Below are 116,330 nucleotides of genomic sequence, written 5' to 3'. Positions count from 1 at the left end.
AGAGCGGTAAACTGCACTGCTTAAAATAGAGGTGATGGGACAGAATGTGTGTGATTTGAAATTATTAGCATGCACAGTATGAAGCAATATGTTTATTAGATGTTTTTTTTGTACATAGTGCCATAGTGAGGGACATATTTGGTGCAATAGGACAGATTTAGAAGTTCCAAAATGTTATTTTGTTGTTTTTATTGCAACATTGTTTACAGTACAATAACTGCCAGCAATGTATTCAAATATATTGAGATACAATAAAATAAAGACATGAATTGAAGGGCAAAATAGTTTAAAAGCACTTTAAAATGATTACATTTCTCTTTTTAATGATCAGACTAAAACTACAGTACATGCTATTTACATTATACAAACTAGATTTGCATATTGAATATAAAGGGTTTACATTTATATACATTATTTATAAATGCTGGTTGAAGTCTTTATTTCATATAAGTTGTCATGAACTCATATACCAATTTCATTAAATCACACAAGGAAATGAGAGTACTGTATAAGGAGCCAGTGACCAGACAGTCAAAGATTTCATATCAGCCACTTTCAAAATGTCTCCCCCTGGTGGTACACATGGTATGCGTATGGGCTGATTTGTCAGAGAATAACATACCAGTTGTACAGTGAGGGAAAAAAGTATTTGATCCCCTGCTGATTTTGTACGTTTGCCCACTGACAAAGACATGATCAGTCTATAATTGTAATGGTAGGTTTATTTGAACAGTGAGAGACAGAATAACAACAAAAAATTCCAGAAAAACGCATGTCAGAAATTGATTTGCATTTTAATGAGGGAAATAAGTATTTGACCCCTCTGCAAAACATGACTTAGTACTTGGTGGCAAAATCCTTGTTGGCAATCACAGAGGTCAGACGTTTCTTGTAGTTGGCCACCAGGTTTGCACACAACTCAGGAGGGATTTTGTTCCACTCCTCTTTGCAGATCTTCTCCAAGTCATTAAGGTTTCGAGGCTGACGTTTGGCAACTCGAACCTTCAGCTCCCTCCACAGATTTTCTATGGGATTAAGGTTTGGAGACTGGCTAGGCCACTCCAGGACCTTAATGTGCTTCTTCTTGAGACACTCCTTTTTTGCCTTGGCCGTGTGTTTTGGGTCATTGTCATGCTGGAATACCCATCCACGACCCATTTTCAATGCCCTGACTGAGGGAAGGAGGTTCTCACCCAAGATTTGACGGTACATGGCCCCGTCCATCGTCCCTTTGATGCGGTGAAGTTGTCCTGTCCCCTTAGCAGAAAAACACCCCCAAAGCATAATGTTTCCACCTCCATGTTTGACGGTGGGGATGGTGTTCTTGGGGTCATAGGCAGCATTCCTCCTCCTCCAAACACGGCGAGTTGAGTTGATGCCAAAGAACTCGATTTTGGTCTCATCTGACCACAACACTTTCACCCAGTTCTCCTCTGAATCATTCAGATGTTCATTGGCAAACTTCAGACAGGCCTGTATATGTGCTTACTTGAGCAGGGGGACCTTGCGGGCGCTGCAGGATTTCAGTCCTTCACGGCGTAATGTGTTACCAATTGTTTTCTTGGTGACTATGGTCCCAGCTGCCTTGAGATCATTGACAAGATCCTCCTGTGTAGTTCTGGGCTGATTCCTCACCGTTCTCATGATTATTTCAACTCCACGAGGTGAGATCTTGTATGGAGTCCTAGGTCGAGGGAGATTGACAGTTATTTTGTGTTTCTTCCATTTGCGAATAATCGCACCAACAGTTGTCACCTTCTCACCAAGCTGCTTGGTGATGGTCTTGTAGCCCATTCCAGCCTTGTGTAGGTCCACAATCTTGTCCCTGACATCCTTGGAGAGCTCTTTGGTCTTGGCCATGGTGGAGAGTTTGGAATCTGATTGATTGATTGCTTCTGTGGACAGGTGTCTTTTATACAGGTAACAAGCTGAGATTAGGAGCACTCCCTTTAAGAGTGTGCTCCTAATCTCAGCTCGTTACCTGTATAAAAGACACCTGGGAGCCAGAAATCTTTCTGATTGAGAGGGGGTCAAATACTTATTTCCCTCATTAAAATGCTAATCAATTTATAACATTTTTGACATGCGTTTTTCTGGATTTTTTTGTTGTTATTCTGTCACTCACTGTTCAAATAAACCTACCATTAAAATTATAGACTGATCATTTCTTTGTCAGTGGGCAAACGTACAAAATCAGCAGGGGATTAAATACTTTTTTACCTCACTGTATATGACATCAGTATAAAACAAACATGTTGTTAAAATATATGACTTTAAACATTGATCTTTATTGAAATAGAAACAAATGAATCCATTAAGCTATTAAATAAATGAGTAATAGATAGAGAGCAGAGCAGAGCTGGCTGATCCTGATATACTGTATAATGGCACATGCAGACTGGTTATTCTCTAAAGAAAATGTGATTAATGATTGATTGAGAGAGGTGTTTGTTGCGCTTTACAACCAAGTTTGACAGAACAATGATACAATACGTATATATAACATTACAGCACTCACTGTAGTGTGGAATATGTAACTTCATCACAAGGAAAACAACAGAGAGAGAGACAGGGGACATTCCACCTGACTACTGTATCAAACCTACTCAACACCTGCAAGAGTTGGCAGACAGTCCCCAAAAGCAGCTACAGGGATGTTTAGAAACTGACTAGAAATACTATTCCACTCATACCTGACAACACTGTAGTCTGAGATTATGAAAGGTTCATAGTCAGGCTTTTAAATCTTATTTGACTCATTTGGTAAGAGTCAATGGGATTCATAAGCCTAAGATTGACACATTACACTTATGGTTCATGTATCCATTGATCGTTTCACAATCAATAGTGTATAAGTAAGTACCATAATTCAAATACAGTAGAGCCATGTTTAATTTCAACACACAGACACACTAACAATCCTTACAGTACATCCACTGTACATAATTGTGTTTTCTCCATACTGGAGCAGATGAACAGACACACACCATATACACACCATGTACACACCATGTTCACACACCATGTTCACACTTAAATCATTGCAGGGCTGCTAAACACTATGCAGACACAGAACAGGAGAGAAAGTGCTTCAAGTAGTTGGAGGAAACGTCCTTGTACCATGTTAGACCTTAAATACATATGTTGTTGTAATGTAACATACACAGGATTATACAATTTACTTAAGATTTAGACTTTTAGATTTTTCAGAGATTGTAATTTGTATTACAAAGGTTAGTCCCTTAAAATCATATTTATAAAACAAATGAGTATCTTACAAATAAATTGTTTGCATGTCAATTGATTAATGGCTATAGGAAGAAATTGTACTTATCAGCTGAAAGTGCTATAACTAACCACCTACTTTGCAGGGATGTTAGAGAGGCATTGATACCACATTATGTGCTTATCATGGCACTAGACTAAACTTTAGTTCGGGACCAAACTCAAAAACGAGCTTGTCCTGGAAATAACCATATTTACACACGTCATCCTTGATTCTCCACGTAATGAATTGACCCTGTGAGTTTTCTTTATATTTTTGGGTTATCTCTGATTACTTTCAGTAAATGTTCAGAAACAACACAACAACAAACCCAGGTAGAGAGCATCCTCTGCCACTAAGAACACTGGTCCTAGATCAGTGAGCCCTCAAATGATCAAAACATGACAATGCAGAGATATACAACCCCACTGATCCGGGACCAAGTTAACAATAACCTCTAAAACCTCTATAATAGACCCTCATACTGAGTAGACAGCTTATAGCCAGGATTCCCTTCCATTTTAGACATCAGAGCTGCTCCTCGAACCATGAAAAAGCTATTCTGATATGGTTCAGTGCACGTATCAAAGAGACACACCAATGTGATATGATAGCCTTGATACTGTTGCTGAGGATACACTCAAAGGTCCATATTATACCCTTTATTAAATAAAAATGATGACAAATATATCTCTCTGTATATATATCATACTGTATTGTAATGGTAGAGTCAACCTACTGTATACACACTGTATACACTGTACAGTTGGATATCAGTTGTATGGTTCCATCCTCTGATATATGTGAGGAGTGAAGCCGAGCGTCTAGAAGGACGGCACCTGGCCACCAGGGTGACAACAGCAGCATGGGTCACTGGGCGATGCCACAGTCACCACCGCTCTGTCCAATAGCTTTTAATGCCACATTTCCTCAGCTATTGCACAGAATCTTGCCATGACCTAATTACATGAATAACTTAACACAGTAGACTTACAAGACCTACAAATATAAAATAACTGTCCAGCCCCCAACGATCTGTTGTGTCTTCTTCTCCCCTACTGTTGAAGAAATCTACGGGGTGTCTAGACTAAAGTGTAGCAGTTAGATTCTTGCTGTGATTCACAGAGTTCAAGTTTATAGGGTAGTGGGTTATGGGTCTGGTCTGGTCTGGTCCGGTCTGGTACAGGGGCAGGGCTGGAATGGGAGGTGGTGGCAGATTCAGAGAGCCAGCTTGACTTTCCATTTGTTTCGAATGCACTATCTTCTTCCAGCGAGGAGCAGAAACCTCCAGAATACTGAACTCCCCATCTCTAGACACTGTGGCCCACTCTTTCTGGAGGAAGAGATAGTGCATCCTCTACAAAATATGATCCATGAAAACACAGAGAAAATACAATACAGGTATAGATTTACAATATAAAAACTGAAGACGGTAGAAGCAGTCTAGTGACCACTGCTGGCTTTGCTACTCCCCGATGTCCAATCAATAAGGATAAAGCTCAGGCTCATTATCATAAACAGGAAGCCTATTCCAGCGAAGCAGGCAGCCTGCGAGAGAGAGGGAGAGGCAGAGGAGAGGGAGAGAGAGAGTGAGAAAGAGGGAGGGAGAAAGAGAGTGAGAAAGAGAGAGCGAGAGAGCGAGAGGAGAGAGAGTGAGGATGGATGAGAGAGAGGTAATGCACACAGTTGATGACTCTGTCACTGAGTTTCAGCCTTAATGCACTCAAAGCTATTCAACCATTATTATTGTAGTCTAGGGTTTGTGTATACATTTCTGAATTGTAATGACGAGTGGCATTACTCACTCAGCAAATATATCGAAAGGATTCTGTATGGATGAGTCAATAAAATGAATCTGCATTGTCTTTACTTAGCACTTCAAACATTGTTTCAGCAGATAATCTCCAGGAACTCTCTCTCTGTAGTTATTCTAATCTAACTGAAAGCTCACAGTCAAATTCCTATTATGTTACATTCTATTATGTGCACTTATGCTTAATTGTTTACATGCCCATACTAAACAGACCGAAAAGATACGTCATGTGTGTAAAAAAATACATTATCTTTAAAAACCAATAGTTAACAGTAATGTGCTGCGTTCCAGTAAGACATGACAATAGTCTCTAGTGTTGTAGGGGGCGCTAGGGGACATCGCTCACCAGGATTTTGGGGGTGGAGCGCATGGGCTCCTCCTCTTCGGGTACGATGCGGATGTAGAAGACAGCAGGGAAGATGAAGATGAGGCAGGGGGCAGACGTGGCACCTGAGCGAGGAGAGGTCAAAGACACTCTTTAGCAACCGTGTCAAACAATGAGCTCCACAGAACTGTAGAATAACAAAAGTGCAATTTAACAGCGAGGAGGTAGCCTAGCGATGTCACGAAAGTCCCCCAAAAGTGTCCTTTGTCTCCCTGACTGTCAGAATGACACCAGCAGAAACCAAAGAGATTAAATTCAAAAGGCTTTATTGGCATGGAAAGTCTTAAACTTAGTGTTAAACACAACAGATTACTGTTCACTCAAAAATACTAATGAAACTGTGGGGACAATAAGATGCTAAAACTAAGGCATATGTACAATGGCTTGCAAAAGTATTCACCCCCCTTGGCATTTTTCCTATTTTGTTGCCTTACAACCTGGAATTAAAATGGATTTTTGGGGGGTTTGTATCATTTGATTTACACAACATACCTACCATTTTGAAGATGCTAAATATTTTTTATTGTGAAACAAATACGTAATAAGACCCCCCCCCCAAAGTCAATACTTTGTAGAGCCACCTTTGGCAGCAATTACAGCTGCAAGTCTCTTAGGGTATGTCTCTATAAGCTTGGCACATCTAGCCACTGGGATATTTGCCCATTCTTCAAGGCAAAACCGCTCCAGCTCCTTCAAGTTGGATGGGTTCCGCTGGTGTACAGCAATCTTTAAGTCATACCACAGATTCTCAATTGGATTGAGGTCTGGGCTTTGACTAGGCCATTCCAAGACATTTAAATGTTTCCCCTTAAACCACTCAAGTGTTGCTTTAGCAGTATGCTTAGGGTCATTGTCCTGCTGGAAGGTGAACCTCCATCCCAGTATCAAATGTCTGGAAGACTGAAACAGGTTTCCCTCAAGGATTTCCCTGTATTTAGTGCCATCCATCATTCCTTCAATTCTGACCAGTTTCCCAGTCCCTGCCGATGAAAAACATCCCCACAGCATGACGCTGCCACCACCATGCTTCACCGTGGGGATGGTGTTCTCGAGGTGATGAGAGGTGTTGGGTTTGCGCCAGACATAGCGTTTTCCTTGATGGCCAAAAAGCTCAATTTTAGTCTGACCAGAGTACCTTCTTCCATATGTTTGGGGAGTCTCCCACATGGCTTTTGGCGAACACCAAACGTGTTTGCTTATTTATTTATTTAAGCAATGGCTTTTTTTCTGGCCACTCTTCCGTAAAGCCCAGCTCTGTGGAGTGTATGGCTTAAAGTGGTTCTATGGACAGATACTCCAATCTCCGCTGTGGCGCTTTGCAGCTCCTTCAGGGTTATCTTTGGTCTCTTTGCTGCCTCTCTGATTAATGCCCTCCTTGCCTGGTCCGTGAGTTTTGGTGGGCGGACCTCTCTTGGCAGGTTTGTTGTGGTGCCATATTCTTTCCATTTAATAATAATGGATTTAATGGTGTTCCGTGGGATGTTCAAAGTTTTGGATATTTTTTTATAACCCAACACTGATCTGTACTTCTCCACAACTTTGTCCCTGACCTGTTTGGAGAGCTCCTTGGTCTTCATGGTGCCGCTTGCTTGGTGGTGCCCCTTGCTTAGTGGTGTTGCAGACTCTGGGGCCTTTCAGAACAGGTGTATATATACTGAGATCATGTGACAGATCATGTGACATTTAGAATGCACACAGGTGGTCTTTATTTAACTAATGATGTGACTTCTGAAGGTAATTGGTTGCACCAGATCTTATTTAGGGGCTTCATAGCAAAGGGGGTGAATACACGCACCTCTTTTCCGTTATTTATTTTTTCGAATTTGTTGAAACTTCACCAATTTGGACTATTTTGTGTATGTCCATTACATGAAATCCAAATAAAAATCAATTTAAATTACAGGTTGTAACGCAACAAAATAGGAAAAACGCCAAGGGGGATGAATACTTTTGCAAGGCACTGTACAATGCATTATAGTCCTTCAGGAAATGATTGAACGTTTCAGTTGCATAACGATCACAAGACTTTGATTAAGGTTTATAGTATGCATTCCTGAGGTGATTTAAGAGCTTTCCCCTAAAATGTCTCCAAATCCATCACTGAGGATTTAATGCATAGGGGATCAAAGGGTCGAGGGTGAAATGAAAGACGCTATGATCATTAAGCTGTGAGGGCCCTGACTTTACTGTAAAGTAGCTGAGGGCAACTAGATCTCTGTCTGTCTGTATAATAACATTTCCTCTTAGTAAAGTCATGATGACAGTGCAGAAGTTTAGACTGCTTTATTCCAAAAGGGTCAGAATTAAAAGTATATTCCTGAAGTAAAGTTACTAATTGTTTTACATTTTGTTACAAATTAAAAATGATGCATACTAGTGTATCTTATATAAATCAATGTCTTACCTCATTCTAAGCTTTCATTCATAGGCAGTTGTGCCCTTTTCTATCCAATGAGGTCCAATTTCAGGTAGCCTTGCGTCTAAAGGCATCCTTTCTAGAGACGTGCATTTTTAAAATACCTACCAATAATGCCGAAGATGCCCAGGATGTTAGGTGCGAAGATGACCAGCATGTTGATGAGAGTGAGCAGGGTGACAGCGATAGCAATGTGGCGGGGCCAGTAGAATGTCTTGTTGGGGAAAAACAACTGCTGGATGGCTCTCCTTACCTGACGAGAACAAGGGCAGAAAAGCACAGTCACAACACTATTCATATTCACAGACACAACCTTTCATCAAAGAGGAGCAGAAAGCCACTGCTTTAATATAATAATATGCCCTTTTCACCTTTTAATTTGTTTCCTCATCAATCTACACACAATATCCCGTAATGACAAAGTAAAAACAGGTTTTTTGAAATTTTTGCACATTTATTACAAATAAAAAACAGAAATACCTTATTTACATAAGTATTCAGACCCTTTGCTATGAGACTCGAAATTGAGCTCAGTTGCATCCTGTTTCCAATGATCATCCTTGAGATGTTTCTACAACTTGATTGGCGTCCACCTGTGGTACATTCAATTAATTGGACATGATTTGGAAAGGCACACACCTGTCTATATAAGGTCCCACAGTTGACAGTGCATGGCAGAGCAAAAACCAAGCTATGAGGTTGAAGGAATTGTCCGTAGAGCTCCGAGACAGGATTGTGTCGAGGCACAGATCTGGTGAAGGGTACCAAAACATTTCTGCAACATTGAAGATCCCCAAGAACACAGTGGCCTCCATCATTCTTAAATGGAAGAAGTTTGTAACCACCAAGACTCTTCCTAGCAATCGGGGAAGAAGGGCCTTGGTCAGGGAGGTGACTAAGAACCCGATGGTCACTCTAACAGAGCTCCAGAGTTCCTCTGTGGAGATGGGAGAACCTTCCAGAAGGACAAGCATCTCTGCAGCACTCCACCAATCAGGCCTTCATGGTAGAGTGGCCAGACTGAAGCCACTCTTCAGGAAAAGGCACATGACAGCCCACTTGGAGTTTGTCAAAAGGCACCTAAAGGACTCTCAGACCATGAGAAACAAGATTCTCTGGTCTGATGAAATTAAGATTGAAACCAGGCACCATCCCTATGGTGAAGCATGGTGGTGGCAGCACTACCTGGCTACCACCTGGCTACCACTACCCCGGCCACCAGCTCTGCACCCTCCGCTGCAACTTGCCCATGCCCCCCCCCCGCTTCTCCTTCACACAAATCCAGACAGCTAATGTTCTAAAAGAGCTGCAAAATCTGGACCCCTACAAATCATCTGGGCTAGACAATCTGGACCCTTTCTTTCTAAAACTAGCCGCCGAAATTGTCGCACCCCTATTACTAGCCTGTTCAACCTCTCTTTCGTAACGTCTGAGATCCCCAGAGATTGGAAAGCTGCCGCGGTCATCCCCCTCTTCAAAGGGGGTGACACTCTAGATCCAAACTGTTACAGACCCATATCCATCCTGCCCTGCCTTTCAAAAGTTTTTGAAAGCCAAGTCAACAAACAGATCACCGACCATTTCGAATCCCACCGTACCTTCTCCGCTATGCAATCCGGTTTCCGAGCTGGTCATGGGTGCACTTCAGCCACGCTCAAGGTCCCTAAACGATATTATAACCGCGATCGATAATAGACAGTACTGTGCAGCCGTTTTCATTGACCTGGCCAAGGCTTTCGACTCTGTCAACCACCGCATTCTTATTGGCAGACTAAATAGCCTTGGTTTCTCAAATGACTGCCTCGCCTGGTTCACCAACTACTTCTCAGATAGAGTTCAATGTGTCAAATCGGAGGGCCTGTTGTCTGGACCTATGGCAGTCTCTATGGGGGTGCCACAGGGTTCAATTCTTGGGCCAACTCTTTTCTCTGTGTATATCAATGACGTCGCTCTTGCTGCTGGTGACTCTCAGATCCACCTCTACGCAGACGACACCATTTTGTGCCTCCAACTGCTCTTAAACACTAGTAAAACTAAATGCATGCTCTTCAACCGAACGCTGCTTGCACCCGCCCACCCGACTAGAATCACTACTCTAGACGGGTCTGACCTAGAGTATGTGGACAACTACAAATATCTAGGTGTCTGGTTAGACTGTAAACTCTCCTTCCAGACTCACATTAAGAATCTCCAATCCAAAGTTAAATCTAGAATCGGTTTCCTTTCGCAACAAAGCCTCCTTCACTCATGCTGCCAAACATGCCCTCGTAAAACTGACTATCCTACCGACCCTTGACTTCGGCGATGTCATTTACAAAATAGCCTCCAACACTCTACTCAGCAAATTTGATGTTGTCTATCACAGTGCCATCCGTTTTGTCTCCAAAGCCCCATATAATACCCACCACTGTGCCCTGTACGCTCTTGTTGGCTGGTCCTCACTACATATTCGTCGCCAAACCCACTGGCTCCAGGCCATCTATAAATCACTGCTAGGCAAATCCCCGCCTTATCTTAGCTCATTGGTCACCATAGCAACACCCACCCGTAGTCTGCGCTCCAGCGGGTATATCTCACTGGTCATCCCCAAAGCCAACACCTCCTTTGGCCGCAATTCCTTCCAGTTCTCTGCTGCCAATGACTGGAACAAATTGCAAAAATCTCTGAAGCTGGAGACACTTATCTCCCTCACTAACTTTAAGCATCAGTTGTCAGAGCACCTTACCGATCACTGCACCTGTACACAGCCCATCTGAAATTAGCCCGCCCAACTACCTCATCCCTATATTGTTATTTATTTTGCTCATTTGTACCCCAGTATCTCTATTTGCACATCATCTCTTGCACATCATTCCAGTGTTAATACTAAATTGTAATTATTTTGCACTATAGCCTATTTTATTGCCTTACCTCCATAACTTGCTAAATTTGCACACTGTATATTATATGTATTTCTGTTGTATTTTTGACTTTGTTTTGTTTTACCCCATATGTAACTCTGTGTTGTTGTTTTTATCGCACTGCTTTGCTTTATCTTGGCCAGGTCGCAGTTGTAAATGAGAACTTGTTCTCAACTGGTTTACCTGGTTAAATAAAGGTGAAATAAAATAAATAAATAAAAATGCTGTGGTGATGTTTTTCAGCGGCAAGGACTGGGAGACTAGTCAGGATCGAGGGAAAGATGAACGGAGCAAAGTACAGAGAGATCCTTGATGAAAACCTGCTCCAGAGCGCTCAGGACCGCAGACTGAGGCGAAGCTTCACCTTCCAACAGGACAACGACCCTAAGCACACAGCCAAGACAACGTAGGAGTGGCTTCGGGACAAGTCTCTGAATGTCCTTGAGTGGCCCAGCCAGAGCCCGGACTTGAACTCGATGGAACATCTCTAGAGAGACCTGAAAATAGCTGTGCAGCGATGCTCCCCATCCAACCTGACAGAGCTTGAGAGGATCTGCAGAGAAGAATAGGAGAAACTCCCCAAATACAGGTGTGCCAAGCGTGTAGCGTCATACCCAAGAAGACTCTGGGCTATAAACACTGCCAAAGGTGCTTCAACAAAGTACTGAGTAAAGGGTCTGAATACTTATGTAAATGTGATATTTAAGTTGTTGATTTTAATATTTATTAAATTTGCAACAATTTAAAAAAAAAAAGTTTTTGCTTTGTCATTCTAGGGTATTGTGTGTAGATTGACAATATTTATTTTTTAAATACATTTTAGAATAAGGCTGTAACGTAAACAACTAGGAAAAAGTCAAGTGGTCTGAATACTTTCCGAATGCACTGCACATCTTTACTTCTAGGCATACACAGTTCCATTGAGCCAGACACCATTTGTGCAAAGAGGTAACTAGGCTACTCACAGGGAAGAGCACTATGGGGACGGTGAGTGTGACAGCAGTGAGCACGGCCAGACGGACACACAGGATCAGGGTGTCGTACGGGTCCAGACGGCTGTAGGTGTGCAGCAGCTCTGACTCCACTTCACCTATAGGGGGCAGACACACAGAAGGAGGGATTAGCGAAGCATCAATAACCACCAACTCCAGTAAGAGCAGAAAATGTAGTACAAATTATATGCAACATATCATTCACAACAATGTTTTTTCCATCAGAAGGCATAAAAAATCTGTCTTACACGTTACATGCTGCTCATCATTGTGCTCAGAGCCTTATATTGAGATACAGGTAACTGGCAAAATAAAGGAAACACCAACATAAAGGGTCTTAATAGGGCGATGGGCCACCATGAGCCAAAACAGCTTCAATGCACTTTGGCATAAATTCCACAAGTCTGGAACTCTATTGGAGGGATGCGACATCATTCTTCCCCAAGAAATTCCATCATTTGGTGTTTTGTTAATGGTGATGGAAAACACTGTCTCAGGCGCCGCTCCAGTATCTCCCATAAGTGTTCAATTGGGTTGAGATCTGGAGACGGGCAAATGGCATATGGTTTACATCATTTTCATGCTCATCAAACCATTCAGTGACCACTCGTGCCCTGTGGATGGGGGCATTGTCATCCTATGGCGGCATTGCCATGGTAGCCAAAATAATGGCCTGCCCAGCACTTTACACATGACCCTAAGCATGATAGAATGTTAATTGCTTAATTAACTCAGGAACCACACCTGTGTGGAAGCACCTGCTTTCAATATGCACTACCGTTCAAAAGTTTGGGATCACTTAGAAATGTCCTTGTTTTCCATGAAAACATACATGAATAGGAAATATAGCAAAATGAATAGGAAATGTAGTCATTGACAAGGTAAGAAATAATGATTTTTAATTGAAATAATAATTGTGTCCTTCAAACTTTGCTTTTGTCAAAGAATCCACCATTTGCAGCAATAACAGCCTTGCAGACCTTTAGCATTCTAGTTGTCAATTTGTTGAGGTAATCTGAAGCGATTTCACCCCATGCTTCCTGAAGCACCTCCCACAAGTTGGATTGGCTTGATGGGCACTTCTTACGTACCATATGGTCAAGCTGCTCCCACAACAGCTCAATAGGGTTGAGATCCGGTGACTGTGCTGGCCACTCCATTATAGACAGAATACCAGCTGACTGCTTCTTCCCTAAATAGTTATTGCATAGTTTGGAGCTGTGCTTAGGGTCATTGTCCTGTTGTAGGAGGAAATTGGCTCCAATCAAGCGCCGTCCACAGGGTATGGCGTGGCGTGGCAAAATGGAGTGATAGCCTTCCTTCTTCAAGATCCCTTTTACCCTGTACAAATCTCCCTCTTTACCACCACCAAAGCACCCCCAGACCATCACATTGCCTCCACCATGCTTGATAGATGGCATCAAGCACTCCTCCAGCATCTTTTCATTTGGTCTGCATCTCACAAATGTTCTTCTTTGTGATCCGAACACCTCAAACTTTGAATCGTCTGTCCATAACACTTTTTTCCAATCTTCCTCTGTCCAGTGTCTGTGTTCTTTTGCCCATCTTAATCTTTTATTTTTATTGGCCAGTCTGAGATTTGGCTTTTTCTTTGCAACTCTGCCTAGAAGGTCAGCATCCCGGAGTCGCCTCTTCACTGTTGACATTGAGACTGGTGTTTTGCGGGTACTATTTAATTAAGCTGTTTCTCAAACTAGACACTCATGTATTTGACCTCTTGCTCAGTTGTGCACCGGGGCCTCCCACTCCTCTTTCTATTCTGGTTAGAGCCAGTTTGCGCTGTTCTGTGAAGGGAGTAGTACACAGCGTTGTACGAGATCTTCAGTTTCTTGGCAATTTCTCGCATGGAAAAGACTGACGGTTTTCAGAAGAAAGTTCTTTGTTTCTGTCCATTTTGATCCTGTAATCAAACACACAATTGCTGATGCTCCAGATACTCAACTAGTCTCAAGAAGGCCCGTTTTATTGCTTCTTTAATCAGCACAACAGTTTTCAGCTGTGCTAACATAATTGCAAAAGGGTTTTCTAATGATCAATTAGCTTTTTAAAATGATAAACTTGGATTAGCAAACACAACGTGCCATTGGAACACAGGACTGATGGTTGCTGATAATGGGCCTCTGTACGCCTATGTAGATATTCCATAAAAAATCAGCCGTTTCCAGCTACAATAGCCATTTACAACATTAACAATGTCTACACTGTATTTCTGATCAATTTTATGTTATTTTAATGGACAAAAAAATAGATTTTATTTAGAAAACAAGGACATTTCTAAGTGACCCCAAACCTTTGAAAGGTAGTGTACTTTGTATCACTCATTTCTCAAGTGTTTCCATTTTCTTGGCAGTTACCTGTATATACTACAGTAATATACTGCTCTGATTGTGCTTATAACAATGTCATAGAGTAGAATCATTGGGATATTAGAAACCGGTCTGATATGAGCAATGGCCACTAGGAGGAGTAGTTACTTCATTATGTTTCTCTACCACTATCTTAACTTCTGAAGCCACATGACGTGACCCATCTTCTCATCTGAGACTAACTGATGTTATAACAGCCTCTCAAGCCTAAAAGAGCTGTGTCCATGCAAATGAATGGCAAACGTGAGAAGTGGCTTTGCTGTTAGCAAACTGAACTAGCCTGAAACTCATGTAAAATGGGCCTGAGAAAACGTATGAGATTCAGCAGTCGGAGGAGCAGCAGTGAAAAGAGAGAGAGAGAACAGGGGAGAGAGAGAGAGAGATAAAGATCATTATAATGACATGGGGAGAGAGAGAGAGAGAGAGAGAGAGAGAGAGAGAGAGAGAGAGAGAGAGAGAGAGAGAGAGAGAGAGAGAGAGAGAGAGAGAGAGAGAGAGAGAGAGAGAGAGAGAGAGAGAGAGAACAGGGGAGAGGGAGAGGGAGAGAGAGAGAATTATAATGACATGGAGGTGAGCGGGCCTCACCATAGAAGGTCAGGTATCCAAACAGAGCAGCCAGGAAGTACATGGTGTACATGACTACAATGGAGATGTTGGACACATGCTGCATCCTTTGCTTGGTGGGGCTGAAATCAGAGAATATTGCATGATGTGATGTCACACACACTTACACACACCAACACACCAACAAAGACACAAACAAAAAATACCAGTTTTAGCTTTTGTCATCATACTCTGACTGAGAGTGCTTCAGGAGTTACATAAGATCCAAGACTCAAATGAATGTAATATTGTGGCTGAACACATCAGATTAATCTAAAGAGACAGATGTTATAGTGGGTTCAACAAGGCAGCAGGATGATTATTCAGATTATGGCCAGGCTAGCTATGCGTATTTACACATGACATTACTGAGAATGCAAGGCAGTGTGCTATATGACACTGGCATATGAGTAGCCAAGGACAAAGCTGACATAATGATTTTCCTATCTGCAGGGTGACTGAACTGAATTCTGGGTCCAATAGTAAACAGCAACAGTGCTGCATCCTGTTGCAAGTGGGGCACCTACTTTTTGAGCTCAGTGTAGATGGGCAGGACCTCAGGGTGGCACACAAAGGCAAACGCCAGGATTGGGATGGTGTAGGCCGTCTGGAAAAAATAGAACACTGTGAAGTCACCATGGATAAGGCGGCGCCTGTCCCAGCCGTCTTACCATCAACCCATTGTTTAACTGGCCATTAGGGCCTTGAAGCACACATCACACAGAGCTAATTGTTTCCCTGTGATTAACTTGGACCTGGCTACTGTCCAGCTTTAGCCGGCTTACGGATGCCTGGGCTGTAAGCTGATCAGCAGGAGGGATTGGTCTAACTAGCCTGGGTGACTAGGGAAATCTCACACATCTTTAAGGGATGCTAATAATAGGATTGTATATACTAGTCAATACTCTACCGCTAATTCTTCAGTGTATGACTGACTACAAAAGACTACAACTATACTGTTACTATTAGTACTGCATAATATGAATATCATATACAGTGCTATGAAAAAGTATTTGCCCCCTTTCTAATTTTCTCTACTTTTGCATATTTGTGATACTGAATGTTATCAGATCTTCAACCAAAACCTAATATTAGATAAAGGGAACATAAGTGAACAAATAACACAACAATTACATATTTATTTCATAAAAAAAGTTATGCAAAACCCAATTCCCCTGTGTGAAAAAGTAATTGCCCCTTTACACTCAATAACTGGTTGTGCCACCTTTAGCTGCAATGACTCCAACCAAATGCTTCCTGTAGTTGTTGATCAGTCTCTCACGTCGCTGTGGAGGAATTTTGGCCCACTCTTCCCTGCAGAACTGCTTTAACTCAGTGATGTGTGGGTTTTCAAGCATGAACTGCTCGTTTCAAGTCCTGCCACAACATCTCAATTGGGAATAGGTCTGGACTTTGACTAGGCCATTCTAAAACTTCCAATTTGTTGCTTTTTAGCAATTTTCATGTAGACTTGATTGTGTGTTTTGGATCATTGTCTTGCTGCATGACCCAGCTGCGCTTCAGCTTCAGCTCACAGACGGATGGTCTGACATTCTCCTGTAGAATTCTCTGATACAGAGCAGAATTCATGGTTCCTTCTATTAAGGCAAGTCGTCCAGGTCCTGAGGCAGCAAAGCATCCCCAAACCATCACACCACCACCACCATGCTTGACCTTTGGTATGATGTTCTTACTGTGGAATGCAGAGTTTGGTTTTCGCCAGGCATTACTGGAACCATGTCGTCCAAAAAAGTTATACTTTTGAATCATCTGTCCATAGAACGTTCTTCCAAGAGTCTTGATGATCATCCAGGTGCTTTTTGGCAAACTTGAGTCAACTTTTTGGACGAGATGGGTCCCATTATGCCTGGCGAAAACCAAACACTGCATTCCACAGTAAGAACATCATACCAAAGGTCAAGCATGGTGGTGGTGGTGTGATGGTTTGGGTATGCTTTGCTGCCTCAGGACCTGGATGACTTGCCTTAATAGAAGGAACCATGAATTCTGCTCTGTATCAGAGAATTCTACAGGAGAATGTCAGACCATCCGTTTGTGAGCTGAAGCTAAAGCGCAGCTGGGTCATGCAGCAAGACAATGATCCAAAACACACAATCAAGTCTACATGAAAATTGCTAAAAAGCAACAAATTGGAAGTTTTGGAATGGCCTAGTCAAAGTCCAGACCTAATCCCAATTGAGATGTTGTGGCAGGACTTGAAACGAGCAGTTCATGCTTGAAAACCCACACGTCACCGAGTTAAACCAGTTCTGCATGGAAGAGTGGGCCAAAAATTCCTCCACAGCGACGTGAGAGACTGATCAACAACTACAGGAAGCATTTGGTTGAGTCATTGCAGCTAAAGGTGGCACAACCAGTTATTGAGTGTAAGGGGGCAATTACTTTTTCACACAGGGGAATTGGGTGTTGCATAACTTTGTTTATGAAATAAATATGTAATTGTTGTGTTATTTGTTCACTTATGTTCCCTTTATCTAATATTAGGTTTTGGTTGAAGATCTGATAACATTCAGTATCACAAATATGCAAAAGTAGAGAAAATTAGAAAGGGGGCAAATACTTTTTCATAGCACTTTATAATGGCAATTGATGCATTTAACCACTTCAATAGCCCTAGAGTAGACTAGGTGTAGACATTGCCATAGTCAGACATGAGTCCCAGAAATGCCAGGCCTTTCCCATCAGGGCCATTTCCCTAGAGTTAGCCCACAGAGAGAGGACTGTTACTGTGTCTGATAACCCTAACCCAGAGTTGGCCCACAGAGAGAGGACTGTTACTGTGTCTGATAACCCTAACCCAGAGTTGGCCCACAGAGAGAGGATTGTTACTGTGTCTGATAACCCTAGCCCAGAGTTGGCCCACAGAGAGAGGACTGTTATTGTGTCTGATAACCCTAACCCAGAGTTAGCCCACAGAGAGAGGACTGTTACTGTGTCTGATAACCCTAACCCAGAGTTGGCCCACAGAGAGAGGACTGTTACTGTGTCTGATAACCCTAACCGTAACCAAGAGTTGGCCCAAAGAGAGAGGACTGTTACTGGGTCTGATACCGTGCCAGAGAATGTCCCTGAGTGGTTCTACTCTCCAGTCAGACGGGAGCTGACATCTCAGTCTGGTAACACTGATAGAATCAATCAATCAAATGTATTTATAAATCTATTTTTACATCAGCACATGTCACATAGTGCTTTTCCAGAAACCCAGCCTAAAACCCCAAAGAGCAAGCAATGCAGATGTAGAAGCATGGTGGCTAGGAAAAACTTCCTAGAAAGGCAGGAACGTAGGAATAAACCTAGAGAGGAACCAGGCTCTGAGGGGTGGCCAGTCCTCTTCTGGCTGTGCCCGGTGGAGATTATAAGAGTACATGGCCATTAAGGCCAGATTGTTCTTCAAGATGTTCAAACTTTCATAGATGACCAGCAGGGTCAAATAATAATCACAGTGGTTATAGGGAGTGCATTCAGAGGTCGAGACAGCAGGTGCGAGAGAGAGAGAGAGAGAGAGAGAGAGAGAGAGAGAGAGAGAGAGAGAGAGAGAGAGAGAGAGAGAGAGAGAGAGAGAGAGAGAGAGAGAGAGAGAGAGAGAGAGAGAGAGAGAGAGAGAGAGAGAGAACTGAGAGGCTGACCCCTAACCTTCACATGATGGATGATCCTATTACATCCTATTCAGACCTGCATTACTCTTTCTGGAGCACAAGGGTCTGATGAATGCAGTGGGATTCAACACAGTGGGATTGTTCATAGCGCAAACAGGTTAGTGTAAATTATTTGTTTTTTCCATTGTCATTAGCAACATGCTAAATGTTTTTTTGAATAACAGGGCTGGAATGGATGGACTGATGGAACTGACTGTACAGGAACCCACCTGTGAGTTGAGGTTGACCATTTTCGGAACGCAGGCTGGGTTGTAACCAGTGTCATTGGTAACAGCAGTCACACTGGCTGTGCTGTTAAAGGTAAAGTCCAAAAAGGGACAGGGGGTGTGGAACTTCTTATAAATGACCTGTGGAGAGGAAAAAGGAATTGGCTGGATGAGAGGAGGAGCCTCGAGGAAATGGGACTGCATACATAATACTAGCCTACACAGAGGGGCTGGAAATATGGCAGGGCCCAGCCAGGGACAGAGAGCAGCGGACATGTATTAGAGCACAGCACACAGAACTAAAACTAGGTCAGAGAAACACATACTCACACACACACACACACACATATGGACACACACACACACACAGACCAACGCCATCTGAAACTGCAGGGTACAAAACTTGTCCACAAAAATCTGAGAGGAGAGCGGAAATAATAAAGAGGTTGAACCTCTGATCACTGACTGATAGTGAGACTAAGAACCTCTGATCACTGACTGATAGTGAGACTAAGAACCTCTGATCACTGACTGATAGTGAGACTAAGAACCTCTGATCACTGACTGATAGTGAGACTAAGAACCTCTGATCACTGACTGATAGTGAGACTAAGAACCTCTGATCACTGACTGACAGTGAGACTAAGAACCTCTGATCACTGACTGATAGTGAGACTAAGAACCTCTGATCACTGACTGATAGTGAGACTGAGAACCTCTGATCACTGACTGATAGTGAGACTGAGAACCTCTGATCACTGACTGATAGTGAGACTGAGAACCTCTGATCACTGACTGATAGTGAGACTAAGAACCTCTGATCACTGACTGATAGTGAGACTAAGAACCTCTGATCACTGACTGATAGTGAGACTAAGAACCTCTGATCACTGACTGATAGTGAGACTAAGAACCTCTGATCACTGACTGATAGTGAGACTAAGAACCTCTGATCACTGACTGATAGTGAGACTAAGAACCTCTGATCACTGACTGATAGTGAGACTAAGAACCTCTGATCACTGACTGATAGTGAGACTAAGAACCTCTGATCACTGACTGATAGTGAGACTAAGAACCTCTGATCACTGACTGATAGTGAGACTAAGAACCACTGATCACTGACTTATAGTGAGACTAAGAACCACTGATCACTGACTTATAGTGAGACTAAGAACCACTGATCACTGACTGATAGTGAGACTAAGAACCACTGATCACTGACTGATAGTGAGACTAAGAACCACTGATCACTGACTGATAGTGAGACTAAGCCCAGCATAGTGAATTGATTTGCTTTTCCTGAAAGGATCCCAAAACATGATGATTACTGCAGATATGAAAAGTATATTTTAGTTGACACACATGCATATTGTGACGACTTGAGATCCGTGCACGTAACTCGGACATGTGCGTAACTCATGCATTGATGTCACTAGGAGATTTGCATTCAAATTATGTTACGCACAGGTCTCCAGATAGGGTTGGGTCCATTATGAGAGCACTGCAACAGGTGGAGGTCTACAGCTGTATAATATGACAGTACATACCGAGATGAGGAAGAAGACCATGCAGGTGAGAGAGAAGCCACTGGTGTAGCCCAGGTACCCTGAAACGACACAGAGACGACATCAGAACTACTCACATCAGACTTCACCCTGCTATATCCTCTGAGAAAAGTAATGTGGGAGGTTAGAAGGACTCTCTTATTTCACTCATGTTTAATATTTCCTCAATCCCAATGCTAATTATAGGAAATATATACAAACATTCCCAGTTTCATGACAATGTATTTGGGTGTGAGATCATAAGCGTGTATGTTCTTAGAGGGCCCAGTAGACTAGACTGAACAGGACTGCAGCTCATTACTTGGCCCTGGCAGCATGGAATCTCTTTCTTCTCTCTGCTCTCTCTCTCTCTCTCTCTCTCTCTATCTTCTCTATGGGAGAAAAACACAGAGACAACCAAGAGGGTGTCACGTCTCCTCCCGTTGCTCCCCTCCGGCGCTCTGATTCGCCGGTCTACAGAGCCACCGGTCTGAGCGCACCACCTCGGCAACACCGGAATGGAAACCCAACGCACCCTAATCACCTCCAGCGCACCTGCACCTCATCATCTCATCACCACCCCTATTTAGCCCTGGACTGTTCTGGATGATGTTGTGTGTGATTGTTTAGCTTCCTGTCGTTTACTCTGTTTGTTATTTCTCTTTCTCATTGTTAAGTAAACCTTGACCTTGTTAATTCCTGCGTCTGCGTCCTGCCTCTTCGTATACTCAGTACTCGTCACAGAGGGAGAGACTCTTACTCTGTCACTTGATGAAAGCTTTGTAGACATTTCACTTTGTTAAATGAGAGAGCTCATTAAATGGAGCTGAAGCCAGGGAATTCTGAGCTGGGTAGTTTTACATTTTCATAGGACTGCTGAGAGTAACATTATCTCACATGACACAGTTTAGCACAGATATCTACTCTGAGTCCATCCTAAAACAGTGGGGGAGTGTTTGCCATGTAACAAAATAATAAAGGGAGAGGGGGCAAGAGAGGGGGATTGTGAAAGAGAAGGAGGGGGAGGAGAAATGAGACAGAAGAGAGGAAGGTCACTGGTTCTGAGAACCTTCATTTACAAAACATAACACAAAATGTCACTTATAATTATAAAATGGTTAATTATACAATTATTAAGGTTTTCTCACCTAGCTGCTTCATCAAAGCCAGAGGCAGGATGACACTGATGGACACCATGATGACCAGGTAGTTCCCATTCAAGTACCACTCACTGGAGGGAGAAAGAGGGAAGAGAAAGGAGAGGGGGGTAGAGAGAGAAATGTAACACTGCTAAAATAATTTATTACATCTTTAGTCCTTATTTGTAAGGGAAATGTTCAATATCTGTGTTGTTAAATTACAAGAGGAAAACTCCTTGCCAGTTAAGCCACCAGGGATAATGATAACCCATCATCAACAATATTTCCAACGGACTCACCCGCTGAGGAACTCACCCCCTGTTCCCTCAATGACACAGTTGGTAGAGTATGGCGCTTGTAACGCCAGGGTAGTGGGTTCGATTCCCGGGACCACCCATACATAAAATGTATGTACGCATGACTGTTCGTCGCTTTGGATAAAACCATCTGCTAAATGGCATATATTATAGGGATGTAACAATTCACCGATATGCATCGATCCCCGATTAAAATGTTTAAAATATGACTGCATTGGTCTGCTGACCCCAAACTGATCCAAATGTAGCATCATGCATCCATCATAAAATCGATTCAAACATTACGAATTGCCGAATCCATATCATCTTGTTTCTCATATTACTTTCTACTTTCTGAAAATACTTGATATTTTGTGACAACTGGTGCGTCCTCTCCTTCAGTGTCGAACTAAAAGCATGTAACTGTGTTGACAGTCATTGATCTACAAGTAATTTTGCATTCCGTAATTTGCTAGATTATTGTTATCAATGTGCTGTTGAAAACTGTGTTTTACTGGAATACAACTAAGCTACCAGAGACACAATGCACATCTGGCTATACCTAGGTCCAAAAGGCTTCTAACAGATTCTACCCCCAAGCCATAAAGACTCCTGAACAGCTAATCAAATGGCTACCCGGACTATTAACAGCCCCCCAATCAACTAAGCTAAATATGATGTGGCTATCCATGGTTCTGATTTCTGTGTGCTTGTGTGTGTGCGCTTTTGTGCAAGTAGAAAAAACATGTTGACTCACCCTACTTGTAGAGAAACGCCAATACCATCCTCCTCTCTTTCATGTTGACGAAATGGTCTATCACTCTGTCATACAGTACACACTAGTATTTTTTGTTGTCCTAGGCTATCTGGCTAAAATGCTTGCTCGCTAGCCTAACTTCCATTCATGGGCAACGTTAGCTAGTTAACATTAGCCTTCTACATCTAGCCATCCTCTCAGCCCACGCACGGGCACAACAATGTATGAATTAATGGTTGGATCAGAATCGCGTTATAATCATTGGCCAGTACAGAGAATTAAGTAAAAAAATAAGTCCAAATCCCTATCTCTATCCATGGCTAATTTAGGAAAGGGCCAATTTTAGCTAGCTGGCTAGCTAGCCACCGGAGAGGACAACAACACAAGGAGATGCAACAAAGTTTTTCTGTCAATGATGTACCTCAATGGGATTTGATAGGAGTGATGCCAAATCCAAGCTGGCTTCCCTTGACACTTTTTTTGGTGCACCAGGACCATTCACAATTTAGCTCAATGTTGATTGGCTAATTTTTTATACTTTTTTGTCATAGGAGGCCAGAAGTCCGCTGGCTTGCCTTGCCTTCAATGCTAGGGGCGGCAACAATGTAATACTCGTTTGGACCAGACAGCATCAGATAGACGGCCTACACGAAGAGAGACAGAGGGGCGCTGTTTCGCTCGCTCGGATGCTTTCTCCTCTGAGATACATTCAGCCTCTTGCGAATTGAAGGAAAATTATGAAACACAGAGAGACGAAAGATAAATTATTATTTGTATTATTTTATTTTTTTGTCAATTCTTCGGGGAAGTCTGTCTTCCCTTGGCATCCATGAATACACGCCACAGATACAGGGTAAAGTTGATAATTTCATAACGAGAAATCACTTTTGCGAGGCATGACTAAAGCGGGAGGAGAAAAGGCTGGAAAATAAACTAATTACGTTTCCAAATGGTCAAAACCATTCGATTTCGAGATGGGGGTGTAATCCAAAATTGTGCTATTCATTGGCTAAATCACAGCTAATTTGTAAACGATAAATATTGATACACATATACAAACACACACACACACAAAGTCAGCTCAGACAGATCCAGCTCAGATACCCTGCTCATGAGCTCTATCAGCAGCAGATTTGAATTTGGAATGGACGATGAATGTATTTATGCAACAAATGTTAGTGCATCGAATCGTATCTCATCGAACCGAATCGTATCGATTCAATTCGTTCTCTAATCAAACCGAATCGCACCTATTCGTTTCAAAATAATACGTATAGCTCCTGTATCGTATCGGAGCCCATGTATGTATCGAATCGTCTTGAAAGGGAATGATGCACATCCCTAATATATGATATAACGTTATATATTACATCTTCCCAGAACCATTAGATCAGGGATCATCAACTAGATTCAGCTGCAGGACGATTTTTTCTTGAGTGGATGGTCCGGGGGCCGGAGCACAATTACAAATAATTTGTAGACTGCAAATTGATCGCAAGAAGCTCAAACAGATATAATATCTGACTGAAACATAATCATTTCAAACCTTGCTTACATTTGTATGCAACACAATCTCACACTCAATTCGTGCAAATAATTTATGTACAAAAAGTATTTCAGCAGATTGCATGCGTTTTTTGTTTGTTTTTGTGTGGCTTAATTCATGTGAAAATGCACATTTTGTGCTACTTAATTAGTAGGAAAAGACACATGTTTGTGCAACTTCATTCATAGGAAAATACGTTTTTGGGGGGCAAACTTTAAAACAATATTTTTAAAGTTATTGGAGCAATGCATTTTGGGCAATGGTGTTCTACACTGCCTTTGCGTCCCACGTTTATTTAAATAAAAAAACAAACGTGTTAACAACTCAATATCGTTAATCACCTAAAAACGTATTTAAAAAAAAAAATGTTATGCCAATGCTGTTTTCTATGCTTGTTTTCACTAAATACTTTGGGATATTGGTGCTATTGTATGTCGGATTTTATGAGGGTTGCCAGATTGGAGTTTTTTTGGTATCGATTAAGCTATTTGTTTGGGGAATAGGGATATATTTTCATGATGGGAAATTAATTCACCACTAACTTTAGGGAAACAGAAGACCTGCAAAAAAATAATATGTTTGGTTGAAATTCCCCTGGTGCAACTCCATGGTATTTGCAACTTTAACGAGTCTGGACTATGATCTTATAAGCCATATCAGGGTCATTCTACAGATTCGGTGCCTTTTGTGATTGAGGAGGATGAAACAATGAACATTAATATCTTAAGCTTTTTTTTATTTGATGTGACAAAGTAATGTGTGTACTTGATAGAAAATACCTTTTCCCATCTCAATGTAGAGTATTAAGTTATTATTCTGTATTATTTTCTCAAACAAGTCCCAATTTAATTCAACCGCGTCACAGTCATTTTGTTATTCAACTATTCATTTTTCCAATAAGCTTGAGATCAGCTTCTGGCATAATCTCACAGTTTAGATGTCCCTTGTAAATAATGGCATATTGTAATTAAAGAGAAAATCAAGAAAAACTGACCAGCACCATCCTTTCCAGTTTACGATGAAGAAATTTCTAATCTAACTCCACATTTTCGCAAGAAATGTGCAAGAATGCTGCGTAATTCCTGACAAAATTGAAATAGCATTATTTACCCTGATTTAATACACACAATAAAAACACTATTGGTGTTATATTTTGTGTATTTAATACAAAAATGTAAAAAATAATCTCGTAACAGGGATGAATGCACCGCAACAGGGTTGAAAATCATGTAACAGGGTTGAGTGAAAAGCATCACGTGTCATATGTTATATCTTTTGAGATCACTAACATGTTGCCATTTTTTAAACATTTTAAACATTTTTAAACCTACTGTCAACATAGCTTTTAAAATCTAAAGAATCTAGATGAAAGCTAGACAGAGTAAAACACATTAATGAACTAATAACAGTAACAACATTTCATTGATTTCATAAAAATATCCATCTGATAATGGCAGGAGTCTGTTTGAACATTGAGCAAACATCTTAACATTGATAACCTATATAGGTCACATGTTGCCATTTTTTAACATTTTAAACTACTGTCAACATAGCTTTTAAAGTTTAAACAATCAAGATGAAATCTAGACAGATTAAAACACATTAATAAACTAACAACAGTTACAACATTTCATTGATTTCATAGAAATATCCAGAGTAATGGCAGGAATGTCTGTGTTGTTTGAATGTTTGAACATTAAGCAAACATCTTAACATTAATAACCTATAGGTAAGCCTACAGTTTGTTCACCATTTTTACTGAGAGAGCCTAGCCCACACTTCCTTCTGTATTTCCATGTGCCTAGAAGTCACCGGTTTAGGGGGATCAATGTGTTCCAAGATGTCCTCAAATGGATACCACAGGATATCATCAAGAAGTGGCCAGAAGTACCTATTTAGTCCAGCACAGCACATGCATTTGACCTGCACATGGGATTCATCTGTGGCTAGAATTATTCCGGGATAGAAATCGTCATCATATTTGGCCACGCACCATTCCCCGCATATGTCTGGATTTGCCCAATCAACCTCCCTCTGTGACACGACTGATGTAACTTTAGGGGTAAATGTGAAATGTTGTGTATTGAAACACTGGCATTCCAGTTTCTTGTTGTGGACTGTGCACATACAGCTTACATCACGGTAGGCAATTTGCCTTGCAGCCACACAAACAACTTGGTGGATCCGCATTGTGGATGGAACTACTGGCAAATCTTTGCCTTTCTGCTGCTGTTTTTGCCATTGTTGAATCTGAAATTGTAGGTCAAGGTCAAGTCAATGACCAGTTTACTCTCCAAAACTAATTACTGTATCCTTTTAATCACTATGTAGTAAAATGAACGTGAACTTGCAGATAATACTCCTAAATATGTCAGTACAAACCAGTCGGCTAGTGAACATGAACCCCTCACGCACCAGTTGCCAAGGCAGTATACTGTATGTCTTTTTAGACTAGTCTTCATTTACATTCTCTAGTCTTTTTATGCATTACCAAATTATGCTTTAAAGCAACAAAACTTTATTTTCTGTTGATTGTGTGTCCATGACCACCACCACCTCGTGTCTTAAAGATCTTACATTTCCAGGAGAATTACCTGACTACCGGCGCGCGGATGTCCCTCACCTTCCTCTCTATGTGTGTTTCCTTTCTGCTGCTGTTTTTTCCATTGTTGAATCTGAAATTGTAGGTCAAGGTCAAGTCAATGACCTGCTTACTCTTCAAGACTAAATATTGTATCCTTTTAATCACTATGTAGTAAAATGAACATGAACTTGTAGATAATACTCCTAAATATGTCAATGTATATAGGAGAGAGAACAAATTAATTGTCACTTTTTTAAAGTTATTATTTTCAAAAATTCCTCGTACTTTTAGTTGATACTGTAAAACCGTAAACAACAAACATTCAACAAGAAAATATGATTGGTATTAAGCAATATACATTAAATATTGCTAAGATTTAACAGCTATTCAACCCTGTAACAGCCATTCAACCCCGTAACATTGAAAAATGTGATGGGGTTGAATGTGACAGGGTTGAAGATTTTGTGCTAATCTGTTGCTAATTCGGGATGCTAGCAGCTAGCAGTGTGCCACATGGCCTTATTCAACAAAATACATTGTTATACTTCATAGCTATAAAAACAATTATTGGTAAAATCTTAACTATGAATTCCCCCAACAGAGTTGAATACCTGAGATTGACAAAGCCCATATGTGCTTAAAAAACATGAAATATTTATAAAAAGTGAGAGAGCAGCTTACCACTTGTCACACCAGGCTTCTCTGAAGACTTGTATGATGTCACTTCCTCATAAATGATGTCCACAGGATCAAACCATTATTTAATTGTGAGTGGGGGTATTGTTGCGTTACGGGGTTGAAAGAAATACAAGGACAGGGGTAAAAGCCTGAATTTCTCAGAAAATAAAATGTCTTATGCTGAGAAAATGGATTATGCATAATAAGGGGGCATATACAATTAATTTAACAAAAAAAAGCATTATTATTTAACACTGTGTACTCAAAATGAGTCACGCCATTTGCATGATGGTCAATAGGGACAGGCGAAATTCTTAATACTCCTAAGAAAAGCAAACATATAAGTATTGAAATACATCTCTGTTTAAAATCATATTCTCTACTCCATATTAAAAACATGTAAAACTTTGAAATGTTGTAATTTAAGTGTAGTTTGATAAATGTTCTGACAAGTTATAACACTAGTACATCTTGGGACACTGACAATACTGAAATGTCACCGAATCTGTAGAATGACCCATCAATGTAGTTAAACAGGTTAATGTAGAATTATGTTGGCTTACACTTATGGCACTTCCAAGGCCGTTTCATGATGATTATTACGGTTGTGTCAATCATGTTATATACTTAGGCTATTGTAACAAGGCATATGCCAGCATTGTAGGCCTACTGTCTCTGCCCAGAGGCCTAATAGGCTTTCATTGCAACGGCCCTGGATAGAGTTCCTGTTGCAGCGTTCACTTTCTTCCTCTACATTGGGATCACGCATTGGGATCACATCCAGCTCATGTCTAGTTATTTGATCTAGTGGTGGGAAGCATTCTGTTTTTCAACATTGTGTTGGGTGTTATTACATTGATATATCTAGTGAACAATAAATTAGCAACAATGGGTGTGACGGATAGAAGTAGTCACTACAGGTGTGATCAAGTCTTACATCAAAGTTGCCTGAAGCTGAATGGAAAGTGCTATGGCCTGACCAATCCTCTGTGACTAGACATTTACAGTGGGGAAAAAAAGTATTTAGTCAGCCACCAATTGTGCAAGTTCTCCCACTTAAAAAGATGAGAGAGGCCTGCAATTTTCATCATAGGTACACGTCAACTATGAAAGACAAAATGAGAAAAAAAAATCCAGAAAATCACATTGTAGGATTTTTTATGAATTTATTTGCAAATTATGGTGGAAAATAAGTATTTGGTCAATAACAAAAGTTTCTCAATACTTTGTTATATACCCTTTGTTGGGGTTGAGATCTGGAGACTGGCTAGGCCACTCCAGGACCTTGAAATGCTTCTTACGAAGCCACTCCTTCGTTGCCCGGGCGGTGTGTTTGGGATCATTGTCATGCTGAAAGACCCAGCCACGTTTCATCTTCAATGCCCTTGCTGATGGAAGGAGGTTTTCACTCAAAATCTCACAATACATGGCCCCATTCATTCTTTCCTTTACACAGATCAGTCGTCCTGGTCCCTTTGCAGAAAAACAGCCCCAAAGCATGATGTTTCCACCCCCATGCTTCACAGTAGGTATGGTGTTCTTTGGATGCAACTCAGCATTCTTTGTCCTCCAAACACGACGAGTTGAGTTTTTACCAAAAAGTTATATTTTGGTTACATCTGACCATATGACATTCTCCCAATCCTCTTCTGGATCATCCAAATGCACTCTAGCAAACTTCAGACGGGCCTGGACATGTACTGGCTTAAGCAGGGGGACACGTCTGGCACTGCAGGATTTGAGTCCCAGGCGGCGTAGTGTGTTACTGATGGTAGGCTTTGTTACTTTGGTCCCAGCTCTCTGCAGGTCATTCACTAGGTCCCCCCGTGTGGTTCTGGGATTTTTGCTCACCGTTCTTGTGATCATTTTGACCCCACGGGGTGAGATCTTGCGTGGAGCCCCAGATCGAGGGAGATTATCAGTGGTCTTGTATGTCTTCCATTTCCTAATAATTGCTCCCACAGTTGATTTCTTCAAACCAAGCTGCTTACCTATTGCAGATTCAGTCTTCCCAGCCTGGTGCAGGTCTACAATTTTGTTTCTGGTGTCCTTTGACAGCTCTTTGGTCTTGGCCATAGTGGAGTTTGGAGTGTGACTGTTTGAGGTTGTGGACAGGTGTCTTTTATACTGATAACAAGTTCAAACAGGTGCCATTAATACAGGTAACGGGTGGAGGACAGAGGAGCCTCTTAAAGAAGAAGTTACAGGTCTGTGAGAGCCAGAAATATTGCTTGTTTACTTATTTTCCACCATAATTTGCAAATAAATTCATTAAAAATCCTACAATGTGATTTTCTGGATTCTTTTTTCTCAATTTGTCTGTCATAGTTGACGTGTACCTATGATGAAAATTACAGGCCTCTCTCATCTTTTTAAGTGGGAGAACTTGCACAATTGGTGGCTGACTAAATACTTTTTTCCCCCACTGTATATAAGTTAACTTACCAGTGTGGACCCAAAACAAACACATTCTACAAATATACAAACTACCTGTTTAAAGTGTTATTACAACCATGGTGTTCATTTGTTACTGAAGCTTACAGTGCATTCGGAAAGTATTCAGACCCCTTGACCTTTTCCACATTTTGTTACGTTACAGCCTTATTCTAAAATGGATTTAAAAAACAACAATCTCATCAATCTACACACAATACTCCATAATGACAAAGCAAAAAAAAGTTGTTGTTTTTTTGTTGCAAATTTGTAAAAAATTAAAAACTTAAATATCATATTTACATAAGTATTCAGACCCTTTACTCAGTACTTTGTTGAAGCACCTTTGGCAGCGATTACAGCCTTGAGTCTTCTTGGGTATGACGCTACAAGCTTGGCACACCTGTATTTGGGGAGTTTCTCCCATTCTTCTCTGCAGATCCTCTCAAGCTCTGGTTGGATAGGGTTGTTGTCCTGTTGGAAGGTGAACCTTCGCCCTTGTCTGAGGTCCTGAGCACTCTGGAGCAGGTTTTCATCAAGGATCTCTCTGTACTTTGCTCCATTCATCTTTCCCTCTATCCTAGTCTCCCAGTCCCTGCCACTGAAAAACATCCCAACAGCATGATGCTGCTACCACCGTGCTTCCCTGTAGGGATGGTGCCAGGTTTCCTCCAGACGTGATGCTTGGCATTCAGGCCAAAGAGTTGGTTTCATCAGACCAGAGAAACATGTTCTTTTGGAAGGTGCGCCCATCTCCACAAAGGAACTCTGGAGCTCTGTCAGAGTGACCATCTGGTTCTTGGTCACCTCCCTGACCAAGGCCCTTCTCCCCTGATTGCTCAGTTTGGCCGGGCGGCCAGCTCTAGGAAGAGTCTAGGTGGTTCCAAACTTCTTCCATTTAAGAATGATGGAGGCCACTGTGTTCTTAGGGACCTTCAATGCTGCAGAAATGTTTTTGGTACCCTTCCCCTCGACACAATCCTGTCTCGGAGCTCTACGGACAATTCCTTCGACCACATGGCTTGGTTTTTGCTCTGAGATGCACTGTCAACTGTGGGACCTTATATAGACAGGTTTGTGCCTTTCCAAATCATGTCCAATCAATATAATTTACCACAGGTGGACTCCAATCCAAGACTCCAAGTTGTAAAGACATCTCAAGGATGATCAATGGAAACAGGATGCACATGAGCTCAATTTTCTTGAGTCTCATAGCAAAGGGTATTTCTGTTTTGATGTTTTATACATTTGCAAAATTTTCAAAACATACAGTTTTCGCTCTGTCGTTATGGGGCATTGTGTGTAGATTGATGAGGGAACATTTTTATTTAATAAATTTTAGAATAAGGCTGTAACGTAATAAAACGTGGAAAAAGTCAAGGGGTTTGAATACTTTCCAAATGCACTGTATATATCTAATAACCTGACAATGATCCACATCATATTGGTAGACAAATACAGTGCCTTGCAAAAGTATTCAACCCCCTAAGCGTTTTTCCTATTTTGTTGCATTACAACCTGTAATTTAAATGGATTTCTATTTGTATTTCATGTAATGGACATACACAAAATAGGTGAAATTTAAAGTGAAATTTAAAAAATAACTTGTTTCAAAAAATTCTAAAAAATAAATAACGGAAAAGTGGTGCGTGCATATGTATTCACCCCCTTTGCTATGAAGCCCCTAAATAAGATCTGGTGCAACCAATTACCTTCAGAAGTCACATAATTAGTTAAATAAAGTCCACCTGTGTGCAATCTAAGTGTCAGGTGATCTCAGTATATATACACCTGTTCTGAAAGGCTCCAGAGTCTGCAACACCACTAAGCAAGGGGCACCATGAAGACCAAGGAGCTCTCCAAACAGTTCAGGGACAAAGTTGTGGAGAAGTACAGATCAGGGTTGGGTTATAAAAAAATATCCGAAACTTTGAACATCCCACGGAGCACCATTAAATCCATTATTAAAAAATTGAAAGAATATGGCACCACAACAAACCTGCCAAGAGAGGGCCGCCCACCAAAACTCACGGACCAGGCAAGGAGGGCATTAATCAGAGAGGCATCAAAGTGACCAAAGATAACCCTGAAGGAGCTGCAAAGATCCACAGCGGAGATTGGAGTATCTGTCAATAGGACCACTTTAAGCCGTACACTCCACAGAGCTTGGCTTTACAGAAGAGTGGCCAGAAACATGCCATTGCTTAAAGAAAGAAATAAGCAAACATGTTTGGTGTTCGCCAAAAGGCATGTGGGAGACTCCCCAAACATATGGAAGAAGGTACTCTGGTCAGATGAGACAAAAATTGAGCTTTTTGGCCATCAAGGAAAACGCTATGTCTGGAGTAAACCCAACACCTCTCATCACCTCTCATCACCCCGAGAACACCATCCCCACAGTGGCAGGGACTGGGAAACTGGTCAGAATTGAAGGAATGATGGATGGCGCTAAATACAGGGAAATTCTTGAGGGAAACCTGTTTCAGTCTTCCAGAGATTTAAGACTGGGACGGAGGTTCACCTTCCAGCATGACAATGACCCTAAGCATACCGCTAAAGCAACACTTGAGTGGTTTAAGGGGAAACATTTTAATGTCTTGGAATAGCCTAGTCAAAGCCCAGACCTCCATCCAATTGAGAATCTGTGGTATGACTTAAAGATTGCTGTACACCAGCAGAACCCATCCAACTTGAAGGAGCTGGAGCAGTTTTGCCTTGAAGAATGGGCAACACATCCCAGTGGCTAGATGTGCCAAGCTTATAGAGACATACCCCAAGAGACTTGCAGCTGTAAATGCTGCAAAAGGTGGCTCTACAAAGTATTGACTTTGGGGGGGTGAATAGTTATATGTTGGCGGGGTATATTTTCCCCGTGTGCCTGTATTTGTTCCAGTGCGCCTGTTTTGCGCACTGGACTGTTGACGCTATCCAGCGTAACTGTGTACATTCGTAGTGGAGGTGGATGCATCCGAGGTAGGGATAGGCGCTGTCCTATCTCAACACTCGGGCACACCACCCAAGCTCCGCACCTGTGCCTTCTTCTCTAAGAAGCTCAGCCCGGCGGAGCAGAACTACGCCATTGGTGATCGGGAGCTGTTGACTGTTGTCCGAGTCCTGACCGTGTGGAGGAATTGGCTCGAAGGGGCGAAACACCCTTTCCTTGTCTGGATGGACCACCGTAACCTAGAGTACATCCGGGCAGCGAGGAGGCTGAATCCTCGCTAGGCCAGGTGGACCCTATTCTTCACCCGGTTTGATTTCACACTATCATACATCCCGGGTACGAAGAACGTGAAGGCAGACGCATTGTCACCGCTGTATGACACAGAGGAGAGGCCCAGAGACAACAGCCATATACTCCCGGCATCCTGCATTGTGGCGCCGGTAGGATGGGCGATGGACACGGATATAGAGCAGGCATTACGCACAGCGCCATCTCCACCTCAGTGTCCAGCTTGGCTGCAGTACGTGCCTGCTCTTATCCGTGATCGTCTGATCTAATGGGCACACACGTCACCCTCCTCTGGTCAGCCAGGTATCGGTCGTACAGTGCGCTGCCTGACCGGAAAGTACTGGTGGCCTACCTTGGCTAAGGATGTGAGGGTGTTTCCTCCTGCTCGGTGTGCACCCAGAGTAAGGCACCTAGGCACCTCCCAGCGGGTAAGTTACAACTTTTACCAGTTCCACAACGACCATGGTCTCACCTGAGTGTTGATTTTCTGACTGATCTTCCCCTCTCCCAAGGTAACACCACCATCCTGGTCATTGTGGACTGCTTTTCCAAGGCCTGCCGCCTCCTTCCTCTGTCCGGTCTCCCCACGGCCCTGCAAACTGCAGAGGCCCTGTTTACACACGTCTTCCATCACTACGGGGTACCAGAGGATATAGTGTCTGACCGAGGTCCCCAGTTCACATCCAAGGTCTGGAAGGCATTCATGGAACATCTGGGGGTCTCGGTCAGCCATACCTCTGGTTTCCACCCCGAGTCTAATGGGCAGGTGGAATGGGTAAATCAGGATGTGGGTAGGTTCCTTCGGTCCTACTGCCAGGACCGGCCGGGGGAGTGGTCGGTGCCCAGAACTCTCTCCGTCACTCCTCCACTAACCTAACGCCATTCCAATGTGGCACCAGAGCCAGACCGAGGCTCCTGCGGTGGATGACTGGTTTCGGCACGTGGAGGAGACGTGGGACACTGCCCACGTCCACCTCCAACGCGCCGTGCGTCATCAGAAGGCCAACGCTGACCGCCACCGCAGTGAGGCCCCGGTCTTTGTACCGGGTGATTGGGTCTGGCTCTCGACCCAGAATCTGCCCCTCCGCCTGCCCTGCCGGAAGCTGAGCCCGCGGTTTGTGGGGCCGTTCAAAGTCCAATCAAATACCTTCATTGATACCAAAAAATAAAAACATAAAAATCTGTATTTTTTCTCCAATCTGGCAACCCTCACAAAATTTGACATAGCCTTGTATAAAATGCATTATGAAAGAAATGGTGTAATGTACATGAAAAAGTGAAGCCTTGTATTAAATGCATTATGAAGAAAATTGTGTAATGTAGGCTCCACAAAATATGAAATGCATTATGAAGAAAATCGTGAAGGCCTACTAACTGCCTTCATAAAAAAAGGTCCTTTCTGACTACAAGAGCACAAGTATCCCAAAGTATTAAGCGAACATAAGCATAGAAAACAGTATTGGCATTAATAAATTTAAAAAACGTAAAGATACTATTATATTATAATTATTTCGGTGACAACCTGGTTGATTAACAATATTGGGTTGTTAACACGTTTGTTTTTTTATATAAATAAATGTGGGACACAAAAAAAGACACATCATGCATTGCTCTAATAACTTTCAAAAGGTTGTTTGCCCCCCAAAATGTATTTTCCTATGAATGAAGACACACAAAAAGGTGTCTTTTCCTACGAATTAAGTCACACATAAATGTGTATTTTCACACGAATTAAGCTACATAAAAATGCACAAAAACACATTAAATCTGCTGAAATACTTTTTGTACATATTTGCACAAATTGAGTGTGAGATTGTGTTGTTTTATACGATCACATATGCCTCTCTATTATGCTTGGGAATACTATGGAACAGATTTCCTAAATTAAAATCATTTGGAGCTGATTTGCTATGGGTTTTACAGTCTTTAATGTTCAACAATAAAAAAAACTATAAAAAACTTGGGGGGTCATATAAAATCACCTGTGGGCCAAATTCAGCCTGTGGCCCACCAGTTGGGGAACCCTGCTTTAGACATTTAACCCAGGTGGTGCTCGTATGAGAGGGACATCAGTGTGTTAAAGCTCTTAAAGGGGCAATTTGCAGTTGCTACATAAATTTTTTGACATAAATTAATGATATGTACCCATTGATTCTTGAAGAATATAGCTTATAAATACCTCATGAGCTTAGTTCAACTGTCGTACCCCATCAGAACTCAAAATATAAGTTTGTTTTACTCAAATGTTTGTAAACAAAGTAAATCTAAACAAACACTATATAGCCTCAAAACATGGTTAAAAGTATAATTTTTATATCATGGGTGGTCAGTCCTTGCATCCATAGCCCTTGCATCCATAGCTTCCGTCTCGCCTCTAGTGACCATTGATTGGACTGGAGGGTGAGAACATAGGGTTTCTAGTGACCACTGATTGGACTAGAGGGTGAGAACATAGGGTCTCTAGTGACCACTGATTGGACTAGAGGGTGAGAACATATGGTCTCTAGTGACCACTGATTGGACTAGAGGGTGAGAACATAGGGTCTCTAGTGACCACTGATTGGAGTAGAGGGTGAGAACATAGGGTCTCTAGTGACCACTGACTGGACTAGAGGGTGAGAACATATGGTCTCTAGTGACCACTGATTGGACTAGAGGGTGAGAACATATGGTCTCTAGTGACCACTGATTGGACTAGAGGGTGAGAACATATGGTCTCTAGTGACCACTGATTGGAGTAGAGGGTGAGAACATAGGGTCTCTAGTGACCACTGACTGGACTAGAGGGTGAGAACATATGGTCTCTAGTGACCACTGATTGGACTAGAGCAGGGTTCTTCAATTCCGGTCCTGGAGGGCCGAAACACTTCTGTTTTTCATTTCTACCTGGTATTTAATTGCACTCACCTGGTGTCCTAGGTCTGAATTAGCCCCTGATTAGAAGGAGAGGATGAAAAACAGAGGTGTTTCAGCCCTCCAGGACCGGAATTGAAGAACCCTGGACTAGAGGGTGAGAACATGGGAAACACAGCCCCGTCTGAGGCTGCAGGGTCTGGACTGGATAGTTACTGGACAGTCACTGGGGTGGGGACACACCATTCCCTTAGCATACTGGGACAGACCAATCATAGCCTACTACACACAAGGTGTGGCTGCCTAGAGACTCTGGTTAACAAGTGAAATAGGACAATGTATGACACATAGAATCCACTGGATTACTAATACTAACCAAATCCACCACATCTGAGACAGTGGAGGAGGTTCATCTCATATTTTCTCTATGACAGAGAAATCCAGCATCTGTATTCTAGAGTTGTAACCTGTGAGAGTGGTCCATTTATTGTGCTGTCAGTGTCGAGCTGCCCCACCTACACCCCAGCCAACCATCTTGCCCCACATCATCACAGAGAGGGGCAGAGGAGACTGACCTTCTGAACCACACTGGACACAAACAAACACACACTGATGCATACACACCACAGCAATTCCAGACACAAACATCAACAACAACATACTCACACAAACAAACCCTCAATCCACATACAGTATCAACACTCCAGGCAAAAAGCAGATATCTGACAGTCTGGTTGGTAAAACACACACACAGCCTTGGGTGCTGATTGATCTATGGATCGTTCTGTGGACAGCTCACACACACACACAATGTCATTCAGACTGAGAATATGAGACATTCTGTGTAGCAGTAAAACACTTCCTGGACATCATTCAGCTCAGTCAGCATCATAAACACACTGACAGCTGGTCATAACACGCCAACACAAGCCAGGCAGGTACCATATACCAGATTATAGACAGTGCAGAGATGGCTGCTACAGTATACTCCTCAGTCTGTTTCAGGGTAATGGCCATTGTACTATCAGGCAACCTGCTCTAGTCTACATAGTGTTATCCTCTGGTTTACATTTCAGCCGTGGAGCCTGGCTGTGTAATGATGTGTGTCTGTATCAGCGTGGCCAGGCTGCCCTCTCCTCCCAGGGTCATTCTCACACACAGCTGTTCTCAGGCCAGCTGCTTGGCATGGTGTGTCACGAATTCAGCCGAGGCTGCCCCTCCTCCTTGCTCGGGCAGGTTTCGGCGTTCGTCGTCACCGGTTTACAAGCCACGACCGCTCCATTTATCATCACTCCATTTGTCTTGTCTTGTCTTGTCTTGTCAATCACACACACCTGTTACTCATTCCCTCATTAGTCTGTGTATAAGTGTTCCCTCTGCCCCCTTGTCCTTTGTGAGTGAGCTACTCTTTACTTGTATGCAGCCAAGGTTTATCCGGGGCTTTGGCAAGGTCGCAGCTCCCATTACATCTCTGTTGAAGGCTGGGCCATCCCGGCTCCGCTGGTCTGCTGAGGCTGACAGGGCCTTCAGTAACCTGAGGGAACTGTTCACCTCGGCCCCGGTACTGGCCCACCCCGATCCATCATTACCGTTCGTAGTGGAGGTGGATGCGTCCGAGGTTGGGATGGGAGCAGTCCTGTCTCAACGCTCGGGCACGCCACCCAAGCTCCGCACCTGTGCGTTCTTCTCAAAGAAGCTCAGCCCGGCGGAGCAGAACTATGGCGTTGGTGATCGGGAGCTGTTGGCTGTTGTCCGAGCTCTGACAGTGTGGAGACATTGGCTTGAGGGAGCGAAACACCCATTCCTCGTCTGTGACGGACCACCGTAACCTGGAGTACATCCGGGCAGCGAGGAGGCTGAACCCTCGCCAGGCCAGGTGGGCCCTATTCTTCACCCGGTTTGACTTCACACTGTCATACATTCTGGGTACGAAGAACGTGAAGGCAGACGCACTGTCCCGGCTGTATGATACAGAGAAGAGGCCCAGAGACAATACCCCCTTACTGCCAGACTCCTGCATTGCGGCGCCAGTAGTATGGGTGATGGACGCGGATATAGCGCAGGCATTACGCACAGACCCATCTCCACCTCAGTGTCCAGCTGGGCTGCAGTACATGCCTGCGCTTATCCGTGATCGTCTGATCTACTGGGCACACACGTCACCCTCCTCTGGTCACCCAGGTATCGGTCGTACAGTACGCTGCCTGACCGAAAAGTACTGGTGGCCTACCTTGGCTAAGGACGTGAGGGTGTATGTTTCCTCCTGCTCAGTGTGCACCCAGAGTAAGGCACCCAGGCACCTCCCAGTGGGTAAGTTAAAACCTTTACCAGTTCCACAATGACCATGGTCTCATTTGAGTGTTGATTTTTTAACTGATCTGCCTCTCTCTCAAGGGAACACCACCATCCTGGTCGTTGTGGACCGCTTTGAAGGACTGCCGCCTCCTTCCTCTGCCCGGTCTCCCCACGGCTCTGCAAACTGCGGAGGCCCTGTTTACACACGTCTTCCGGCACTACGGGGTACCAGAGGATATAGTGTCTGACCGAGGTCCCCAGTTCACGTCAAAAGTCTGGAAGGCGTTCATGGAACGTCTGGGAGTCTCGGTCAGCCTGACCTCTGGGTTCCACCCTGAGAATAATGGGCAGGTGGAACAGGTTAATCAGGATGTGGGTAGATTCCTGAGGTCCTATTGCCAGGACCGGCCGGGGGAGTGGTCGGTGTTCCTGCCATGGGCAGAATATGCCCAGAACTCTCTCCGCCACTCCTCTACGAACCAAACACCATTTCAGTGTGTTTTAGGTTATCAACCGGTTTTGGCACCGTGGCACCAGAGCCAGACCGAAGCTCCTGCAGTGGATGACTGGTTTCGGCACGCGGAGGAGACGTGGAACGCTGCCCATGTTCACCTCCAATGCGCAGTGCGTCGTCAGAAGGCCAACGCTGTCCGTCACCGCAGTGAGGCCCCCGTCTTTGTACCAGGGGATCGGGTCTGGCTCTCGACCCGGAATCTGCCCCTATGCCTGCCCTGCCGGAAGCTGAGCCCGCGGTTTGTAGGGCCATTCAAAGTCCTGAGGAGAATCAACGAGGTCACATATAGGTTATTACTCCCCCCTGATTACCGTATTAACCCCTCGATTCATGTGTCTCTCCTCAGGCCGGTGGTGGCTGGTCCGCTCCAGGAGTCTGAGGTGCGGGAGGTCCCTCCACCTCCTTTGGACATCGAGGGGGCGCCGGCGTACTCTGTCCGGTCCATCCTGGAATCGAGGTGCCGGGTGGGGGGCTTTCAGTACCTCGTGGAGTAGGAAGGGTCCGGTCCGGATATCCTCGGTTGAGCTACTCTTTACTTGTATGCAGCCAAGGTTGATTTTCCCTTGTGCTAGTTTCGATCTGTCGCTATATGCACTACATTATTGTACACTGAATAAACTCTTGATTTCTGTGTTTTACCTCCTGCGCCTGACTCCGTCATTCACACCTCATCACATGGTGACACAAAGGTCTGCAGACCTGTCAGTGCCAGTTGGCACCTTAGAATTAGATTGGCTCAACCTGAGAGGAGGTTTCTCCTGTGGTGGTTTAACACTGGCTCAGGATAACTGGAGGAATTCACTGTTGGATCATATCTCCTTCTGCTGAACTTTAATGCCCATCCATACAACTGGATGAAAACACAGCTAGTCACCTCTCCCTCCTTGCCTGATACATTCAGAACTGTTTCAGAACAGTCTATGTTACTATTGTAATATGTGTGATAAGTAAAAAACATGCTGTATGTTACTCACCCTGATGGCTTGTCGACCCCCAGGAAGGCCTGGATGACCAGAGGGAACTCATACTTCACTATGTACAGGTAACTGGACATGGCTGTGGGAGGGACACACAGAGAGACACAGCTATTAGTAATAGGATCACACACATACACTGTATACAGACATAAACACACATGCACACACTCACACTTATACACACTCAGTATACACACTCAGTATACACACACAGTATATACACACACAATGTATACACACACACTTAATGCTTGTGCAGGCTGTGCATATTATCCTGGAAATACAAGAGAGATTATCATATTCCAGCAAATCTAAATGTATTTTAAAACACACACTGACACACATGCTAATCCCTTTTATCCCTTTCAGATTGAATACTTTGATGTTGTGCTGATATATCCCCTTGAGAAAACAATAGAAAACATAACGAAAACAGTGAATTCAGTGTGTGTGTGTGTGTGTGTGTGTGTGTGTGTGTGTGTGTGTGTGTGTGTGTGTGCGTGTGCGTGCATGTGACAGAGCCCTCACCTCCGATGTTCTGCAGTGTGATGGCGATGCCGGCAGCCATCTTGCCTGGCGTTCCAAACGCCCTTTGGCCAAGCTGTTCATACGCCCGGATACCTGAGGCACAGTCATCAAACACATTAACATACAGAACTGTACTGTGGCGTAGAGCATGCAGAAAAGCCATGCTATTAAAGCATATCAGAATGGAGGGCACTGGAGAGGGGAATGTGAATTCCTAGTGATCAGTCTAATTAAACATATGTGCCCCATTTCAGAAAGCTGGGCGTATGACAGGCCTCACTACTTCACAGGTTTTTTAAAATCAAAATACATTCTTTTTGCAGAAATTCCTTCTTGAACATGTAAACTGTCATGTGCATTAATAACAAATGTATATGTCATCTGTAAATACGAATACAATTGTTAAATTACGAGCCTAGTTGGTTTAGCCACAGAAAAAGACAGGAACCTTCCCGATAGCCATGATTGGCTGAGATAATGGATGGGCTGGACATGCTGAGAGATGAGTTCTGATTGGTCTGCCATGTAGCATGCTTCTGTCTATAACATGAGCTCCTCAGTATGTGTAGATAATCCTTGCTACCACAGCTTTTTTTAAAGATATAACGTTAGCCATGGAGAACTGCAAAAGTGTTGCTACTGCTCTCAACAACATTGCTGCCCTGAATTTAGCAGGTGCAAGATTAGTGGAAAAAAGTTGTAATGTACTACTTTCTGGAGGACGATCGTGCCATGCTGACTCTCTCTGACTCTAAAACTGAATCAGATGATGAGGAAATCCCTGACTTAGGTAAAAACATTTTAATTGAACCAGATATTGTAGAGTCTCTTCTGACGACAGTGATGGGGAAGAAACTGAGATCAACAGTGTTGTTGTCACGGAAGAAGTTGACCGAGTTTTGAAATCAGTGGAATGCCTGGTGGAAGCGGAGTATGAGAACAAGGTGAAGGAAATTTGGATGTTTGATTGCAAATGCGGAGGGAGTCGAAAAGAGAGCACAGAAGGCTGTTGTATAAAACACCTGTCTTCCGGATTACATCTTCAAACCAAGGGCAACCATGGCATCCGTGACAGAGAGTGAGAAAGATATGATGATTCTTATGGCATTGCACACAGTCAGTGTGAACCGGAGTGACTTGACACAACGGCCCAAGCAAGCTGTAGAAACAAAATGCAAATGACAGAGAACTTCTTACTTAGTGAAAGGGGTTCCAGTCTGCCGTGAAGCATTCCATGTATACGGGTAAGAGTCTAGCTACATTTTCACATATTATACATTTCAAATTTTGTCAAAGTTGTTTTCATTGCAAGTTAAAGCATAATGTTAGCTAGCTAGTTAACGTTAGCTGGCTGGCTAGCTAGCTAGCTATGTGTATGATCTGTGTAGTAATATTATTAATATCTCAGAAAACCATTTGCATTGCTAGTTATAGACTACTGTTAGCTAGCTAGCTAACATTGAACCTAGTTGGTTAGCTTTAGCTACCTGCAGATTCATACTACATCATTTCATGCATGATGGCTAGCTATGACAATCAATTTGTATTGTTATACTGTATGGGTTGGGATTATGGTTAATTGTTTAGCTAGCTCGCTAGCTACATGTCTAAACAAAAGACTCCACTTCGCCAAATGATTACATGTCCCATCAATTTAGCCAGGTGTGTCTGGGGGTGATATGGCCTATTGTATTTCTTGAACATGTGAAGAGGTCTAGACAATAGAGACCCATCCACTTAGCTAGATGTGGCTGGGGGGGGGGGTTATAGCCTCTCTTTTACCATAGACAGTAATGTGAAGAACAACATGACCTGCACCAAGGTCAGATTAGAATATAGGCCAAGGACTAGATAAAGTGTATTTTTACCTAGAGTTTTTCCTAATTGTAGGCTACTACTTTCACCACTTTTAGTCTTGAAATCTTTTGTTGTTTACTACACTACCTTACTCACTATGTTTAGCACATGGCCTCACATGTGAATCCTTCAAGAGATTGGTGGGGCTAAGGCTTAAGAGGGTGTGAACGATGCTAAATGGGTGTAAACAAAGAAGAGCTCTCTAGTAGGTGTACCAAACCATTTAAGGACCAACTTTCAAAGCAGCATTACTTTCCCATTGTTCCTCAACTGCAGTGTATGATATAACATTTCGAAGCTCTGAGTCTGTACTTTTATCCACTGTAAAAAAAAAAAATCGGGGGGAAATAAGACCGAAAAGAGATGGTGGGTCACATATGCTAAAGAGAAGAGGCAGGCTGTGAGGCTATGGGATGTTATCATGACATTAGTCTTCCTGACAGGGACTGTAGGGGTTGACTGGTGTATGGTCTCCAACAAAAGTCCTGCTCATGGTTTGAAGACTACATACCCACAATGCCAGATGACTTAAGAAGCAAGTGGATGGAGTAAGATGAGAGGACAGCCACTACTGTCAGGAGCACCCTGCAGAGGAGAGAGGAGAGAGCTTCAACATCATCATCCTCATCATCATCATCAACACCATCATTGTCATAATTACAGGGATTTTTCTGTCATTGAAATCCTTGGGCGGGCCGCCTAAGCATTTTTTCAGGTCGCCTAAATACATTTTCGGGATAGAAAAACGCTTTTTGTGTAAACTTAAATGACTACATTTACATTTACGTCATTTAGCAGACGCTCTTATCCAGAGCGACTTACAAATTGGTGCATTCACCTTATAGCCAGTGGGATAACAACTTTACAATGTTATTATTATTATTATTATTATTATTTTTTGGGGGGTGGGTTGGGGTAAGGGGGGTAGAATGATTACTTTATCCTATCCCAGGTATTCCTAAAACAAGATATAAAGTATGTAGAAAAGATAATGGGCCTATATATTTTTTATAATATAATCTGTGAGAACTAACAATCAGCAAAATAAAAGCTAGACAGTCAGGGTGAATTGAAAATTCCAACAACAATTAATTTAGCAGTATATATTTTTGTTAATATGTTTTAGCAAAATAACACAAGATTAGCCATGGCAAAATGCATATAATTGTAGGAAATTTGCTTTAAAACTGCAAAATGTTCTCTTAGCTCCATGGCAGAATATGTAGAATCGCAGGAAATGTGCTTTAAAACTTCACTAATTTCTAACAGCTCCATGGAGAAATTTGAGAAAATGTTCTCTAAAATTCAGCCATGCCGACGGGGTGAACACGTCCCCTGCCATGCCCACCACCTAAGCTCCTTTCTTATCCAGAAAAAACCTTGTTATCATCATCATTATCATCTTCACCATCATCCTCCTCATCAACACCATCATCATCATTCTCCTCCTCATCATTCTCCTCATTATCATCAATCTCCTCATTATCATCAATCTCCTCATCAACACCATCATCACCACCACCACCACCATCCTCCTCCTCCTCATCACCATCCTCAACACCATCGTTGTCATAATGATCATCATCTTCATCACCATCTTCATCATCAAAATAATTATTGTAATAATCATCATCATTATTATCATCATCATCAACCTCATCCTTATTGAACTTGATGACCCAGCACATTCTGGTGCAGTATGACAGTAACAGATGTCCTAATCCATGGCTCTATAGATAACATTCCTCCATGTAAACCATTTATTCAGCTGGATGTACAGCTGGGTGTTGGGTTATGGGGTCTTGAGTCTTTGGTTATGGGGTCTTGGGTTAGCCTCATACAGAGCCTCAGCCTTACAGAGCATCAGTCTTGCTGGCTGTATTATCTACGAATATCTCCCCCATTCCCCCACGATGAGAAACAACCACAAGGACATTAGGGGCGCTATTTAAAGGTGGAAATATTTACAAAGCAACGCTGACATTGAGCTGAGGAAAAACCACAGAGTTAACGGAGAGGAAAAATACAAGACTCTCTGGTCCAAGATCTCCCAAAATACTGCTCCAGCCCCCAACGGCCAACATCTGGCCGAATAGACCAATCTGGATGGACGGAACACAGAAACCTGATCTTTCTGCTCACTTCCCAGAGCAACTCCTGCTCCTCCTCTCTCTAACTGTAACTTTTTTTCTTTCACATTTCTTTCAAATTGTTACTCTTGGCAACTGGACCTGGGCTTGCGTCAGAGAGGCAAAGCACGTCTTTCACCTCGAATTCAACTATATGCCGTTTCACATTGTTCTGTGTCTCGGGCGGCTTGGTGGAAGAATGCAGCAGGGCTGATTTGTGGTGGAGGAGATGTCAGCCGGTACAGTGGTGGGAACAGTGGGACAGTTAGACAGACAGGCAGACTGGCAGACAGAGACAGAGAGACAGACAGAGAGACAGACAGACACTCTCCCCCACTGCATTCCCGCAAGGGCCAGTGCCAGTGCCAGGGCCCGGTTGAGACCTCTGTGTGTGCCAACTTAAGTCTCCACTATAATCTGAAATGTTAGACCACTACAACGGGGCAAAAAAGCTACATGGGTGTAGCTCTGTCACGTAATATGTCTGACTGTCAGTGGTGAGGTAGCTCTGCAATGCAACCTTATTAATATTATAGCTCTCATAATGAGGTGAGATGTCATGTGTCCTAACCTCACCCCTGTGTGTACATGTAAAACATTCAGTTAATGTGCATACACTACATGGGCAACAGGTTTAATAGGGTTTGAAATGTGAATGGGATGTGAATGGGTTGCAAATAAGGGCCAGTGCACAGCCACCTCCCTCCATACAGCCTCTGAACATCCTCTTTGTTCAGCTAAAGCCCACATGACACAACAGTCAGGCCCAGAGGTGTTATACACAGTCAGTAGCCCTCTGCCTGCCTCCGCTCCGGCCCCTTTCCTTCCAGGAAACACAGAAATCTCCTTACAGCAATCCCACCAGTCAGTTGCTGGGACCCAGTGGAGGCTATAGGCTACAGGTCCCATGGCCCCCCTGGCCCTACACTCATACACAGGCATGAATGGTGTCAGATGTGAGTCTGACACACCATGCCTTAGAGCAGACTGCAGTGCCATACCAATAGTGGATGACTGGAACGCTTGTCAGTGCTGTAATGCTCCAATGGACAGAGTAGGTGTTACAGTAGGTGAGGTCAAAGGAAAGGGTAGGATAAAGCACTGGAGGGATTGGATGCTAGTCTGGGTACCAGTCTGTTTAGCTATCATTCCACTCTGTGCCACTCCTGTCATGCTAAGCATCTTTGGCATATGACATGGAATAAAAGGAGTGGAATGTTAGCTAAACAGACTAGGCCCCGTGTAGCTCAGTTGGTAGAGCATGGCGTTTACAACGCCAGCGTTGTGGGTTTGATTCCCACGGGGGCCAGTATGAAATATGTATGCACTCACTAACTGTAAGTCGCTCTGGATAAGAGCGTCTGCTAAATGACTAAAATGTAAAAAATGGTACCTGGGCTAATGGGATGCCACTGTATTGATGTGATGTTAGTTTGGTGTGTTGTTGAGTTTCCCTTTGGTTTTCTGTGTTCAGAGAAGCACGTGCTGCTGCTATGTAGGTCTGCTGTCCCCCTTGGGAATGAGCAGCTAAGATTCAGACTGACAAGGTACGCTGGCAGAAAAAAGAGGAGAGGAGAGGGAGTTGCACCCTGGAGGCTGGAGCACAGCACACAGTGGTCCACTGAAAAGTTGCTTGACTCGCTGTCCCCCTCCCGAGTCCCTCTACATCAGGATTGGGCAACTTTGATGAGGGTGGAGGCCACAAAAAATATGAAGTCATCATGAGGGGCAGCAGTTGCTCCCGGGTCTGCGACCATAATTACAACATTTTGATAGCTGGCTGCTAGAAATCTCTGAAGCTGGAGACACTTATCTCCCTCACTAACTTTAAGCATCAGTTGTCAGAGCAGCTTACCGATCACTACACCTGTACACAGCCCATCTGTAATTAGCCCACCCAACTACCTCATCCCCATATTGTTATCTATTTTGCTCATTTCACCCCAGTATCTCTATTTGTACATCATCTTCTGCACATCTATCACTCCAGTGTTAATACTAAATTGTAATTATTTTGCACTATGGCCTATTTATTGCCTTACCTCCATAACTTACTACATTTGCACACACTGTATATAGATTTTCTATTGTGTTACTGTACGTTTTGTTTATTCCATATGTAACTCTGTGTTGTTGTTGTTGTTTTTACCGCACTGCTTTGCTTTATCTTGGCCAGGTCGCAGTTGTAAATGAGAACTTGTTCTCAACTGGCTTACCTGGTTAAATAAAGGTTAAATAAAATAAAATAAATAAAGACTAACTTACCAACCTAAAATATGTTAGCTGACATGGGCTAATTGCGTGACTATCAGTTACTGACATAACAAGACAAAAACTGCTGATGCGCAACTAAATTTCAAAATTGCACCTTGTATATTCTACTACTCTAGCTTGCAACAGTATGTTGAGACCCCGACTGAGTTTCCTGTGCAATCTCAAACTAAACAAGCTTCACTCACTGTTCATGTGAAATGTACAGACGTAGGGTCTTAAAATATATCCGAGGGCCTTCAAAAGGAGGGCTGCCGGCTGTCCATCCCTGCTCTACATGTTTCTCTCCTTCTCTTTCTCAAATCTATAATGATTTGAGGCACGTGGATCTAAGTCATTTGTAGTAGATACATAAATACATACTGTAAATGCATACTGGTATTTGCTACACTGTGTGTCACTGTAGGATATTAATTTGATCACTCCCGCAAAGCAGGAAATGCAAACTTGTAGTGTATTTGAGTTTTAAAAAGGCTTTTAAAGTTTGTAATTTCCACTTTGACATTTCAGACTTGAATTGCCCTAATGAATTTTTTTTATCAACCCCTACAAAAATGCCCATTAATTATAATCCACATTATAATTCACATTTCCTGTTGCAGAAAGACTATTTTCCTGCTGTAGCAAACTGGCTCAAATGAAGATCCTACATCTGTACATTTCACATGAACAGTGAGTGAAGCATGTTTAGTTTTAGGTTGCACAGGAGCAGTTAAGGTTGTATATACTGTAAGCCAGGTGTCACAGACAGACAAACAGACAGTGTAGTAACCCAGGGTTCAGCCGGTCCAGATCAGTCCAGACCAGACAGAAGACAGGTTGAGAAACCACAGTCACACCACCCAGCTCAAAATAAAGAGCTGTTTACACTGTGGAAAAAACTCCTCTAGACATGACTCTAGGCAGAAAGCTTGGAAACAGTCTTTCAATAATATTTGTGTCGGTCATGGTTGTCTTAAATATGATCAATGCTTCATTTTAGTCACATTTGGTGAGAAATGTGGGCATGCTGCCAATAAGACAAACACATACTACCTCTAGTTTGGAAATAAAATATTGTGTCACCTACCTACAATTCCACTGACTCTAAAACCTGTGCTACTGCTAGTACACAGTCAATGGATTTGGCATTACTACACACATCCAAAACATTGCTTTACCTCTAACAGTGGTGGAAAAAGTATCCAATTGTCATACTTGAGTAAAAGTAAAGATACACTAGATTTTTGTAATTTAGCAGACGCTCTTATCCAGAGCGACTTAAAGCAGGGAGTGCATACATTTCACACTTGTCCCCCATGGGAATCGAAACCACAACCCTGGCATTGCAAGTGCCATGCTCTACCAACTGAGCCACACAGGATTCTACATGACCAACAGTATGTGGACACCTGCTCGTCAAACATCTCATTCCAAAATCATGGGCATTAATATGGAGTTGGTCCCCCCTTTGCTGCTATAACAGCCTCCACTCTTCTGGGAAGGCTTTCCACTAGATGTTGGAACATTGCTGCGGGAACTTGCTTCCATTCAGCCACAACAGCATTAGTGAGGTCAGGCACTGATGTTGGGCGATTAGGCCTGGCTCGCAGTCGGCCTTCCAATTCATCCCAAAGGCGTTCAATGGGGTTGAGGTCAGGGCTCTGTGCAGACCAGTCAAGTTCTTCCACACCGATCTTGACAACCCATTTCTGTATGGACCTCGCTTTGTGTACGGGGGCATTGTCATGCTGAAACAGGAAAGGGCCTTCCCCAAAATGTTGCCACAAAGTTGGAAGCACAGAATCATCTAGAATGTCATTGTATGCTGTAGCGTTAAGATTTTCCTTCACTGGAACTAAGGGGCCTAGCACGAACAATGAAAAACAGCCCCAGACCATTATTCCTCCTCCACCAAACTTTACAGTTGGCACTATGCATTCGGGCAGGTAGCGTTCTCCTGGTTAGTCTGTCGGACTGCCAGATGGTGAAGCATGATTCATCACTCCAGAGAACACGTTTCCACTGCTCCAGAGTCCAATGGCAGCGAACTTTACACCACTCCAGCCAATGCTTGCATTGCGCATGGTGATCTTAGGCTTGTGTGCAGCTGCTCGGCCATGGAAACCCATTTCATGAAGCTCCCGAAGAACAGTTATTGTGCTGACGTTGCTTCCAAAGGCAGTTTGGACCTTGGTAGTGAGTGTTGCAACCAAGGACAGACAATTTTTACTCGCTACGCGCTTCAGCACTCGGCGGTCCCAATCTATGAGCTTGTGTGGCCTATCACTTCGCGGCTGAGCAGTTGTTGCTCCTAGACGTTTCCACTTCACAATAACAGCACTTACAGTTGACCGGGGCAGCTCTTGCAGGGCAGAAATTTGATGAACTGACTTGTTGGAAGGTGGCATCCTATGACAGTGCCATGTTGAAAGTCACTGAGCTCTTCAGTAAGGCCATTCTACTGACAATGTTTGTCTATGGAGAGTGCATGGCTGTGTGCTCGATGTTATACACCTGTCAGTAACGTGTGTGGCTGAAATAGCCAAATCCACAAATTTGAAGGGGTGTCCACATACTTTTGTATAAATAATGTACCTTAATAGAAAATGACTCAAGTATGTATGAGTGAAAGTCACCCAGTAAAATACTTGAGTAAAAGTCTAAACGTATTTGGTTTTAAATATACTTAAGTATCAAAACTAAATGTAATTGCACAAATATACAGTACTTAAGTTTTACAAGTAAGTGTATAAATCATTTCAAATTGCTTATATGAAGCAAACTAGATGGCACAATTTTTATTTTATTTTTATTAACGGATAGCCAGGGGCACACTTCAACACTCAGACATAATTTACAAACAAAGCATTTGTGTTTAGTGAGTCCGCCAGATCAGAGGCAATAGAGATGACCAGGGATGTTATCTTGATAAATGTGTAAAGTGGACCATTTTCCTGTCCTGCTAAGCATTTAAAGTGTAACAAGTACGTTTGGTTGTCAGGGAAAATGTATGGAGTAAAAAGTACATTATTGTCTTTAAGAATGTAGTGAAGTAAAAGTGAAAGTATTCAAAAATATGAACAGAAAAGTAAAGTACAGATACCAAAACAAACGACTTAAGTAGTACTTTAAAGTATTTTTACTTAAGTACTTTACACCACTGACCTCTAGGTAGAGAGCTATTGTATTGTAATCCTATCCAAGGTCGCATGGTAAACAAATCCCTGGGGCTAGGAGAGTTTTCTAATAAAAGCAGCATGATGAAGGCTTACAGCACACAGCACACACAGAGTTTTATGGAACAAGACTTAAAAATCCAGATCCCATGACCACTAACATCTTGTATCCTAGCAGCTGGGTTTAGGAGGTGTGATGCTAATAGGAGGAAGACAAGGGAGTGTGGATGTTATGGTATCTTTCAATGATTGATGGGTGAGATTAACAACAGGAAACCTGAGCTGGATGTGTCCTTTGAAAAGCCCATGGACTCAAAACCTCATAATGCATATTATATTCAACAGAAACAGATTAGACTGTCAGTGGGGGTCAGACAGACAGACAGACAGACAGACAGCGAAGTGTGTCACTAAGTCTTCTTATTCTACTAAACACTTTATTGACACCTGTGCCCTCTCTAATCCAAGACCTGGCCTCTCATTTTGTGCAGGACTGTGGACAAATTGAATGTGTTTCAGTGCTCCTGTGTCATCCCTGATATAATCCCACATCTATCAATCAGGCTGGGTAGCTCTCACACAAGGCAGCGCTGAACTTTCCCTGCCGCTCCATCCGACCTTCTATTCCTGAGATTTGAGGTGAGACTGTCATCTAACAGTGGGGTCATATTGTACAATGACATGCAAGAAGATCACCACAGCCTAATCTGGGCCGGGGTAGGTGCTAAACCCACAAACACATTACATAACCCCTCTATGACTAATCTGGCAGCTGTTAAACTAAACTCTCTGTGACTTGTCCTGACAGCAGATGCCACCACAGCCCAGATTATTCTCCCTAGCTGGCATGGCAGACCCCTGAGAACGCATTCATGTACATTCAGTATTCACACATTCAATCACAGCACAAGATAGGACATGAAGATGCAAGCACATTGAGGTTATTTCCAGCATCCATCATTATAATTGCATTGGTTTAACACAGCAGCACAACGCTGCTATTAGCATAGTAATGAGACCTCTCCATTATGTTTCATTATTACACACAGGGCTTGAAACCCCTATTCATCTCAATGCAGATGTGTATCATGAAACACAGGGTGTTACACACCACCAGTGTGTCACTGCTGTAGTTATGATAGCTATCACAGTAATGATGCCGTATTTACACGTCAGCCTTTTATTTAGAGACTGTTCAATTAGGGCTGTCACATACAAAGTCTACCGCCTGGTTAATAGCCTTTAAATAATTACAGGGGTATTTCTGTCCAAGGAGGAGCTCCATTCAGAGGGGCTAAACGGAATGCAATTGAATCAGAGGAACATTTGTGGCTAATGCACACATTCCTGACTGGGTTTACATCCATGTACATACATCTACAGTACCAATTGATCTTATCATTAATCATATAGAACTGTTGGTCATCTATGTTCATCACAATCATGAACTCATCCATCCATTCATTCATCCATATCCATCCATCCATCCATCCATCCATTCATCCATTAATTAATTAATTCATCCAGCCATCCATCCATGTTGACTCACAGGAATAGAACGACACCTGTGTTGGCCATGGCATACGACAATCCCAGAATTCCACTTCCCATGATGGCGTTGCCCAAGTTGAACACTGACATTCCAAAAGAGGTTTTCCCCTCAAACTGATTCCATGGAGAAACACATAGAGGTGAACATGCTTGTTAGCACAATGGTTACAACAATCAAAGTTGCTTTACAGAAGGAGAGAATGAACACGTTACAGATTCATCTGAACCATCCACTGTGGCAAAAGCAGCCTATAAATTCCACTTACATCTGTGAAGCGTGTGGTCTTCTTGTCCTCCATGTTAGACAGGAACTCCTGACTCTCTGCGAGGTTGGCCTCTGGATCCTCACTTCTGTGGGGATTCATGTGAACAAAGCACAGTCATAACAACATGAAGCAAGAACAATGTTATAAAACCACAACTCAAGAACACTCTATCTGAGAGAATCGTGGAATCACATAGGATAACATTCTACTGCTATAGGTGTCTGGTTGATACTGTTCTGTCCTTATCACAACTTGTGATTGTAATGGTGAGAAACAGTACACTGAAACATATCCCTTCCGTGTAAATTTTACATACCTGACATTTTGGGCACTATTGGGAACAATTTCCCTACAAAGTAGCGTAGAGAAAGACGTTCCATCATCCAATGAAAGCACAAAGAGGAAAAACAAAAAACACCCCCTCAGTAATCCGGCCATGTTGGAGAAAATGACAGTCTGGGTAAACTGATGTATTCAACTACTTAAGGGGGCATGGGGAGACACTGTACATGTTAAACAGTTGATGTAATTTCCTGTGACTGATGGCCATGTCTGTTCCATCCTGATAGAGGTGACCTCATGATTAGTAGGGCAAAGGAACGCAGGCCCTGACACTAGGTAGTACTAGGTACCCATTACCCACATTTCCACACACATACAATGAGGGAAAAAAGTATTTGATCCCCTGCTGATTTTGTACGTTTGCCCACTGACAAATACATGATCAGTCTATAATTTTAATGGTAGGTTTATTTGAACAGTGAGAGACAGAATAATAACAACAAAAATCCAGAAAAACGCATGTCAAAAATGTTATAAATTGATTTGCATTTTAATGAGGGAAATAAGTATTTGACCCCTCTGCAAAACATGACTTAGTACTTGGTGGCAATCACAGAGGTCAGACGTTTCTTGTAGTTGGCCACCAGGTTTGTACACATCTCAGGAGGGATTTTGTCCCACTCCTCTTTGCAGATCTTCTCCAAGTCATTAAGGTTTCGAGCCTGACGTTTGGCAACTCAAACCTTCAGTTCCCTCCACAGATTTTCTATGGGATTAAGGTCTGGAGACTGGCTAGGCCACTCCAGGACCTTAATGTGCTTCTTCTTGAGCCACTCCTTTGTTGCCTTGTCCGTGTGTTTTGGGTCATTGTCATGCTGGAATACCCATCCACAACCCATTTTCAATGCCCTGGCTGAGGGAAGGAGGTTCTCACCCAAGATTTGACAGTACATGGCGCCGTCCATCGTCCCTTTGATGCAGTGAAGTTGTCCTGTCCCCTTAGCAGAAAAACACCCCCAAAGCATAATGTTTCCACCTCCATGTTTGACGGTGGGGATGGTGTTCTTGGGGTCATAGGCAGCATTCCTCCTCCTCCAAACACGGCGAGTTGAGTTGATGCCAAAGAGCTCGATTTTGGTCTCATCTGACCACAACACTTTCACCCAGTTCTCCTCTGAATCATTCAGATATTCATTGGCAAACTTCAGACAGGCCTGTATATGTGCTTTCTTAAGCAGGGCGACCTTGCGGGCGCTGCAGGATTTCAGTCCTTCACGGCATAGTGTGTTACCAATTGTTTTCTTGGTGAATATGGTCCTAGCTGCCTTGAGATCATTGACAAGATCCTCCCGTGTAGTTCTGGGCTGATTCCTCACCGTTCTCATGATCATTGCAACTCCACGAGGTGAGATCTTGCATGGAGCCCCAGGCCGAGGGAGATTGACCGTTCTTTTTTGTTTCTTCCATTTGCGAATAATCGCACCAACTGTTGTCACCTTCTCACCAAGCTGCTTGGCGATGGTCTTGTAGCCCTGTGTAGGTCTACAATCTTGTCCCTGACATCCTTGGAGAGCTCTTTGGTCTTGGCCATGGTGGAGAGTTTGGAATCTGATTGATTGATTGCTTCTGTGGACAGGTGTCTTTTATACAGGTAACAAACTGAGATTAGGAGCACTCCCTAATCTCAGCTCGTTACCTGTATAAAAGACACGTGGGAGCCAGAAATCTTTCTGATTGAAAGGGGGTCAAATACTTATTTCCCTCATTAAACTGCAAATCAATTTATAAAATTTTTGACATGCGTTTTTCTGGATTTTTGTTGTTGTTATTCTGTCTCTCACTGTTCAAATAAACCTACCATTAAAATTATAGACTGATCATTTCTTTGTCAGTGGGCAAACGTACAAAATCAGCAGGGGATCAAATACTTTTTTCCCTCACTGTATCCACAGTAGTTAACAAAGAGCAGTGTTGTTGTTGTGGGGTGTGTGAAGGGAGACGTGACACTCTCAGAGAGTAGTAGGTCACAGCCGTAGCCCGCCCGCAGGACGAGGCAGCCAGTAGCAGAGCTCACCTCACCTCTCTGACACGATAAGGCTCAGTGAGGGAGTACACTAATAGTTTAATTCTCAACCAACGTAATATGTTGCCTAATACCTAGTACCTGAGTGTATACTTTTTTAGATGTAAAGGTTCCTCTTGTCTGCTATTGTGTATCTAATCTTGTCCACCAGCTGTCTCTCTCTCTGTTGAACACTAAATGCGAAAGCAATTGAGCCTGGGGATGAGGTTATCTTCTATCTGAAAGAGTGTATACTGTACTTTTAGAGATGAAAAGCCTGTGTATACTTTCGTATGTTTGTAGTCTACTATCTTGTACTTGAGTCTACACTTACTGCTCTGTGGTGTCGCCTGGTGGTGTTTTGGCTGCTGCTGTGGTTTCCTCCACAGTCTCATGGCCTTTCCCATTGGGAATAGAGTTCATCCCTGCTGGCGCTGGAGCTGATACTGGCGCTGGAGGAGCAGGTTCCACGCTTTCAGCTGCTTTATCTTCACTCATCTTTGCTACAATGTATTGTGTGTGTGTGTGTGTGTGTGTGTGTGTGTGTGTGTGTGTGTGTGTGTGTGTGTGTGTGTGTGGCTGATGTCCTCTTTTCTTTTCCTCTTTTCCTTCAGGAGTCTGTGAAAGAATAGACACGTGGCAGTTAGACTACAACTGATGATTACATCATGTTCATAACCACTGGAATATTACAGACAGTTAATTCAATGCAGATAAGCTTGCTTATCTTGCACATTTTGCACAGCCATCTATCTCCAGAATGGGGATACAAATTGTACAACTTGAGTACAAATATTTTACAATAATACATTCAGCGATGCTTAACAACTAGGTTTTCCCCTAAATACTGCATACAATCAAGCAGGTGGACGTTTATTGGGATGAGTCTTGTCCTAGAGGCAGAACTGAGAGATTTCCGATAGATATGCCAGCAGCAAAGTCAAAATTGGCTATATTGTAAAAATTCATGAAAACTAAAATGTGCTTTTTGGTCTTAATTTAAGGTTTGGGTTAGGCATTTGGGTTAGCAGTGTGGTTAAGGTTAGGGTTAAGGTTAGGTTTAAAACCTGATTGTATTACTTTGCAGTTGTGCCAGCTAGTGACCACTCTGCAGAGCTGCCTCCAAAACAAGATTCATGACGAAAAACACTAACCTGCTACAATCAAGGTGCCAATGTGGTAGTGTTAACAATGACTTGGCCTAAGAGGCATGTTGAAAGATAAATTAGGCCTGTTCTTGGCAGTTATAATGAGTCTGTCTGTGTCTTCCTGGTAGGCCCCAGGGGAATGAGTCTGAGCCCCAGGGGAACGTGCAGACCAGCTGGCTGGATGTTTACAGACATATTCAATCTCTCCATATCCCAGTCTGTTGTCCCCGCTTGCTTCAAGATGTCCATCATTGTTCCTGTACCCAAGAAAGCAAATGACTATCGCCCCATATTTTTTTATTTTTTATTTCACCTTTATTTAACCAGGTAAGCCAGTTGAGAACAGGTTCTCATTTACAACTGCGACCTGGCCAAGATAAAGCAAAGTAGTGCAATAAAAACAACACAGAGTTACATATGGGGTAAAAAAAACATAAAGTCAGAAATACAACAGAAAATATATATACAGTGTGTGCAAATGTAGCAAGTTATGGAGGTAAGGCAATAAATAGGCTATAGTGCAGAATAATTACAATAGTATTAACACTGGAATGCTAGATGTGCAAGAGATTATGTGCAAATAGAGATACTGGGGTGCAAAAGAGCAAATTAAATAACAATATAGGGATGAGGTAGTTGGGTGGGCTAATTTCAGATGGGCTGTGTACAGGTGCAGTGATCGGTAAGGTGCTCTGACAACTGATGCTTAAAGTTATTGGGGGAGATAAGAGTCTCCAGCTTCAGAGATTTTTGCAATTCGTTCCAGTCATTGGCAGCAGAGAACTGGAAGGAATGGCGGCCAAAGGAGGTGTTGGCTTTGGGAATGACCAGTGAGATATACCTGCTGGAGCGCAGACTGCGGGTGGGTGCTGCTATGGTGACCAATGAGCTAAGATAAGGCGGGGATTTGCCTAGCAGTGATTTATAGATGGCCTGGAGCCAGTGGGTTTGACGACGAACATGTAGTGAGGACCAGCCAACAAGAGCGTACAGGTCACAGTGGTGGGTAGTGTATGGGGCTTTGGAGACAAAACGGATGGCACTGTGATAGACTACATCCAATTTGCTGAGTAGAGTGTTGGAGGCTATTTTGTAAATGACATCGCCGAAGTCAAGGATCGGTAGGATAGTCAGTTTTACGAGGGCATGTTTGGCAGCATGAGTGAAGGAGGCTTTGTTGCGAAATAGGAAGCCGATTCTAGATTTAACTTTGGATTGGAGATTCTTTATGTGAGTCTGGAAGTTGAGTTTACAGTCTAACCAGACACCTAGATATTTGTAGTTGTCCACATACTCTAGGTCAGACCCGTCGAGAGTGGTGATTCTAGTCGGGTGGGCGGGTGCTAGCAGCGTTCGATTGAAAAGCATGCATTTAGTTTTACTAGTGTTTAAGAGCAGTTGAAGGCTACTGAAGGATTGTTGTATGGCATTGAAGCTCGTTTGGAGGTTTGTTAACACAGTGTCCAATGAAGGGCCAGATGTATACAAAATGGTGTCGTCTGTGTAGAGGTGGATCTGAGAGTCACCAGCAGCAAGAGCGACATCATTGATATACACGGAGAAAAGTGTCGGCCCAAGAATTGAACCCTGTGGCACCCCCATAGAGACTGCCATAGGTCCAGACAACAGGCCCTCCGATTTGACACACTGAACTCTATCTGAGAAGTAGTTGGTGAACCAGGCGAGGCAGTCATTTGAGAAACCAAGGCTATTTAGTCTGCCAATAAGAATGCGGTGGTTGACAGAGTCGAAAGCCTTGGCCAGGTCGATGAAGACGGCTGCACAGTACTGTCTATTATCAATCGCGGTTATAATATCGTTTAGGACCTTGAGCGTGGCTGAAGTGCACCCGTGACCAGCTCGGAAACCGGATTGCATAGCGGAGAAGGTACGGTGGTATTCGAAATGGTCGATGATCTGTTTGTTAACTTGGCTTTCGAATACTTTCGAAAGGCAGGGCAGGATGGATATAGGTCTGTAGCAGTTTGGATCTAGAGTGTCACCCCCTTTGAAGAGGGGGATGACCGCGGCAGCTTTCCAATCTCTGGGGATCTCAGACGTTATGAAAGAGAGGTTGAACAGACTAGTAATAGGGGTTGCGACAATTTCGGCGGCTAGTTTTAGAAAGAAAGGGTCCAGATTGTCTAGCCCAGCTGATTTGTAGGGGTCCAGATTTTGCAGCGCTTTCAAAACATCAGCTGTCTGAATTTGTGTGAAGGAGAAGCGGGGGGGCATGGGCAAGTTGCAGCAGAGGGTGCAGAGTTGGTGGCCGGGTTAGTGGTAGCCAGATGGAAAGCATGGCCAGCTGTAGCAAAATGCTTGTTGAAATTCTCGATTATTGTAGATTTATCGGTGGTGATAGTGTTTCCTAGCCTCAGTGCAGTGGGCAGCTGGGAGGAAGTGCTCTTATTCTCCATGGACTTTACAGTGTCCCAAAACTTTTTGGAGTTAGTGCTACAGGATGCAAATTTCTGTTTGAAAAAGTTAGCCTTTGCTTTCCTGACTGCTTGTGTATATTGGTTCCTAACTTCCCTGAAAAGTTGCATATCGCGGGGGCTATTTGATGCTAATGCTGTACGCCACAGGATGTTTTTGTGCTGGTCAAGGGCAGTCAAGTCTGAGGAGAACCAGGGGCTATATCGGTTCTTAGTTCTGTATTTTTTGAATGGGGCATGTTTATTTAAGATTGAGAGGAAATTACTTTTAAGGAACAACCAGGCATCCTCTACTGACGGAATGAGATCTATATCCATCCAGGATACCTGGGCCAGGTCAATTAGGAAGGCCTCCTCGCTAAAGTGTTTTAGGGAGCGTTTGACAGTGATGAGGGGTGGTCGTTTGACCGCGGACCCGTTACGGACGCAGGCAATAAGGCAGTGATCGCTGAGATCCTGGTTGAAGACAGCTGAGGTGTATTTAGAGGGTATATTAGTCAGGATGATATCTATGAGGGTACCCATGTTTAAGGATTTAGGGTTGTACCTGGTAGGTTCGTTGATAATTTGCGTGAGGTTGAGGGCATCTAGCTTGGATTGTAGGATGGCTGGGGTATTAAGCATATCCCAATTTAGGTCACCAAGCAGTACAAACTCAGAGGATAAATGGGGGCAATCAATTCACATATGGTGTCCAGGGCACAGCTGGGGGCTGAGGGGGGTCTGTAGCAAGCGGCAACAGTGAGAGACTTATTTCTGGAAAGGTGGATTTTTAGAAGTAGAAGCTCAAACTGTTTGGGCACAGACCTGGATAGTATGATAGAGCTCTGCAGGCTATCTCTACAGTAGATTGCAACTCCACCCCCTTTGGCAGTTCTATCTAGACGGAAAATGTTATAGTTGGGGATGGAAATTTCAGAATTTTTGGTGGCCTTCCTGAGCCAGGATTCAGACACTGCTAGAACATCAGGGTTGGCAGAGTGTGCTAACGCAGTGAATAACTCAAACTTAGGAAGTAGACTTCTGATATTTATGTGCAAGAAACCAAGACCTTTGCGATTACAGAAGTCAACAAATGATAGCTCCTGGGGAGTAGGAGTGATACTGGGGGCTACAGGGCCTGGGTTAGCCTCTACATCACCAGAGGAACAGAGGAGGACTAGAATAAGGATACGGCTAAAGGCTTTAAGAACTGGTCTTCTAGTGCGTTGGGTACATAGAATAAAGGGGGGCAGATTTCCGGGTGTTATAGAAAAGATTCAGGGCATTATGAACAGACAAGGATATGGAAGGATATGAGTAAAGTGGAGGTAAACCTAAGCGTTGGGTAACACTGAAAGAGATAGTATCTCTAGAGGCATCAATTGAGTCGGTCTCTGAGTGTATGGGTGGAGGGGACAAAGGAGCTAACCAAGGCAGGTTTAGCTAGGCTGGGGGTCTACAGTGATATAGTACAATTAGAAATAACCGAAACAACAATAAACTAACCATGTTTGGGCTGAGGCTAAACATAAACAGGATGTAGTACCGTAAAAAGGAACAGTCCAGCAGATATCAGCTGTATAGCTGAGTTATCATAAGGTCCGGTGGTGAAGCGCTAGTGAGTAAGAGGCCACGGCTAGCGTGTGCTACGTCCGTTTTGTTGTAGCTAGCTGGTAGCGATGAATCCGGAGTTAAAGGTCCAGTGATTCAGTGATGCCGGCGGAAAAACTGATATGTTCTGGGTCGATAACGCGCAGTGCTGACTGGCCGAATATCCGGTGATCAATGTCCAGTGATTAAAATTAATCCCGTGGAAAAAAATCAAATGTTCTGGGTAAAACACCGCTAGCTGTGGCTAATAGCAAGTAGCTAGTTCAGTAGCTAGTTCAGTTTAGTGAGTAAGCGTGTGCTAACGGGCCAGGGCTAGCAGATGGATGGAATCTTCGTGGTTACGTCGTAACCACATCAGACGATTTCGTCGGCAGACCAGTCGTGTAGGATCGGCGGGGCAATACTAGGTGGTCCCGTCCGGTTGATAGAGAGGTAGATAGCCGGGAGATGGGCCTAGCTCAGGTTGATTAGCCAGACCACAGCGTCCGTTTTGTTGTAGCCAGCTGGTAGCGATGAATCCGGAGTTAAAGGTCCAGTGAATCCTTTATGTTCTGGGTCGATAACGCGCTGTGCAGACTGGCCGAATATCCGGTGATCAATGTCCAGTGATTAAAATTAATCCCGCGGAAAAAAATCCAATGTTCTGGGTGAAACACCGCTAGCACCGCTAGCTGTGGCTAATAGCAAGTAGCTAGTTAGCTGGCTAGCTAGTTTCTACTGGAGATTCTAGATTCTAGATAAAAGGTAAGTCAATAATAGAATCCGTTCCACATTGAGAGAGGCGGGTTGCAGGAAAGTATATTTTGTAGAAGGATGAAAAGTCTGATAGGGAAATATGTACGAAAAATACAAAAAAACTGGGTATTTACAGGCTATTTACAGACACACGACAGAAACAGGACTGCACTACTTCGCCATCTTGGAACATGGCACTCACTTCTGTCATCATTATGTGCTTTAAGAGGTTAGTTAAGGACCATTTAACCTCCACCCTAGACCAGGGATGGGCAACTGGCGGCCCGGCCTGCGTCCCTTATCTAGGCCTGCGGATACATTTCCAAAGACAAAACAAAACTCAATCGGGGTGCAACTTCGATATTTGGTTGTGCATCAGCAGTTTTTCTCTTGTTATGTCAGTCACTGTTATGTCAGTCATTGACATGTCAGCAAAACATTTTTAGATTGGTATGTTAGATTGGTATGTTAGTTGGTATGTTAGTCTAGCAACCAGCTATCTAATAATATCTAGTAATCATGGTTGAATTACCGACCGTGGGACCCCCATTGATTTTGTTGGTCACTCTCACTGAGATATCATATTAAAAACAGCAAACATTTCTCTCTACCCTATGGCAAAATGTGTAGATTTTCAGCAAACTTGCTTTAAAACTTAAAAATTTTCTCCACACCCCATGGCAAAAATGTGTAAAATTGCAGGAAATTAATTATAAAGCTGACGTGTTGCTCGCAAGGTGGGGGAAACAACATTTCACTTAGGGCCCCCAATAGGCTAGGGCCGGCTCTGACTACATGTGTGGGTATGGATGTGGGTATGCAGACCCGCGAGCCACTGATGAGTTCCGATTGTTTTGTGGTCCCCACCCCATCAAAGTTGTCCATCCCTGCCATTGACCAACTACAATTTGTATACCACCCCAACAGATCCACGGATGATGCAATCGCCATCGCACTGCACACTGCCATATCCCACCTATGTAAAAATGCTGTGTATCGACTACAGCTCAGCCTTCAACATCAGAGTGCCCTGCAAGCTCATCACTAAGCTCAGGGCCCTGGGTCTGAACCCCTCCCTGTGCAACTGGGTCCTGGACTTCCTGACGGGCCGACCCCAAGTGGTGAAGTTAGGCAACAACCCCTCCGCCACGCCGTTCGTCAATATGGGGGCCATTGAAACTTCAAAATTTTCTCCACACCCCATGGCAAAAATGTGTAAAAAAATTTTTGGAACACTGGTAATTTTAATAATGTTTACATACTGTTTTACCCACTTTATATGTATATACTATATATACAAAGCTATGTGGATACCCCTTCAAATGAGGGGATTCTGCAATTTCAGCCACACCCGTTGCTGACAAGTGTATAAAATCGAGCACAGAGCCATGCAATCTCCCTAGACAAATATTGGCAGAATGGCCTTATTGAAGAGCTCAGTGACTTTCAACGAGGCACCGTCATAGGATGCCACCTTTCCAACAAGTCAGTTTGTAAAATTTCTGCCCTGCTAGAGCTGCCCCGGTCAACTGTAAGTGCTGTTATTGTGAAGTGGAAATGTCTAGGAGCAACAACTGCTCAGCCGCGAAGTGGTAGGCCACACAAGCTCACAGAACGGGACTGCCGAGTGCTGAAGCGCATAGCGCGTAAAAACTGTCTGTCCTTGGTTGCAACACAAATTACCGAGTTCCAAACTGCCTCTGGAAGCAACATCAGCACAAGAACTGTTCGTAGGGAGCTTCATGAAATGGGTTTCCATGGCCGAGCAGCCGCACACAAGCCTAAGATCACCATGCGCAATGCCAAGCGTCGGCTGGAGTGGTGTAAATCTCACCGCCATTTGACTCTGGGGCAGTGGAAAAGCGTTCTCTGAAATGATGAATCACGCTTCACCATCTGGCAGTCCGACGGACAAATCTGGGTTTGGCAGATGCCAGGAGAACGCTACCTGCCCGAATGCATAGTGGCAACTGTAAAGTTTGGTGGAGGAGGAATAATGGTTTTCATGGTTCGGGCTAGCCCCCTTAGTTCCAGTGAAGGGAAATGTTAACGCTACAGCATACAATGACTTTCTAGACGATTCTGTGCTTCCAACTTTGTGGCAACAGTTTGGGGAAGGCCCTTTCCTGTTTCAGCATGACAATGCCCCCGTGCACAAAGCGAGGTCCATACAGAAATGGTTTGTCGAGATCGGTGTGGAAGACCTTGACTGGCCTGCAAAGAGCCCTGACCTCAACCCCATCGAATACCTTTGGGATGAATTGGAATGCAGACTGAGAGCCAGGCCTAATCGCCCAACATCAGTGCCCTACCTCAATAATGCTCTTGTGGCTGAATGGAAGCAAGTCCCCGCAGCAATGTTCCAACATCTAGTGGAAAGCCTTCCCAGAAGAGTGGAGGCTGTTATAGCAGCAAAGGGGGGACCAACTCCATATTAATGCCCATAATTTTGGAATGAGATGTTCGACGAGCAGGTGTCCACATACCTTTGGTCATGTAGTGTATTTATAGTCCGGACTCTGATATTGCTCGTTCTGATATTTTGAATTATGTGTGTATTGTTTTGTATTGCTAGGTATTACTGCACTGTAGGAGCTAGAAACAAGCATTTCGCTGCACCTGCGATAACAGCTGCAAATCTGTGTAAACGGCCAATAAACTTAGATTTTATTTGACTTATAAAGCACTTTCTAAGAACGCTGGAGGAGCTGACAACACAAACACTTTTTATTATCAGTTTGTCACACGTAAGATAAAAGCACCAGCCACCATCATTGAAGTCAGAAAGCTAAGTTGATAAACAACCTTTTTTTCCGGGGAGAATCTCTGGCATTATTTATTTGTCAGCTGAGAGGTATTTTACTCTCTACTGCTTACGGGAAGGAAAGGCCCCAGTTAGCTGTGACACTCTAGGCTTTGTGAGGGATGATTCGGGCCCCTTTGCTCGGGGCCCCTGTGTCCTAGGTCCCCTACAGTGGTGTATAAGCAGAGCTGCTGGTGTACAGGCCCTGAAAGGCCCCTGAAAGGCTCCTGTGACATGCGTCTCTCTGTTCCTGTCAACCTCAGCTCCCTGGCTGTCCCTGAAAGCTCGCACAGCTAATTTCCCCATTAGCTATGCAGCGTAAACAGGGGTAAAGGGCGGATGGAGTAGGGGGGTATAGAGGGTTGGAGGGGTAGGGGGGGTTAGAGAAGGTGGCACACACACAGTGGGACCCACAGAAGGAGGAGATGAAAGGCAGCAGAACCAGCTACGACCAGCTTAGAACCAGTTCTGGGCCTCCATTTTTTTGTTATGATCTTAGCGTAGCGGCAGTGCTCTCGCTCTCTCAGTGCTCCAGCCCTCTTCACTGGCCCTGGTCCCCTCAGCTCACCCCTGTTCCCACCAGCCCCACTTCCCCTCTCCTGCCCGCTTTTCAAATGTAGCTTTTCTGTCAAATGATTTTAGCACATCAAACACTGAGGGAGGTGGATAAACCCTGAGTCTCCATCGAGCAGCAGCCCCTCATGGCCTGTGTTACTGTGTCACCGGCCTCCACCAACCACGTTGTAATGTGAGCCTAACTGCGCAGCCAGACTTCTCTGTCTCTCAGGCTAATGCGGGGCAACGTGGTCGGCCAGCAAAACATGGCACACAATGGCGCATGTTGTGTGGTTTCCTGGGAACGGGCCGGAGAACAGTGGTGCTATTGTGCCAGGCATCATTATACCACTGGGGCCCCCTTGGCTGCAGCTCGCTGGGCCACTCGATGGGATGAAAAGGTAATTCATTGCACCCTAATTGAAAAGACGCCACCTTGAATTCAGCAGCTACCAGGGACCCGCGTTCACGCACATGTGTGGCAGGGGACGGGAAGGAGACAGGCAGGGGCTGGTGCCACACACACTAGGACCCCATCACCAGTGAGGTGTCTCTCTGTCACTCAAACAGCCCACCATTCATAGACAGGCTGGGCAGAGCGCTCAGAAGAGGACCTGAAGCTAAACGGATATGTGATTGGCTGGCTGGACCACAGGGGGATCTCTGGGATGACCTCACAGGGTGGAGCTTCTCCACGGCACAGCTGATTGGGCAGAATCACATCTCCGATAAACATTGTATAAATGAACTTCCTTCAGCTAACTGGGTGTGAAAACACAAACACAGTGTGTTTTCATTCAGAAAGAATGCCTGGCAGATAGCTACCCACAGACACAGGGAATATGGTATGAATACAGTATATTTGAAGACTTAGTTGATTGTTCCGCTAACTCCCTGAGAGAGTGAGCCACTGAAGATGAAAGAGAATGGGAATGAAGAAGAGAATGCTTACAATGGGGAATGTAGGACAGTCACCATGTGATGTAAGCAGCAAGGATACACACAGATCTCCATGTGAAGGACTGGGAGACTTCCCACCAAGATGTCACATATATACAGAGAACAATACTTGAATACTACACCTATTAAATATAGTATGAAACATGAGAGAAAAGGTTGTGTGTTGATGAGAAGAGGTCTATCCAGGTCAAGTCACAGTAGCGATGAGATCACTCACATCCTGAATAGCATATGGTATGATGCCATCATCACATCCCCTCCATGCACAATTAAAAAGCCTGCCTGCCCAGCCATCATCACTTAAATCTCAACACCTCACTTTCCCAGATTAGCCTCCTAAAAGTGTTTGTGAGCAGTTTGACAGGAATTGGATTGTTGGGAGAACGTCACGCAGGCTTACTCACCACCTTTAGGGAGGTATACATGTGGCGTCGGGTAATTACACCGAGAGCGTTTAATTAAATTCTGCATGCTGTTATTTTAAAGGTCTTTCCATCATAAATAACTATTAATAGATGGGGTTTATTTGCTCTGGCTCTGCATGCAGCATTATCATACACATGGAAAGGCTGACAGAGAGAGAGAGAGAGAGAGAAGCAGTCATTTGGCAATCATCCCTATATTACTCCCTAAGCCAGTGGATGTTGTGGATGCAGTGGTTTTATAAACCGCTGCTGTGTTCTGTTCTCTCAGGCTTTTCATGCGTGTAGTTGTTGTGTTGGGTCTCTGCTTTGTGTAGACAGAAGGCTGTGTCCCCAGGGGAAAGGAGCTTGCTCGGTAAGGGTGGGGATGGGGGGTGGGGGGATGGCGAAAGGGGCAGATTTACGCAAGAGCAAATGTCACATTGTTACACTTCAGTGTGGGAAAAAATCAATGTCCTCATTCCCTGTCTGATCTGTCAGACTTGTGTTTATCCAAGCCCTGCAGAGCCCTGATCCCCAAAAACCTCCTAAATTTGTCACCCGCAGACCAGCGTCTGTGATGCTGGGCCTAGGCTGCTCTGACATAGGCTGCACGGCTAAGAGACGTCATCCCAGGAGGGGGATGTATGAGGGAAAGACGTGTTTACCGCTGGCCCAGATCCACTCGAAACCAGGGTCCTGACCAACATAGCACATTTACCAACACTGATTACTTTTACTGCCATTTGTGTGTGTGTGTATATATATGTGTGTGTGTGTGTGTGTGTTTGTTTATGTGGGTGGGTGGGTGGGTGGTTAGGTGTGTGTGTAGCCTGCTCAAGGAATGATCAGGTTATAATACCCAACCCCTCTCCAAAACTGTCAAGGCCCTGTGCTTCATTAGTCCACTGTAATTTCATCTGAGCTTGATCTAGATTGTTGAAGAGGCTCTGGACTATCATTAAGCCATGAGGGACTGTTAGCAGTTTTGTTACTCCCCTGCAGGCAGGGAGAAATTGAAAGTGCCACTGCTCCATATCCTATCAACAAAGCCCTTTAACTTTCCCTAACCCATGTGGCTACACAAGTTTGAATCCATATTAATTTTTTCCTTACAACCCATCAATTATAGTACTGTATTGTATTTTGATTAACCGCTTAACCTTTTCACGTGTAAGTTCCAAATATCTCTAACGGTCGCCCCAGTGTGAGTTTTTTAATGCGCGTGATGTCAGAATGCACTCACTGTTCCAAAATGTGATTGTTACGCAACAGGACAGTTAAACCGTGCTGCCCTCAAACCAAGGCACACTGCCTGCTAATTATCTATAGGCTATGTTTCAACTTGTCAATTTCTAATGATTTTCTAACAAGTTTTATTTTCGGACAGTTTGAATTGTTTGAATTGAGGTGTTCCGCCTCCTCATTAATTCACATAAGAAGTAGCCCATTTCACTGTTGAGGACAATTTATGTTTGAGGCTTTACTGAGCCAGACAAACTTCTCTCTTCAATGAGAGCCCAAGCACTTCCCCAGTGTTTCCCCAGATCAAGTATGCAGACATTGCGCATCTCTAGTCAGAACAGGCCTGGCACAAACTTTTTCCCCCTGGCACATTTTCTGGCTGGGACCCGCATTGCCTTCATTGTTGTTTTCCTTACAAATAATAACTTTGGACATGTGTGTGTTCCTATCAAAGTAAGTGCCTCATTTTCTGTATATCGTGTGGTCGTTTCTACTGTAGCATACCGTATGTATGGAGCATAATGTATTTACTGTTTTATTCACGTTTTCAATTACTGGTGACAAATCATGCATTCCGATTCTTGCATGGATTGTAATGGACACATATGATGTGTGTAAAATACTTTTCTGAAGGTTGTACTGATTATGATGAGCTAATGCTAAGCTATTTTCCAGCTATGTGTGGCGCCATGTTTGTTGACATCATACAATGCATTCTGGGTGTCACATAAACGTCTCTCAAATGTTATAACAAAATGAGGTGAAGGGATGGTTCACTCATCTTTCGAGTAAACTTCCGGAAGTGAATGATGGGAAGTGAATGATGGTAGACAACACACCCCCTTCAACATGCATACTGCAAATTGACCAAACTCATCTTGTCTCCTCTTCTTATTTTTGGTTGATGCGAAAAAACAAATGTCAGATTATTTAAGTGTTTTACTCAATTATTTTTGATCAATGGTGAGCTCACCCGTGATGTGATGAATTGTAAATAGTAATTGCTGTTAGCTAATTCATATTATGGTTTCTGTCAGCCAAGAGTTAGATAAATATGACCGCTTGTGTTACGTCAATATTTCCTCAGTTAGCTCTAAGACTAATGTAGCCTACATTTTCCGGTTTGGATTATTGTGTTATGCTGTTCTGTTCTGTACTTCTGTTGAATGTCTGAACATTGCATCCAATAATAAACTGGTCACATTCAGGACATAACATTGTAAGGACTGTTTGTGCAAAATGTTTCTGTGAAAAAACAGTGTGGCCAGCTCAAATGCTGACTGTTGCGTCAATCGTTACTGGACTTTCTAAATAAGTGTTCTAATCACACCGGTTTGAGCGTACGCTGCAGGGACCACTGTAGAATGATCACACCCATGTGTTGGTACGTGTCAAAGGGTTAAATTGATACCGGTGGCATTATCTGTGGCAGACCTTACCTCAGCTACATCAATTTTTGTACTTTTAAATTAATGATATACAGTATGTGACCTGTTTCAGAAAGCTGGGCGTATAACAGACATCAATACTGCACAGGAGAGGCATTTGAACGTAAAACCCTAAATTTTTTTCATCAAAATGACTTTTTTGCAGAAATGCCTTCTTGAAAATGTGAACGTTCATGTGCCTTAATAACAAACTTGTATGTCATCTGTAAATATGAATACAATTGTTAAATTAGGAGCCTAGTTGGTTTAGCCATGGAAAAAGACAGGAAACTTCCGCTAGCCTTGATTGTTTGAGATAATGATGGGCTGGACATGCCGAGAGATGAGTTCTGATTGGTCTGCCATGTCTATAACATGAGCTGCTCAGATAATCCTTGCCACCGTGGATTTTTTGAAAGATATAGCCTTGGAGAACTGCAAAAGTGTTGCTACTCCTCTCAACAACAATGCTGCCCTGAATTTAGCAGGCGCTATCGACAAAGTTCAGTGGGATGATCGTGCCATGCTGACTCTCTCTGACTCTGAAAATGAATCAGACAATGAGGAAATCCCTGACTTAGGTAAAAATATTTTCATTGAACCAGACATTGTACAGTCTTTTGATGACAGTGATGAGGAAGAAACGGAGATCAACATCATGGAAGAAGTTGACAGAGTTTTGAAATCAGTGGAATGCCCGGTGGAAGTGGAGTCTAAGAAGGCGATGGAGAAAATTCTGATGTTTGATTGTAAATGCGGAGGGAGTAGAAAAGAGAACACAGAAGGCTGTTGTATAAAACACCTGTCTCTGTATTACATTGTCAAACTAAGGGCAACTATGGCCGCAAAGCATTCATCCAAGTATACAGGTAAGAGTCTAGCTACATTTTCAGATATTATACGTTTCTAATTTTGTCAGAAAGTCATTTTCATTGCAAGGTAAAGCGTATGGTTAGCTGGCTGGCTTGCTAGCTATGTGTATGATTTGTGTAGTAATATTATGCAAACAGAAAGCTGTTATCCCTTGCTTACTTGCTAGCTAGCCAACTATGGCTAACATAGTCAGGTCAAAAAGTGCAGCCAGAATAACAGAAAAGTAGCCTCATTTGCATTTGTTTAAGTTGTTTTCTAGAGACATTTATTTGGATACATCCATAACAATGAGCTAATGAAGTGCGATTTCGCCTGGCATAGAAAATGTGTTCACTCATCAAGACACTGCTGTTCAGAGGAGCTAGCCAACAACACAGCTAACACATTCACTTCAAACTGAAGCTGGAAAGATTGCAAACTAGCTGCACTTCATTTTTCGTTTGACCTTTTTAAAATTGACATTTCTTTGTATATATCCATAAAAATGATGCCAGCTGATTCGTGATTTTGACAGGCTGAGAAACGCTGCCTGCCTGTCTGTCTCGTCCTGACTCCCGACACGTTCATTACTATGGGACAGCTGGAGATCGAATTTGAATATTGAAACAATGTTGCAAATGTCGGCGAGACAGACAGCAAGGTTTATACAAATCTCCGCTTTTGAAAACTAAATGTTAGTCTTAAAGAAATGTGAGATAATGTCTAGATGCTTTTTATAGTGGAGATCAAGTTTATAAAGTGCCTGGGCTGATGAGACAGTGGATTGTGCAGTCAGATGGAACAGAGTAAATAGGCATTTTAACGTCATAGATTTAGCCGGTGGTAACCGGCTGGAATGCGGTTGTAACCAATCAACATTCAGGATTAGACCCACCTGTTGTATAATGTATGAAATATCATTTTTAAACTCTGTGTCTGTAATTATATCCAATATATATATATATATATATATATATAAAAATAAAAAAATAAAATGTTGGAACATAAGACCGAAAAGAGGTGGGGGGTCACATATACCCATTGACTCTTGAGGAGTATAATTTATAAATGCCTCATGAGCTTAGTTCAATTGTCTAACCCCATCTGAACCCAAAATATAAGCTTGTTTTACTTCATTGTTTGTAAACAATGTAATTGCAAACAAACACTGTATAGCTTCAAAACATGGTTAAAACGACAGTATTATTTTGATCTCATGAACAGTCAGTCCTTGCATCCATAGCCCTGTCTATGAATTTGAAAGTGGTTACATTTCTCCAGCCACATCCCTAAACTGTTTAGCCCTAAATAAAATCTCATATTGTGCCACTGAGGTATTTAGTTTTTTCCGTCTAGCTACAGTGAGGGAAAAAAACTATTTGATCCCCTGCTGATTTTGTACGTTTGCCCACTGACAAAGAAATGATCAGTCTATAATTTCAATGGTAGGTTTATTTGAACAGTGAGAGACAGAATAACAACAAAAAAATCCAGAAAAACGCATGTCAAAAATGTTATAAATTGATTAGCATTTTAATGAGGGAAATAAGTATTTGACACTCTCTCAATCAGAAAGATTTCTGGCTCCCAGGTGTCTTTTATACAGGTAACGAGCTGAGATTAGGAGCACACTCTTAAAGGGAGTGCTCCTAATCTCAGCTTGTTACCTGTATAAAAGAGACCTGTCCACAGAAGCAATCAATCAATCAGATTCCAAACTCTCCACCATGGCCAAGACCAAAGAGCTCTCCAAGGATGTCAGGGACAAGATTGTAGACCTACACAAGGCTGGAATGGGCTACAAGACCATCGCCAAGCAGCTTGGTGAGAAGGTGACAACAGTTGGTGCGATTATTCGCAAATGGAAGAAACACAAAAGAACTGTCAATCTCCCTCTGCCTGGGGCTCCATGCAAGTTCTCACCTTGTGGAGTTGCAATGATCATGAGAACAGTGAGGAATCAGCCCAGAACTACACGGGAGGATCTTGTCAATGATCTCAAGGCAGCTGGGACCATAGTCACCAAGAAAACAATTGGTAACACATTACGCCGTGAAGGACTGAAATCCTGCAGCGCCCGCAATGTCCCGCTGCTCAAGAAAGCACATATACATGCCCGTCTGAAGTTTGCCAATGAACATCTGAATGATTCAGAGGAGAACTGGGTGAAAGTGTTGTGGTCAGATGAGACCAAAATGTAGCTCTTTGGCATCAACTCAACTTGCCGTGTTTGGAGGAGGAGGAATGCTGCCTATGACCCCAAGAACACCACCCCCACCGTCAAACATGGAGGTGGAAACATTATGCTTTGGGGGTGTTTTTCTGCTAAGGGGACAGGACAACTTCACCGCATCAAAGGGACGATGGACGGGGCCATGTACCGTCAAATCTTGGGTGAGAACCTCCTTCCCTCAGCCAGGGCATTGAAAATGGGTCATGGATGGGTATTCCAGCATGACAATGACCCAAAACACACGGACAAGGCAACAAAGGAGTGGCTCAAGAAGAAGCACATTAAGGTCCTGGAGTGGCCTACCCAGTCTCCAGACATTAATCCCATAGAAAATCTGTGGAGGGAGCTGAAGGTTTGAGTTGCCAAACGTCAGGCTCGAAACCTTAATGACTTGATCTGCAAAGAGGAGTGGGACAAAATCCCTCCTGAGATGTGTGCAAACCTGGTGGCCAACTACAAGAAACGTCTGACCTCTGTGATTGCCAACAAGGGTTTTGCCACCAAGTACTAAGTAATGTTTTGCAGAGGGGTCAAATACTTATTTCCCTCATTAAAATGCAAACACAATAACATTTTTGACATGCGCTTTTCTGGATTTTTTTGTTGTTATTCTGTCTCTCACTGTTCAAATAAACCTACCATTAAAATTATAGACTGATCATTTCTTTGTCAGTGGGCAAACATACAAAATCAGCAGGGGATCAAATACTTTTTTCCCTCACTGTACCTGTCGAATTGAAATCACCTGGGCCCTGAGTGACAACGCGTCTGACTAGAAAACATCTCATCGCTCTCTAGCGGGCTGAATGTTCAGTGTGGAGAGATTTACAAAAGATTAAGAGATTACACTTTTCCAAAAAATTTCTCTGATGAGCTGCTAATAGACGTGTCTCCCTGTGTGGCCGGCCATGTTTAAGAGGAAACAGTGGAGAGGAGAGTCTGTGGGCTTCTGACAGCCTGTCTCTGTCTGTCCCTAGGATGACTGGATTGGGAAATCAGGATTTAACTTCCCATGTGTGTCACACACACACACACTATGCTGCTAAAAATCTAATAGCCCATCCATGTCACAGAGGCCTGTTGAGGCCTGTATAAAGAATGGCGCCGGAGAAGATGGCTGCCGTTTTACAGCCCTCTAACCAATTGTACTATTATGTGTGTTTTTTCGCATTATTTGTAATTTATTCTGTACATAATGTTTCTGCCACCGTCTCTTATGACCAAAAAGAGCTTCTGGATATCAGGACAGTTATTACTCACCTCATACTGGACAAAGATTTTTTCTTCAACGAGTTGGACGCAAAGGATATTCTACAGACGCCCGACAAGGCCCAAATCCCCATTATTCGCATGAGAAAGAGATGGAGATATCGTGGACGTAGGTCGGGGTGCCTTGTAAGGATCCGACGGCGAGCGAGTAAATTGCCTCTTCCATCAATCCTATTACCCAATGTTCAATCATTTGAAAATAAATTTGACGACCTAAGATTAAGGTTATCCTACCAACGGGACATTAAAAACTGTAATATCTTATGTTTCACCGAGTCGTGGCTGAACGACGACATGGATAAAGTACAGCTGGCGGGAAATACGCTACATCGGCAGGATAGAAAGGCTGACTCCGGTAAGACAAGGGATGGCGGGCTGTGTATATTTGTAAACAATAGCTGGTGCATAAAATCTAATACTAAGGAATACCGCATCTCCGGCGCGGCTCACTCTTGGATTGCGTCCTACCTGACCGGTCGCTCCTACCAAGTGGCGTGGCGAGAAGCTGTCTCCGCACCACGTGCTCTCACCACTGGTGTCCCCCAGGGCTCAGTTCTAGGCCCTCTCCTATTCTCGCTATACACCAAGTCACTTGGCTCTGTCATATCCTCACATGGCCTCTCCTATCATTGCTACGCTGACGATACACAACTAATCTTCTCCTTTCCCCCTTCTGATAACCAGGTGGCGAATCGCATCTCTGCATGTCTGGCAGACATATCAGTATGGATGACGGATCACCACCTCAAGCTGAACCTTGGCAAGACGGAGCTGCTCTTCCTCCCGGGGAAGGACTGCCCGTTCCATGATCTCGCCATCACGGTTGACAACTCCGTTGTGTCCTCCTCCCAGAGTGCGAAGAGCCTTGGCGTGACCCTGGACAACACCCTGTCGTTCTCCGCTAACATCAAGGTGGTGACCCGATCCTGTAGGTTCATGCTCTACAACATTCGGAGAGTACGACCCTGCCTTACACAGGAAGCGGCACAGGTCCTAATCCAGGCACTTGTCATCTCCCGTCTGGATTACTGCAACTCGCTGTTGGCTGGGCTCCCTGCCTGTGCCATTAAACCCCTACAACTCATCCAGAATGCCGCAGCCCGTCTGGTGTTCAACCTTCCCAAGTTCTCTCCACGTCACCCCGCTCCTCCGCACACTCCACTGGCTTCCAGTTGAAGCTCGCATCTGTTACAAGACCATGGTGCTTGCCTATGGAGCTGTGAGGGGAACGGCACCTCCGTACCTTCAGGCTCTGATCAGTCCCTACACCCAAACGAGGGCATTGCGTTCATCCACCTCTGGCCTGCTGGCTCCCCTTCCTCTGCGGAAGCATAGTTCCCGCTCAGCCCAGTCAAAACTGTTCGCTGCTCTGGCACCCCAATGGTGGAACAAGCTCCCTCACGATGCCAGGACAGCGGAGTCACTCACCACCTTCCGGAGACATTTGAAACCCCACCTCTTTAAGGAATACCTGGGATAGGATAAAGTAATCATTCTACCCCTCCCCCCCCACCCCCCCCAAAAAAAACAATTAATAATAAAAATAAAAAAATTTGTAAAGTGGTTATCCCACTGGCTATAGGGTGAATGCACCAATTTGTAAGTCGCTCTGGATAAGAGCGTCTGCTAAATGACGTAAATGTAATGTAAATGAAGTCTCAAGGTTTTGCTCGCCTGAGGTAGACTATCTCATGATAAGCTGTAGACCACACTATTTACCAAGAGAGTTTTCATCTATATTTTTCGTAGCTGTCTATTTACCACCACAAACCGATGATGACACTAAGATTGCACTCAACAAGCTGTATAAGGCCATAAGTAAACAGGAAAACGCTCATCCAGAGGCAGCGCTCCTAGTGGCTGGGGACTTTAATGCAGGGAAACTTAAATCCATTCTACCTAATTTCTACCAGCATGTTAAATGTGCATCCAGAGGAAAAACACACAGAGACGCGTACAAAGCTCTCCCTCGTCCTCCATTTGGCAAATCTGATCATAACTCTATCCTCCTGATTCCTGCTTATAAGCAAAAACTAAAGCAGGAAGCATAAGTTACTCGGTTAATAAGGAAGTGGTCAGATGACGCAGATGCTAAGCTACAGGATTGTTTTGCTAGCACAGACTGGAATATGTTCCGGGATTCTTCCGATAGCATTGAGGAGTACACCACATCAGTCACTGGCTTCATCAATAAGTGCATCGATGACGTCGTCCCCACAGTGACCATACGTACATACCCCAACCAGAAGCCATGGATTACAGGCAACATCTGCACTGAGCTAAAGGGTAGAGCTGCCGCTTTCAAGGAGCAGGACTCTAACCCGGACGCTTATAAGAAATCCCGCTATGCCCTCCGACGAACCATCAAACAGGCAAAGAGTCAATACAAGACTAAGATTGAATCATACTACACCAGCTCTGACGCTCGTCGGATGTGGCAGGGCTTGAAAACTATTACAGACAACAAAGGGAAGCACAGCCGAGAGCTGCCCAGTGACACAAGCCTACCAGACGAGCTATGACTGCATGGCCAGGCATGACTCCAACACCATCATTAAGTTTGCCGACGACACAACAGTGCGTAGGCCTGATCACCGACAACGATGAGACAGCCTATAGGGAGGAGGTCAGAGACCTGGCCGTGTGGTGCCAGGATAACAACCTCTCCCTCAACGTGATCAAGACAAAGGAGATGATTGTGGACTACAGGAAAAAAAAAGAAGATGGGGCTGTAGTGGAACAGGTTGAGAGTTTCAAGTTCCTTGGTGTCCACATCACCAACAAACTATCATGGTTCAAACACACCAAGACAGTCGTGAAGAGGGCACGACAAAGCCTATTCCCCCTCAGGAGACTGAAAAGATTTGGCATGGGTCCTCAGATCCTCAAAAAGTTCTACAGCTGCACCATCGAGAGCATCCTAACTGGTTGCATCACTGCCTGGTATGGCAACTGCTCGGCCTCCGACCGCAAGGCACTACAGAGGGTAGTGCGTACGGCCCAGTACATCACTGGGGCCAAGCTTCCTGCCATCCAGAACCTCTATACCAGGCGGTGTCAGAGGAAGGCCCTAACAATTGTCAAAGACTCCAGCCACCCTAGTCATAGACTGTTCTCTCTACTATTGCATGGCAAGCGGTACCGGAGCGCCGAGTCTAGGTCCAAAAGGCTTCTTAACAGCTTCTACCCCCAAGCCATAAGACTCCTGAACAGCTAATCATGGCTACCCAACTATTTGCCTTGCCCCCCCACCCCACCCCACCCCACCCCAACCCCCTCTTTTACGCTGCTGCTACTCTGCCAATTATTTATGCATAGTCACTTTAACTCTACCCACATGTACATATTACCTCAATTACCTTGAGTAACCGGTGCCCCCGCACATTGACTCTGTACCGGTACCCCCTGTATATAGCCTCCCTACTGTTATTTTATTTTACTGCTGCTCTTTCATTATTTGCTATTTTCTATTTTAACTTATCTATTTTTTACTTTACTTTTCTTAAAACACGGCATTGTTGGTTACATTTCACTGTAAGGTCTACACCTGTTGTATTCGGCGCATGTGGCAAATAACATTTGATTTGAGCAGCAGTTGCAGCACATGTGAATGGATGGATGGATGGATGGATGGTTGGGTGGGTGGATGGATGTAGAGGACTCCTAGAATAACCCTGCCTGGTAAACAGTTATTTATGAAACGTGCTGGTAAACATTGTGGATGGGCTGAACTGCCATCTGTCTATTCTGGTTCTACACACACAGCAATCAGACAAGGGTGTGCTTCACACTCATCCACATTGCTATATTCATTTAATTCCACAAATACTTAAGTGCGAGAGGGATGCACTGGCACCAGCTGCAATCATCAGCTTTCCTTTCAGCCTACTACTTGGCTTTATTTCAGCAGTATAGCCATGCTCTTGTGACTGGACTGCTAAATTAAGAACTTAACCATCTGAATCAATCTACACATGGGACCCTTCAGCTCCACTCTATGTCTATGTGCCTTGATTGTTTTGTTTCAAAGAGTAGTTCCAGTCAGTCACAGACCAGTACATTGAATGGCAGGGGAGGTTGCTGAGACACTAACAAGACACAGAGTCAGACACTTCTGATGCTGTGACTGACGTCATCTCACCCTCTCACATCACAGACCTGTGCCCCTGGCTACTGCTAGTGCTATTACATGCCCCTGAGTCCCAGTGTGATCCGCCGTCTGTGTGAATTGGAGATTAATTGGGAACTCAGAGATTTGTGTCAGTCTGAGATGCTCCTCATCTCTCTCTCTCTCTCTCTCTCTCTCTCTCTCTCTCTCTCTCTCTCTCTCTCTCTCATTAGTATATATTGAATAATCCCTCCTCTTTTTCTGTTCATCTGATACATCACACATTACTCATAGAAATGAAGGCTGGAATATAAACATTGTAATGAAGAGAGTGGGAGATACACAGTATTGTAACCACAGCAATGGCTTGGAATCAGGCCCTTATCTGGAAACACAGGCTTCTAACAGGCACACAGAAAATCTGTCCACATGGTATGCTAAAACATATTTAAGTGTCCTGTATTCCTGTATTGGGTGGTAGGCTGGGGGTTTGATTCTGCTCCAGTGTCCAGGTTTTTTTCTGGATTCAAAAGGGGCTTAGGTGGTGGGCGTGGTAGGGGGTGCGGTCGGCAGGTTTGTGTGGCAGAATTTTAGAGGCCACTGTCTTGGTGGTGTTGAGAATTTTTTTGCTGCAATTCTACACATTTCTCCATGGAGCTGAGAGAAAATGTTGCCGTTTTAAAGCACATTTCCTGCAATTCTACACATTTTGCCATGCAGCTGAGAAAATGTTGCTCAATTCATTGTTTTTGGAATTTTCAATTCTCCCTGACTGTCTAGCTTTTATTTTGGTGAATGTTAGTTCTCAAATATTATATTATAAAAAAAGATATAGGTCTATTATCATTTCAAACATTTTTCTGGTTTTAGTCATTTACATTTACACTGAAAGCGTTTTTCCGTCCTGAAAATTATTTAATATTATTTTCTTTTTTCAGGTGACCTGCCCAAGGATTTCAATGGAAGAAAAATCCCTAGTGTCAATGAGGCCAACTACAACTATATGTTTTGTCAACCTGTGTGTGTGTGTGTGTGTGTGTGTGTGTGTGTGTGTGTGTGTGGTGTGTGTGGTGTGTGTGTGTGTGTGTGTCCAGAGGTGTCATGCCCATAGGGGGCACAGGGGCACGTGCCCCCTCAAATTTGTTTTGTTTGTGTGTTGTTTCTTTGTAATACTACTACACACCTACCAATTTTATGAAGTTGGCTTTAGCTAGCCCAGATAGGTTCCCAATCTCCCAACCTTATAACTAGCTACCAAGAAGCCATTTCAGGCTATCAATGACGTTACACTAGCTAGCTTGTCTACCTACACTACATGGCCAAAAGTATGTCGAACATCTCATTCCAAAATCATGGGCATTAATATGGAGTTGGTCCCCCCCTTTGCTGTTATAACAGCCTCCACTCTTCTGGGAAGGCTTTCCACTAGATGTTGGAACATTGCTGCAGGGACTTGCTTCCATTCAGCCACAAGAGCATTAGTGAGGTCGGGCACTGATGTTGGGCGATTAGGCTCGCAGTCGGAGTTCCAATTCATCCCAAAGGTGTTCGATGGGGTTGAGGTCAGGGCTCTGTGCAGGCCAGTCAAGTTCTTCCACACCGATCTCGACAAACCATTTCAGTATGGACCTCGCTTTGTGCACGGGGGCATAGCCATGCTGAAACAGGAAAGGGCCTTCCCCAAACTGTTGCCACAAAGTTGGAAGCACAGATTCGTCTAGAATGTCAGTGTATGCTGTAGCATTAAGATTTCCCTACACTGGAACTAAGGGGCCTAGCCCGAACCATGAAAAACAGCCCCAGCCCATTATTCCTCCTCCACCTAACTTTACAGTTGGCACTATTCATTCGGGCAGGTAGCGTTCTCCTGGCATCTGCCAAACCCAGATTTGTTCGTCAGACTGCCTGATGGTGAAGCGATCCAGAGAACGCATTTCCACTGCTCCAGAGTCCAATGGCCGCGAGCTTTACACAACTCCAGCCAACGCTCTGCATTGTGCATGGTGATCTTAGGCTTGTGTGCGGCTGTTTGGCCATGGAAACCCATTTCATGAAGCTCCCAACGAACAGATCCTGTGATGACATTGCTTCCAGAGGCAATTTGGAACTCAGTAATGAGTGTTGCAACCGAGGCCAGGAGATTTTTACGCGCTAAGCGTTTCAGGACATGGCAGTCCCGTTCTAGCAGTTCCTGAGCAGTATGACGGCTGCGTGGTCCTATGGTGTTTAACTTGCGTACTATTGTTTGTACAGATGAACGTGGTACCTTCAGGTGTTTGGAAATTGCTCCCAAGGATGAACCAGACTTGTGGAGGTCTACATGATGTCAAGCAAAGAGGCACTGAGTTTGAAGGTAGGCCTTGAAATACATCCACAGGTACACTTCCAATTGACTCAAATGATGTCAATTAGCCTATCAGAAGCTTACATTTTTTTACATTTAGCAGACACTCTTATCCAGAGCGACTTACAGTTAGTGAGTGCATACATTATTTATTTTTATTATTATTTTTCATACTGGCCCCCCATGGGAATCGAACCCACAACCCTGGCGTTGCAAACGCCATGCTCTACCAACTGAGCTACATCCCTGCCGGCCATTCCCTCCCCTACCCTGGACGACGCTGGGCGCCGCCCCATGGGTCTCCCGGTCGCGGCCGGCTACGACAGAGCCTGGATTCGAACCAGGATCTCTAGTGGCACAGCTAGCACTGCGATGCAGTGCCTTAGACCACTGCGCCACTCGGGAGGACAGCTTCTAATGCAAGCTTCTAATGCCATAACATAATTTTCTGGAATTTTCCAAGCTGTTTAAAGGCATAGTCAACTTAGTGTATGTAAACTTCTGACCCACTGGAATTGTGATACAGTGAATTATAAGTGATATAATCTGTCTGTAAACAATTGTTGGAAAAATGACTTGTGTCATGCACAAAGTAGATGTCCTAACCGACTTGCCAAAACTATAGTTTGTTAACAAGAAATTTGTGGAGTGGTTGAAAAATGAGTTTTAATGACTCCAACCTAAGTGTATGTAAACTTCCGACTTCAACTGTACATATTTTTGACATAGAATTAAGCATAATTATTATGGCTCTAAAAATGCAAAATTCTCCAACTTCTAGGCAGGGGACCTAGCCCCCATCCAGACCATCCGCCAGCCATCCTCACATCCTTTGTGGCCCCTCAGATTTTTGGGGTGCATGATGCCCCAGTGTGTGTGTGTGTGTGTGTGTGTGTGTGTGTGTGTGTGTGTGCGGCCTGTGGGCTCAGGGTGTCGGCGGTGTGTGTTTGAGTGGGTGTGTATGTGTGGATGAGCTCTAATGCAGCGTGGAGGTGCTTGGAAGGGAGTAGAGCTGAGCTGTGTGGCTCCAGTGTCCTACGGCTGGCTGGCTGGGCTGCCTGAAGTAAGTGCTGCAGCTGGGTGACTCACTGGAAATTTGATTTATTTATAGAGCAGCCCGCATCACATCCCAGGAAATGGAGGACACAGGTATGAGGATCAGCATGTAGAACACATGTAGAGAACACTGGTAAGGAATATAGGGGGAAATCCTAACTTCCACTTTTAAGTCAACATTTTCACTTAGTCTCCCATTGACATCAACACTAGGTGAAAATTCAACTTAAATGGAAGATAGGATTCGCCCCATTGAGTACAGGTACGAGACTAATGATACACGTAGAAGGATAGAGACCCAGTGGGAGGATACAGTATATCAGAGTGAAACTAGACTGTAAACAAATACCAAAGGACAACAGTTGAGAGTTCAGGTAATATTGGCAGATGGCAGAGTAGGTCACCAGTAACATATGAATGGTTTTTCCACAACACAGTAGAATGGCAGACTGAACAGATTATGTAAAACAGGTGAGAGGGACCTGGCTCAGGTGTATTGGTCAGATTTAGGTGTTTGTAAATGCTGATATCAGGATCAAGATTGGCAGGGTGAGAACAAGAGGTGTGACTTCAGAGAGTAGACTACTGCCTCCCTTCCTTCACTTCATTGGAAATGAACAAAGACACATTGTATGGCTGAAAATGTTTCCACTGGAAATGTCTGGTTGATACTTGTTATCTACTATATGTTTTTTCGTGACACCTGGAGTCTACAATAATTTCTCACTAGATTGTATGACTGCTGAACAGACTAGCTATAATGTGGAATAATGATATGATTGATCAAATATCCCGCCTGTTCTTGAGCGTGCGCTAAGTTCGAGATCACTATGAGAATTACTGAGGAAGGACAGATTGAAGATGCTGAGCATTACTAGCTCCTTACTCCCAGTGAATTTACGTCATTCTGTCAGATGTTTAGTAAAAACCACGAGGAGAAGAAGAAAAAAAAAGATGCTGTGGCAAGCTGTCACATTAATCCTCACATAGAACATTTAAGGAAAAAACTTGCCTGAAGTACACGAACAGTGTTCTAACTCAAGTTCTAACGGTTTAGTGGAATGTCTGTTAATTCATACAGTTCAACAGCTCCATTTCTCTTGTAGAGTATGCTAGAGTAGGAAGGAAGGATTCAGGTAAAGTGTAAATAAATAAATAAAAAACACAAGTACATTTAAAAGTTTCCTGATAAGTGCTCCCACCACAGAAAATGTACTGTAGCTCACATATCCTCAATAAATTGATCAGTCTTTACCAAACAGCTAAGACTGTACCAACGTCAGAAGTAATTTCCTATATGTTCAAAGGGCCAGCCAGCTGTATAGTTTACACTGTGGCTCCATCCATCCATAGCACGAGTCAGCTTGTTTGTGGCACTGGGCAGGATGCTTGGCATAAAGGAGAGCATTGACAAAGCAGCAGCAGGCATGGGACCCATTAGGAAACCTCCATATGGCTAGATGGTATGCATGTGTCAGCTGTGACAATGGCAGAGGATAGTCAGCACATGGGCTTGTAGCCTGTATGTATGGCTGAGGCTCCTCCTGCACCACTCAGTGCCAGCTCATCCTTATATCAGTCATGTGGCCCCAAACAAAGGAGCAAACTCTCCTGGTTCCCCAGCCCGCTTTTCTCTCCCCTCCTCTCTCTCCCTCTCTTCTCTCAATCATGTGGATGAGGAGAGAGATTATCACAGAGGCAACCATCCAGCTGGAAATACAACTCCCAGTGAGTGGCCTCCACCATGGTTCAGCGGCGTGGACCCGGCTACATCACATGCCATGGTACCAGGTGGGTCTAGGGCTAGGCTAACTCCGCTGTCATGGAACTTGTGAGCACGTTGCCAAGGGCTTTAGGTTCAATTCTTTCAAAAGCATTTATAGTTCCACAAAACAGCTGAGATAACTATTAGGCCTCCACTCTAAAAACTGTGAGATGTGTGCCATAGCCCTAAATTAGAACCCAAAACAAAGCTCTGGCTCGGCTCAGACCTTTCTATTTAAGCCCTGTTTCCACTGGCACTTAAAATTAGGGCCAAATCAGGACCAAATTCGCGCTGGCTCAAATTAAATTTTCTAATTCGAGCTGGGTCGAGGGAAACCTGGGCCAGCGCAGCCCAGTTTCACAAATGGTGCCAGCTTGATTAGAATTGGGGCTAGTGATGCCGTTACTATGCAACCACCAGCTGATCACTGCTGGATGCTGACACCACGTTTAGCTAGCTCGTCTGGGCTTGTTGCTGTTAGCTAGCACATGGATGCTGACACCACGTTTAGCTAGCTCGTCTGGGCTTGTTGCTGTTAGCTAGCACATGGATGCTGACACCACGTTTAGCTAGCTCGTCTGGGCTTGTTGCTGTTAGCTAGCACATGGATGCTGACACCACGTTTAGCTAGCTCGTCTGGGCTTGTTGCTGTTAGCTAGCACATGGATGCTGACACCACGTTTAGCTAGCTTCGTCTGGGCTTGTTGCTGTTAGCTAGCACATGGATGCTGACACCACGTTTAGCTAGCTCGTCTGGGCTTGTTGCTGTTAGCTAGCACATGGATGCTGACACCACGTTTAGCTAGCTCGTCTGGGCTTGTTGCTGTTAGCTAGCACATGGATGCTGACACCACGTTTAGCTAGCTCGTCTGGGCTTGTTGCTGTTAGCTAGCACATGGATGCTGACACCACGTTTAGCTAGCTCGTCTGGGCTTGTTGCTGTTAGCTAGCACATGGATGCTGACACCACGTTTAGCTAGCTCGTCTGGGCTTGTTGCTGTTAGCTAGCACATGGATGCTGACACCACGTTTAGCTAGCTCGTCTGGGCTTGTTGCTGTTAGCTAGCACATGGATGCTGACACCACGTTTAGCTAGCTCGTCTGGGCTTGTTGCTGTTAGCTAGCACATGGATGCTGACACCACGTTTAGCTAGCTCGTCTGGGCTTGTTGCTGTTTGCACATGGACAAGCAGTACTGCAGTAGTCAGACATGACAAGAATTACACAATAGCTGGATCCTTCATACATTCTGCACTACACAATAAACTTTTATGAGAACAGTCAGCCCTCGAATGCTACCTACCTAACGTTAGCTAGCAAATCAGTTGAAACAAGCTAGCTAGCTAACATGAGCTAGCAGGAATTTTAGCTGGCCAGGTCGTATTGAGCTAGCTATCTACATCATATCAAACCTGTCGTCTGGTTTGCTTGGTTAGCTAGCTAGCCAATAGCCAATGCCATGGTAAGCAAGGTAGGAATTAAGCTAGCTAGCTAGCCTGTTATGCAAGCTAAATACATGGCTCTGAGTCTGGATGGCACTGGCAGGAGTATGGGGTAATGTTAGTTACAGCATAGTGGGGTGAATTAAATTCTTCAACATCTTGCTAGCTAGCTAGCAACATTAGCGAAGCCAGCTGCACAGTCATATATTGGCTATCTAGCAACATTACATAATTTCTCATTTCTGGGGGCAGTGGAAACGCAATTTGAGCTAGCCTACCAAGGACAGCCCAACCCGAGTTGACTTCAAAGTGCCAATGGAAACGGGGCTTTAGAAACAGAAATGTAGGGCTCTGGCTCTGCTGAGGACAGAGTGATACATTCAGAATGGATAAAGTCACTAGTGATGTGCAGTTCGTGAACGTTTCGTTCTTTATGAACGACTCTTTTTACTGACTTGAGAGTCATGATTCGTTTTTCTTAGTGACTCATTCCTTTTGTTGTTTGTTTGACCTGCCGGTTTTCATTAGTTACAAAGTCAAAATTGGCTCTATTGTAAAAATGAATGAAAACCAAAATGTGCTTTTTGGTCTTAATTTAATGTTAGGGTTAGGCAAATTGTTAGCAGTGTGGTTAAGGTTAGAGTTAAGGTTAGGTTTAAAATCAGATTTTAATCAGATAAATTGTAGAAATAGGCAGGGTGTATGACTTTGTGGCTGTGGTAACTAGTTACGACCCTGCTGGCCGCAATGACTACATCAGGATTAATACGCACTCCTCCGGCTCAGCGCCACCGGAGACGTGCTCCGACCAACTGTAAAATAGATAATGCTGCAGGCAGCAACAACATCATTGAGAAGAAAAATACATGTTTAGAACTGGTAATTGATCGCATGAATGAATGCAATTAATTGATTACAGCTTTGTAGAACCAAAACATACACACAGTCTCTGCTCAACAAACTCGAACTCGAGAACGAATCATTTGGGGTGCTGCAGTTTGCGAACAATATTGTGCTTATCACCCTCACGGCAGTCAAGCAATGCATTCCGCCAAGAGTTGTTCAGAATCTAGTCCGGTTGCGGCCACAACTACAACTCATTTCAAATGTATCAAGAAATAATATTATTTGTATGCCTAGCAATCAACAAATTCAGATTGTTTAAAGCACACTTTTACAAGTCACAGTCACAAATGACCAGGGCCGGCCTGCCCATTATGCAGGATAAGGCGGCCAGCTATGGCAGCAGATTGATGAGGGCGGCATTTTCCTTGCTAAACTGACGAAGACGCACCTCCAACAACACATAAAACCAAATCAAATCAAATGTTATTTGTCCCATGCGCCGAATACAACTGGTGTAGACTTTACCGTGAAATGCTTGCTTACCAGCCCCCAACGATGCACAGTTTAACCCTTTGACGCGTACAATCACATATTTGTGATCATTGTTGACTGGTCCCTGCAGCGTACCATCACAAATATGTGATTGGAACAGTAGCAACAGAACATATGATGCAACAAACGTGTCTAAACAGCATTGTTGTCGGAAAAGCATCTAAACAATGTTTTGTACTGCTGGGAAATAAAGGTCTTCACAACTTTATTCCCCAATTTCACCTTTTATTGTAAAAGATAAATGCGAACTTCATCATCACAAGGAAACACATCCCCAGCCAAACTCATTCAATAAACCAGTCTAAATAACATGTTGCCCTGACAGAAAACAAAACATAAGTTAGCGACCTAACAGCTAGACTTGTTTACAATGTATCACATTTCTGGTGAGCACAAGGGAGAAATGTAATATTGTTTAGGAAAGAGATACGTGTCAGCTAAGCTAACAGCAGCTAAATAACTACATTTCTTTATGATGGCAGCCTTGTTTGTTTATGTTTCACAAGAGAAAACTCCCTAATCCCAGAATGCCATTCGTTATAAGACGCAAATAAACAAAGTCAAAGTCAAAGATGGCTTTGCCCATTGCCTGAAAAATATGAACTTAGTTTGGCCACTTTTCAGCATATTACAAATCTTCTATGTATTTGTACATACAAGAACCGGAGAACATGACTTGACAAGTCATTTACCGTTTTTGACAAATCACAAAGCAAATAAAATGTTATTGCCTCACAGATCATCACCACAAATACAAGCCTACTGACTAGCCTAACTGTAGCGCGAAAGCTAAACAGGGATTAAACAATTTTAGGGAGGGGGGTTTGGGGGGGTCATTTCATTTGTGTGTTCTTTTAAGTCCATGGGGGGTAAAATTCGGGGAAGGTACCGTGGGGGGATATGATGCAGGAAATTATACTTTGATGGAGGATTTATCAATAAATGGGCGCAAACAAAGGAGAGGTTTATACGCTAAATAAAAAGAAAAACCCTGGAAAGGAGGGTCTGAGCTGGCAACCCTGAGGTACCCTAGTTACAATCTGATGCCGCATTTAAAACAACTGGGAACTCTGAAATTTCCGACTTCCACTTCAATGCGTTCAAGACAACTAGGAACTCAGAAAAAAACGGTACAGTAGAAACGACCACACGATATACAGAAAATGAGGCACTTACTTTGATAGGAACACACACATGTCAAAAGTTATTATTTGTAAGGAAAACAATAATGAAGGCAATGCGGGTCCCAGCAAGAAAATGTGCCAGGGGGGAAAAGTTTGTGCCAGGCCTGTTCTGACTAGAGATGCGCAATGTCTTCATACTTGATCTGGGGAAACACTGGGGAAGTGCTTGGGCTCTCGTTTAATAAGAGAAGTTTGTCTGGCTCAGTAAAGCCTCAAACATAAATTGTACTCAACAGTGAAATGGGCTACTTCTTATGTGAAGTAATGAGGAGGCGGAACACCTCAATTCAAACAATTCAAACTGTCAGAAAATAAAACTTGTTAGAAAATCATTAGAAATTGACAAGTTGAAACATAGCCTATAGATAATTAGCAGGCAGTGTGCCTTGGTTTGAGGGCAGCGCGGTTTAACTGTCCCGTTGCGTAACAATCACATTTTGGAACAGTGAGTGCATTCTGACATCACGCACATTAAAAAACTCACACTGGGGCGACCGTTAGAGATATTTGGAACTCACACGTGAAATGGTAAAAAAATAATAATACAAATAAAATAGTAACATGAGGAATAAAATAAAATACACAAGAATGGAGCTACAGTGGGGAAAAAAGTATTTAGTCAGCCACTAATTGTGCAAGTTCTCCCACTTAAAAAGATGAGAGAGTCCTGTAATTTTCATCATAGGTACATGTCAACTATGACAGACAAAATGAGAAAAAAAATCAAGAAAATCACATTGTAGGATTTTTAATGAATTTATTTGCAAATTATGGTGGAAAATAAGTATTTGGTCAATAACAAAAGTTTCTCAATACTTTGTTATATACGCTTTGTTGGCAATGACACAGGTCAAACGTTTTCTGTAAGTCTTCACAAGGTTTTCACACACTGTTGCTGGTATTTTGGCCCATTCCTCCATGCAGATCTCCTCTAGAGCAGTGATGTTTTGGGGCTGTCGCTGGGCAACACAGACTTTCAACTCCCTCCAAAGATTTTCTATGGTGTTGAGATCTGGAGACTGGCTAGGCCACTCCAGGACCTTGAAATGCTTCTTATGAAGCCACTCCTTCGTTGCCCCGGCGGTGTGTTTGGGATCATTGTCATGCTGAAAGACCGAGCCACGTTTCATCTTCAATGCCCTTGCTGATGGAAGGAGGTTTTCACTCAAAATCTCACGATACATGGCCCCATTCATTCTTTCCTTTACACGGATCAGTCGTCCTGGTCCCTTTGCAGAAAAACAGCCCCAAAGCATGATGTTTCCACCCCCATGCTTCACAGTAGGTATGGTGTTCTTTGGATGCAACTCAGCATTCTTTGTCCTCCAAACACGACGAGTTGAGTTTTTACCAAAAAGTTCTATTTTGGTTTCATCTGACCATATGACATTCTCCCAATCCTCTTCTGGATCATCCAAATGCACTCTAGCAAACTTCAGACGGGCCTGGACATGTACTGGCTTAAGCAGGGGGACACGTCTTGCACTGCTGGATTTGAGTCCCTGGCGGCGTAGTGTGTTACTGATGGTAGGCTTTGTTACTTTGGTCCCAGCTCTCTGCAGGTCATTCACTAGGTCCCCCCTGTGTGGTTCTGGGATTTTTGCTCACCGTTCTTGTGATCATTTTGACCCCACAGGGTGAGATCTTGCGTGGAGCCCCAGATCGAGGGAGATTATCAGTGGTCTTGTATGTCTTCCATTTCCTAATAATTGCTCCCACAGTTGATTTCTTCAAACCAAGCTGCTTACCTATTGCAGATTCAGTCTTCCCAGCCTGGTGCAGGTCTACAATTTTGTTTCTGGTGTCCTTTGACAGCTCTTTGGTCTTGGCCATAGTGGAGTTTGGAGTGTGACTGTTTGAGGTTGTGGACAGGTGTCTTTTATACTGATAACAAGTTCAAACAGGTGCCATTAATACAGGTAACGAGTGGAGGATAGAGGAGCCTCTTAAAGAAGAAGTTACAGGTCTGTGAGAGCCAGAAATCTTGCTTGTTTGTAGGTGACCGAATACTTATTTTCCACCATAATTTGCAAATAAATTCATAAAAAATCCTACAATGTGATTTTCTGGATTTTTTTTCTCAATTTGTCTGTCATAGTTGACGTGTACCTATGATGAAAATTACAGGCCTCTCTCATCTTTTTAAGTGGGAGAACTTGCACAATTGGTGGCTGACTAAATACTTTTTTCCCCCACTGTATATGCAGGGAGTACCAGTACCAGATCAATGTGCAGAGGTAAGAGGTATTTGAGGTAGATACAGTATGTACATGAAAGCAGGGTAAAGTGACTAGGCATCAGGATAGATAATAGTAAGAATAAAATGATGAGTGTAAACATGCATGTGTGTGTGTAATGTGTATGTACAGTGGGGAGAACAAGTATTTGATACACTGCCGATTTTGCAGGTTTTCCTACTTACAAAGCATGTAGAGGTCTGTAATTTTTATCATAGGTACACTTCAACTGTGAGAGACGGAATCTAAAACAAAAATCCAGAAAATCACATTGTATGATTTTTAAGTAATTAATTTGCATTTTATTGCATGACATTAGTATTTGATCACCTACCAACCAGTAAGAATTCCGGCTCTCACAGACCTGTTAGTTTTTCTTTAAGAAGCCCTCCTGTTCTCCACTCATTACCTGTATTAACTGCACCTGTTTGAACTCGTTACCTGTATAAAAGACACCTGTCCACACACTCAATCAAACAGACTCCAACCTCTCCACAATGACCAAGACCAGAGAGCTGTGTAAGGACATCAGGGATAAAAATGTAGACCTGCACAAGGCTGGGATGGGCTACAGGACAATAGGCAAGCAGCTTGGTGAGAAGGCAACAACTGTTGGTGCAATTATTAGAAAATGGAAGAAGTTCAAGATGACGGTCAATCACCCTCGGTCTGGGGCTCCATGCAAGATCTCACCTCGTGGGAAATCAATGATCATGAGGAAGGTGAGGGATCAGCCCAGAACTACAAGGCAGGACCTGGTCAATGACCTGAAGAGAGCTGGGACTACAGTCTCAAAGAAAACCATTAGTAACACACTATGCCGTCATGGATTAAAATCCTGCAGCGCACGCAAGGTCCCCCTGCTCAAGCCAGCGCATGTCCAGGCCCGTCTGAAGTTTGCCAATGACCATCTGGATGATCCAGAGGAGGAATGGGAGAAGGTCATGTGGTCTGATGAGACAAAAATTGAGCTTTTTGGTCTAAACTCCACTCGCTCGTGTTTGGAGGAAGAAGAAGGATGAGTACAACCCCAAGAACACCATCCCAACCGTGAAGCATGGAGGTGGAAACATCATTCTTTGGGGATGCTTTTCTGCAAAGGGGACAGGACGACTGCACCGTATTGAGGGGAGGATGGATGGGGCCATGTATCGCGAGATCTTGGCCAACAACCTCCTACCCTCAGTAAGAGCATTGAAGATGGGTCGTGGCTGGGTCTTCCAGCATGACAACGACCCGAAACACACAGCCAGGGCAACTAAGGAGTGGCTCCGTAAGAAGCATCTCAAGGTCCTGGAGTGGCCTAGCCAGTCTCCAGACCTGAACCCAATAGAAAATCTTTGGAGGGAGCTGAAAGTCCGTATTGCCCAGCGACAGCACCGAAACCTGAAGGATCTAGAGAAGTTCTGTATGGAGGAGTGGGCCAAAATCCCTGCTGCAGTGTGTGCAAACCTGGTCAAGACCTACAGGAAACGTATGATCTCTGTAATTGCAAACAAAGGTTTCTGTACCAAATATTAAGTTCTGCTTTTCTGATGTATCAAATACTTATGTCATGCAATAAAATGCCAATTAATTACTTAAAAATCATACAATGTGATTTTCTGCATTTTTGTTTTAGATTCCGTCTCTCACAGTTGAAGTGTACCTATGATAAAAATTACAGACCTCTACATGCTTTGTAAGTAGGAAAACCTGCAAAATCGGCAGTGTATCAAATACTTGTTCTCCCCACTGTATGTGTGTTTGTGTTGTATTGGTATGCATGTGTGTGTTGTTTGTGTGTGCATATGTAGTGTATGTGAATGTGTGTGGGTTTTGTGTGGGAGTATCAATGTAGTGTGTGTGAGTGAATGAGTGTGTATATGTGCCAATAAACCCCTTAAACTTATCCAGAACGCTGCAGCCCGTCTGGTGTTCAACCTTCCCAAGTTCTCTCATGTCACCCCGCTCCTCCGCACACTCCACTAGCTTCCAGTTGAGGCTCGCATCTACTACAAGACCATGGTGCTTGCCTACGGAGCTGTGAGGGGAACGGCACCTCCTTACCTTCAGGCTCTGATCAGACCCTACACCCAAACGAGGGCACTACGTTCATCCACCTCTGGCCTGCTAGCTCCCCTACCTCTACGGAAGCACAGTTCCCGCTCAGCCCAGTCAAAGCTATTCGCTGCTCTGGCACCCCAATGGTGGAACAAGCTCCCCCACGACGCCAGGACAGCGGAGTCACTGACCACCTTCCGGAGACACTTGAAACCCTACCTCTTTAAGGAATACCTGGAATAGTATAAAGTAATCCTTCTTCCCCCACCACCCATAAAAAAAAGGTGGTTGTCCCACTGGCTATCATAAGTTGAATGCACCAATTTGTAAGTCGCTCTGGATAAGAGCATCTGCTAAATGATGTAAATGTAAATGTATATACAGTGTGTATAAATCTCACGTAATTCGGCCCTAAAACAATTACAATTTCTCTCAACCCAAGTGGCATATGGGCTTTTTAGGTGAGAGTTGATGCCGCCCTGTGATAAGAAGTGCCCACTTTGTCAAAGGCAGGGGCTCAAAATATTTTGCTTGTCCATTCCCAGCACGCCTCTCTAGGGTGCTGTTGGAAAGACGCATCGCTTCGGCGCTCCACCACAAAATCATGTAAAATTCATTTTCATTTTAGCAGACACTCTTACAGGAGCAATTAGGGTTAAGTGCCTTGTTCAAGGACATATTGACAGATTTTTCACTTAGTCAGCTCAGGGATTCAAACCAGCAATCTTTCAGTTACTGGCCCAATGCTTAACCGCTAGGCTATGTAGCAGATATAGCCTATGGTAGAAAGAGTATGTGGCGTTTTCTGCAGCCTACAGGCTGGAGATAATGACACAGAAACTTTTTACATGTAATGAGACAGAAACTTTTTACATGTTATGAGACAGAAACTTTTTACATCTAATGAGACAGACACTTTTTACATGTTATGAGACAGACACTTTTTACATGTAATGAGACAGACACTTTTTACATGTTATGAGACAGACACTTTTTACATGTAATGAGACAGACATTTTTTACATGTAATGAGACTTTTTACAACAAGCACGTTTCTCAGATCAAATAGCCTAACCTAAATGGCGCCCAATCACATAAAAAATGTGCTGCCGTTAACAAACACCATATCCTAAAAACAGGACAGGTCAAAGTAAAATAGACAGTACGGAATGGACAATCAGGCTACTCACAACTGCTGTCAAGGAGTTTCACCCTGTGGGCTAAATTGTCATGATCAGTGGTTTGAAGTTTCTATCCACAATTTTTGTCGATCATAGCGAAAACTATATAATACTTCTGCATTTCCCGCTGTTCTCATTGCAAATAGGCTCAGGATAACTTCTGATAAAGTTGGGTAGCTGATATTTAGAGCTTAAATAGCCAAATTGATTAGTCACAGGAATCAGGACTAATAAAGCCAATGCAACTGCCTGTTTTACAAATGGTAGGACTACCACATGGATGGGCATTCATAAAATTCCATTGCTGCTGACACTGTAGGTTACACCCCAGTAAGCACGGATTGACGCTAACTTTTTTTTGTTAGCTTAGCTGAAACAAATAGATTAGTATCTCTCCTCACTGATGTCACAATGAGGCAATTGAGATAGCAGAGGGGTAAGGGCATGTCTCTGAGTCTGGCCTACTTCTAGTTCTAGCCCTGCATCCTGTGCCTAATGGACACCCTGATCACTGCTGAGTTAAAGAGCGTGACTCTGGATGTCCTCCATCAATGCTCTCCCTTATGCACTTCCTCGGATGTTAAATTGAACAGACGAGTGACTTAACTTGATAGAAACACATGAGCTTTACTGATGCAGTGGCCTCAATTTCCAAAACTCCGTCGAGATTTATCCTGGTCTATTAGACTGTGGTTATGAAACAGTTTTATGAAATAGAAGGATTTCTCTAATGCGCCTTGACTATGTCTGATCAGACATACTTGTAGGTTTAATAGGTTAGTATCCTGAGGTGTTCCTTATCATTCTGGTACACTTTGAAAGCCCCTGAGTTGAGTTGAACAGGAGCACACAGTAAGCAGTGGCTGGATGTAAGTATTTGGGGAAACAAAAGTTATTAACATGTTATAACATATGTAATAACCACACCAATCTTAAAGCTCTCCAATGTAGTTTCTACCACTAATTTCTTACCTGGCTGCAGGTAACCATCATATTACGGTGAAGGGGGTTGAGAGTATAAAAATAATTTGTTGTTGAAGTTGATGTTCCAATCATTTCATTACTTCAGCGAGACACAGCAAATCACAGCATCAAAACACTTGACCAGACAGTGGCTTATGTCTTCCCACAGTCTACGTCTCTGGGGCTCAAGTCTCTGTAGGGGAGTTCAGTCTTCCTGCATTGCATGAGTTCAAAAATGTCAAATGTAATTCACTTCATGTTGACTTGTTATTCCTGCAGAGGTTCAGCAATACATGCAGGCAGGAGGGAGATATATTACAAAGGGATAAAAGACTTTGATCCAATACGATAGGGATAGTGTGAACCCCTCTACCTACTTAGCAGGCCATTAACTCTCATGCCACCATTGTGAAAATGATACAAGGAGACAAATTAGGGTTTTGTAGAGGGGGGCTTCAGCGCCTTGCTCAGGGGCACTGACAGACTTTTCACGTTTTCAGCTCGGTTATTCGCTCTAACTGCTAGGCTACCTGCTGCTCAAAAAGTTACAAAATTACAAAAAAGTAATGTTCACAGTCAAACATGTCACTCTCAAAGGATGAAAATCTAACCACTGATCCAATAAGCCTACACACAAAAAATATATATATTATATGCTACTAAATTGTGCTCAATCAAAAAGTCAGTCCGCTCAGCAGTAAGCCAGTGCTCTGGAGTGGGGGTGGGGGTTGGAAGGGGAGAGGGTGGAGGTGGAGCGAGTGAGACAGAGCACGACTCACTGACGAGCCAACGCTTATTCAAATATAGCAACAGTACATTTTGACATTTACATTTTAGTCATTTAGCAGACGCTCTTATCCAGAGCGACTTAAAGTTAGTGAGTGCATACATTTTTCATACTGTACAGTCTTGACAAGCCTACAGAACAGTAACTCATGCCTGCTCCCTCCTGTCAGCTCCAGCAAACACAGAAGGGGCTCTGCCCTCTGGGGCTTCTCACCAACCCAGGTGTCTCTAGAAATGCTTGTTACCTGTCTAATGCATAGTGACCCAGAGTTACTGAGTGGGGGGTGTATATTGGATAATACAACCCAACACGCCATATAAAAACGTGTTCCTAAATGCACTATAGCACTATAGGCTATGTCAATTACAGGGGGCTGATTTTCAAAGGGCAAATTAAAACTTTCTTGGACTAGCCTATATGATAATAGCGGTATATCTGCCAATAATAAGCTGTAGTATATGCAAGATGTAAGTAGTAAACGAGAAGGGGGATACGGATAGCCTAATAAAAATGCCACAGCATCTATTGAAGTGTCAAGAAATGTGGCAAATACGCCACATGCTGAATACAGACATTTGTATAACATAAACTAATGGTGAATAAATTATAGAGGATCACTAGCTTCCTTTATCTGAACTAGGATTTGAAATTGTAGATGACCAAGGCATGACCACCAGACCAGCATGGCAGCGCAAGTTACAGTATCACCTGGCGAGATAGCAAGATCCGCGCGCACTGTCTGAGAATATATAAGACCAATTTCACAATAATGTAGCAATGTAACAAGAATGTAACAGCGGTCTTTAGGCTAACGTAATTCGACAAGATATGTCTTACATTTCAGAAAATGTTTCACAGTATTATTTTAATTCAAGCGACCATAAGGCTCTTGATGGCAATCCTATTCAATAACAGGTTCATATATGAATAGTTGTGACTATCTGATAGCTATATTTATTCTATATTCAGTAGTCCACTGAATGAAGAGGGTGACAAATAGCCGACTATAAATATGAAAAGACATTCATTCCACTGAAAATTGACGGTGAATAATAATCTTACCAGAGAGAACTAGAGCGCCACTGTGAACTCCAGATATCTCCACACGGATCTTGCCTCAGCTTCTTTACTGTTTTTCCTTCGTCTCGTGGCTTCTCTTCTTTCTGTTACCTGTTAAATGGCAAAAAGTATATATAACGTGATCCCTGTCCGCTCCTTCTCAATTGCTGTGTAAATGTCATGTGTTCACGAGTAAAATTGTCCTGATCTCTTTAAAGTTGGATGTCGAGTGGGTCCAGGGTCCGCCTACTGCACGCAACCTCCAATCAATTGGTTCTCTTGTGCGGTTCCAGACGGGCGCTAAATCGGAGCACAAAATGACATGCATGCGCAATGCTTGCTACAAAGCAACCTACATTTCTTTCTTTGTTCTGCACTTTAATTTGACGTTGAATAAACTATGCAGAAATCATGATATCCATATGAATTGCCTAGTAAGCCTGTTGCCTGCAGCAGACTATTTGAAATACTTGGTTGGTTTTTGACAAATTTTTCTATTTTTTCACTGGTGAAGGCTAAATCAAGATGAAGATGCATGAGTAAATAACTGCATCATAGAGCATAGACAATTTACCCAATAATATGGAAGAGAGCATATCACACACAATAGACAGTGTTTTCTTTGATATATTCTAATTTCTTTATTTCTTTAGTTTTATTCTTATGCAAATCTTCATACTTGGCCATTCCATTCCTGTTCAAGGCAGAATGAGCCGCCACTTGCGGTGACCTGCTTTGAAGCAGCTGCCACAATGATGCCATGCAGAAGCTTGTCTCAAGACTCGTTTTTGTTTACACACACACACACACACACACACACACACACACACACACACACACACACACACACACACACACACACACACACACACCACACACACACCATTTCTGGGTCATTGACTGTCTGCTATTCATGAGAGTGCATACTGATGTGAAAGGGCTCGATGTGTCCTATTTCTCATGTTCACAATGGGAAGCTCCCTACCTGCATAGGCCTACTGGAGGCTGTATCTAATTTCTACTTGGATTCAGTGTTTCCCTCCAAACAGCACTTTGGGCCCCAATACCTTATGAATAGGATGATGATTGTGACACGCTGAAAGTTTTCTACAGAGGCTCAAATAGATACATAATCACAGAGAGGATATACAGTGGGGAGAACAATTATTTGATACCTTTTTTTATTTATTTTATTTCACCTTTATTTAACCAGGTAAGCCAGTTGAGAACAGGTTCTCATTTACAACTGCGACCTGGCCAAGATAAAGCAAAGTAGTGCAATAAAAACAACACAGAGTTACATATGGGGTAAAAAAAACATAAAGTCAGAAATACAACAGAAAATATATATACAGTGTGTGCAAATGTAGCAAGTTATGGAGGTAAGGCAATAAATAGGCTATAGTGCAGAATAATTACAATAGTATTAACACTGGAATGCTAGATGTGCAAGAGATTATGTGCAAATAGAGATACTGGGGTGCAAAAGAGCAAAATAAATAACAATATAGGGATGAGGTAGTTGGGTGGGCTAATTTCAGATGGGCTGTGTACAGGTGCAGTGATCGGTAAGGTGCTCTGACAACTGATGCTTAAAGTTATTGAGGGAGATAAGAGTCTCCAGCTTCAGAGATTTTTGCAATTCGTTCCAGTCATTGGCAGCAGAGAACTGGAAGGAATGGCGGCCAAAGGAGGTGTTGGCTTTGGGAATGACCAGTGAGATATACCTGCTGGAGCGCAGACTACGGGTGGGTGCTGCTATGGTGACCAATGAGCTAAGATAAGGCGGGGATTTGCCTAGCAGTGATTTATAGATGGCCTGGAGCCAGTGGGTTTGACGACGGACATGTAGTGAGGACCAGCCAACAAGAGCGTACAGGTCACAGTGGTGGGTAGTGTATGGGGCTTTGGAGACAAAACGGATGGCACTGTGATAGACTACATCCAATTTGCTGAGTAGAGTGTTGGAGGCTATTTTGTAAATGACATCGCCGAAGTCAAGGATCGGTAGGATAGTCAGTTTTACGAGGGCATGTTTGGCAGCATGAGTGAAGGAGGCTTTGTTGCGAAATAGGAAGCCGATTCTAGATTTAACTTTGGATTGGAGATTCTTTATGTGAGTCTGGAAGTTGAGTTTACAGTCTAACCAGACACCTAGATATTTGTAGTTGTCCACATACTCTAGGTCAGACCCGTCGAGAGTGGTGATTCTAGTCGGGTGGGCGGGTGCTAGCAGCGTTCGATTGAAAAGCATGCATTTAGTTTTACTAGTGTTTAAGAGCAGTTGAAGGCTACTGAAGGATTGTTGTATGGCATTGAAGCTCGTTTGGAGGTTTGTTAACACAGTGTCCAATGAAGGGCCAGATGTATACAAAATGGTGTCGTCTGCGTAGAGGTGGATCTGAGAGTCACCAGCAGCAAGAGCGACATCATTGATATACACGGAGAAAAGTGTCGGCCCAAGAATTGAACCCTGTGGCACCCCCATAGAGACTGCCATAGGTCCAGACAACAGGCCCTCCGATTTGACACACTGAACTCTATCTGAGAAGTAGTTGGTGAACCAGGCGAGGCAGTCATTTGAGAAACCAAGGCTATTTAGTCTGCCAATAAGAATGCGGTGGTTGACAGAGTCGAAAGCCTTGGCCAGGTCGATGAAGACGGCTGCACAGTACTGTCTATTATCAATCGCGGTTATAATATCGTTTAGGACCTTGAGCGTGGCTGAAGTGCACCCGTGACCAGCTCGGAAACCGGATTGCATAGCGGAGAAGGTACGGTGGTATTCGAAATGGTCGATGATCTGTTTGTTAACTTGGCTTTCGAATACTTTCGAAAGGCAGGGCAGGATGGATATAGGTCTGTAGCAGTTTGGATCTAGAGTGTCACCCCCCTTTGAAGAGGGGGATGACCGCGGCAGCTTTCCAATCTCTGGGGATCTCAGACGTTATGAAAGAGAGGTTGAACAGACTAGTAATAGGGGTTGCGACAATTTCGGCGGCTAGTTTTAGAAAGAAAGGGTCCAGATTGTCTAGCCCAGCTGATTTGTAGGGGTCCAGATTTTGCAGCGCTTTCAAAACATCAGCTGTCTGAATTTGTGTGAAGGAGAAGCGGGGGGGGCATGGGCAAGTTGCAGCAGAGGGTGCAGAGTTGGTGGCCGGGTTAGTGGTAGCCAGATGGAAAGCATGGCCAGCTGTAGCAAAATGCTTGTTGAAATTCTCGATTATTGTAGATTTATCGGTGGTGATAGTGTTTCCTAGCCTCAGTGCAGTGGGCAGCTGGGAGGAAGTGCTCTTATTCTCCATGGACTTTACAGTGTCCCAAAACTTTTGGAGTTAGTGCTACAGGAAGCAAATTTCTGTTTGAAAAAGTTAGCCTTTGCTTTCCTGACTGCTTGTGTATATTGGTTCCTAACTTCCCTGAAAAGTTGCATATCGCGGGGCTATTTGATGCTAATGCTGTACGCCACAGGATGTTTTTGTGCTGGTCAAGGGCAGTCAAGTCTGAGGAGAACCAGGGGCTATATCGGTTCTTAGTTCTGTATTTTTGAATGGGGCATGTTTATTTAAGATTGAGAGGAAATTACTTTTAAGGAACAACCAGGCATCCTCTACTGACGGAATGAGATCTATATCCATCCAGGATACCTGGGCCAGGTCAATTAGGAAGGCCTCCTCGCTAAAGTGTTTTAGGGAGCGTTTGACAGTGATGAGGGTGGTCGTTTGACCGCGGACCCGTTACGGACGCAGGCAATAAGGCAGTGATCGCTGAGATCCTGGTTGAAGACAGCTGAGGTGTATTTAGAGGGTGTGTTAGTCAGGATGATATCTATGAGGGTACCCATGTTTACGGATTTAGGGTTGTACCTGGTAGGTTCGTTGATAATTTGCGTGAAGTTGAGGGCATCTAGCTTGGATTGTAGGATGGCTGGGGTATTAAGCATATCCCAATTTAGGTCACCAAGCAGTACAAACTCTGAGGATAAATGGGGGGCAATCAATTCACATATGGTGTCCAGGGCACAGCTGGGGGCTGAGGGGGGTCTGTAGCAAGCGGCAACAGTGAGAGACTTATTTCTGGAAAGGTGGATTTTTAGAAGTAGAAGCTCAAACTGTTTGGGCACAGACCTGGATAGTATGATAGAGCTCTGCAGGCTATCTCTACAGTAGATTGCAACTCCACCCCCTTTGGCAGTTCTATCTAGACGGAAAATGTTATAGTTGGGGATGGAAATTTCAGAATTTTTGGTGGCCTTCCTGAGCCAGGATTCAGACAGGTCTGTGAGAGCCGGAATTCTTACTGGTTGGAGGGTGATCAAATACTTATGTCATGCAATACAATGCCAATTAATTACTTAAAAATCATACAATGTGATTTTCTGGATTTTTGTTTTAGATTCCGTCTCTCGCAGGTGAAGTGTACCTATGATAAAAATGACAGACCTCTACATGCTTTGTAAGTAGGAAAACCTGCGAAATCGGCAGTGTATCAAATACTTGTTCTCCCAACTAATTCAGTATATATCTGAATTACATCTGAATTACAGCTGGGATATCTTTCTCCCTCATGTGGTGTCTTCTTTATGGATGAGCCACTCCATCTCCTTTGAAGTTGTCAGAGGACTGCAGGCCTAGTGAGTAGTGCAGGGGACATCTCACCTCTGGAATCTAGAAGCCCAGCAGCTGTTCTTAGGGGGACCAGTGGGGATGTATTACCTAGTGGGCCATGGAGGCGCAGGCAGCACCATGTGCAGTTCAAAGGTCACTGGAGAAGCAGAGCAGATGTACTCTATGACACAGTTCTGTCTCTTATTACAGAGCAGTCGATTTACAGTATACATTTGGAAACTTGAAATACACTCAGTGGCCAGTTTATTAGGTATACCATCCCGTTCATGAAAATTGTTAGCTCCTACAGACATTAAGTCACGTGGCTTGCTATACAAAGCAGGTAGACAGGCATCGAGGCATTCAGTTACTGTTCGATTGAACGTTAGACTGGGCAAAATGAGTGACCTAAGTGACTTTGAGCGTGATATGATCGTCGGTGCCAGGCGCGTCGGTTCCCGTATCTCAGAAACGGCCGGCCTCCTGGGCTTTTCACGCCCAACAGTGTCTACGGTTTACCAAGAATGGTGCGACAAACAAAAAACATCCAGTCAGCAGCAGTCCTGTGGGTGAAAACCAGTGGTGAAAAAAGTACCCAATTGTCATACTTGAGTAAAAGTCAAGATACCTTAATAGAAAAGTCCTCAAGTAAAAGTGAAAGTCACCTAGTAAAACACTACTTGAGAAAAAGTATAAAAGTATTTGGTTTTAAATATACTTAAGTATCAAAAGTAAATGTAATTGCTAAAATATACTTAAGTATCAAAAGTAAAAGTAAAAATAATTTCAAATTCCTTATATTAAGCAAACCAGACAGCACCATTTTCTTGTTTTATTTTGTTTAACGGATAGCCAGGGGCACACTCCAGCACTCAGACATAATTTACAAAAAAAACATGTGTGTTTAGTGAGTCCGCCAGATCAGAGGCAGTAGGGATGACCAGGGATGTTCTCTTGATAAGTGCGTGAATTTGACAATTTTCCTGTGCTGCTAAGCATTCAAAATGTAACAAGTACTTTCGGGTGTCAGAGAAAATGTATGGAGTAAAAAGTACATTATTTTCTTTAGTAATGTAGTGAAGTAAAAGTAAAAGTAGTCAAAAATAGAAATAGTCAAGTAAAGTACAGATACCCCCAAAAACTACTTAAGTAGTACTTTAAAGTATTTTTACTTAAGTACTTTAAACCACTGGTGAAAACAGCTCGTTGATGAGAGGTCGAAGGAGAATGGCAAGAATCGTGCAAGCTAACAGGCGGGCCACAAACAGGCAAATAACGGTGCAGTACAACAGTGGTGTGCAGAACAGCATCTCAGAACACAAAACTCGACAGTCCTTGTCACGGATGGGCAATTGCAGCAGACGACCACACCGGGTTCCACTCATATCAGCTAAAAACAAGAAGAAGCGGCTCCAGTGGGCACACGATCACCAACACTGGACAATTAGGGAGTGGAAAAACATTGCCTAGTCCGACGAATCCCAGTTCCTGTTGCGTCATGCTGATAGCAGTCAGGATTTGGCTTAAGCAGCATGAGTCCATGGCCCTATCCTGCCTGGTGTCAATGGTACAGACTGGTGGGAGTGGTGTAATGGTGTGGAGAATGTTTTCCTGGCACATGTTAGGTCCCTTGATACCACTTGAGCAACGTTTCCATTCCCCGAAGAATTCAGGCTATTCTGGCCAGTAAGTGTATACTTAAGTGATAACGCCCGAGAAGCCGGTGTTTGGAGGATATATTGGCACGGGTGTTGTTAGGCCCGAGACGAAGTCGAAAGCCGGCAAACCATGCCAATATATCCTCCAAACACCGGCTTCGAGGGCATTATTATTTTTATACAATGTGTTACCAACATATTCAAATAATGAATGACGTATTTTCATTTAAAAATATGAATTTATTCATACTATTTCATCCTTCCAGAAGATATTGTCCTGACACAAATCTAGGGTTGCTACCCAAGCCGGCTGGTTGTTCGTTCTATCAGTTCAGTTGCTAGAGACGCGACCCAGTCGTTCAGTCTTTTTGTTCTGTATCTATGAACAAACCCAGTCATTTGTTCTAAATGTTCAATTGCCATACTGGCTGGCAACGTTCTTATCCCTTGTTTGCTAGCTAGCCAACTACGGCTAATTTACAGTCAAAAAGTGCTGCCAGAATAACAGCAAAGTAGCTGCATTTGCATTTGTTTAAGTTGTTTTCTAGTGACATTTATTTGGATACATCCATAACAATGAGCTAATGAGTTGCGATTTTGCCTGGCATAGAAAATGTGCTCACTTGTCAGGACTTTGTTGTTCAGAGGAGCTAGCCAACAACACAGCTAACACAATGACTTCAAACTGAAGCTGGAAAGACTACAAACTAGCTGCACTTCGTTTCATTTTACCTTTTAAAATTGACATTTCTTTGTATATATCCATAAAAATGATGCCAGCTGATTCATTATTTCGACTGGCAGAGAAACGCTGCCTGCCTGTCTGTCTCGTCCCGACACGTTCATTACTATGGGACAGCTGGAGATCGAATTTGAATATTGAAACACTGTTGCAAATGTCGGAGAGACAGACAGCAAGGTTTATACAAATCTCCTCTGTTGAAAACTAAATGTTAGTCTAAAATAAATATGAGATAATGTCTAGATGCTTTTTATAGTGGAGATCAAGTTTATAAATTGCTTGGCTGGGCTGACAGTGGATTGCGCAGTCAGATGGAACAGAGTAAATAGGCATTTTAACGTCATAGATTTAGCCGGTGGTAACTTGTGGAATAGACACCGGCTGGAATACGGTTTAAACCAATCAGCATTCAGGATTAGACGCACCCGTTGTATAATCGCACACAATACACACACTATGGCTTCCACTTTCAGACAGGAACAATGAAGGGGACAACTGGTTCTTGAAGCTGCTGATATTTCCTTCCAGCAGAATCATCAAACAGTGTGTGTGTGTATGTCTGTCTGTATTTGTGTTCACTCCTGGTTTCTGCTGCTATGCTGGGCTCAGGTGTGTGTGACTTCACAGCTGTCTCTTTCACAAGTTGATTCTACTGCAGAGGGACTCTCAACACTAAATAAAGCAAAGCCAGTTCAGAAAGGGAACCCAAGTGCCTGCTACAGCTGCCACATCATCTGAGATTACACCAATTAGATGCTACTAACAATCACGCCTACCTTATTTGTGGGTCTATTTAGCTGACCGGTTCTGCTCACACATCCTGCTGCCGCTTGCTGCTACTGCTAGTATGTGTTTGCTTCTTGCAAAACTGCCCTATGCCACTGCCACCACCCCAGCCTCCACCTGTTAGGTTCTGTTTTCCTTCTGGGGGATTGGTATATCTTACCACGCTCACTGCTTGTAGGTAATTATATATATTGAAGCTTTGCTTGGGCAGTAAGCTACCCTGAAGAAGCAGAGACTATTTCGCCAAGAGTTGCATTATTCCTTCTTTAATAAATGGTTAAACATGTTTGTGTTCCGTTTCTGAATTAGGGCTACAAGCACAAAATGTAGGATACTTGATGTATATAGGCCAGTGGCGGTCGGTGCCGTTAAAGATGAGGGAAGACGATAATTTTTTTCATGAGCATGGCATACTGGATGACTGTCATTCATATTCCATTCACCCAGTTCAATGTAACATCGATAGGTTTAGGCAACTACATGATACTCAAATTGTCCCTATACCCATCATGAGATTGCTACTATGATTGAAAGTTTACAACGTAGGTGCACACAGGTGAAGAGAAAAATTTGAGGTGACAGACAGTGACACAATCAATACTGCCTTGCACACTCTTGCCTGCATCTAGCTGATCTATGGTGTAATCATTAGTCCAACAGTTGAAAACAAGAGTTTCTAATGGACAAATTAAGGTATGTTTATCCCTGCTTCGTTCCGTTTCACAAACGTTTTTCAACAGAATTGGCGGAATGAATACACCCCTGATCACGCATAAACACAGTTCACTTTCATAGCAGCCACGTTGTGTTCCTTCTCGCATCTATGTGCTCTCCCCCTCTCACCTTTTCCCTTTGTTTGTGGACTTCAATGCACAACATCAGCTGTATGTGACCAGTAAAAAAAAAAATCCAAGCAAAACCATATTATAACCACTGCCTACATCGTTGTCACCATATTAGCTAAAGTAACGTCATAGTCAACAGAGCCCATAATTTCATTTAAAGTACTCCAACGTTTTTTTCCATCATTCTTTATATCATTGATCTTGGCTTCATAATACAGTTTCTTCTTCTTTTTGTTGAGTTTAGTCACATAATTTCTCAATTTGCATTAAGTCAGCCAGTCAGATGTGCAGCCAGGCCTATTAGCCACTCCTTTTGCCCCATCTCTTGCAGCCATACAGTTGTTCAATTCCTCATCCTTAACAGTTCTTAACAGTTCTAACAGTCTTAACAGCCTTAACAGTTCTAACAGTATGTTTCTTCACAGGTGCATGTTTATCAATAATTGGAAGAAACAATTTCATAAATTCATCAAGTGCAGCATCTGGATGCTCCTTATTAATCACGTCAGACCAATAAACATTTGTAACATCATCCACATAGGAGTCCCTGCAAAATCTTTTGTATGATCTCTTATATTCTATTTTAGGCCCAGCTTTTGTAACTTTGGCTTTCCTGGATATAGCCACTATATTGTGATCACTGCATCCAATGGGTACGGATACAGCATTAGAACAAAGTTCTACAGTATTAGTAAAAATGTCATCAATACATGTGGATGATCTAGTTCCTGTAGTGTTTGTAAACACCCTGGTAGGTTGATTAATAACCTAAACCAGATTACAGGCACTGGTTACAGTGAGAAGCTTCCTCTTGATGTCACGCCCAGACTCAGGGGACTCTTGTATGTTGAGTCAGGGTGTGGATATTCTATGTTGTGTTTTCTATGTTTATATTCTAGGTGTTGTATGTCTATGTTTGGCCGGGTGTGATTCCCAATCAGAGACAGCTGTCGCTCGTTGTCTCTGATTGGGGATCATACTTAGGCAGTCTATGGGTATCATTAGTTGTGGGATCTTGTTCCGTGAGTAGGCTTGTTTTGTGTTCAGCCTTAGGACTTCACGTTTGGTTTGGTTTGTTGTTTTGTTGTATGTTTATCGGTGAAATAAACATGTACGTATTTCACGCTGCGCCTTGGTCTGACCCGTCCTTCAACGTACGTGACACTTGAGCAGACAGTATGATGAAAACCAGTCAATATTCAGGTCCCCAAGAAAGTAGACCTCTCTGTTTACATCACATACATGATCAATTATTTATTTATATATATTATTTAGATACCGACTGTTAGCACTTGGTGGCCTATAGCAATACCCCAAAATAAGAGACTTTAGATGTGCCAGTTGAACCTGCAACTACAACCCTTCAATTGACATAAGATCTTCTCCAAGCATTACAGGGATATGGCTCTGAATATATACAGCAACACCTCGCCCATAAGCATTCCTGTCTCTTCTATTGATGTTATATCCTTGTATTGCTACTGCTGTATCATCAAATGAATGATCTAAGCGAGTCTCAGACATGGCTAATATATGAATGCTATCTGATGTTAGCAAGTTATTGATTTCATGAACCTTATTTCTAAGGCTACATACAGTTGAAGTCGGAAGTTTACATACACCTTAGCTAAATACATTTAAACTCAGTTTTTCACAATTCCTGACATTTAATCGTAGTAAAAACTCCCTGTCTTAGGTCAGTTAGGATCACCACTTTATTTTAAGAATGTGAAATGTCAGAATAATAGTAGAGAGAATGATTTATTTCATATTTTATTTATTTCATCACATTCCCAGTGGTTCAGAAGTTTACATACACTCAATTAGTATTTGGTAGCATTGCCTTTACCATTTCGGGTAGCCTTCCACAAGCTTCCCACAATAAGTTGGGTGAATTTTGGCCCATTCCTCCTGACAGAGCTGGTGTAACTGAGTCAGGTTTGTAGGCTTTCTTGCTCGCACACGCTTTTTCAGTTCTGCCCACACATTTTTTATAGGATTGAGGTCAGGGCTTTGTGATGGCCACTCCAATACCTTGACTTTGTTGTCCTTAAGCCTTTTTGCCACAACTTTGGAAGTATGCTTGGGGTCATTGTCCATTTGGAAGACACATTTGCGACCAAGCTTTAACTTCCTGACTGATGTCTTGAGATGTTGCTTCAATATATCCACAACATTTTCCTTCCTCATGATGCCATCTATTTTGTGAAGTGCACCAGTCCCTCCTGCAGCAAAGCACCCCCACAGCATGATGCTGCCACCCCCGTGCTTCACGGTTGGGATGGTGTTCTTCGGCTTGCAAGCTACCCCCTTTTTCCTCCAAACATAACAATGGTCATTATGGCCAAACAGTTTCATCAGACCAGAGGACATTTCTCAAAAAAGTAAGATCTTTGTCCCCATGTGCAGTTGCAAACCGTAGTCTGGCTTTTTTATGGCGGTTTTGGAGCAGTGGCTTCTTCCTTGCTGAGCGGCCTTTCAGGTTATGTCGATATAGAACTCGTTTTACTGTGGATATAGATACTTTTGTACCTGTTTCCTCCAGCATCTTCACAAGGTCCTTTGCTGTTGTTCTGGGATTGATTTGCACTTTTCGCACCAAATTACGTTCATCTCTAGGAGACAGAACACGTCTCCTTCCTGAGCGGTATGACGGCTGTGTGGTCCCATGGTGTTTATACTTGCGTACTATTGTTTGTACAGATGAACGTGGTACCTTCAGGCGTTTGGAAATTGCTCCCAAGGATGAACCAGACTTGTGGAGGTCTACAATTTTCTTTCTGAGATCTTGGCTGATTTCTTTTGATTATCTCATGATGTCAAGCAAAGAGGCACTGAGTTTGAAGGTAGGCCTTGAAATACATCCACAGGTACACCTCCAATTGACTCAAATGATGTCAATTAGCCTATCAGAAGCTTCTAAAGCCATGACATAATTTTCTGGAATTTTCCAAGCTGTTTAAAGGCACAGTCAACTTAGTGTATGTAAACTTCTGACCCACTGGAATTGTGATACAGTGAATTATAAGTGAAATAATATGTCTGTAAACAATTGTTGGAAAAATTACTTGTGTCATGCACAAAGTAGATGTCCTAACCGACTTGGCAAAACTATAGTTTGTTAACAAGAAATGTGTGGAGTGGTTGAAAAACTCATTTTAATGACAACCTAAGTGTATGTAAACTTCCGACTTCAACTGTATATTAATAAGGGCTATTTTCAGCCCTTTCCTGGGTAGCTTATCAGAGATAGATCTAATATGGAAAAGAGCAAACAAAGCAAGATAAATAACAAAAATACATTCAGCAGTCCATGAATCAGTTGGTGTGTGTAAGTGTATGTGTGTGCTGCAGGGTTGAAGCTACAAACCCCATAGGCTTGGCTCTCTCATCCCTTCCAGGCTTTTGGGAGGGAGGGTGGACAATGAGCCTGTCATAGCGGTGTAAGCAATGTCCCCACACACTCTGGCAGCTTTCATGGCTGGGATAATTTATTTTCTCTTCTGGCGCACAGCTTCAGGATAGTCCTTGTTGAGGAAGATATATGTTCCTCTTAAGTTCTTGGCTCTTTCCGGAACAGCTACCTTGTCCTTGAACCTCAGGAACTTGACCACTATCGGCCTGGGCCTGTCACCTGGGCCGGTTTTCCAGTCCTATGGGCGCACTCCACCTCAATCTTCCTGTGGTCCATCATCAGTTTCTCCGAGATCCTTTCTCTCACTTTGTCCTCAGACTCCGTCCAGGTCTCATGTGGTGATTCTGCAATTCCGTCCACAGCCATGTTGTTCTGCCTTGGTTATCCCTCGAGATAATCTGATTTCTCCGTCATTGTTATCATGGATTCACATACAGAACTGATGTCCTCTCTCAATGACTTACAGATTGCTGTCATCGTCCCGTTATCCTGTTTAAAGCTGACCCTGGGAGAACTGCAAACTGTTCTTCAGGTCCTGGACCTCTCTGGTCAGGTCATCCATTATTTTATTAGTTGACTCCACCAGTATTTAGACAAAACACTTGAAGCTATTTTCTTGTTGTTGTAACAACGCTTGTAGAACTATTTTTGTTCGTTTAAAAGATCCTTCACCTGTGATAAAGAGACACCACTGTCCTCAATGGTACTCCCGCCGGCTTTGGTCTTTGTCATGGTAACAACAGTCTGTTACACTGTTACTCCTCGCTGTTCCAGACAGGGCAGGTCGCAGGAAAGATTGAAAACAATAACAACAAAAAGCAGGGGTCTAGACAGCCACAAGCCCGGCACAATCCTCGGTCCCAGCCACAATGGCTAACTGCGTCGCGGGCTGTGTTAAAGCCCTCAAAAACACCCTGCTAGATTGATAGACAGCTAGCTAGCAGCTAGGCTAGCTCCTACGCAAAACAGCTCCTCAGAACCGGCCTTGGTCAGCAGGATCACTGGACAGATAGTAGGTGTCCCAGCAACTGATGCCAACCGAGTCGTTGGATCCAAACCCAAAAGGTAGCTAGTAACCAAACTTTTTCAAAAGACTTTCAAAACTTTCCAAAACAACAAACCAAGCTCTCACTTGTTCTGCGTTCAACAGGAAGTGGTGACGTGAATATTCTTAGTATAGTTTTATCTAAAAAAACGTTTTAAATGTTTTTTTTGGGTTTTTTTTATGAAGTGGTCCACCCCTTCCTCCCCTGAGGAGACTCCACTGATATACAGTGAGGGAAAAAAGTATTTGATCCCCTGCTGATTTTGTATGTTTGCACACTGACAAAGAAATGATCAGTCTATAATTTTAATGGTAGGTTTATTTGAACAGTGAGAGACAGAATAACAACAAAAAAATCCAGAAAAACGCATGTCAAAAATGTTATAAATTGATTTGCATTTTAATGAGGGAAATAAGTATTTGACCCCCTCTCTATCAGAAAGATTTCTGGCTCCCACGTGTCTTTTATACAGGTAACGAGCTGAGATTAGGAGCACACTCTTAAAGGGAGTGCTCCTAATCTCAGCTTGTTACCTGTATAAAAGACACCTGTCCACAGAAGCAATCAATCAATCAGATTCCAAACTCTCCACCATGGCCAAGACCAAAGAGCTCTCCAAGGATGTCAGGGACAAGATTGTAGACCTACACAAGGCTGGAATGGGCTACAAGACCATCGCCAAGCAGCTTGGTCAGAAGGTGACAACAGTTGGTGCGATTATTCGCAAATGGAAGAAACACAAAAGAACTGTCAATCTCCCTCGGCCTGGGGCTCCATGCAAGATCTCACCTCGTGGAGTTGCAATGATCATGAGAACGGTGAGGAATCAGCCCAGAACTACACGGGAGGATCTTGTCAATGATCTCAAGGCAGCTGGAACCATAGTCAACAAGAAAACAATTGGTAACACACTACGCCGTGAAGGACTGAAATCCTCAAGAAAGCACATATACATGCCTGTCTGAAGTTTGCCAATGAACATCTGAATGATTCAGAGGATAACTGGGTGAAAGTGTTGTGGTCAGATGAGACCAAAATTGAGCTCTTTGGCATCAACTCAACTCGCCGTGTTTGGAGGAGGAGGAATGCTGCCTATGATCCCAAGAGGTGGAAACATTATGCTTTGGGGGTGTTTTTCTGCTAAGGGGACAGGACAACTTCACTGCATCAAAGGGACGATGGACAGGGCCATGTACCGTCAAATCTTGGGTGAGAACCTCCTTCCCTCAGCCAGGGCATTGAAAATGGGTCGTGGATGGGTATTCCAGCATGGCAATGACCCAAAATACACGGCCAAGGCAACAAAGGAGTGGCTCAAGAAGAAGCACATTAAGGTCCTGGAGTGGCCTAGCCAGTCTCCAGACCTTAATCCCATAGAAAATCTGTGGTGGGAGCTGAAGGTTCGAGTTGCCAAACGTCAGCCTCAAAACCTTAATGACTTGGAGAAGATCTGCAAAGAGGAGTGGGACAAAATCCCTCCTGAGATGTGTGCAAACCTGGTGGCCAACTACAAGAAACGTCTGACCTCTGTGATTGCCAACAAGGGTTTTGCCACCAAGTACTAAGTCATGTTTTGCAGATGGGTCAAATACGTATTTCCCTCATTAAAATGCAAATCAATTTATAACATTTTTGACATGCGTTTTTCTGGATTTTTTTGTTGTTATTCTGTCTCTCACTGTTCAAATAAACCTACCATTAAAATTATAGACTGGTCATGTGTCACGCCCTGGCTCTGGGGACTCTTGTATGTTGAGCCAGGGTGTTAGTTTCTTTGTGTAGTGTCTATGTTTCGTTTTCTATGTTCTGTTCTAGGTTATGTGTTTCTATGTTGGCCGGGGTGGTTCTCAATCAGAGGCAACGAGAATCAGCTGTTGCTTGTTGTCTCTGATTGGGAACCATACTTAGGCAGCCTGTTGTGCACTTGTGTTTTGTGGGATCTTGTTCCGTGTTGTTAACCGAGGACTTCACGTTTCGTTTGGTTGTTTTGTATTTTGTATCGTGTTGCCAGTACACTATTAAAAAGATGTACGCATATCACGCTGCGCCTTGGTCCAATCATTATGACGATCGTGACATCATGTCTTTGTCAGTGGGAAAACATACAAAATCAGCAGGGGATCAAATACTTTTTCCCTCACTGTAGGCTAAACAAAATTTTGAAAACTCCCTGAAGTAAAACATTTTGAGGGGCTACTACTTCCATGGCCAATTTATTAATCTCCTTTCAAGCCATAACCTCTTCCCCAGGCTCAATTGCTACTGCATATAGACAGAGAGAGAGATGGTTCAAAACATAATTTAATTTCCTAAACTGGCACAGTTAGTAGCTTGGCCCAAGCCTAATGTTTACAAAACAAATAACCCAGATAGAATGTAATTTTAAATAAAAACGAATCAGGCAAAACAAGGTATTATATTCCTGTCTACCTAATTAGAGTAGCTCATTTGCACATTAATTTGCACTTTACTGAAGAGCTCATATGACAGTGTGAGTTAATTGTTTTGGATTTGAATAGGTAAATACCTCAAGAGGAGACTTTCAGAGGAGACAGGCTGTACAGTGCAACGGCAACGTCAAAACTATACTCAGCATGTTAGGGCTGCGTCTGCATGTCCAGCCTGTGTGTCTGTGGCCTGTGGAGGTGGACATGAACATGGGGCCTAGCAACCCTCTACCTTCAGTTCCCCTCCCCATGGCCCTCCCTGCAGTCCCATCCATGGACATAATGAGGGGCAAGAGAAAAAAAAGGATATTCACAGATCACTACACGCAATCAATTGGCTGAGTTCTGTTGGGAGATGTTACGATCAAACCCAATTAAGGTCAATATTTTGGGCCCCCCTGGTTTTGTCCATCGGGGGAGGGTTGCCATTCATTTTGTTTTCATAAACAACATGGTTGGGCCATATGAATGAGAGAGACTCACCATATTGTGAGGAATGTTTGATGTGCGGCTAAAGAGTGACACATCAGCACTTCTTCCTGTTGAGTAGGCGCCTCACAATTAAGAGAGTGACTTTTTAAGAAATAAGAGTCTGCAAACATCCTAATTCTTTAATGAATTGAGGGAGTATATTATAATAATATCATATAAGAAGAATGTGTAATGCTATGGAAAGTAGACAGTGGTTGCAGTGACTAAATCCTTGTGAGAGGTGTTAGATATTAGAGGCGCTGATGACACTTGACGCACTGCCTGTGGAAATGAGGAAGTGAGTCACGTAGGTGTCTGAAGAAAGCACCTCTAATGCTGACTCAGTTGGTCAGGGTCATTACATGGAATAATCATAGAGCTTTTCTTCTACTAAGAAATCAAATTATGAAACTAAAATCTTTACGCGTTTATTCTGTTTCATGACATTCTGTGATGGTGCCTTGACAGACTCAGTCATCCCTGCACTGCCAATTACTCACTATCGTTGGTTGCCCTGTTGGTCCACGGAAACCAATTAGTGATCTCACTGATTCTGGTGGCATGGGGGAGTGTGGTGGCCTTAAGGGGCAAAGTACATTTATGATGGACAGTATACACTGAGTGTACAAAACATTAGGAACACCTTCCTAATATTGAGTTGAACCCCCTTTTTCCCTCAGAACAGCCTCAATTTGTCGGGGCATGGACTCTACAAGGTGTCAAAAAAGCATTCCACAGGGATGCTGGTCCATATTGACTTCAATGTTTCCCACAGTTGTGTCAAGTCGGCTGGATGTTCTTTGGGTGGTGGACCATTCTTGATACACATAGGAAACTGTTGAGCATGAAAAACCCAGCAGTGTTATGGTTCTTGACACACACAATCCGGTGTGCCTGGCTCCTACTACCATACTCTGTTCAAAGGCACTTAAATCACAATCCATGTCTCAGTTGTCTCAAAGCTTAAAAGTCCTTCTTTAACCTGCCTCCTCGCCTTCATCAACACTGATTTAAGTGGATTTAACAAGTGACATCAATAAGGGATCATAGCTTTCACCTGGATTCACCTGGTCAGTCTATATCATGGAAAGAGCAGGTATTCCTAATGTTTTGTACACTCAGTGTATATGACTTCCGTCAATTATAAATCTGATTGACAAACCACTCTAAAAGCTTCTGATATTCCCAGTTGGCATAGAAGCCTACACCATGAAGAGTCTATCTAAGGCCCTATCTGTTTCTGATCTGCTCAATAAGATTTCCCAGAATATTTTTAACATACTTTTGTTTTCCTCATAGTATGTGAGGCAGCCTTGTATAAATCCCTCACTAAACTCCATTGTAACACTGGTTGGCTTTCCATTTAATTTCCATCTTCTTAGTAATAATTAAGCAACATTTTGTCTCAAAGGAGCTCAGTGTGACTGCAGTATGTAGAACATCCAACAGTAGTTGCTCTGGGTAAACTCTCTTAACTAGCTCTTTGATTTGTTCCAGGAATAGAGATACAAAATCTAATAGAAAGTTGAGATAAGATCTCCCATCATTTTCTCGCTTGACAATGGAGCAATCAGTGTGGGAATGTAAAAGTCATCAGAGTCATCAAGAATAAAACTGGAGCACAGCTGTAATAGTTGTACACCACAGGGTGTTTGCACAGCATTATGTTGCTGACTGTTAATGTTGGTTTTGTATTTTGTATACCAATTTAGAGCAAGTGTCCTCAAATGTTCACTTTATTCTGTGCATGTCCTCTCACACACACATCTCCTGTGTGTATTTGCAGCAGCGGCATTAGTGACATTATCAGTGGGAGATCAGTGAAGGCTGTGTCATCACCTAGAGGCTGATTTGGTGTGAACTTTCAAAGCCTGCGGCAGTGGGACTCACACACACACAGACACACACAGCCAGTGACTACTGGGGCATTTTTGTTTAGTCAGATGCCCTCAAAAACCCCAAGTACCTTTGACTGATTCACTTCAAAGTGTCTGAGATCGTTTCCAAAAAGTCAGCCGTGCTCATTTGTGGTAAAATAACTGTCTAAGTAACTAACATGGGCAACTGAATCGTCCAGCAGATCTATTGGAGTGGCACCAATAGAAAGCAGCAGAGTAAATTGACATGCAGAATTTGTATCTGTTACATAATGCTGCTGTACCAGCCAGCCAGCCGGTATAATCAGCCAGTCTCTGAAGCGTTCATCAACAGGAGACATCTGTCATACCACTGAAATGTTGTTTGTTATTTCCTCAAGACTTCAAGGGACAGAGAAGGTTTTTACAGGACAAGTTCACAGAGCACCCCCCCTCCCCACACACATAAACACACACACAGGGACCACCTGCCCCCCCCCCTCGCTCAGGCCATCAGAGAACCTGTGCCGTAGTGCACAGACGCTATGCTGGAAACAAAGAACCCCTGAGCATTGTTCCTCTCTGCAAGAAGAATTCCAGGAAGTGAGATGTCATATGCCTCTCCAGGAGAGCCCAGACACAGAGGGACGAGGCCCCAAGAGAGAGGAAGGTGGGGGTGGAATTGAAAGGAATGATTGTACAGAGATCAAGGCTCAAAGACATACCAGAATCTCACAAATCCTTGGAATACAGTATTTATATTAGATCAGGCTTCGCTACAATGTGAAGAATCTTATATCTTGTTCAGGATACTCATCTGAAGTGTGTGTGTGTTGATGCAGTCTTCTGTAGTATATGATGAAGAACCCAAGCTATCTATTTTGTAATAGCACATGCAGGGATCTGTCCCTAGACAAGGGGACTGCAGCACTCACTGACCTCCCTATGGTATGGCTTCACTGACCCCACTATGCTGGAGCTTCTCTCAATGAGTTCCTCACATTCTCTTTATGAAGGGGTTGGAGCACAGTGGGCTGTAAGAGTGGAATTTTTGCAGACTGTATGCTTGTCTCATCCCTGCCAACAACAACTGACGGGGGCAGTAGCGGGACTGCTGGGAAACTACGGGACACAGTACAGTCCTGGGTCGGCCGTGGATGATAGACACAAGCTGCAATCTCCAACTATGCCAAACTGCTGTTTTACAGTAAACCTGGTCATTCAGTCCACATACTGTAACAGCTAGGAAATTGATCTGGCACTTTACAAAGAGAGTCTTTGATGTAGTTGGGTGTGGACCACCACGGTTAATGTGGTTGTTGTTCATAAACAGTCAGAGACAATAGTGGAAATGGTGCTCTGATGTTAAAAGGAACAATAGTGGCTATGAAGACAGTTACAGTCAACACAAGCCAATCAGTACATCACATGCTGCAGTAGAATAACCTGTGACACTCTCTTTTAATCACAAAAATACGCTTTTAAGATGTTACATAATAGGGTATAATTAGATAATAATGATTAGAGTGTAATAAAAACATGCCTTGCAGAATCTCCCAAATCCACCTATTAAAGGCTCACCTCCTGAATCACGAATGGATATTTCAGTAATAAAGTGATATACTGTGGGAAGCAGTAATCTACTGTCATGTCAATTGTTTTTTTCTAATGTACTTTGCACTTATCCAATGAGTACCTCACAGGAGCCAACTGTAAATCTAAATTAAATGTGGTTTTAGTTGTTTTAGAGATCATCAAAGTAATCTCTCAGATATGATGGTGAAAAAACATGTAATGGCTTTTTGTTGGGAGGAATAAGAAGAATGAAAAGCATTCCTCTGCCTAATATGAATGCTGAAACCCATAAAATATCTAATCCCTATATAAATTGATGTGGCCATCATATGTTCACTACTCTCCAGTTATTGGCTTCAGATGTCTTGTGTTTGTACAGATGGCCAGACTATTAAAAAGGTGCTTGCCTAGCTGCATGAAGCACATGTATTACCAGTGTATGTTTTTTTGGTTGTCATTTATTTCTTCTGAGAATTTCCTTGGTTGTATTTACCTCTAGGTCACTGAGGAAAATATGTTTCAAAATGTCTCCAGTAAAATGAGGACAAGAACTACAGTATATACTGAAAGGTGAACTTCACCACAATCGGAGAAGGCCATATTGTTCATGCAGTTATTTTACTTACTATCCTTACATCAAAAATATTTAAATGGTAAAACGTTCACAAAATAATCTCTATCAAGCTGCTGAAAGACAACATACACTATATATACAAAAGTATGTGGACACCCCTTCAAATTAGTGGATTCGGCTATTTCAGCCACACCCGTTACTGACAGGTGTATCAAATCGAGCACACAGCCATGCAATCTCCATAGACAAACATTGCCAGTAGAATGGCCTTACTGAAGCGCTCAGTGACTTTCAACGTGGCACCGTCATAGGATGCCACCTTTCCAACAAGTGGAAAAGTGGAAAGCCTTCAAAGAAGAGTGGAGGCTGTTATAGCAGCAAAAGGGGGATATTGTTCCAATAATTGGTCTTTTGACCAATCACATTAGATCTTTTCACATCAGCTGATCTGATTGGTCAAAAGACTGATTAGTGAAAAAAATATCAGAATTGGGCTGCCTGTGTAAGTGCAGCCATGTTGTCACAGTGGAACCATACCATTGTCAGAGAACCCAGACCCTCTCCATAGCTGGCTCTCATGTTGTCCCAGTGGAACCAGGGCCAGATAACCCAGAGCCTCTCCATAGCTGGACCTCATGTTGTCCCAGTGGAACCAGGGACAGAGAACCCAGAGCCTCTCTATAGCTGGGCCACAGGAGGTTGGTGGCGCCTTAATTCATGAGAACGGGCTCGTGGTAATGGCTGGAGTGGAACTAGTGGAATGGTATCAAATACATCAAACACATGGTTTCCATGTGTTTGATGCCATTCCATTTGCTCCGTTCCAGCCATTATTATGAGCCGTCCTCCCCTCAGCAGCCTCCACTAGGCTGGGTCTCATGTTGTCCCTGTGGAACCAAGGTCAGAGAACCAAGGGGAGTCACACCAGGACACTCAGGAGTCACAGCAGGGTCGCCAGAGGACACAGGGGAGAGCACTTGTCTGGTTTGTCAAGATTCTCATCATCACAACAAATCAAGACAAAGTCCCTGCAATTAGTAAGGGTTATTTAGGTGACAGGACAAGAAAGTCTTTATTGCGGGTGAACTGTGTCAAATATGCTTTCTTACATGCTCATGTTCTAGGAATGGAGTTGTTGGTAGTCTGGATGGTTGATTTAGTGTCACAAGGTGACATTATTTGTCCAAACCTTAATTTAAACCATACCACTGATGTGATTTTCATGCAGACTCTCACGCCCCAAAACGAACCCACGCTTTCACTCTTCTAGTTCACATCCCCACATTACCATTGCAGATCTAAGAATAGCCTACCGAATAAATATTTTCATGCAGAACTTTGACTGTAAATTTGAATGATAGAGAATGAGTTGTATTCAAGCGAATTGGTTCGTGTTTGGGATCTAAACTGTATAAATACGTACTGTACCTTAGTCAAGGAGTGCTTTTCTGAGAGACACAGTGCCAGTGCTTTCTATCTGCCTGGACTTATTCTCCACTACTGTACAAATCTGCTACACAATCAGTAATGTGTTCTCAGAAAAATGGACATTGGACATTTGTATCTATAACCCTCTGCCTTCATGTGTATATCTGGAGAGATCACAGATAATGCTCTGGAAAACTGGGAAAATATACCAAGGCAAAATGTCACTAAAGAGAGCATCACACCCTTTCTCCAAACTTCAAATCTACAGCCATGACTGTGCATTGGTGGCTATTGTGTTATATAAAACACCTTGTAAACTGACATGATGAATTCCAGTAAGTCCCCACTCAGTTGTACCAAGATGACAACTGCCAAAGTGTTCCGTTTTACCTTCTGCAGAGGGAATAGACACATCTCATTTTGTAGCTGTGGCATTAATCAACAAGGAGATAAAAGCTGGCTGTCAATGTCGTGCCTTGATGTCAGTTAATCTGCCGAGGCCTCGCTGTCACTCTGTCAATCAGAGAGACTTGTGGCTGGCTTGGGCCATAGGCCAATCCGGTCACACTCCACCTGATGTGATTGAATGAAAGCCGCAGGGATTTGCCTGAGCTTTTTTCATCGTCTTTAACAAATAAATTAAACAGACTCAAATAAACAACTATTTGTGCTGCCCCTGAAAAGCCGAGTTACAATAAAGAACCTGTGATGTCACGACCCGCCACCGCTTTACACTAATTCACTCAATCCAGGAGGGAGACTGACTGGGCTACAACCAGGTCACCAGTGGGTAGGTGCTGGGGGACAGAGGGAGACTGGGCTACAACCAGGTCACCAGTGGGTAGGTGCTGGGGGACAGAGGGAGACTGGGCTACAACCAGGTCACCAGTGGGTAGGTGCTGGGGGACAGAGGGAGACTGGGCTACAACCAGGTCACCAGTGGGTAGGTGCTGGGGGACAGAGGAGGTAATGCTCTTTCCTCCAACTGACAGTAGACTAATATGAGTATGGTACAGTTTGGCTATAATGTAATGTGTCAGCACTTTGTTTGACAAAGGGAGAAGGAATGGAGGGAGGTGGTTGCTTGTCATTTCATCATTGCGGTCATTGGAGCCCCACTTCATGTGGCTGTGTTATTTGCTTTGTGTGATGATGGCTAGGACAACAGTGGTCTGTGTATTCTGCAAGTAGGGTCCATCCATAGTTTTAAACTTTAATAAAATATGCAATTTAACAAACTTGTACAATATTCAGAAAAACAACAACCCCAAAACAGAAATGTTATTACTGCCATCACTAACTTTAGCGTACTCTAAAATCTCAGTGCTAATCATGTAAGCTGGCTAATGAATTGATCCTACTATGTGAAATGACCATACTGACCACTGACTAAGGCTGAACACTGATGAAATCAACTAATAACGATACTGCCCCCTGCAGATACAAAGATGAACATTCGGCCACTGTGATGTTTGTTACCTCTTGAATCAGGAAACTATAACACCACACACTACAAAGAGAAGATAATATCAATTAAGCATTGTATTATTTGGTCTGACAGGGACCAGACGACATTATGCAGAACATGTAAAACAACATGGCATCAAGCTCTATGTAAGTTCAGACTGTGGACCTCAGTGGTAGACAGTGCCAGCACTGTAGTGAGTACTGGTGGTGGATGAGAGCAGGGACTGAGTGGCTCCATCGCCCTGGACCTCTCCCCTCCTTCTGGGACTGAACACTGAGGAGGAAGGGTCCATGAGGGAGACCGCCACCTGCCCACACCCTCCCCCCACCACCACCAGGCCTCCCTGCACAGACCCAGCCTACCTCCCCTCACCCTGCCTGCCAGCTGCCTCCTCAGTAGGTGCACATTCCACACTAGGAAGTGACAGTGGGGCAGGGCAGACCAGTGCAAAGCCCAGCACGCACAGAGAGGCCACTAGGGGACACCCTCCTAAGTCCAGTACCTTGTAGATTTAAGGCTTCCCAATGAGGTTGGTGTAGCCAGCCAGTAGGCCACAGCAAACAGGATGTAGAGGCAGCTAATGAGGAGCT

General features: G+C 43.4%; 1 protein-coding gene and 1 non-coding gene across 5 annotated transcripts; one reads left to right on the top strand and one right to left on the bottom strand.

The window, feature by feature from the left end:
• Window positions 1–2,268: 2,268 nt before the first annotated feature.
• Window positions 2,269–93,057, bottom strand: LOC121577585 (sodium-coupled neutral amino acid transporter 3). 4 transcript variants are annotated; one of them, XM_041891312.2, is made up of 17 exons: window positions 92,826–93,057; window positions 53,934–54,217; window positions 51,572–51,604; window positions 51,256–51,340; window positions 50,988–51,103; window positions 42,392–42,465; window positions 40,024–40,116; window positions 39,493–39,574; window positions 21,340–21,422; window positions 20,195–20,253; window positions 18,648–18,785; window positions 15,289–15,368; window positions 14,744–14,844; window positions 11,745–11,869; window positions 7,988–8,132; window positions 5,425–5,528; window positions 2,269–4,813 (listed from the first exon to the last, which is right to left on the bottom strand). In XM_041891312.2, exons 2-17 carry the CDS (start codon window positions 54,095–54,097, stop codon window positions 4,709–4,711), a joined length of 1,587 nt encoding a protein of 528 aa, XP_041747246.1. In that variant the 5' UTR covers window positions 54,098–54,217; window positions 92,826–93,057; the 3' UTR covers window positions 2,269–4,708. The 4 variants fall into 4 exon arrangements, with proteins under 4 accessions (XP_041747246.1, XP_041747248.1, XP_041747249.1 ...); XM_041891314.2 differs by lacking the exon at window positions 51,572–51,604; XM_041891315.2 differs by lacking the exons at window positions 42,392–42,465; window positions 92,826–93,057 and having other exon boundaries at window positions 53,934–54,102.
• trnav-uac lies at window positions 45,244–45,318 on the top strand. The gene has a single exon. It is a non-coding gene; the product is annotated as a tRNA-Val (tRNA).
• Window positions 93,058–116,330: the final 23,273 nt, after the last annotated feature.

This window comes from Coregonus clupeaformis, chromosome 12 (genome assembly GCF_020615455.1).
Source record: "Coregonus clupeaformis isolate EN_2021a chromosome 12, ASM2061545v1, whole genome shotgun sequence".
In the NCBI taxonomy this organism is placed as follows: Eukaryota; Metazoa; Chordata; class Actinopteri; order Salmoniformes; family Salmonidae; genus Coregonus; species Coregonus clupeaformis.
Note: the sequence above shows the minus strand (reverse complement) of the source record. Positions and strands in the feature narration are given on the sequence as shown.

What these genes read in the sequence shown, in the direction of transcription:
- LOC121577585 (XM_041891312.2), bottom strand. Translation starts at nt 54,097, where the DNA reads ATGAGTGAAGATAAAGCAGCTGAAAGCGTGGAACCTGCTCCTCCAGCG. An exon ending in CCAGGCGACACCACAGAGCA is followed by an intron (nt 51,605 to 53,933) that starts GTAAGTGTAGAC and finishes GCTACTTTGTAG; the next exon opens with GGAAATTGTTCCCAATAGTG. An exon ending in CACACTGCAGAACATCGGAG is followed by an intron (nt 39,575 to 40,023) that starts GTGAGGGCTCTG and finishes TCCCTCCCACAG; the next exon opens with CCATGTCCAGTTACCTGTAC.